The following is a 144,179-nucleotide window of genomic DNA, read 5'->3' as shown; positions in this document are numbered from 1 at the left end:
TTTTTGCAGCTCTGTGAAGCCAGCCTGACGCATTGCCTCTTTCTCTAAGACCCAAGCCTAAGCTCAAGCCACATGAATCAACTCTCGACTTGGAGCGGGCAAGAGTATTGGACCATTCTGATTAGGAATCGGGAGGGGCCAAAGCCCAAGTTTGAAGATAGCAGGCTTATAACAATTTTATTTTGAACTACAATTCCTACTCCTGGCCCCAATAATACTACGCCCCTGGAATCTATGATGGCTAGTGTAAACGTTATGGTCATATATCATTAAGATTCTATGGACTTAGAATGTGTGATTCCGCCTCATTCCCTGTTCCTTGTTTGGTTGTGGGCTTAAGGCGGGGTCACCCATCCAAAATGCCCTTGCAATCTTAATGATATACGACTAGTTTACGCCAATCGACTATAAAAGAACTAGTAGGACTTATAATGCAAATTTCGTCAAAATTTGTTGAAACATTCGTAATGATGGAACTCGCTAACTATAAAATATTCATAGTGGTAATACCAAGGATAAAACAGGGAGTATAAAAGCACACATAGAATACTCTATCATCCTAAAACAATAAACTCCTTTTAAATTGACTCAGCTCAAGTTACAATAAGAAATTTCCAAGGTCGTCATGTGACATCAGGCAGGTTGTTCCTCGCCATAATCAATTTCTTGTACTACGAGAAGTTTTCCACATCTTTTTCCAAACTCTTGAAGTCCCAGTCAAAATGCAAATTTCGGGACGAAATTCCCTCTAACGGGGGGATGATGTGACAACCGTCAAATTTCGCTCAAGTCAAAGTCAAACAAAGTCAACAAGTCAAACCGGTCAACTCCATTAACCCTTGTATGATAGGGTTTACATTATACAATTCGCTATTTCAATGAGAAAACATCATTTGAAAAATTCATGTGTTTGATTTTCCTTAGCCTTAACAGTGCTAAACAACAAACCAAAGCGATAAAACACTATTGCACAATCATCGGGATTGTGTAAGACACTAAATCATGGCTTAACGGGGTTTATGGACCTTTCGTTGCGAAGCCGGACACTCAAAAAGATCACAAACGAAACCTCTCACAATCTCTTTCACTCAACCTCTCTCTATTAAAATCTCTCCCAAATCTCTCTCAAAAGTTCCTTTAATTTTTTGTAATCATTCGGGCCATCCCGACCCTTAACTGGGTCAAAAACCACTTGAAACGGGGTAAAAACGGGTAAAATAGGCTTAAGGACCCAAAACTGAAGCTTCAGGACCGAAGTCCCTGTCATAAAGGAAGACGACACACATTTATCTGTCGTAACCTTACGACTCGCGTGTTGATGACACGCAATGAGTATCAAGGAAGCCCCTGTCATAAAAGAAGACGACATGCATGTTTGCGTGTCATAATTTTTCCGGTTTTTCGACTACAACTTCGTTTTAACTCCGTTTTTCATTATTTTAACGTGGGATTTTCACCCAAAACTTTATTTTATAAACTAAGGCCCCAAAATATATAAATCTCCAGGGTTTTTATAAAAATGTATTAAAAGAATTGGTGGTTGGACTAATTATTGAGGGAATATTTGCTTTTCCTTATTTTATGACAAAAGCAAGCCACCACCACCTCACTCTATGATCATCCACTCTTTCCCACTACTCCTTGTCACCTTAGTGGACCTTTACACCCAATCTCCAGCTCTTCCCATGTTCTAAGAGCTGGAGGATTGATCCTCTCTCCTCATTCTCCATAAAGTTCTTTCATTCTACACTTAGCAACCAAAGGACACTCTCCAAAATTCTCTCATCTTTTCTCTCAATTTCAAGAACTTCAAGGCTTTCTCCAGGGATTTCTTCCTTCAATTAGTAAGTATCTTCATCATTCACATAATTATTAAACTCCATTCTACTCAAATCATTGATATCTTACACAAATTCCATCTTATTCGGTGTTAGATTCTCGAATCATCAAGACATCTTCTTAGTGTTCTTGGGTTGAACACTTCCTCTATCTCACTTTCATCTACTGAAATCACATAAGGTGAGTTCATACCCCTACATTTACATGTTTTTCTTAAGTTTTAAGGGGGGAATACAAGTAAAATCATCAAGAACACAATTAAACTTTTTCTAACAGATTACATCAGAAAAGATGGACGTTAATCACGGACTGTTTTGGTCAACTTAAATATTTTAGTTTTCAAAACTGTTCCAGGTTCAAGTAGTTCAAACTCTTAGCTTTAAAATGGCTACTTGCACATCTCCATATGATTTTTCTACAATTTATGGTGATTTTTAAACTGCCTGTCATTTCAGAGGCAAACCCGGACCAGTCTGTGATTATGAACATTTTCACCTCTGTTAGAGATCACTAAAAATCATGGTAAAATTTACGAACAAACTAGACTCATATTCCAAACTCTAAAAATTTGCGGATTTGGATTTAGAGCTTTGATGATTTTTTTATAAATTTTCTAAGAACAGTAACAGAAACTGTTTTTCAACGAAAAGTTGCTGTTAATTTCATTTCACCTTGTAACATGTTGAGCAAGGTGTATATCTTTATGTGATTATATGTTATTGCAATATATGACATTTTATCTTAATATTTAGACACACATCAGTTTACAAATGGATTTGGTCATATAAAATATAAAGAATAACAAGTGATTATAATCAAAGTACAATCGATACATTCAAACATTTAATAAACTATTTTGAATATAGTTTGCATACATTACCACGTACTACCCTTGGTTGATAAACTATAATAGGTATAGTTTATGATACATTACATAACAAATACATTTAAAAAGGGTACATTTATACAAAGGATATTTTCATTAAGCAAGGTACGGCCATACGGTACCAAGTTTTCATAACACGTAATTCCGTTAATGACTTTGTGAGACATTTACTTCAAATTACCATTAAGTCCTGTATTGTAACCAGAGTCTCCTTGAGGGAGAGCGTGATACTTGTGTATAGATCTATATTGGGTTTGACAAACCCACACCTAAGCTGCATGCAACAGCTAGACCGGCAGGTCTGGGGTGACAAATGTCATAACATTTCTGACGCCTGAAGAACGTCGTTTCAGGCCAACTAGGTCATAGCATGGTTATAATAACTCACATAAAGTATTAATAAACGTTGGAATTTACGGGAACTTCATTAAAATTTAATGAGTTTATTTCGATTTAAACTTGCATTGTTTTACTATAAATATGACAAATTACTTGTACATTTCGGTCTTTGGGTTTTAAGACTACATTTACACATTAAGGAAAATATTGGATTTTCTAACACAAATACTACTTTCACAAACGAAAGGCTTTTAATAATACCAAACAAAAGCTTATGAACTCACCAACCTTTGTGTTGACACTTTTTCAAACAACTTGTATTCTCAGGAAATCATTAAACAGGTAATCAAGTGCTTTTGAGGATGGGACGCTAAGGCGTCTACTATTTCATATTTTGTCAACATATTGTAATTGATTCGTAAACATGTAATTCATACAATGATGTAACTTTTTCAATTATATATATGTTGGTTGTGTTTGCTTGAATTACTATTACAATTGTTGTTATGATACTACACATGAAGTCCTCCACCCCCGGACGTTTCCGCCATCCTTGGTTTGGGGGTGTGACATAGTTTCCTTGTTTAAAGTTCCTTTCTCAAAAGAATTTTTTGTAATGTATTTAAATTTAGCACTGTAAATGTTAGGTAAAATATGAAAGGTTGAAAACATGTGGCTATGCATGTGAAATAAAAGAATCAAATTCAAACTGAAAGTTGGAAAATAAGTGGTGCATTCAACATGTTCAAACTTGAAGTTGGTAGACTTTAAATTGGTTACAACTCTTTCTGTTTTCACATGGTAAACATTCACCTATATATATGCATGTATGTTTTGCATATTTGGTGTGCAAAAACTTGAGAGAACATCAAGTGTAGAGTGTCAAGCCAATTGTAATCTTGTGAGTTTTAATAAAATTCTCTAGTTGCAGCCCGTGGATGTAGGATTTGCACCGAATCCGAACCACGTAAAATCCTTGTGTTCTTCTTGCTTTATTTTCGTGAGTTTGTGTGTGTGTGATAGTGTGTTTCCGATGCGTGTACCTGGTCCGGTTCCTAACAACTGGTATCAGAGCCAGATTAGCGAGGTTTGGAGGGTACGATCGTTTTTTTTATCACGCACGAGTGTACCTGATTTGTATCTTGTTTGTCGTAATGGCTGAAGACAAGGTTGTAATCGAAAAGTTCAACGGTTCTGATTTTAGCTGGTGGAAAATGCAATTAGAAGCATTGCTATGTCAGAAAGACTTGGACATGGTACTCGGAGACAAACCGGAGAAAATTGAAAAAGCTGCTGAAGATGCGTGGAACTCAAAGGACAAGAAAGCCAAGGCGGTTATTACATTGTCGTTGACGAAGAGCGTTGCTTTCAACATCATGAATGAAACCACGGCGCGTGGTATGATGGAGGCTCTGTCAAATATGTATGAGAAACCATCGGCGGCTAACAAGGTGTTCTTGATGAAGGAGTTGTTCACTACAAGGATGAATGAGGAAGGCTCAGTTACGGTTCACATTAACAATCTAAATTCAATTCTGTCCAGATTATCATCTGTGGGAATTAAATTTGATAACAAGACTCAAGCATCACTGCTACTAGCTTCTCTACCTGATAGCTGGTCCGGAACAGTTACTGCTGTTACGAGTTCCGTGGGGACCAGTGGTATGACTTTTGAAGGGGTTAGAGATTTGGTTCTTGGTGAAGATATCAGACGCAAGAATCAAGGTGGATCTTCTTCTTCTGATTTATTAAATGTCGGAAGAGGTAGAGGGAATAGCAGGAGCAGTGGGAGTCGGGGAAAAAGTTCTTCTAGAACTTTGAAGAATGTGAAATGCTGGAACTGCCAAGAGGTGGGACATGTTAAGAGTCAATTTCCAAAGAAAGAATTAAACATTGCTGGTGCTGAGAGTGTGTCTGAGGATGATGCACTGATACTCAATATAGAAAGTTCTGTGGACTCTTGGGTCATGGATTCAGGGGCTTCGTTTCACGCCATGGACAACGGGGAAACGATGGTGAATCTAAAAAAAGGAGATTTTGGAAAGGTACGGTTAGCAAATGACGAGATGCTTCAAGTAACGGGCATGGGAGATATTGATCTAGTTACTTCATTGGGAACTACATGGAGCCTGAAGAATGTCAGGGTTATTCCGGAGCTGAAGAAAAATTGATTTCTGTTGGTCAGCTGGATAAACAAGGACTGGAAGTAAGGTTTGGTGGTGGTAAATGGATGGTGGTCAATGGTAATTCGGTGATTGCTCAAGGTATGAAGCGTGGGTCATTGTATATGGTTGAGGTACATGCTGAGGGAAGTATGACCATCCCGATTAAGCAAAACAAAATCTGGTTCGCTAAATCTACTGCTAAGAGAGTTCATTTTGCAAACATGAATTCTGGAGCCAAGGGGATGTTAGCTGAACGAGTCGGAAATTCTAAACCATTCAGGGGATTCTGTGACAGTGGGAGCACGGGGTGTGTTCCGGGTACAGTTACAAAGAGCCGTTGAGTTTTGAAGACTAAGACTAGAAAATTCTCTCTTGTTGGAAGTTTGCAAAGTTTGGAGAGTGTTAGTGGTCCTCGGTGTATCTCTGGATCTGGTGGAGTGTCCAAACCGGTTGAGACAGAGGATGAGTCGGTGGTGGGATTAGCCACGACTGAGTTGGAGCTAGTGGGAGCTTCAACTGGCCCTTCTAGTACTTGAAGATGAGGGGCGGCTGCAATTAGAGAAATGAGACTAAGTTTAGCTTGTTCTTAGGAACTGGAGGCTTGGAAGACTTGGTTGTTTTAAGATTACTGGAGTTGGATGACAGAGACGGACCATGTTGTTCAAACTTTCAAGTGGGAGATTGTTAGGTAAAATATGAAAGGTTGAAAACATGTGGCTATGCATGTGAAATAAAAGAATCAAATTCAAACTGAAAGTTGGAAAATAAGTGGTGCATTCAACATGTTCAAACTTGAAGTTGGTAGACTTTAAATTGGTTACAACTCTTTCTGTTTTCACATGGCAAACATTCACCTATATATATGCATGTATGTTTTGCATATTTGGTGTGCAAAAACTTGAGAGAACATCAAGTGTAGAGTGTCAAGCCAATTGTAATCTTGTGAGTTTTAATAAAATTCTCTAGTTGAAGCCCGTGGATGTAGGATTTGCACCGAATCCGAACCACGTAAAATCCTTGTGTTCTTCTTGCTTTATTTTCGTGAGTTTGTGTGTGTGTGATAGTGTGTTTCCGCTGCGTGTACCCGGTCCGGTTCCTAACAGTAAATAACTTATTAAAGATTATGATATTTGTAATTTGTATTATACAACGTGTGTGTTCGAAATTCTTCCTTTGCGAGCATGATATATAATTTTTGCCAGCATTTATACAAAACAAACAATAATTACTTTATGATTAAAAAATTGAATACGATGCCTACAATGAATTAGCAAGTCCGTCAATAATATAATGTTTTTAATTTGATATATTTTACACATTTGTATTGATTTTTCATTTTTATGGAAAAATATCACACGTTACGTAACATGACCATCCAATTATTGAAATCTAAACTAGTTTCTCTTTCCATCGATCTGTATTTGTTTTATCTTCTAGAGATTCATTAAAATACGTATATCAATCACTATCAAGTTATGATTTTCTAGTAAGTTATTAAGACCACATATATTTCCTCTAGAAGAGAGCTAAGACGATAGTCTTGACCTTCCATGTTCGAGATGTGAAAATTATAAACGTATTACAACAAGATGAAATGATTTTTAATGTTGTACGGTTTGGAACAACACATAAAAAAATAATAAATTGTATCATCTGAATGGTCTATATCAATCTTTCAGTGAGTCCATGTGTGATGTCAATCGCAGAACATTAACAATATTTTAGATGTGTCTTTGGGTGTGCCTTTCTCATAATAATCATGGATCTCCTATATAAAAATTCGATCATTAGCTACTAAACTCTCATCACAAGACATGAAACAACACATAGTTATCACTGTATATATAGTTCAACAAGGATGACATGAGTTGGTTAAATATATTTTTAAAACAAGTTGGAAAGTTCAACTATTAACAACGACATTTCATCGTTTTAGGGTAGGTGGGAATCTTTGCCTCCCAATTTCTATCTGTCTAGAATATTATAAACCCTTTAGCAACAAGAAGTCGTCGTATATCTTGATTGCAAAATTTTCGTTTACAATTCATTTAAAATGATTTTTAATATAATATTTTTCTTTATAAACATTCTTTATTAGTTAAATGTGACGAACACGTTGGAGAATCATTTTTGTATCTACTTATTTATTTATCGGATTTGACGATGACACCATGCTATAAACTTTTCCCATGCAAGACTGAAATTATTAAAAGTCTAAGCAAATTGTCTCAATAGCTGTTTGTATGGACAATTAGTCCAGGACAATATCTTAAGAAGATAAAATTGTATGTTAGATTCTATTTGTAAAGTTGAAATTCATATTTGCTCATCTCCTTATAAAGACTTAAATTAAAGAAGACGAGGTTCAAGTTGTAAGAAAGATAAGACAAATCTCTTTCTAAAAAAAAAGACGATTATCTCTAGTAGTTGTCAAGAATGCAACATGGCTAGATATCTGCATGGCAAGAAGAGGTAGATTAAAAGTGTGTAGTTAGAAGAGTAATATTTGTTTTTTAATATCTACAGACTGTTAAAATAATTTTTTTTTTAATTTAAAAGGGTTTTTCAATATTGAAATTTAAACACTTTTAGTTTTACAACACTAAAAGGTTTTATCAAATTCAAATTTCTTTCAATTTCAATTCATTTAATAGTTCCATATTGGAATTATATGGACCATTTGCTACTTACTTATAGAGATCAACAATATGATAAACCACATATTTTATCTTTCATCAATATTTTCTATAAATTTTTTTTTGAACTTAGAACTTTTATGAATTTATTATAAACAGTTAACAAATCTATATCAAATTTTATGTATTATTGTATAACACTTTCATTTTTCATAACTATTTTTTCTATATTTTTTCTTTTTTGTCACATTAGATTATGATTAATGTGTCTGTCTAAATTATTTTGTATTTTATGACATATAGGATAATTGTATCATTTTTGAACAGTGTGTTGTAATATATAAAAAATGAAAGCAAAATGGTATGAATTAACATAAATACTTGATATTTATTGTATTTCGTTGTAGTTAAAATGAAGAAATATTATAAAAAAGAGGCATTCAAACAAAAAATATTAATTATTTTAATCGTGGTTGATGCTTTACGATGAGTAATTTGATTTTAGGTATACAACATAATATAACCGAAGGCAATTATAATTATGCCATTGATATAAAATGACTAAAATAAGAAGAGTGTTTTTAGGCTAAAAAATGTCTGAAGACGTACTTTAGTCCACATATAGACCAAGAAGAAGACATGCAAACTTTTTTAAGTTTGCGGTCTTTAAAAAAAAACAGTGTGCAAAAGTTAATGTCTGCGTGTGGTCTATATGGTGCAGACAAACAAGACCAAGAAGATATGCAGACAAAAAACAAACACCACTTAAATATTTAGGTAATCTTTTTTAGAATAACTTACACACAGCAATCTACTCCTAAACTACATATTTTGTCTAGATCCAATAAAACTTAGCCCTCAACTTTCGACGAAGGACACCATTCAACCAAAACCCAATATCGCTACCAATTTGACAATAAAAAAAGTAAACAACATTGCTTGAGAGTATATGGAATGTTTGATATCTCAAGTGAGAACCAACATTTCCAAAATATTAGTATCTATACTCATACATATGAAGCATGGATTAAATTGACAAAACTATTGGTTTCTATAGAAAACGATTATACAACTCTAGCTACCGGCGTAAACTGATTAGACAAGTCGATGCATGACTATCGGAGGCTGCTTGAGATGTCACATGCTTGGGATGTCTACTACTTCGGAACACCAACAGACTATGTCCCTTGACTTCGCAAGGGTTTGCGGTCCCTTGATCCGCACCAACTAGTTAGTTAAGTTGATATGCTCGCATTTTACAATTCGACAATTTGATCTCAAATTTATTATTATCTTGGTTTGATCAAATATTATATATGTTTTCTTTCTCTCTTGCCATCCTTTTATTTGTAACATATATAATTGCAAGAAAGTTTTCACTATGTCTATATTTAAATTACAAGTTAAAGAATAAATAAAATTCTTTTAGATTTTCAAGCAAGCATGCTACACAATGGATAAAAATTAGCTAGTATCGTTATAGTTTGCCCTTTCAAAAAAAAAAAAAATTCATTATAGTTTGCACTTTACAGCAATAACAGAAGAACGGAGAAAAACTCTTTTCTTATCAACCTACCCAACCCTTGGAATGTAAACAAGCGAAGCTTTCACCATCTTAGTTGCTTGTGTTTGACCATTACATCTAAAGTCTCTAATCAACCTGCCCAATCCTTTTGCATGGCGGAAACCACCACTCTCCTCCTTCTCACAGCCGCCTGCTTCTGTCCTATCCGAACTATTTTGCTGGCGCCTGTTTTGTCTGCTTTTAATGGCACTTAAGTCCATCTCCGCCGGAATCCCAGCCAATCCAACCCCATAATAATACCACCTTGACTTCTTTGACCCCGACGCCACCCTTTTCCTGTCATGTTCGCCATAGGTGCCATGATTTCTCCCTTTGCTCATGGGTCTGATCTTGGTAACTTCAATGTTTCGGCCAGAGCCAGAAGTTAAATCAAGTTTTGTGCTTCCATGATTGCGTTTATCGAATTCTTGGGTGTTTCTGGAGATGGGTTGTTTTGGAAGAGTCAAATTTCCACAGAAAACGATGCTTTCCTTTGGATTCGAATCTTTAACCTTCTTTACCCACTCTTCACTGAAAAACTCAAAGCTTTCATCGCCTATCATGGAGTCTTCAGAATCAGTAACGTTGTAATTATTAGTATCATAGCCATAAATAGGAAGATCACATAGAGAAACTGTCTCTTCTGATTCATCATCAAGATTATCTTGCATGGTTGGGTTAGGGTTTTGATCTGCTAATGGTTCCTCGAGATACAGATGATCTTTAAGAGCCATGATTATGAAAACTTCAAAGGAGATTGTTTGAGGGTTCTGTAATTTACAAATTTGAACCTTATCTACGGATATGTGTGTGTATATATATATATATATATATATATATATATATATATATATATATATATATATATATATATATATATATATATATATATATATATATATATATATATATATATATTAAAGAAAGGTGGGTTTTACTTTTAATTTCATCAAATTGCGTTCCATGAGATTAGTGGGTTAATTTTGTTTGTATATGGCTTCTAGAAAATTGATTAGAAACTTTAGTGGTGTATAGTTGATTGAATATATAATTAACGTATCATGGAATGGTCTTCCAGCCGGAAGGAACAAGGAACCTTTAAGTTCACGCAAAACTCAAAACTAAAAAAACATGTTTTACTTTACAAATACTAGGGGTGGAATTGGTAGGGTACCAAACTCGTTTTTTCTTAAAGAATCTATCGTGCAAACTATAATTGGTATAAAAAATTTGATACCGATACCGTACCGAATATACTTCGTACCAATATATTTGGCTACCAACAAGTTTGGTTGGTACAAATTGGTAATCATATATACCGACTTCTTTTAATTTTCAATTGTTACAATTTAAAATAATAAATACATCTGATAATTTTAACTAATGCGACCAAATAATTTATATAATGTTCTTAAAATTGTAAACACTAAACACAATTAACGATTGAAATATACGATTTCATATATATATATATATATATATATATATATATATATATATATATATATATATATATGAATTGGTTGGTACGATATTACCATGATATTCAAAATTTTGTACCATTATCATACAAAAATTGTTCAATTGGTACGGTACTACCAACCAAACATGTTGGCTACCAAATATAGCGGCTACCAACTTTCTTGGTTCGGTTGGTAGCATGTTGGTTGATCTTTCGTAGTAAAATTTTGACATCCCTAACAAATACTTTAATATATGCATATTTAAGTCGACGCAAAATTCAATACTAAAAAAACATGATTTATTTTACAAACACTATAATATATGAATTAAATATAGATTTATTCGTTATAATAATCATATCGGGAGTTTTTAAAACACTTTCAGCTAAATTTCGACCATATGTATGGGGCTACACGAATTTAGACTTGGAATAAACCAAGAAATCAATCTGAAGGTTACAAAACACTTAATTTCTTTGCTTTTGTTCCGTGTTCATGTAAGCAGAGCAACAATACTATTTGTTCTTGTGTTTTTTTGCAACAATCGACACCATCAATATTTAGAGAAGATGATAGTTTAATTCGGTTATGTTTTGAGAGAAAAGTCACAATTTTTCCCATTTTTTTAATTCGGTTAACTTTGTGTGTGTTTATACAACAATCCGCTAGCAGGATCGCCGCTAGGGACCTGCCCCCGGACCATTGTGTTTTTAAGTTCACTTTACACTACAAGAAAAATGAGCTTTGGTCACTCAATGCCCGAAAGGAACAATCACTCATATGATATTTTAAGTAGTTGAAGGTCTCCATCGTGTGACTATTCAAAACCGTATTGTCACACCTTCTAATAATTAAGTAGCTGAAGTGAACTGAAAGATTTTGGCGGAACATTCAACCACTTATTAATTGGGAGGCGTGATTATATAAGATTGAGGTCCACACATGTAACACCCATAAAATTTGAGCCAAATTAAAACATTTTATTTCATTCAAAAACCATTAAGTTCATACATATTGTTTTCAAAATAGTTTAGACATCAGAGTATTCCCCTCAGAACCATATCACATAAATCATAAAACATGAGGAGCGGTACGATCACGCCTTCGCCTTGCCACGGTCTCCTGAAGTACCTGAAACAATACACTGAAACTGTAAGCCCGAAAGCTTAGTGAGTTACCCCCAAAATACCAACCACACATAACATACTCATAACATATCATAAATAGAACAACCATGCACATCGGGTCTACTGTGTGACTGGTCCGCCCACACCGGGCCTTCAGTCCACCTGGTCCACCCTCCGAGTCTAGCCATGTACGTCGAGTCTACAGTGTGATTGGTCCGCCCGCACCGGGCCTTCAATCCACCTGGTCCACTCTCTGAGTCTACAGTATGACTTAGTGCATCGACTACTAACCACCGTTCCCAAAACCGGCATGGCTCAATCGCCCTTACTCCATATATTCCTTCTTATCCATGAACTGACTCCCTCGGGAGTGAGTAACCTTCACCGTATAACCCTTCCGCCGTCGCACACCTGGACTCCAAGGAAGTTCGAATCTCAACTGAACACTCCTCGCAACGCAGTCGCTATTCCAAGAAACGAGATCATATACCTTATCTTTCGACCAAGAATCCTACTGAACACTAACTACCACTCCTAACTACTAAGATCCTCAATCATACTATGAAACATGCGGAACAATGCAGACAGATTTACAATACCACACCAATAACAAGATATCAAAAAGGAAACATACCCGCAGCTGCATCCGGCTCTACCCTAACCTCCTCTACTGTAAGCTGAAAAGCGCGTCCCTGAGCCCTCGGAGGCTCCGCTCCACCCTGACCCCTGCCAGTAATCATCAAAGTGGCCGGTGCTGGAGCCTGCACCGATCCTGCAGCAAACTGTGGGCAGTTGGCCCTCAAGTGTCCAACCTGATGGCAATGATAACAAATCCTCATATCCTGCACCGGGGCTGACTGAAGGCAATCCCTCGCATAATGCCCCTCTCTTCCGCACTTGCGGCACGCACCACCGGACCTACAAACTCCGGTATGACCCTTCCCACACTTTTCGCAAGTGTGGCTGCTCTGACTCCCAATCCTGGAGTCAACGGTTTTAAACCGTTTTGGCGCCGGCTGCGACTGCACTGGGGCCTGCCTCTGCTCTCGCAACTGCAACTCAATCTCCAAATCACGCCGCCTGGCGGCCTCCTGCAACTCTAACAAGGTATCACACCTCTGTGTGGACACAAACTGCCGAATATCCCTCTTGAACATACTCAGATATCGGGACATCTGAGCCTGCTCCGAAGCAAACTCCGGGCAAAACATCGCCCTCTCAGTAAACATCCTGGTGATCTCCGTCACCGACTCTGAATCCTGCTTCAGCTCCAGGAACTCCTGAGCCAATCTCTCTCTCTCTCTCAACCCGCGGAACATAACGAGTGTTGAATATCTCCCGGAACTGATCCCAAGTAACCGCAGCCCGCTGCGCATCAGAATAAGATCTCGTAGTCAACCTCCACCAATCCTTTGCCCCGAGCCTCAAAAGGTTCAGAGCACACCTCACCCTTTGATCCGTAGGGCATGAACAGGTGAAGAAACAACCCTCCACGTCTGACAACCATATCATAGCAACGATCGGATCCTGAACTCCATCGAAAGTAGGGGCTTCATATTATCGAAGTCCCGATACTGAAAACCTCGACTGGCTCCTCCACCTGCCGCTGCAGCTGCCGCGTCAGCCGTCTCTGCAAGAGCTGCATAGCGCTCATCAAAGTACTCGACCATGGCGGTCTTGATCGACCCAAACATATCTGGCAACTCTACCCGGAACATAGCAGCAACCTCATCATGCAGGATCTCACGAATCCTGACATCCAACTCGTCCGTACTCATCTGACCAATGACCTCAGGTGGTACCGACCCATCCTGACCACCCTCTCCCGATCCTGATCCCGAACCGGATCCTGCCCCGAAACGTCTCGTAATCGCCATACTGCAATACACCAACGAGACCCTTAGACACATCACATATTCACCCGGGGAACTATCTCATAACCGATACCCTAGAGAGTTGTGACTTCCTTGATACGCGTATGGGTCCTGTGCTTTCAGTAGTACGGGCCCATACTACCTTCCACACCTACCCATATTTGTCTCAAGTATCACCACAACACTCTAACCATATATACACACACCCGCTCAATCCTCACTCCTAGAGGAAAAGCTGCATATCTCAATTAAGGAAAAACCCTAGGCTAATAGGCATCACATAATCAGGCAATTCTATCATGCAATTCCTGAAGATCCCTAGCCTAGTACTAGCATGTTGTTCTAACATATCACATAATCAAATAACTTGTATGGTATTTTGGGGTCTACTTACTGGCTCTGGCTGATCGTACCCTCTGCATCCTCCTTTACTTATTTCGAAAACCTTTTGAAAACCATTTTGAAAATCCCTCCTTGATTTGAGACTGGATTCACACGAATGTTCCTCCAATTCACTCAAACCAAGGATCTGATACCAACTTGTAACACCCATAAAATTTGAGCCAAATTAAAACATTTTATTTCATTCAAAAACCATTAAGTTCATACATATTGTTTTCAAAATAGTTTAGACATCAGAGTATTCCCCCAGAACCATATCACATAAATCATAAAACATGAGGAGCGGTACGATCACGCCTTCGCCTTGCCACGGTCTCCTGAAGTACCTGAAACAATACACTGAAACTATAAGCCCGAAAGCTTAGTGAGTTACCCCCAAAATACCAACCATACATAACATACTCATAACATATCATAAATAGAACAACCAAGCACATCGGGTCTACTGTGTGACTGGTCCGCCCGCACCGGGCCTTCAGTCCACCTGGTCCACCCTCCGAGTCTAGCCATGTACGTCGAGTCTACAGTGTGATTGGTCCGCCCGCACCGGGCCTTCAATCCACCTGGTCCACTCTCTGAGTCTACAGTATGACTGGTCCGCCCGCACCGGGCCTTCAGTCGGCATGGTCCACTCCCCGAGCCTCGGCACGTCTGGTCCGCCCTCTTGGGGCCTTCAGCCTATCCGGACCGCTCGTTGGGCCTTCGGAATATCTGGTCCGCCTTGGGTATGTTGGCCTTCAGCGCAAAGCAGGACCCGCCTCAACCCAACCCCCGTCAAACAACCATGTGCACATAAAACAATCAATCACATAACAATCCTCAACCAGACAAACAGTCTAACAGATCACATAACATATCAACATCCTAACCAGGATTCCAACCTAACCGGTCACTAGCATAACATTACCCTATATCTCGGGTACCGACCTTAACCAGGTCACTAACATAACACCATCCTAAATACCAGGATGCAGATCTAGCAAAACAATAACATAACAAAGCCTTTGGGACCTCATTTTTCTCACTCAAGACCTCTCCTAAGGTCTGAAAGGACAGCTAATCTCAACCAACTCGCATCATGCATCACCTTGGGGTTTTTGGGACAAGAAATGGTGTCAAAACCTCATAACACCTAGATCTACACAAAATAGATGTCAAGCAAGAGACTTTATACCTCAAAAGGGCTCCAGAAGATGATGCCTTCCCAGATCTACGAGCTCCAGCCACCAAACTCCTTCCTTGACAACTTCTTCTTTCTTCTCCTAGGCTCTCCTTTGCCAAACCAAGCTCCCCAAGGTAAAATATCCACAATCATGGAAGAAAACGGCTACTTAGGGTTTCTGAGAGTAAGAGGGAAGATATGGAGGCTAGGGTTGGAACCATAATGTTCCTTATATAGTGGCTGGCCCTAAAATTAGGGTTTCTGGACACTGGACGTACGCTGGGCATACGCCCCCAACACCTGCGTTCATTTAACCACTCTACGCTGGGCGTAACCTAGCTTACGCTGGGCGTACCCAGCCAATTACACGCATGCACTCCATGCATGCCTAGGACCCCTTTGCCAAATATTTCCTTTAGGGACCATTATTGACACTATCTTCAAAGTGTCATAACTCCTTTATTCTAAGTCCGTTTCCGACGAACTTTATATCCACGAAAAGGTGGCGAGAAGCCCTACGCTTCTAGCAACACACTCCGACCCGAAACCTTCTCGAATAAAACCCATTGCCCATAAAAGACCGAAACGCCCTTACTCTTGATCTCGGAAATTCATAAATAAATACTTTTAGAACGGGGCGTTACAACGCATTAGTTACTCTATAAATAAATAAAAAAGTGACAAATATATTGGAGTAAAAAAAATGACAAAAAAGTGCCCAAATGTCATATATCGTCACATGAAGTAAATGTTTATGTCGCTAACTCATAAACTGGAGTTTGTCTCACATGGTTTCAGTGTAGCAAAAAATCGGTACATATGGTCTCATAACTATAAGTGTGACTGAAGTTGAACGTGTGTTATTACTTGCCTACCGTTTATGTGTATAGTCACTTGTTATTTCAAAGTGGATGTATGGATTTTGAATAGTCACATAATATCACATGATTTTTATTAGTCACATGGCGAAATATTCATGTAGCTATTATTTAGAGCAAAAATGATGAAAACGTGTTAATCATTAAGTTTGATATTAGTCACATTAAGTGTTATTGTTTCTAAATAAAGAGACAATATATTTGTAACTTTTTATGTGTATAGTCATATGTTATTTCAAAGTGACTGTATTGATTTCAAATAGCCACACCATATCACAAATGTGTATCCAAATGATTTTTGTTAGTCACGTCACAAAATATTCATGTAGCTATTATTTATAGCAAAAATGGGAAAAAAATGGTTAATCGTTAAGTTTTGTATTAGTCACATTGAGTGTTATTGTTTGTAAATCATGAGACAATATATTTGTAATTGTTTATGCTTGTAAATCATAAAGTCTGGTTTGTCACACATGATATAAGTGTATCAAAATAAATCTGTTATTGCTATGTAAATCATGAGACAATATATTTGTAATTGTTTAGTACTTGTAATGTATGTTTATGTTTTTGAATTGTTGTAAAACATATCAATGTTAGAAATGTATATTTTGTTTAGATTCCATGATTTTTGTATGTAGAATACATATGGTAGAAGGATTATTGTCTTATTTTATTTAGTAGAATTGATATTATGCTTCGAAAAGATACATCTCAATGTGTCAAATGTATCTTTTGTTTAGATTCCATGATTTTTATTTAGTTGAACTGACAATTAAATAATTAGTATTTGAAATTTAAAACAAGTTAACATTTAGCGCGATTGGCAAACGCGTTTCTTTGAAAATGGTCATGACACAAGTTCGAATCTGACTTTCAACACCTTTTTTTGAAAATAAGGTGATTTTGACCTTATATTATATATACTATATGCAGTGAAGTTTACCAGAAATGGTATGGTCAAACGCTTGTTACTAAATGGTAATGTAAAAGCAATGTTATGACATGGAATGTAATTATGTATGTGGTAATTTGCATAATTAATGTACTAAAATAATTGACAATGTACTATAAAGTATGGAAGACAAACAAAGTTACAAATTATCAATCTATACAATTGTTGAACTTACACATCAATAATAAGTAACCAAAAATGGATCACTTGGATTTTTTTTCTTGGATTTTTCTTTGATACAACAGTTCTGGTAATGTCGGTTCGATAGTAATCATTTTGTGATTCATTACCCAAGTCACTTTGATGTACATGTGGCAATATGTTATCATTTTGTGGGTGAATGACGGTACTAAATTCCTCATCTACATCGTCATATGTGTCCTTGTAATTCTTTGGAGGTGTCTTAATGAAAATAGACAAATTTTTACTTAGTTGGTCTTTCACATAAAACACTTGTCGTGATTGTGAGGCTAATACGAACGGATCCATCTTGTGGCCTACATTATTCAGGTCAACCAATGTGTAACCAAGAGTACTATCGCGTTTGACCCCAACATTTTTATGATTAATCCGATCACACTTAAAAAGAGGAATTTACCTTAATTGGTAATATAGTACCCATATCTCTTGTAAAACCCCATAGTAAAATATTTGCTCCGTGGTTTCAACTTCTTTGGATATGTGGAGATCTAATGCCTCAACACAAACCCCATTATTTTGGTAAACTCCACCTTCACGACTTTTACTATGAAGCGTATACCTACTGATGTTGTATGCATCGTATTTCACTACGGTGGCGCGTGGTCTAAGTGAAATTCACCTTACGGTTTCGGTTAAACTTTCATTTGAGATGGCTCTCTCTCTGTTAACTTGAATTTCATTAAAAGTATATATGAGCTTCAAAGTGAAGGGACATGAACAAGAAAACAATTATGATTAAGATAAAGTTAATTACCTCTCCGCATATCCACTTAGCAAAAGTGTTACTGTGCTCATTCTGTAGCAATGCTTTTCGTTTACCCGAGTTTTTTTTGCACAACATGCTTGTGTCGCCTGAAACATTGTATTTGATTATTATATATGATAGAACATTTAAAGTAACGAAATAGACATGTGGTAGTAATACTTACTCAATATATGTCATAATTTCATTTGTATTCAATAAGACACACAAATGTGCTTGCTCCCACAGTTCCGAAGAAACTTCACTTGGCTTGCCGCTGATAGTGCCTCCCCATCCTCATTTTCATCCATTTCATGTTCATCATGTTGGATACCATTAGTCATCATGGATTTTTTATAATCCGCCAAAAACTATATTGTTTCTTGTGCAATAGTGTCTTCAACAATGCATCCCTCCAGTCGGTATCTATTTCGCACATGTCCTTTAATATCCTTCATACATCTTTAGAAGGGATACATCATGGGACCAAATAAATTTACCTCCATGGTTAGGTGGATAGTCAAATGTACCATAATATCAAAAAATGATGGAGGAAAGAACTTCTCGATTAGGCACAATGTCACATAAAGTTCTGCTTGCATCTTATCAAGTTCTTATACTATTATTTCTTTGGTGCATATCGATTTAAAGAATAATCAAAACCTTATAATAGCATATCTTGTGGGTTGGTACATGATTGAGCATATTGCAATGGGCATAAACTCCTGCATTAGCATGTGATAGACGTGCGATTTTAGGCCGATAAGCTTCCTATCCTTTAGGCTGACCAAACCACAGAAGTTTGAACATAGCCTTGTAGTGCCCTGATGTTGTATAAGGTTTCACAAAAATTATCTTTTTCATCATTTGTTAATGTGTAACCTGCTGGAGGCAGTGTTGTGTTGTCATCTTCTTCCTTAACAAACAACTCTGGTTTTATCTCCAAATCTGCCAGATCCAATCGAGCATTCAAACCATTTTTCGTCTTTCCCTTATTTAGCAAAGTTCTGCCTAGACTCTCACCAACGTTCTTTTCTATATGCATGAAATCAATACAATGTGGATCAGGATTATGCCTCTAATACCTAAGCTTTCGATACCAAATGTTGAATTTCTTCCAATACGGACCGTTTTCTTCATGGCTTGAACTACCCTCTTCTAGTGTTGGTTTTCTTTTCCTTTTACCCTTTTTGATCTTCCCACCTCTACCTCTCGCATCTTCTTCATTTTCTAATGCCTTATTGTTTTTTTGTTTTCCTTTTCCCTACCTATTTTCAACATGTTGCACCTCGTTGTATATTCCTTCCCCGGTCTTTGAACTTGGAGTTGGGAGCATTTCTTGTTGTCCATTAAACATCTTTCTTTACTTTCTGAAAGCATAGCCATATGGAAGATATCGTCTGTGTCCAATATAACTCTTCTTGGATGAGGCTTTTAGTCTAACACAATATGCTTCTGTCCCACATACAGCACAACCTTTGTATCCACTATTTGGGCAGCCACATAACGCACCAGGTGCAGGGTAATCATTTATTGTCCATAACACAATCGTATGTAGGTTAAAGTAATCTTTTATGTAAGAATCATATGTATCCACCTCTTCCTCGAATAACCATTGGAGATCATCAACCAAAGGCTCTAAAAAAACATCGATGTCATTTCCCGGGTATCCCGATATTAAAACCGAAAGCATGATAAACTTTCTTTTCATACTTAACCATGGAGGAAGGTTGTATATGTTAGTTAAAACTGGCCATACACTATGTGGCCTATTTCCTCTATTGACATCAACCCTATCAATAGATATTCCTAGCCGTAGATTTCTTGGATCTTTACCAATTTCGGGGAACTTTTCATATACGAGGTGACGTAAAACACCCTCTGTTATTTTCCTTGTCGTGTGTCATCTTAAATCTTCAGACATAATTTGTATCTTAAACAGTCGTTGGAGTCTTGGTATGATTGGAAAGTACCACATTATTTTGGCTGGAACGTTTTCATAGACTATATTGTCTTTTCATCCACCTTCCATCTTGTTGTCCCACAAGATCGACACACGGTCAATTTCTCATCCTCTTTAGAGTAATTAAGGAAGTTATTGATACATACATGTATTTTTTGGTATCCTGATCCCATAAATTTCAAAAAAAAAATTGTCCTCATAAGTGTTTTCCACCAATTCATTACCTTTATGTAGCATCTTTTTAAGCAATACTAGTAGTTCCGTAAAGAACGTATCGGGACATCCATGCTTACCCTTCAAGTTGAGTAGTTCAACTATTGCGGACAATTTTGTGAAATCAGAACATCCTTGGTAAACTAGCTTCTGTGCATCTACTAACAGTCATTAAAACTTGACATGGTCATGGTCTTCAAAATTATCTATAACCATTTCTTTTGTATGTGGGCCATCCGTTGGAATTTCTAAAGCGAAATCAGGGTTCTCACCAAACTCATTTCTTGCATTAACAGGTTTTGGGGCACTTGTTGATAGATCATCCTTTTCACCATGTTTATTCCAGTTTGTGTAGTCTTCATGAATGCCATTGCATAATAAATGGAGCTTCACTTCCTCTGACGTAAACTCTAAGCGACTTACATATATTTTACAAAGACATGGCATTTTAATACGTCGAGCATCAACTCCTGGGTCGATGTTCCTCATCTTACAAAAGTTGTGTATTGCATAATCGATAAACGTTGATGCTCCTTTGAAATAAAGTTCACTGGTCCTCCTCATTCCCATCCAAGATTTGTCCATCGTTAGAGTACAATTGAACTGAAAGAAAGTTTGAAACTATGGTTTGAATCAAACGATTACCTTAATCTCTTTGTTGCGTTTTAGATTTGTGAAAATAAAACCCTTGTCAATAATTAATCTAATTCACTTTAATTAATAATGTGTGTTTTAAAAGGAATAAAATATAAATTCGATCTAATGCTGTTAACCGGTCTCGTTTAATTCCTAGGCGTGGTTTTTAAATTTGTGTTTTGACAATAATACCCTTACAAATAAACTATCAAGCAACGCAAGTACAAGGGTAACTTGGTCATTACAATATGCCTACACTTTAGGCGCCATTATATTCGAAGTCGTCACCATGTCCTTTCAGTTCCCCAATCATCTTTTCTTTGTATTTGGTCCCAAGAAATTGAAACAGTTCCAATCATTTTCCGAAAAACACTATAATCTGGAAATCTTCTTTCCAACCAGATAACACAAATCGATGGCTTCATTCACCTCAAGAACAATGACAAAAAGATCACAAACAAGAAGATCGCTCGACAAAGTACCAAATGATGCTATTACCAATTTAATGGTGCTTCTGGGGAGGAACTAATCTATTGATGTCATCAAATACATGAGGTTGTAAGTTTCTTCGACAACCTTTGTATTGTATGTTTTAATTTTGTGCGTACATTAAGCATTTGAAGTTTAATTTGTGTATAAACACCACATTCGAGTTTTATTTAAATGTGTGTACATTACGTAGTTCCAAAACCTTCAAATATTGTTGTGAGATAGATGAGGTGTACATGACCATGGAGACCAATAGTTTAACGACAAGAAGGTTTTGGGAGAGGATTGGCCAGTTTCAAGTCTTACAGAAATACAGAGCCCAGGGGAACCCTAACATTAAATTTTTTGATGGAAAGGTACCATGTTTAATCTATCTTATTCTACATTGTTTGTTAATTTCTTTTCACTGGTCTTAATTTATTATACATGTTTGTTATTGCCTTTCAGAACAAGTATTTTTTATCTTAGTGATGATGCTGGAAAACAGATGCTTGAAGAGGCATCTAGGGCGGGACAAAGAGATGCTACATTTGCCCTGGGAATGCTTTTGTTGGCAGAGGGCCAACGTATGAAAAAACAAGCCCTGTAGTTGTTGAGTGATGCGCTACTGTAACACCTGGTTTGAATTGGAAAGGATTTGAGCATGGACTCGATGAGTTGGGAGCTCAACTCGTCGAGTAGGGTCGTATTTCAGGGGCACAAATCGGAAGCGACTCGGCGAGTCAGAAGGCTGACTCGACGAGTCAGGGCTGTTTAATGAAAAACCCTAATTTTGGGGTTTGCCCCTATATAAGCCTCATTAAACGCTCTTGTAGCCTCCCTTAACATCATATGAGACTGTGTATGGCCGCAAACTCCCTGGTGTGTGAAGTGTGTGCATTTGAGAGCTTGACTTTGGGAATTTGGGAAGGAATCCAAGCTTGGAGAAGAAGAATCAAGGGGAAAACACTAGATCTAGCATCTAGTTCGTCTTGGGCATCAAATTGAGGTATGAATCTGTTACCTTAAGCCTATATTCTAATTGGGAGTTCGTGACCCAACTTTGAGGAAATGGAAGCAAGCCTAGATCTGGACCTATCACAAGGGTATGGTTCCATATCTGAACCTCACTAGGTCCCAAATATCATAAAGTTGCATGCTTTATAAGCTTATTCCCTCCCCATGAATGAAAACCTTGTTGGAGGATTAGTTTTGGTGTTTACGGTTATGAAAGGCCTTGCATGCACATAAAGTTTGTAACTTTACGTGAAATCTACAATAGGAGATGATGGATCTAAAGTTTGGTACTTTAAGTCCCACTGGAAAGGACCGTAATCATGATGAACTTTGGGGGACTCGACGAGTCGTGCAAGTGGCTCGGCGAGTCGAGAGGGTTTTCTCGTTTACGACCAAGGGTGTTCGGTCAAGGGTTTACGGTCAAAGGTGTACGGTTGGTGGTTTACGGCCGTAAACACCAAGGAACTCGACGAGTCCCTCGGGTGACTCGGCGAGTCGACGAGTTAAGCAGGGAACCAGACGAGTGAATGATTGTACTCGGCGAGTCAAGGTCAATATGGACTGTTGACCTTGACTATAGACTTTGACTTTGACCAGGGTTGACCCTGGGGGGTATTTATGGGACTATGCTGAGATATTTACTCATTGATTATAAACATTTTGGGAAGAGCAGCACAGGCATACCTGAATCCAGTTTGCCAGTTCAGCCTTTGAGAGGTGAGTCTTCTCACCATACCAATAGGTCTAAGGCACCAAGGCCGGACCATTTTGCGATAGTTGGTTTACTTTTTATGTAGAGATGTGATATGTATTTGTGCATGATATGTGGTAGAGATAGCCTTTGTGGCTAATGGTAGAGATAGTTGTATGGCTAATGGTAGACACGGCCTTATGGCCAATGGTAGAGACAGCATTTTTGGCTGATGGTAGAGATAGCCTTTGTGGCTAACGGTAGAGATAGCTTCATGGCTAATTGACATGTAATATGTGGTAGAGGTAGATTTATAGCTAAGATGATATGTGGTTTGTATGGGGTATGCTCTGGGGGGCTCACTAAGCTTTCAGCTTACCGTTTGTGGATTTGTTTCAGCTACTTCGGAGTCCAAGGGTAAAGGCAAGGCGTGATGATGCGGCGTGCACTCTATCTCTCTTTTCCGATCTGGTTTGGGGGACACTCTGATGTTTTGAAAATAATAATGTTGTAATGTTGATGGTTTTGAAAACGATTATTGGAATCTTTATGTTTTATGAAAATGGTTGACTAATTAAAAATGAAAAAATTTTATTTGTAAAATTTGGGTCGTTACAGTTACCCTGTTCATTACCAAGAACTGAGATTGTGAAACAAACCATGAGGAAGGTTGAACGGCTTCTGGCTAGGGACACGAGAAGGGAAATCGGATTCCATGGCTGCCTTCTCACATGTACACAACATCACTCTGGAAAGGATCAAGGTTTTCTCATGGGACCAAATGGTTGTTAGAGTGTGATGTTTGTTTGTGGGAAGCATGTTTCTTGAGATTCAGTAGAATTTTTGGGAAGGAGTATGGGGGTTAGGCTTTAAGTATTTGGACAATTTTTATTTAAAAATACTTCTTTTTGTGTTTAATTTGAATGTATAAAACTTGTAATATATTATGTTTTGTTGTAATCAATCATATTTTGTTGTAATCAATCACATTTTGTTGCTTATACTCATATTGTTGTTTTTGGTAATTAATATTACATGGCGGTAAACAATTGAACATCACCAATATCTCATCCATGGGTCTTACCATGACACTATAAGCAACTACCACCCAATAAACATCACCAATGACCCATATGTCATCCATGTGTCTTACCATGACACTATAAGCAACTACCACCCAATGAACATCACCGATGACCCATATGTAATCCATTGGTCTTACCATTACACTATAAGCAACTACCACATGAACAATGACCCATATGTAACTTATGGGTCTTACCAACTACCACCCAATGCACATGACCAATGACCCACATGTCATCCATGGGTCTTACATCTTTAATAAATTGGTAATGACTACTTTCATATGTATTCAATAAGACACACAAATGTGCTTGCTCCCACATTTTTTTTTATATTTTTTATATTAATTATAGCTTTACAAAATGTAAATATTTCATAAAATTTATTATACTTTTTAAATGTACATCTATTAATTATATATTGTTATATTACAATGTTAATATTTTTAAAAACGACAATTGTTAATTATGCCTTGGAGCCAAAATTTGGACGAAAATTTTGAAGGCAACACTAATTGTCGATTCAGTTTCCTAATTTTACAAGATAGTGGCGACAAATGTAGTTAAGAGAGGCATAACCAGGCTACATAAGTTTCACAATCAACATGGTAAATGAGTAAAGATCCCTCTCACAATCAATGACATGGGTAGGACATCAGGAACAAACCGACTAGTGTTTGCTAACTTTCTGGGAGACCTGGTTCGTGAGCGTATAGGTTTAAAAGTTCTATCCTGGAAGAAAGTGGTGTTACCAGCAAGAGACGACCTATAGAGTGAAATCACGGTATTGAACACATTATTTAACGTTGTTCTTAATTATGCATATATGCATTTACATTATGTCCAAATATTAACAACATTGTGTTACATTTTGCAGCGATATTTTGACCTTGACAACACATTTAGAAATTCAATAATGCATCGTCTTGGTCAACATCTAAAGAATTACAAAAAGGAATCTTTGAGAAAGATACATATTCCCTGACAAAGAAACACCTACAACACCTAAGACAACGAATGAAGTCCCTGCAAAGCATAAAACAATTATTGAGGACTCACATTGGGCCGTTTTTGTAACACATACAAACTCTGAGGCATACAAGGTTTAAGTCGTTTCTATAGATTTGATTATTTTCGATCCATATATATTTCACAATATTGTGTTGGCATGCAAATGTTGTATTTTTATTTTCCACTATGGTTAGGCGAATTCAGAAGCAACAAAAAAAAGCATGTGAGAAGCTTGTTTATAACCATAGGATAGGAAGAGGTGGATACATACATGTGGAAGAGAAGATGGTAACAAAAATGGTTCTTTTTTGTTAATAGCATCATTCTTTTGTTTATCTTGGATTAACTTTATTAACTCTATGTTTAATGATTATAAGATCGAAGCCAAAGAAACTGAACCAGATGAAGAACCCCCCCTTTGTATGATGTGGTTGAAGGGGATGCTAAACAAAGATGGAAATTTTGAAAATGACGAGCTTAGAGATAAAATAGTAAGTTTAACTGCAAATTTTGTTTTGATTTCAACGTTGTTTAATTTATATGCAATTACTTTAATATTTCCTTACTTTGTGCAAATAACAAATGACGACCAGATCAAAGACGGGACCTTACAGGTTGACCATGGCAGTTGTGTTTGGAAAGGACAAGGGCGGTTATGCAAGAGGAGTGGGAAGTCGAGTGACATACAACGTGTATTTTGATCTTCCTCAAACCAAATCATCAGACGCAAGAGTTGCATTACTTGAACGTCAACTTGAAATTGAGATACGGGGGCGTGAAAACGAGAGATGTGAATGTGAGTAGAAAGACAAACGGGGGCGTGAAGCAAAAGACAAAGAAATCAAAGACTTGAATGCCAAGATGGCACAAACACAGGGAATGGTTTCTCTTTTGGTGAGTCAATTAGCTGCCCAAAGGGTGAATTTAGATCCAAATGGACATGTAACATTATTTGTAAGTATTAAAACTTTTCAATTACATGCTTTTAATTAATTATTTCTGTCTGTCATAGGAAGTTTAAATATATACGTAACTTGTTTCACGTGTTTTATATATACATAGGAAATTCAAAAGTCTGTGACGGGTATAAATACGCCGGAACAACAAAACACATCTCCAAGTTCAGAGTCCCAATCGCAACAAAATATGTCTCCAATAGTAACACCAAAAGTATGTATATCCATCAACATGTTCATATATTATTTACATTGATTTCTTTTTGATGCATATATGCCAATATTGGTTATTTGATAGGAACTGAGGTGTAAATTATGGCACAACAGTAGAACACAAATGATTGCTATTGGTAAAGTATATATCATGGATGGAAAGCAAATGCTTCATCACAAACCACTCCCAAAAACCTGCTATAAAGTGACAATTCAATAATCGTTGGTGGATGCATCATGCATACTGGACATAGGAAATAACGGTTTCAAAACCGTTACGGATGCAGTAGGTTGTTTTATGGCATGGAAAAAGGATCATGTCGTTTTAATTAATCAAGAAAAGGTACACATATGTATATGTTTTATCAACCTACATCTATATTATAATCCTTCATAATTTATTTAATGTTTGATATGTTGGTCTTTCATTTCTTACAAGTAACACCACCATCTACCATACCAACGGATGGTGAGAAAACAACTGCAGCTAAATTACCAGCTAAGCGCAAATTTGTCAATTCTACTTCGATGCTAAAACAAGTCATGCCCAATAAGAAGATTCAAAAGAATTTACAGTTGTGATTATTAAATGTTATATACATCTTTTTGATGTGTTACTTTAGGATTTTATTTAATTTGTACGAAATTACAATTTTACTTTTGAATTAATTAATTACGTAAATTATTCCAGTTTTGTTGGGTTTGTGTTTTTCCTTTTCATTTTTTTATGTAAATAAATAAATAAATAAACACACACACGTATATGTATATATATATACATATATATATATATATATATATATATATATATATATATATATATATATGTGTGTGTGTGTGTGTATGTATGTATTTATATATTTATTTATTTATTTTTAATATATATAATCATATTTGTCACAAAAATAATGGATCTTTTTAGAGTGTCAACATATACCAAACGCCATACAATCGTTGTGTAACCAAATATACAAAAGGCTACACATTTTCTTGATTTTAAAAACCATATAGTCACTCTTTTTAACATCCGAGACCACTCATTGCTTAATTGTAAGTGACGAAATCCCCCAAAAAAAACCAATGGTTGTGTCACAAAATATACAAAAGGCTACACAAACATTATATTCATGTGGCAATTGGATGGACTAACATCACTCAAAATACACTTTTCAAGATTATTAATACATTTGGCCACTCTTTTTAACATCTGAGGCCACACATTGCTTAATTGTAAGTGACGAAATCCCCCCCAAAAAAACAATCGTTGTGTCACCAAATATACAAAAGGCTACACAAACATCATATTCATGTGGCAATTAGATGGACTAATGTCACTCAAAATAAACTTTTTCAAGATTATTAATACATTGGCCACTCTTTTTAACACATGAGGCCACTCATTGCTTAATTGTAAGTGACGAAATCCCCCACAAAAAAAACAATGGTTGTGTCACCAAAAATACAAAGGCTACACAAACATCATATTCATGTGGAAATTAGATGGACTAACGTCACTCAAAATACACTTTTTCAAGATTATTAATACATTTGGCCACTCTTTTTAACACCTTAGGCCACTCGTTGCTGTATGTACTGTATGTCACTCAACTTTCGGTCACACATGTAGTGAAAATGAATGTGTGGTTGTATGCATACAGTCACTCATTTTTTGTGTGACGGAAGCCCGTTTTTTGTACTAGTGTTAACTTAATCTGAGTGTGCACCATGCACCTCCAATATCGGGTTATAACCAAAGTTGTACTGTAACACCATGTTTCGAGTCGTTTCATAATTCGGGGCCGTGACCTGAAGACCGGTTATCATAAGTCTTAGGGCCTTTAGAAAAGAGACTTAGTCCCCTTTGAGTGTGGATAATGGAAATTAGATGATCGAGGAGTTCGGTTTGTGTTTTGGAGCCCAAGGGTATATTGGTAAAGTACCAGTTCAGGTTTTTATGAAGTTTGGGTTTAAGTTCGGAAAGTTTAAGTCAAATGAGAGTTGATAGCAGTGTAGAGCTTCTCGTTACCTTTCTGTGGATATAAAGAACGCTGAAATCGGACTTAGAACGAAGAAGTTATGGCCTTCGGAAGATTGGCGGTTCTTGACCCTAGCTGAGTATGATAGGCGTACGCTAGTAGTACGCCGGGCGTACTGGCTCGGCATCCGGATCGCGGATATTTCAGTGTAGGTTGGGCGTACGCATGGTTACGCGGGGCGTACGGCCAGCAGGGGCAAAACCCTAAAATTTAGGGTGTGTGCCCTATTTAATCACCTTAAGTCACTCATGGATCTTCTTATGACCAGCCTCCACTTCTCTAAACCCTTAGAACGAAACCCTGGTGCCTTTTGTGATCTTTGGAGCTTGGAAGTGAGTTTTGGGTTTTTGAGGATTTGAAGGAAGAAGAACTCTTGGAGATTGTCTTGGAGTAGCTTGAACTTGTAGATCCAGATTCATCATCATCTTTGCAAGCTATTAGAGGAATAAAGTTCCATACTTGATGATTCATTGTGTTAGATCTAGTTTAGGGCTTTGTTTAAGCATATTTAAGTCTTTTGAGTTAAAGTTAAGCTTTTGATCTACTCCAGAAGCCATGGATGTTAGATCTTAACTCCATTGAGGTCCCTTATTCATAAAAATGCAAACTTTATGAGAGATATTGATCCATGCAAGTGTTAAGACTCTTATTAAGCTTCTTTTTTAGTGTTGGGTTCCATTAAGTCATGCATGGGTGTAAAGCTTCCAACTTTACGTATTAAGTCACCATTTAGGATCAGATCTGAGAGTTTGGCAAGTTGTCTTAACTGAATAAGTTCTTAATGGTGTGGATTGGTAATATGGGGAGTACGTTGGGCGTACTGGCCCCGAAAGGAGTACGCTAAGCGTATGAGCTGAGTACGCCCCACATACTCAGCAGATGGACCTTTGGGTTTGACCTTCTCGGGTTTGCGCCATATTTTGGGCTTTTAGGGTTTGGGATTTGTTGGGCCATTGGACTTCTAACTTTGGTCCATGTATTGACTTTAGACTTTCTTGGGGTTAGGTCCATGATGATTTTGGGCCCAATTTGGAAGTTAGGTGTTATTGGGCATTGAGATGCCATTTAATGAATTTGGGTCTTTTTAGCAATGGGTTGGGCCTTGGTTTTGGGCCATGTAAGAAAAAGGGTAAACAAGTCTTTTACCCTAGATATTGGACAATTAACCTAGATTATGGGTCGTGATCTAATTACTAATTGAATATATTTATTTGATGATGTTAGCACGGGGATTTTCTAGACCAACAGACTGAGATTTTATCCGAGTGATTCTACAGCTTGAGGTGAGTCTGCCTTCATAGTATATGTGGGTCGAAGGGACTAATGTCGGCCCACTAGTTTATGATGTAGTGTGATGGTTGTCTTTGTGACAATTGTTAGTTATTCCTGTATTTTCTTGATAATTATGTGATTTTTGTTATGATATTATGTGGTAGTAGTAGGGGTGAAATAGATCTGGTATCTGGTTGAAATAGACCGAAGGGGATTGCAAGCACCCATATATGTTTGATAGTATGCTGTTGAAATAGACCGAAGGGGTAGGCAAGCACCTATATATGCTTGATAGTATCCGGTTAAAATAGACTGAAGGGGTAGGCAAACACCCATATACGCTTGATAGTATCCAGTTCAAATAGACCGAAGGGGTAGGCAAGTACTCATATGTAGTTGGCAGTATGTTTGTTTAGTATGTGGTGTTTTGGGGAACTCACTAAGCTCCGTGCTTACGGTTTTCAGTTTATGTTTCAGGTACCTTGATTTCAAAAGGGAAGAGCTCAGGATGACTGCATTGCACACACCATATTGTTCTGTATTTTATATAACTCTGATGTATTTGGATGTTTATTAACATACTCTCAGTTCACTATGGTTTTATGACATTGTTTTGGATAATGATTTTATTAATATAAAATTGAAGATTTTGTTCTTAAATTTTGGGACGTTACATGTACTTAGCTTGTCTCGAGTTAATCGTGATTATACTAAAAGGATTGATGACATTAAAATAACCAACAACCATAATTTTTCGAACATTAAGTAATTAACCAACAACCCCATGAATATTCACACACACATGCACACACACACATACATATACAAACACACACACACACACACACACACACACATATATATATATATATATATATATATATATATATATATATACACCTTATTTACACAAAACAATAGTTTTACTTGCCATGTGACACCCTAATAAAGCTCCTTAGATTTATTTTCCAGCCTAAACATTTTCCATCCAAATTTACAATTATACCCACCGATTATGATGAATTCAAAACTCGCTAAGCAATCCATGTAATTCTTATTCCCTCTTGAGTATAATTATATGTTTAAGTAACATTCCTTAAAATCAGCACCTTAAAATCAACAATTAGCATTTTTATAATTATGTACTTGATCCTGTTTTTCGCTCCATATCTCCTAAACTCTCGTTTCTTTGGTGCATTTTATGCACAATCATACGTCTTCATCCTCAAATTATCGTCAAATTAAAATTTCCAATCCCCGCTTCTCCTCGCTAAGGTCTTATTCTAAAAATCATCTTCTCATCACTTCCACCAGAACTATGTAATGGAAATCAGAATACCTAACCTCTCCAACCATGGATTTCAAGTATTGGAAGCACTTATGTTGAAGTCATGGTTATTGAAGAAGATGGTCTTGGAAGCACTTTGGATTTTAGGTATTGGATTTCATTGTGGGTTACTGCATGCAACAAGGGGGAAGGGGGTGGGAGGGAGAAAGACGAGGGTGATTGGAACATATGATAATGAATTTCTTTGAGATGTCAGTTGAAAGATAAGGAGTAGTTATTCCACCGTTTTCAATCCCTTCCCAAATCCCAATACACTAAGGCTTCTCTGGTAAGAGCATTGATATCACCATATATATTCATACATTTTACATGATATCTTAGTATTTGTAGCTACATTTTAGCTTTAGTTAATGATATTATAATGTTATAAAAAATTAATGTAGCGAAGACATGCTCGGGATAAAAGGAGCTGAAATATTGTGTTGGAAGCAGGATTGCTTAATAGAATCAACAAAGAGATGATTAGGATAAAAAAACTGAAGACCATGGCGTGATAATATGCCTACCATGCCGTGGTGAGGTGTCCTAGTCGATATATTTATCGGATGAAGTACAAGTCAGATTACTTGGAGGATATGTGTAGGAGTCTTCACCACGCCACAATTATGACTTTAGCATGGTGTGGTGGATCGATTTATGGAAAAATAATATATACGACATTCTTTCCTTATGTGTCTTATGCAACAAGTAATCTTCGAAATTTGATGACCAGAGAGCCCTCAGAAACCCTTTGGAGACCAGAGATTGATATTGGAGCGAGATTCAAAGATATTGAGAGTCAAAACGCGTTTAATCATTTAGTTTGCTTTGTTTAATCATGTTTAACATTGCATACTTTATTTTCATCTATGTTTCTACTTTAGTTATGGGCTAAAAATCTTTTACTTTCGTTTAGAATAGATGAACCTTGAACCTATGTGTTGATTTCATAAATTCATGTGCAGCTGCTACCTCTGGTGCACGTTCAATCACAGGTCGCTGATTAACATCTCCATTAGCATTTCCGAGTCCACTTCGAGTTCTTACCATGTTGATCTATACACCAATTTAAACGTTTGGTGTGCAGTGACGAGAATAGGGAAACTTTATTTACGATAGACGTATAAATCTCCTTGTTATTTCGAAAAGTTATATGTCAGTTCTAATACCGTAATTAAACGTTTAGAAATCTGAACACATAAAGTTTCTAGATCCAGTCGGCAGCAGACCATAGATCCAATCAAATAATCACAAATCATTTAGCACATAAAAGCATTTTAGGCATCATTCCCTAAATAAGCTAGTGCTTGTGTCTATTCAGGTGTACTACCTAAAATATATTAGACACACTCCTCACGATCATTGCTTAGCATTCTAAGTTTAAGTCTAGAAATAAATCCTTATTCCTAGTTCACTTAAACTAATGCTCTGATACCAACTGTGACATCTCCAAATTCACGGTCATTTTAAAATTTTATTTATGCTTATTCAAAAATCAGATTATTCATCTTAAAGAATAATATTGCGGAATTTGTTTCCAGAAAAACATGATAATAATATTATCAAAGCTATTCTGAAGAAATTTATTTTGTTTATATTAAAACTTTGGGATGCCATCGTCAATACAGAAACATAAGTATAAACAGATCTTACATTCATTTACACTAGTGATTTACATCTCCTTTAATCTCTCAATGTAATGTAGCTTTGTATCGACACCTGTGATACAAATAAACTGAGTGGGTCAGGTTGGGAAACCTGGTGAGTACATAGGGATTTTAATCCCACAATGTTATACCATATATATAGATATATATATATATATATATATATATATATATATATATATATATATATTGTAACGCCTTATTCCGAATTGATTCCTAGTCTAAGGCTGTAGCCTGAAGATCGATCATTATAAGGATTAGGTCTTTTGAAAAGGTATGATCTAGGCCCATTTGGGTGCGGGTGATGTATTAGAATTGATCTGGGTGTTCGGTTCGTGTTTTAGATCCTAGGGGTATTTCGGTAAAGTGTCAGTTCGGGCTTTTGTGGAAAATGGATTTTGTTCAGAAGGGCTTAATAAAGGTTTGAGTTGTTAGAAGTGTAGGGTTTCTCGTTACCTTTCCGTTGATATAAGGATCGTCAGAATCGGGCTTATAACGAAGAAGTTATGGCCTTCGGAAGTTTCGCAGGTTTCAGGCTTAGCCGAGTACGCGGGGTGTACACAAAGCGTACGCGGGGCGTACCTTGGAGTACGTTGGGCGTACTGACCAGGATGGTCGCGAATGTTCCTCGGAGTACGCTGGGCGTACGCCAGTCAGATCAGAACCCTATTTTAGGGTCTTAGACCCTATTTAAGCTCCTTATCTCATAACCTAACCCTAATATCTTCAGCCTCCATCCCTCTAAACCCTAGAAATCGACCCACAGCCCCCATTTGAGTGATTCTAGAGATTCAAAGTTATTTTTATGTGTTTTGGTGCTTGAGGAGGAAGAAGGAACTTCTTGAAGAGTCATTGTTTGACTTGGAGCTTTTGGATCCAAGCTTTGTGCACCTAGATCTATCTTCTGGAGGTATAAAGTCTTAACCTTGACAACTTTTTCATCTAGATCTAGCTAAGTGGTACATTGTTATGGTTTTGGTCCCTTAAGGTGGTTCTTGTGAGTAAAAGTTACTCCAGAACCTTTGAGCTTCATATTTGGCCCTTATTGAGGTTATGGAGTCATTAAGTTTGGATCTTGATGGGTATAAACCTTCCATGCATGATTTGGTAGTTATTTGATGAAGTTTGGGACTTAGGGTTTTGATTTGGGCCCCATTGAGTTATGCTAAGTCATAAAGTTGGAAACTTTATGACTTAAGAAGTCCCTTGAAATCAGATCTGGAAGTTTGGACTGAGGTCTTAAGGTATTAAGAAGTTTTAAGACATTTTGGGAGTGATTTTGACCTTATGGAATTCATCTTTGGTGTTTGGGCTTCATTAAGCCATGCAAAGGCTTAAAGCATTCAACTTTATGGATCAAGTCACTTATATTTGGCTATTCTGAGGTGTTGGACGTCTTGACTTAATGGATTAAGAGCTAGAACTGAAAGTTGGTCATCATGAGGAGTACGCTGGGCGTACAAGCCCGTACGCGCAGCGTACAAGCTCTTAAGCCAGTACGCTTAGCGTATAAGCTGAGTACGCCCCGCGTACTCAGCAGAGTGGGATTTCGGGTTTTGGGCTTTAGTTTGGGCCATCTGTTTGGGCCTTGATGCTTGGGCCCTAATGGACTATCTGAGTAGTTCTATTCTGGACTAATTGGAGGATTGGACCTTAGGATAAGGCCCATAAAAGGGTTTGGGCCCAATTTGGAAAATTGGGCCATTAGTGGGCTTTTATGGATTTTGGAGTTTTGGGTTGATTGGTTTTGGGCTTGGTCCTTAGTTATGTATCTTGATGGGCCAGGGGTAAAATGGTCATTTTACCCCAAGTATGGATTATGGATCATGGTATAGGACCCAATTGCTAATTGGGTGATATTTTGGTATTGATAGCTCGAGGAGTTGCCATGACAACAACTAAGGATTTCTTGCAGTGGACTTCAGCAGTTCGAGGTGAGTTACCTTCCAGTAGAAGTGGGTCTAAGGCCACAATGCCGACCCACTGGTAGGAGTTGTTGTTAGATAATTGTCTTTGTGATAATTATCTAGGTTTGCTACTGTCTGATATGTTTTACATGCTAGTATAATATGATGTTATGTGATAGTAGTAGTAAGGGGAATAGTCCCCGGTTATCGGTCGATAGGGCCGAAGGGGTAGTATAGTACCCAGCCATGCTAGACAGTATGATTATGTTTTATTATCATGTGGTAGTAGTAGGAGGTGAAATAATCCCCGTAGCCGGTTGAGATAAACCGGAGGGGTAGGTCGGACACCCTGGTATGTCTGACAGGGGTAGATTAGGCACCTCGGTATGCCTAGCAGGGTAGGTCGGGCACCCAGATATGCCTGACAGTATGTTTACTATATGGTATGTGGTATGATGGGGGAACTCACTAAGCTTCGTGCTTACGGTTTATAGTTTTTGTTTCAGGTAATCGTTTTCAAAGGAAAGGAGCCGACTTGATCGCAGCGCATCACACTATGTTTTCCGCACATGAGATCTTTGGGATTACACTCTGATATGGTTTTATGATAATATGTTTTGATTATTGACAATTTGGTTTTGACATGAGATATTATTATGAATGTTTTTATACTGTTGGTTTATATAATAACTGAATTAAAATGAAATTTTAGTCTTGAATTTTGGGATGTTACATATGTATGTATGTATATATATATATATATATATATATATATATATATATATATATATATATATATATATATATATATATATATATATATATATATATATATAGAACTCACGATATATACAATTTCACATCATATAAGCAATTTCATCCCACCCCGACGATCCTCACAACGATACGATCTATACTCATGGATCTAAAAATTACTGTATTTCCTAATCCATACTCCTGGATCTAAAATTAACCTCTTTACATAATCCATACTCCTGTATCTAAAATTAACCTCTTTACCTGATCCATACTCCCGGATCTAAAATTAACCTTTTTACCTGATCCATACTCCTGGATCTAAAATTAAACTTTTTACCTAATCCATACTCCCGTATCTGAAATTAACCTCCTTACCTAATCCATACTCCCAGATCGGGTATGTCTGATCCATACTCCCGGATCAATAATTATGCCCATTCCATACTCTCGGACTAGGGACAATTGACTATGTCTAATAAATGCTCTCGGATCAATGACAAATTTAAAGTTCGACTCTCTGTGTATATCTCGCTCGTTCTCATAAAGAGATACTACCCAATATTCCTCTTAATTAATTTAGGTTTACTCTGTATCCTAAATTATCGTATATTATCAGATATGCTATTAACACGTATTTCAGGAAATATCAAATATTTTACACACCAACAAACATTTAATACATTATTCAATACTTGTATTAAAATCATGTTCATGAAAGGGACTATGCACTCACTTGTTAAAGTGATAATTCCAAACTCGGGCAGCGCTTCGCTTCTAACGATTCTATTTTCCTTCGACGAAACCTAGCATTACTGTATCCTAAATTATCGTATATTATCAGATATGCTATTAACACGTATTTCAGGAAATATCAAATATTTTACACACCAACAAACATTTAATACATTATTCAATACTTGTATTAAAATCATGTTCATGAAAGGGACTATGCACTCACTTGTTAAAGTGATAATTCCAAACTCGGGCAGCGCTTCGCTTCTAACGATTCTATTTTCCTTCGACGAAACCTAGCATTATTATTGCTAAGTTTTAGTCTAATATTTATTGCGACTAATTATTAGTCTAGATTCATCATTAACTTAAAGTCTAGTTTCATGATCTATCAAGTAAGGAACAACTAGGTAGGATCATATCGGAGGTAGGATCCGTTTGGTATACGAAGTATACTGTTTGGAAATCCCACTTTAAACACCACTAAATCACAGCCTAGACATCATCCCCGTAAGTAGATCAATCAGTATAACGACTTTCATTCATTGATAAATCTTATTTAGAGGTTCATAATAACGATATTATATTTAAACATAAGCTATATTTAAAGTAGGGTAGGCATAACTCACTTATAATTGATTTAGCGAAGAACCGGGATCTGCGCGGGCAGAACTTCTGAACCGAAAGCTCTTCTTCTCGGGGCCTTGTGGCGCTCCGGGACTCACTACTAACTCCTAAGAAAGGCTAGAGAAAAGCCTTGAGGCTTTGGGGGTATTTAGGAGAGAAGTTGAGAAAATGTGTGAAGAAAAATGAGGAAAAACGCCTCTATTTGTAGGCTGTCAGGGCCGAGTACGCTGAGCGTAATGCGTTTTTAAGGGTTATGCTAAGCGTACTCAAAATTACACTGGGCGTAATGCGCCACGTGTCGCGATCTCATGCAAAGTCGTGGGGAAGAAGGCGCGGCTCAGATTGCGCCACGTGTCACTCGCTGGTTACTCTAAAAACTAATTATCTTCTAAAATCCGTAACTTTTGCATACGAGCTCCGTTTTTGACGTTCTTTATATCCACACGTAGGTGGGATCGTACTCTACAACTTTCGTTTATACTCTGTTGGCTAATTTTGAATTTATTTTTTAATTTATATTTTTAACAGGCCGGGACAGGAAAAGTTCGTTAAAAATTCATAACTTCTTCATCCGACGTCCGTTTTCGTCTGTATTTTTACCGTTGAGCTACTATTAACGAGACCTTCGATTCTCATTTAGGTTATGTTGGCTAAAAATCGGTCAATCTAATATTCGAATTCCGGGCTGTATACTGCTATGCGAAATCTTAGAAAAATCATAACTTCCTCATACGAAGTCAGATTTTGACGTTCTTTTTATGCACGCTCTCGGTTTAACATATACTACCACTTTCATTTAGATATATAAGGTTAAAAAGTAGTTTATCAAAAATTCACTTTTTACGATTCTCGGTGTCGTGCCGGTTTTGCTGTAAAACTTCGACAGGTCATAACTTCTTCGTTATAACTCGGATTTCGGCGTTCTTTATATGTACGGAACCTTTGTGACACATACTATAACTTTGTTAAGATTATTTACTCTAAATAATCTTCTATCAAAAAGTCATTTTTGACGCTCATTGTCTCTAAATTGACTAGCCCGAATCTGCTGGCGTTACACAATCAATCTTCACCCTGAAAAAATCTGCTCACATAAATGACCTTCTTACCCCTGTAGTAAAGAATAGAAGTGGCAATGCTAATGCATAATGATCTAAACAATTGGTCATACATCAACATTAGCTTGAATGTAATGACATAAGACATCTATATGCACTTCATCATCTCCACCAATACTACACCATTAATCATTTTCAATAAGAATTAATTCAAAGTGAAATGGCATAACCACAAAGGCATGAAAGTAACTATGAAAAATGCAAGAAATAAGAGTCTCACTCACTTTAGTATCGAGCTCTGTCCCTTGTGTCTTTGACCCTGTAAAATTTAAAATCCTCATGAATGAAAACTGCAAGTAATAATTTTGCAAATAATAATCAAGAATGAAGCAGTTTGGGCACCAAATCATTTTTGGGTATATCACAGCCACAAAGGGAATAGATATTAGCTTGCAGAAGGCTTGCAAGACATGATACCCACCACCAAAACCACCTTATATTGCCACCATCACAGCCCATCTTAATCACCACCAACCACTATCCTACCCCACTAAAAATCATAACCCATTACAGCCTCCCCACTAAGACCACTCCGTGTGAACCAGTAAAATTCTTGTAACCAAAAATCGGAATCAAAACATGAAGGAGAGAGATGAATCATAAAAGATTGGTCGAGATGATGTGAGAATTAGGTCAAATAGAAAAAAGATTGGAAAAACTTACCTAGATTTTTCTGTAGTTCGTCTAGTATAGGCTTCCCGCTGATTTGCTGTAATTTGGTACGTAAGGTTGGATATTCGCCGTTGACCGGAGATTTCTTGCGATGTTGTTTGTTAGGTACCTTAGTTTTTCTGATAACGGAAGGATTCACTTATCGAGCGTAGTTACGTTCGATCTGATGACAGTGGATGCGATTTTGAAAAGGTCTTCGGTAAAGGTGACGCCTCATATCCTGACTTCGTCTTCTTCCTGAAAGATGCAGTTGTACGAAAGGTCGTAACTTGATATGTTGGTGTGTACGGTGTGGAGGAGTTTGTATTTGAAATTGTGATGATCGGAGGGACGGTTTGAGAGGAGGATCGGCGTAACATGATTTAGGGTTTGTAGATAAAGACGACTAATTTAGGGTTTTTGTGAGTTATGGTGACTCTAGGAATAAAAAATATTTGTTTAATTCCCAATGAGTAGTCGTAGTGGATAATAAGTTATACATGAGGTAGTAGGTATTGTACCTCTTAAATTTCAAGAAATGTGTAATATGTTTAATAAGATGGTTAAGATTTATTAACTAATAACATAACAGCTTTCAAGAGCACATAAAAAAAGTCTTTTTCCATTCCAAAGCGAACATGATTAATTAATAACTAGTTTTTTTTCCATTCCAAAGCAAACATGATTAATTAATAACTATCTAGCTTTTTATATTCTACTCTAACAAATGAAGGTTTTTTTTTCCACATGTCACACTCTTATTCAATTTGTCAAATGTCATTTTGTGATTATTTTAAATTAATTTCTTTTCCACATGTCATTTTATGGGTTTTTTTCTATTTTAATAAATTTCACATAATAGTTTAATGTAATTACAATAAATGTAATAATAAATAAATATCAAGTTCATTAATGGACTTATCTTCTTATTTCAAAATTCTCAAATTAAAACTTATTAGTTTATTTTGTTTATTTATTTAAATTTAAAAGCCAAAAAAAATCAATTTTAATAATTCATTATTTTTCTTATTTCTTATAAATCCAAAGTTGTTAGATATTTAGATATTTATATTTAATTTTGTTTAATTAACTCATGTATTACATGGGTCTTAGTATATTAATAAAATTGAAAAAAAATAGAAAGGAAATTAAAAGATCTTATTGATAAAAAGCAACAACGTTCACTGATGTTTTGAATCATTACGACACTGATGTTTTGAATCATTACGATATGAAACATGCATGTATGAACAAAGAAGCTAATTAGCTACTTAGATTTGGAATTCATGCACTCATGTAAAACTTCACAAATAAGAAAACTAATTAGAAAAGGCAAGAAGCTCAGGATCACTTTGAACAACGGCCAAATCTTGCTTTCCCAAACACACGAGTACTTCAATGCCATCCCCGTCTGGAGCATCCATCATAATAAAACTATTCTTTCTTAGATCTCCGGCCATGGTTGCTTTTACAGGCTTTCCCCACCCAAAATCAATCTCATATGTAGAATACCCACACAAGCTTGTAGAAAGATAAACACTATCAAATCTTCTTTGACCTTCTTTTATAGTAATTCCCGAAAGAATACCAAACGCGGTTTGGATATCTCTTATGCCTTGGAACATCTTCTTTTGCTTCCGGAGCTCACTGAAGAAGGACTCCGGCTTCAGTTCACTTTCGTTGTGTGTTAGAGTATCCATTATCATGAAGTAATTTCCGATGCTCTTTTCAGGCAACTTCTCCATAAATCTGCTTCTCATGTTTGTTAGTTGACCGACACCGGTGGGTTTGAAACACCCTGAATTATTTTTGGTGGCTGCTGTCACTGCAGAATTATAAAGCAGCCAGTTCAAAACTTCAATGCGAGTAGGGTCTGTGATGGGTTGTCCAGCTTCTGCGGTCATGGCTTTGACTTTGAGTTTAAGCTCGTTTATCTTTGCTTTAGGGAAAATGAAACTCTTTGTAACACATTCATCAGATCCAAGTGAAAAACCATTATAATTTAGATTCATGTATTCATAAGGAATAAAGTGGGGGTCATCGGGAAGTCCATGTTTCTGCTCTCTCGATGATAACAATTGTGTCATTTTTGCCCAGTCGCTTAAAAAATGAACAAAACTGTTTCCGTCTGCTATCTTGTGGGACAACGACATTGCAACTGCTACCCCACCACATTCAAAATGGTTGACCTGAACAGCCAGCGGGATCACTCCGTTGCTTTGAAGATGATCATCATTTGGACGATTGGATTTTTGATTTACGAGACCATGTGGAAAGAATTGGTCGAGATCTTGATGCTGCGAGGTTTTAAGGAAATCAGAGAGCGAGCTATCAATGGAAGCTTCAAGAAACTCAGCTCCATGGTCGTTGCAATCTACAAAGGATGGTGCTACCTTGGCGAACCTACCAGCAAAAGGGTAGTACTTGGTTAATGTTTGAGATAGCGACTTCTTCAGGTCAAGTGTTATATCATGGGAACTTGGATAAATGCCTGTGTTAGGGTAGAATGTAACAAACGGGACAAACGTGCTTATGGTGGCTTGATCGATGAACGAAAGATTGTGAGTTTTGAGGGGTGAAGGGGTCGGGGAAGAGGGTTTAATGATTTCTTTAGAGATGATTGTGTGAAGCTGCCTTCTACCAGATCTTATCAGGTTGCCGATCATAGTCATCTTCACGGAGAAAGAGAGGGCTTTGAGCCTTTGATGATCTATTTTACCTTTTACTCACATCTTATATGGTCATTTGCCATATATATTAATGCACACACGATACACACACGTTGACTTTTTCTTTATACAAAATGCTACTTGTCGACTATTTATACGAGTATTGCATTTTATATTATTCTATGTAGTTTTGTTATATGTTTTTTTCTGGGTCATTTGTTTTTTTAAATATGTTGAATATTATTTTTGTATCGTCACATGGTCATTAATTTATTGTAAAATTTAAATAATATTTTTTATTATAATTTATGTTGTTTTCACATTTAGTCAATTTTGAAATTAATTCATAAATATTAATTATATTTTGTTAAAGTGATAACAATAATATATGTTTCAAATTACCGAATGTGATTAGACGACATGTGAATAAAAAAGTGATTCACATATTGCTTTAAGCTTAAAAATATGTTCCAAATCTCATGTAACATATAAAAAAAATATATGCATCAAATTATAACTATTTCAGTTAGGTGAGGTTTTCAATCTTGCAAAATGCAAAACCAATTCTAGGTAAAATCCCAATCTTGTGGATCTTTTTGTTTATATCATATTATATATATTTGACTTATCATCACATATTTTGGAGAAATTACACTAGTACAGAAAGCTTCTTTTGATGCGATTAAAATGATTAAATGATACGGGTATTGAACCGTACCAACAAATATCGCACTAAAAATACCCCTATTTAATGATGCGGTTAGAAAACCGCCTCAAAAAATGCTGAAAACCGTCTCAAAAAATAAATGCTATTTTCCATAAAAAGAGCATTAAATGCTAGAACCGTACTATTAAATCCTAAAAAAGGGAACTGTCACCTAAAAATAATTTCATTAACTACTGCATCATTTACAAAATGGGTATAATAATTACATAACACCATTAAATCATTTGTGAAATTCATGGAATTAATTCATCTCTATATCTCTTTTCAATTAGATATAATAACTGCACAATACCATTAAATCATAAAATGAATTGTATCATTCAATCAGAAAGAAAGAAAAAAAAAACATTTACTTGATTTCCAAAACCTTCACTTCTCTAGTGATTGCAAACTAGACTTCAATTTTATAAATGAGTAAGGAGTAAAACCTAACATAAATCATAAAAAAGAACCAATTGCTACATTTTCAAAACCTCCGTCTCTTTAGACATCCTCCATCTCTTTTGACTTTTCTTCACATTCTCCATATCTTTTGATTTTTCTTCATCCATGGCGTTTAATTGAGCCTCTGCTTATACAAAGATGAGAATTTTGATATTAAATACATTTTAATGATGCTAGAAAGATTAACATGTGACCCATTTCATTACAACTACTAACATAAAGGTATAACTACTAACATGTGACCCATTTCATTACAAAGCATTTGGCAGCTGTTAACACAACATCTTGTGGTACCCTCGATAAATAATGTTCAGGTTAGTAACAATGTTATGAATCTTGAAGTTGTAGTAATCATTTTTATAGTGTTGAGTGTTAAGGGATTCTCAATGTTTAAGGAAGTAATATGATAATAAGGCTTTATGGGTTGTTTTTCTCTACTCTTTAATAAACTTTAGTGTCAAACTGATTACACTAAATAATTATAAAGTAAAGGTTGGTCTTTAGATGAAAAAGGGGAGTTGTTTTAGTGAAATTATAAAGTAAAAGTTGGTCTTTAGATGAAAAAGGGGAGTTGTTTTAGTGAAAAAATGCATCTGGAGATGTAGAAGGCCAAAGCTAACAAAGGCTAAGTGTTTGTTGTTGTTCGGAGATGACTTAAGCATTTAAACAAACACGTAGAGTGCAATGGATAACCCTAACACCATAAAAAACTTGATGGCCATCGACCAAAAAAATTATCAAAACATGTCTGCATTATTCATAATAGCAAGCTTAAAGCTAAATCATAACTTGGTTCCACCGATCTTGGTAGTTGTAGGAACAAAACATCTTTACTAAAAAACACTACATACAGATAACTAAAGGACAGTAGGAAAGGCTTTTTATTACTTATTATTTTTGAACCACTTAACCGCGGGAGGTTTAGACTTGATGAAATTACGCCGTTCAAAGGGGTTGCTGCGCCAGAGTGGAGGTTGTCTTGCTGCACCGGTGAGTAGAAATCGATGAGATCGCCGCATAATACGCCGGCGAGAGAAGAAAGCAAACAGGGGAAGGGCTTTTCGAAATGCGAATATGATGAACCAAAGAAAAATCAGTGAAGACACAATAAATCAAAACATCTAACAATTTAAGAATAGAAATAGTCAGAAATATACTAACAATGAGAAAAATCAGTGAAGACACAACAAATGGTATAAATTAACGTGTATATATATATATATATATATATATATATATATATATATGATATTTAGTATATTTCGTTGTAGTTAAAATAATTGATATTACAAAAAAAAAGAGGCATTCAACCAAAAAATATTAATTTCTAAAGAGGCTACACAAAAAGAGACATTGAAACAAAACATATTAATGTCGAAAGACACTACAAAAAATATGTCATTTAGTGGCATACAAAAAGTACCACTAAAATCCCAAAAAATGTCACTTAGCACAAATAATATGTGTCACTAAAAAAGCTCCCACTAAAACCCTTTAATGGCATTTTATGTTTTTGTTGTTGTAAATTTTTAGGCTTTTAGTGACACTATTTTATTTGTCACAATAGAAGAAATATTTTTTGTCGCACATATTTTAAGCCATTAAATGCTTCATTTGACTAAAAAATATGCTACTTTTAGTAACACATTTTGAGATTTTAGTAGCACTTTTTATTTGCCACAATAAAAATGTAACGTCCTAAAAATCATAAGGTAAAAATTTCATTTTTAATTCAACCCAAAATATCATTTTTCCTTATCAACCAATCAGAAGTGTGTCAAAGTAAAAATAATTATTAGAGTACAATCCTAAAATCATAAAGTGCGGATACATGGGTGGGTGCGTTGTGATCAAGTCGGGCCCTTCCTTTTCGAACTGGAAGTATCTGAAACCATAACCATAAAAATGTAAGCACAAAACTTATAATAATGGGCCTAACTCATTAAGGAGTTGGATAATTATCATATTTGAGATATTATTATTATATTCAAATTAGGGTTATCCGAGGCTTCCTTATCAGCTATAAATAGGACCTTAGGGTCTCATATTTTCGTCCATGTTTCCTTAGCCTCCTATAACCGAAATTCTACACCTCTCTCCTCTTGTGTTTTTGTTACTAGGGTTTGGGTACAAAACATTAGAGGTATCATCTCTCTGGTGCTAGTCTTTCCAAGCTTCATAACTACAAGGGTTGGTGATTTGTTTGCAATAACAAATCAAAAGGTATCTAACCTTAAACCTTGCAATTTCCGAATTACATTAGGGTTATGCTAGTTTAGTTGTTCAATGTATGTTGTTATCAATGTGTATGACATAGATCTTTTATAAGATGCATGTACTCTATTAATTGTTAATTATTTTTCGCATTGTACAATTTAGTTTTATATAAAACCCAACAATGGTATCAGAGCTTAGGCTTGTCAAACATTGATTGCACATGAATTGAATCGAATTAAACCTATTTTTCGCATAACATTGTTCTCACGAAGTGACAGTGCATCTGTCACGCTGTGAGAATCGATTTTTCTGGATTTTCGGTTATTATATTCCTAATCTGATTTATGGTATTATATTGGTAAATATCCTATATTAATTTTGTTCGATTCCGAAATTTGAATGCACTGAGTGATAATAAATAAAACCCTAAATATTAGGAGATATCCTTATTTGATAATTTTTTAATTTGATAAATTAAATTGAATTATCTCTTATGAATTTAATAATTAATTTGATTATAAGAATAATTAAAGGATAATTATAAAATCATTATAGGTTCAAATTGATTAATTAATTATATAATAATTTAGATAATTAATATTTAAACCTCGTATTTTGAAAAGATTTAAAATACACCCTATATTATATATGATTAGAAGTATAATATACTATATGTATAAGACAAGTCAGTTAATCGACTAGGCCTCATTCACGAAGCCATTCTATAAGGGGGTATAAGGAAACGATATATAAAATGATCGTTGAATGGGTGTCTATTCTCATCCACCGCTCCCTTGTGTGGTGGAAGGTCGTTAGCCGAACGGGTTGATAGGAAATAACCTCTTAAAAGTATAATTCTATTAAAGTACTAGAACCTTTTATACAAATCCCAACTCTAGTTACTTTAGGATAAAATGTGAAATGTATGCTAATCCATGAAACACACATCACTCTTTATATGTCGTTGGTGGAGCGTGTGTGGTTAACCGACACACCAAATTTGGGACTATAAAGTTGAGTGATGGACAAATCGAAAATATTTGTAACACCTGGTTTCGAGAAGCTTCCTATTTCAGGAATTATGGGCATTAATGGATCAAGTTAGGGCCCTGGACTTCAAGGTTTTGGGTTTTGGACCCAATTGAGTGTGGATTATAAAGGTTGTGTGATCCAAGCTTTTGGTTTGTGTTTTGGGAGTCCAGGGGTATAATGGTAAAAGTGATGTTTTAGGCCTTTTATTTAATTAAGGTGGGATGGTGGGGTTTTTCATTACCTTTCCGAGCATATAAAGAACGCCGAAATCGGATTTGGGACGCGAGAGTTATGACCATTAGAAGTTAGGAAGGATTTTGGGTTTAGTCTAGTACGTTGGGCGTACTAGGCTTAAATGCCCGCGAAGATTCACCCTGGTACGTTGGGCGTACCAGGAGTATGCAGGGTGTACGCGAAGAAGAATCAAGTCTTGGACCCTATTTAAAGACCTTAACTTATTGCAAACCCTTCTTACCTTCAGCCTCCATCCTCTCTAACCCTAAATTCAAACCCCATTTGTGAGATCCTTGAGCTTTTGAGTGTTTTGGAGTGTTCTTGGTGCATATTAGAGAAGGATGAGCTCATTGGAGGAGTGTTGGTTGTCTTGGAGCTTGTAGATCTAGACCTTGTTCACCTTGATCTTTCTTCTGGAGGTATAAAGCTTCAATCTTGATGGTTCTTTTATATAGATCTAGCATAGGTTATGTTATGAGCATGTTTTGGTCCCATGGGTTGGATCTTGTGAGTAGACGTTACTCCAGAACCTTTGAGCCTCATTTATGGTCATTCTTGAGGACATTAAGTTATAAAATCGAATCTTGATGGGTATATCTCTTATATGCAAGAGTTAGTGGTCTTTTGGTAAAGTTATGAATCTAGGGCTTTGGTTTGGGCTCCATTAAGCCATGAAAATTCATAAAGTCAGAAACTTTATGACTTAAGACGTCCCTTAGAATTAGATTTAGGTGTTGGGCCTAAAGTCTTAAGGTATTAAGAAGATTAGATGTGAGTTTGGGCATCAATGAGTTATACTGGGCGTACCCTCTTGGTACGTTGCGTGTAACGGGTTCAACTCGTTAACTCTCTCTTCGATCATGTTGTACGTTGGGCAAGATGAAAAAATCACCTTTCACTAGAACATGTGCAAGAGGTGAAGGGTTGTTGGACCTCATCATATAGATGTGTGTGACCCATTCAGATCCACCACGAAATATGCTAATCGATATTACGTGACATTTACGGATGATTATAGCAAATATGGTTATATCTACTTGATCAAACATAAATCAGAAACCTTTGAAAATTTCAAAGAGTTTAAGCACAAAGTCAAGAATCAATTGGGCAGGAAGATAAATATACTCAAATCTGACAGAGGTGGTGAGTATCTTAGTATCGAGGTCCACGACTATCTCAAGGAATGTTGAATTGTTTCACAATTGACTCCTCCCAAAGCATCACAACTTAATGGTGTGGTTGAGAGATGTAATCGAACCTTATGTCACACCCCCAAACCAGACGGCAGAAACGTCCGGGGGTGGAGAACTTCATTTGTAGTATCACAACACATGCATTATAGTAATCAGAATACAAAGAACCACTCTATTTAAAAAGTATAAGTATTTACATATGTTTCATCATTGTATACTGAAACCAAATAGTTATACAAAAGAAGAAGACAAGACATAAATAGCTCCATCTTCTCAAAAACATGGAGAGTACCTGTCTACTGGTTCCTTGAGAATACAAGTAATTTGAAAAGAGAGTATCAACATAAATTCGAGTGAGTGCATAAGTATTTTTGTTTGAATGAATGTTTTCTGTTTCTTGAATATGTAAATTGTTCCAGAAATTCCTATATTTTTTTGTTGTATATGAAAAGTAGTTTTATTTACATAAAACCGTTCTATTTGTAAACCAATGTTCTGTATTTGTATTCCTTTTGTAAACCTGTATCTGAGAGTGTACCTGATTTCACCAACTGTTATTGTAAACTGTAATGTAATACTGTAAATTGTATCTTGTAAACTAGTACTTTGAAAATGTACTTATCTTTAGTTAATTATACACCAACGTATTGTTAATATCTTTTATATGAGTTATTATAACCATACTGACTAGATGGCCTGACCCAACGCTATGAATGCGTTGAAATCTGTTGATAACAATTGATACTCATAGGCGTGTATGCCTGACTGTAGCTAGCAGTCCAAGTGCGGGGTTGTCAATCCCAATATAGATCTATACACACATTGTTTCGATCCCCGGTTGGAGATTCTGGTTATAATGTCAGGACTTTAACTATATTGTTTAAATGAATTAAACAACCTGTATCAAATGACTCATAAAAAGCATATAAACATTACATGTATAATAGTTATGAAAACCCAATCATTCTGAAATAAATGATTGACAGTATGCTCTTGAATTAGTATTCTTAACATGTATATAAAAGATGTATACTCTTGATTAGTTTCGAATCAAACTTGTTTTATTGTAAAACAATGTACTTTAGTGTACTTGAATCGTGAATTAATGTTCTGTGAATCATAAATTATACCTATTATAATTTATATGTACTTTCTGAATTGATACTGAGTATTCATGAATGCAACCCCCTGCTCAACATGTTACAAAGGGTAATTGAACTTAATGAACTAACTTTTATACTTGAATACATATACAAATATATATAAGTAAAATTTAAATGACACTCGGACAAATAACTGATACTTGTAATCCCACATCCAAACAAGGAAAAGGAACCAAAGTGGGTTATCAGTCCTAAGCCTTTTAAATCTTATATATATATATATATATATATATATATATATATATATATATATATATATACAAGTATGATTTCTGGGAGAAATATAAGTTTATAAAAACATTTAAAAGAAGTTTAAAAATTTGAAATACATTTTGGTGACTTGATGTCATTTTGATAAAATCATGGAAAACCATTTGATTTGATGATAACTGAAATCCATTTTGATAAGATATTTGAAACCATTTGTTTATAACACAAAATCTTTGTGTTAGACTTGTATCCCCCCCCCCCCTAAAAACAGTAAAAACTATGAAAATACGGGGGTATGAACTCACCTGTAGTGAGTGATTCGAGTGAAAGGTCGATGTAGGATGCTAAGTGTCAAGTGAAGTCTTGAGCACAAACGGATCCTATTAAGCATATAATGACACATATATGGATATAATTAGTGTATATAACAACTAATTATGATAGGAACCCACTTTAGGGACTAGGAAACACTTGAATTGAAGTGTTACAATCACATGTGATTGCATCAAAGGGGTTTACGGCCACACAAGGGTGTGTACGGCTAAGATGTGTACGGCCAATGTGGTGTACGGCCATTGGGTGTCTGGTCATGGAGTGTACGGCTGTACACTCATGGAAGAAACATGCAAAAATGGGTGTTTGATCCATGGGGAAACTAGTGTGTTATATGTACAACAAGAAGATGAACAAAACTCTCATTTTGGAGGGTCTTTAGGTGTGTACGGCCAATGAACCTATGAAGGGTTCACGGCCGTACTCCCTTCAAGATCATGAAGGGATGTTAAAACATGATGAATTAAGGCTTGGATCTAATGGTCTTTCAAGTATAACAAGGTACATGAAGAATTACTTACCACTTTTGAAGATTAGAAGGAGTGTTCTTGACTGTAGTTGAGAGAGAATGGAAGTTCTTGAGGTGAAAGTGTAAGAAAGTGTGAAAAATGAAGGAATAGATTATATATGGGCATGGGTTCACTGCCACTTTGAGTGTACGGCCGTACACTCATGTGTACGGCCGTACACTCCTCTTGAAGGAGTGTTTGGCTCGAATGCAATACGAAGAACTTAATTTAACTCAACCCTAAACCCAAACCTTGAATGTACTAGGATTAGAACACTCAAACAGACCCTAAACAATGCAAAAAGATAGCAGAAACGAGTCTGTCTGTGATTGAATTGAGTGACTGTACAAGATAGAAATTTCGGGTTGTTACATTTGTTGGATTAATGTCTAAGTCCATAACTATATTTGGTATGTACTTGACCCGACCCGGCATGGTCCATTTGGGTTGCACTTCACCGGCACAATTTATATGGATCGTCTTTTGAGAATAGTATATTTATGATTTATATTAATATATTATAAGTTCTAATAGATTAATATGGAATCATATTATTTAATTAGTATTGATCAAGAATTAATTTAGAATTAATTAAGTGATCAAAAAGAACTAATTAAATATGGACTCCTATATATATGGAATGGGCCAAGTTCATTTAGGTTGGGCTAAGCTTTCATGGATGGTCCATGGAGCTTTTAACCCATGGATCCTATGTAAATGAAAGGTCATGGGTATTAGGGTTTACATGGATGTAACCCTAATCCTCCATAATATATAAAGGGGTCCTTGGCTCACAAAATTGACACAAGTGTGTGAAAATAAGAGTGGGTCGATTTTAGTGTGCATACATATTCTCTTAAGTTCTTCCAAGGTGTTTTGGTGATTTGTGATTCCATTTGAGGCTTCCACACTATTGGGGCTAAGCTCTTAAAGCTTGAAGACATCAAGCTACATCAAAAGGTATGTCATCTAACTAGAACTTTGTAGTATAGGTGCTTCATAATATGCTAGTTAGGATGAAACCTTGGAATAGTTAATATTTGCATGTATAATAGAGAAAACATAGATCCAAGGTTTATAGGGTTGCATGTACACCATAGGAGTGTTAGAATGCTCAAAACCCAACAGTGGTATCAGAGCCATGGGTTGTTTTCTGTTATATTGATGCAAATGTTTTATTTTCAAAGTTGGAAAAAAAAAAAGAAACAAAACATGACGTTTGTCAAATTTTAAGATAATTACTTGTTTTTGTGAAAAACTAATTATTTGTAAAATATGAATCATTTGCTATATGAGTTGAATTAGGTCAGATTTAGTAAAAGATAAAATTATATGATTATTTTATTAGTTTTAAAAGTTTGATCTAAAGAGTTTTTTGAAACCTCCATAAGTTATGGATATGAAAAGGTTTTTAAAAAAATTGATTCAAAGTTTTTTATGGAGTTACAAAACTTGGTCTTAATGTTTTAAAGAATTCCATAACTTGTTCTTAAGTTATGGAACATGAAAAGTTTCATCATAAAACAAGTATTTAACTCCATAAGTTATGGAATCCAAAAGTTTTCAAGAGTTACAAAACTTGCCCTCAAGTTTTGGAATTTGGAAAAAGTTTTTTTATGATAAAAAAAAAGAATTGAATTCTAAAACTCTTGGGTTCATAACTTAAACAATTAATTAAATGGTTTTAATTTTGAATTTAATAATTGGAATTATGATGTTTTTATTGAAAAATTCAATTAACTCTTATGGACTTTATTAATAGTTAATTAAAGCGTTTAATTAAAAGAGTATTAATAATCCATAAATATATGGTTTGAGTTTAATTAAATTAAAAGTCTAGTTTAATTAATAGATTAAACCACCAAGTATTTTAAACGTCTAAAATACACCCTTATACTATTATAATATTAAAAGTTTAATATATTATATGTATAAGAGCAAGTCGTCTTACCATTAGTAGGCCTCATTCACGAAGTCGGTCTATAAGGGGGGTATAAGGTTACTGCCTATAAAATGGCAGTTTAATGGGTGTCCACTCTCACTCACCGCTTCCTTAACCGGTGGAGGGTCGTTAGCCGAACAGGTAGGACAAGGACTATAATTCTCCCTTCATTATAAGTATAATGATAAATACTAAGTAACTAAACACTTATAAATTCCCAATCTTAGTTACTTAGGAAAATGTGAATTTGGTGCTAACCCATGAAATTACACTTTGCACTTTGCTTAAGTCAGTTAGTGGAGCGTGTGTGGTTAACCGGCACACTAGCTTGATTTAACAAGGTAGGCAAAGGGTAACTTAATGTTTATCATAGTATCGGTTGAGCGTGTGTGGTTAACCGGCACATCGATTGAGGGGTAATTATTAAGGGTACCAAGTATATTTGCATGGTTATTCACACCTTGTTTTGTGATCCTCGGCATCCCAGTCACAAAACCTGAAGGGCACACTTGAGATTGAAACATGCCTTTGAAAAGTTCAATGAATCTCAAAAGAATCTAGGAGTTTCAAAACCAATTAAAACCTAATAATACATTTCGTTTATCTTGGTGGAAATTGGTGAATCGTCATTCACCTACCTTCAAATATTTTATAGCTTGGATTACGGCATCCCTCTTCCAAGTTATAAAATAGTTTGCTGGGTCCTAGCCTTAATATTTCATATTGGGTGTTATATTAAGGACTTTAGATCAACTATATTGAATATCTCCCAAAAAGATGTCTGGTTCAGACATCTATGATCCTCCCAAATCTCTTGGAACTTCACTTCCTCCACCTCCTCCAATTATTCTCCCTAACCCACAAGTTCAAGGTCACTCAAGCCCTATTGGTAAGCAAGGTCTATGTGTGATCGCATCTTGGAGATGAAGTCACATATTGACAAGCCGGGAGAGTTGGGTGTCAAAGTCTTGAGAAAGTTGGATGTTCAATCACTTTCTAAGTCACATAGTGAGATCCTTTGGGACTACTATGAAACAGACTATGACATGACCCTTAATGATCATATCTATTTGCTTGGTGCTGCTGAATCAGCAATGATTTGGAACGATAGTAAAGCAAATTTGATTAGAATATCAACTTCCCAAAAACTTTATGGACAGTGACAATGGTGACACTGGAAATCCAGAAAAAACATTCTCTTCCCAATGGAAAGGGATTGGCCATAGTCAACCCGGTTGACCAAATGGTAAAGAGAAAGGCTAAGTCTGAGATAGTCCCATTACCAAAGGGTCCATATGTTTATTTTGCCAAAGGAAGGGGCGTTGATTGCAAAGCTGCCAAATTTACCTAAGGATGTTAAAGTCAATAAGTTTGACTCTACATCAGGTAGAGCCTATTATCTAACTCTGTTAAGTTCTACTCTGAGATCCTCATTACATGATGTGACTGGGTCACATGTTGATGTTTTAAGAATCAAAGAATAGAGAGAAATCTTAAAGGAAGTATATGTTGATTCTGATCGCGAAGGTGGATTTCGATCGCATCAGAATTTTGAGCAGTTGCTTAAGAAGTTATGATATATTGCTAAGGAATAGATAACAACAATTTTCCATGTGGATTGTAAGGATAAGTTTTTCCGCAAAGTTGTAAAATAAAAGAAAATTGTTTAATTTTATTTATTTGAAGTATCCTTACAATGGCATTTGTGGAAAATTGTTGCTTATATGATTCCACTGACAGCAATATTGGAAAATGGATTTGATTCTTTCATTTGTGGTAGTGTCTAAATTTACCAAATCAGGAAAGTTCCTCATCACCCAAGTTTCAATTGGACTGAAACTTGGAATCATGCAAGTTGAATAGTATGATGAATGAGAACTTTCAAGCATTGGAAAATCAAGACTAATTACCTGTTCACATGGATGTGTGAGTCAAGTGAAGGACTAAAGGGATCGAGTACACATTCTTGTGCACTGGTCATGTCCACCACAAAGCTCGTTAAGACTATTTGATTTACTAAAGTTTAGTAAATATGGTTATACTTACAAGTTTAAGTATAATTCTGAAACATTGGAAAAGTCTCAATGTATGGCAGAACGAACGGGAAGAATCAAATTAGGCAGAAAGATAAAAGTTTCTCAAATCTGAAAAGATGGGAGAGTACTTTAGTATCATGTTTGTGATCATCTTAATGATTTAGAAATCATATCACAATTAGTCCTCTAAAGGTCATCTTAGTGCATTCTTATGACTAAGAAGAGGAGTCATGAATTGTTGAAATGGTTAGATCAGGAAGATGAGCCATACTTCGTTCCAAAACAATTCTTAGAGTCATACTCCAAGATTGTAACTTGAGTGACATATGTTAAAGAAAGGTTTAAAACACTTGTCAAATGTAATAGTAAAAGTGTCCTACTCTTGTACATTTGAAATTGGTAAGTTGTGATGTTTTGGATAAAACAAAGACCAACTAAGGCCAATTGTGTGAAGTGTTTGTCTTGATAAAGAATCCGCACTATCTCTTGAATATTTGGCAAGATAGTCTTATATGTCAAGAGGATAGTGGGAGTCTTAAAGATCCTAAAAAGAATTTCAAGAACTAATCAAGAATAAAACCTGAGGTTCTTCACTAGCACACGACTTGAGGTTTATAACCTATCGTGTTGACATATTTTGTGCTTATTCCAGTTAAAGTTGGCTTTGCATAGGAGTTCTGAAAGTTCTCAATTGGTTGCATAACAACTTGGAAGCAATGGCAGGCCCTGTACTGCCAAGTGGCAAGAAGTTAAGATTGCATAAGTTCAGTCCATATGAGTTTGGATTTGTCATTATCCTTGTCTTGTGACTATGCTTTTGATGATTCACATGGATAAGAACATGTCACACCCCCAAACCAAGGATGGCGGAAACGTCCGGGGGTGGAGGACCTCATGTATAGTATCATAACAACAATTGTAATAGTAATTCAAGCAAACACAACCAACATATATATAATTGAAAAAGTTACATCATTGTATGAATTACATGTTTACGAATCAATTACAATATGTTGACAAAATATGAAATAGTAGACGCCTTAGCGTCCCATCCTCAAAAGCACTTGATTACCTGTTTAATGATTTCCTGAGAATACAAGTTGTTTGAAAAAGTGTCAACACAAAGGTTGGTGAGTTCATAAGCTTTTGTTTGGTATTATTAAAAGCCTTTTGTTTGTGAAAGTAGTATTTGTGTTAGAAAATCCAATATTTTCCTTAATGTGTAAATGTAGTCTTAAAACCCAAAGACCGAAATGTACAAGTAATTTGTCATATTTATAGTAAAACAATGCAAGTTTAAATCGACATAAACTCGTTAAATTTTAATGAAGTTCCCGTAAATTCCAATGTTTATTAATACTTTATGTGAGTTATTATAACCATGCTATGACCTAGTTGGCCTGAAACGACGTTCTTCAGGCGTCGGAAATGTTATGACATTTGTCACCCCAGATCTGCCGGTCTAGCTGTTGCATGCAGCTTAGGTGTGGGTTTGTCAAACCCAATATAGATCTATACACAAGTATCACGCTCTCCCTCAAGGAGACTCTGGTTACAATACAGGACTTAATGGTAATTTGAAGTAAATGTCTCACAAAGTCATTAACGGAATTACGTATTATCAAAACTTGGTACCGTATGGCCGTACCTTGCTTAATGAAAATATCCTTTGTATAAATGTACCCTTTTTAAATGTATGTGTTATGTAATGTATCATAAACTATACCTATTATAGTTTATCAACCAAGGGTAGTACGTGGTAATGTATGCAAACTATATTCAAAATAGTTTATTTAATGTTTGAATGTATTGATTGTACTTTGATTATAATCACTTGTTATTCTTTATATTTTATATGACCAAATCCATTTGTAAACTGATGTGTGTCTAAATATTAAGATAAAATGTCATATATTGCAATAACATATAATCACAGAAAGATATACACCTTGCTCAACATGTTACAAGGTGAAATGAAATTAACAGCAACTTTTCGTTGAATACAGTTTCTGTTACTGTTCTTAGAAAATTTATAGAAAAATCATCAAAGCTCTAAATCCAAATCCGCAAATTTTGAGAGTTTGGAATATGAGTCTAGTTTGTTCGTAAATTTTATCATGATTTTTAGTGATCTCTAACAGAGGTGAAAATATTCATAATCACAGACTGGTCCGGGTTTGACTCTGAAATGACAGGCAGTTTTGTAAAAATCACCATAAATTGTAGAAAAATCATATGGAGATGTGCAAGTAGCCATTTTAAAGCTAAGAGTTTGAACTGCTTGCACATGGAACAATTTTGAAAACTAAAATATTTAAGTTGACCAAAACAGTCCGTGATTAAAGTCCATCTTTTCTGATGTAATCTGTTAGAAAAAGTTTAATTGTGTTCTTGATGATTTTACTTGTATTCCCCCCTTAAAACTTAAGAAAAACATGTAAATGTAGGGGTATGAACTCACCTTATGTGTTATTAGAGGATGGATGTTGGAGAAGAGAAGTGTTCAACCCAAGAACACTTAGAAGATGCCTTGACGAATCGAGAACCTAACATGAAGGTGACGATGTTTGTGTAAGATTCTTATGATTTTGAGTAGAAGGATGTGAAATAATCATAAGAAGAATGAATTATACTTACCAAGAGTGGAAGAAAGCTTGATAATCAGCCTTGGAAGTCTTGGAATTGAGAGAGAATGGTGAGAGAATTTGGAGTGTGATCCTTGGAGGAAAATGAGAGAATGAAAGAAGTATGAAGAGAGGGGATGGGTTTTTATACTTAGACAAGGAGTGGGGCTGGTCAAGTAGTGGGTATGAGTTGGTCATGTAGTGGGTAAGAGCTGGTCATGTAGTGGGAAAGAGTTGGCCATGTAGTGGGTGTGAGTGGTGGCATGTGACATAAAGTAAAGTAAAGTCATCTTTCCACCTCAAGCACCTCCCCTACTAATTATTGGTATGAATGGCCCTAAAAACGTGGGGATTACTGACATATAGAGTTCTAACTGTGAAAATAAAGTTTTTGGTGAAAATCCCGCGTTAAAATGATGAAAAACGGGCCTAAAACAAAGTCGTAGTCGAAAAACCGGAAACATTATGACACGCAAAAATGCATGTCGTCTTCTTTTATGACAAGGGCTTCCTTGATACTCATTGCGTGTCATCAACACGCGCGTCGTAAGGTTACGACAGACAAATGTGTGTCGTCTTCCTTTATGACAGGGACTTCGGTCCTGAAGCTTCAGTTTTGGGTCCTTAAGCCTATTTTACCCGTTTTTACCCCGTTTCAAGTGGTTTTTGACCCAGTTAAGGGTCGGGATGGCCCGAATGATTACAAAAATTTAAAGGAACTTTTGAGAGAGATTTGGGAGAGATTCGGGAGAGATTTGGGAGAGATTTTAATAGAGAGAGGTTGAGTGAAAGAGATTGTGAGAGGTTTCGTTTGTGATCTTTTTGAGTGTCCGGCTTCGCAACGAAAGGTCCATAAACCCCGTTAAGCCATGATTTAGTGTCTTACACAATCCCGATGATTGTGCAATAGTGTTTTATCGCTTTGGTTCGTTGTTTAGCACTGTTAAGGCTAAGGAAAATCAAACACATGAATTTTTCAAATGATGTTTTCTCATTGAAATAGCGAATTGTATAATGTAAACCCTAACATACAAGGGTTAATGGAGTTGACCGGTTTGACTTGTTGACTTTGTTTGACTTTGACTTGACCGAAATTTGACGGTTGTCATAGAACACATACACCATAAAATCTAAGGGTCATAAGGTTTCTCTCTGATTCATGAAAATGATGGTGAGGAAACACTTCCACCAAGTAGATTTGAAGCAGATGGCAAAAGGTCTAAACAATTGAGACTATGATTACGGCATCCCTTTTCATAGTTCTGAAATTGTTTAGACACACATGCATGCTATCTAAGGAAAGGTGTATGATTTTGATAAAGTTTTATCAAAGCATCTCGTATCAGAAATCTGAACTTTGGTAAGAAAGTCAATAAAGTATTGATTTCTAGAAGTCCAGCTGATTTCTGAGTACATGTCAAAGCTAGTGGGAGCATAAGTGTTATGCTAATAATCATCATGTTAGTGGGAGCATGATAATTATTGTTAGTGTTGCAAGTTAGCAATGTTAATTATAGAAAACAAAAGTTTCAATTTGTGAGGCTGCAGGGATTGAAAAAGTTGTTTTGCTATAATTAAGGGAGAGGATATACTTCATTTCAGTTCTAAAGACTTAGATTGAGACCTTAATCATCCTTAGTCAAGAATATATATATGAATTTCATGTTGGATTGGTTCAACTTAAGGAAATTCTATATATTGCGTTCTCAAAATTCGATTATGATTACGACATCCCTCTTCATAGTCAAATTTTGAAAACATGGCAAATAAAAATATTGTAGCAAAAGACTGGTCTAGAATCATGTCTTTATGTGAGACATCATGAATCGTGTACCATTTGCTTTGGGTACAGGATCGATTGCATGTGCTATAATATATGTCATTTCTAAATTTTTCCAAATGCCCAGAGTCATTAAGAAGGGAAAAGGTCTAGAATTGGATATGACTAAAATGATTAAGCAATTGTCGAGGACAATCTGAGGTTTACCAAAGATTGGTTGCTCAGGGACAGTTGGAAGTATAGTGCTAATTTTGGAAGGACCATATTGACATATTCTGAAAAGAGGCATCTCTTATTCATAAGTGATAGTCAAAATGAGAATATGGAGTTGTCTCCATAGGTGGAAGTTATCTGTGTAAGATTAGAAAACTTAATGCAAGAAGCATGTCCAAAGCAATGTACTTTGAATATGAGACTTAGTTTCCATGGAGTTGATCTCCATTGGAATACCTTATAATGACTGTTGACAAGTCTTTGTGACTTTGTACATATTCATTACAGGAGAGTCAGTGCATATAAGTTTAAAATCTAAACAGATTTCGATAAATGATAGGAATTTGAAATTCTCACATTTTTCGATAAGGATTTGGGAGTGTGAAATTAGAATCATTGAAATTATGTTCAATTGGTTTATTTCACAAAGTAAGGATCATAGACAAACATAGAGTGCATACTTGGTGTATGGCAAAGCTATTGTTTAAGAAAAACATAGTGTACATGCTTGGAGCATGGGACAACTAGTGTTTTTAATTCAAGTATAAAGTTGATAAAACCGAAACAATGAATAATGAGTAATCAGTATGGTGATAAATAAAAGTGTTTATTTATATTCATAGGGTTTGATACCATATTTGATTCATTTATTCTTGTGTTTCACTTTGCATGTTTTGACTTCCAGAATAACTAAGTCGCTCTTCCTGAATGATTAAGTTATTCAAACCATCCATAGTCGGTCATATGTTGGAAGTATATATGAATCAAGACTGTCATGGGTTGGTTTGTAGAGGTCCAAGTTGGTGGACAAAGTGGTGCTACAATACTCATGAGTGCTCATAAGCTCTGAGTATTGGATTCAACCCACGCTCATTTGAATCACTTCATGGATTTTATCACGAGTGATCATGAGACGATAATATCTTATATTCTTAAAACCTAGAGATATGAGTTGTTACTATGAGTTGGTTATACATTGATTGCACGAAAATGCATTGGTAACTCGATGTTATAAAACGTGCCTTTGTGTATGATTCAACAAGTAGTAGAACAAGCCATATGAGTCGAAGTTTATCCATTCCTTTTACCTTCGGGATAAAAGCGATATATGTGGGCCCCTCGATGATTTAGCAATGACACATGTGAGTGCTTGGCCAAACCAGGACTGATTTGATTTGTTTAATCAGTCAGTCATCATAAATCGAAAATTGGGAAACAACAAATGGACAGAGAGAATGATTATAATCCATGTCTCAGACCATATGATATCTAGAATGGAGGAATATATGATCCCTTATCTAATGGACAAGTCATTGACAATGTCAGAGTTCGACAGCGGCTTTAAGAGCTACGATTGCCAGTTAGGTTTTGAAGTCATACTTAATAATAGTTTTAGACTTATCCAAGTGGGAGACTGTTGGATTAATGTCTAAGTCCATAACTATATTTGGTATGTACTTGACCCGACCCGGCATGGTCCATTTGGGTTGCACTTCACCGGCACAATTTATATGGATAGTCTTTTGAGAATAGTATATTTATGATTTATATTAATATATTATAAGTTCTAATATATTAATATGGAATCATATTATTTAATTAGTATTGATCAAGAATTAATTTAGAATTAATTAAGTGATCAAAAAGAACTAATTAAATATGGACTCTTATATATATGGAATGGGCCAAGTTCATTTAGGTTGGGCTAAGATTTCATGGATGGTCCATGGAGCTTTTAACCCATGGATCCTATGTAAATGAAAGGTCATGGGTATTAGGGTTTACATGGATGTAACCCTAATCCTCCATAATATATAAAGGGGTCCTTGGCTCACAAAATTGACACAAGTGTGTGAAAATAAGAGTGGGTCGATTTTAGTGTGCATACATATTCTCTCAAGTTCTTCCAAGGTGTTTTGGTGATTTGTGATTCCATTTGAGGCTTTCACACTATTGGGGCTAAGCTCTTAAAGCTTGAAGACATCAAGCTACATCAAAAGGTATGTCATCTAACTAGAACTTTGTAGTATAGGTGCTTCATAATATGCTAGTTAGGATGAAACCTTGGAATAGTTAATATTTGCATGTATAATAGAGAAAACATAGATCCAAGGTTTATAGGGTTGCATGTACACCATAGGAGTGTTAGAATGCTCAAAACCCAAAATTATCCCCCCGTTAGAGAGAATTTCGTCCCGAAATTAGAGTTTAAGCAATTAAGCAATTACAAATAACTAAGCAAAAAGATGAGGATATTTCAGTTTCATTTGATCCTCGTGCTCCCAAGTGAATTCAGGTCCCCGCTTGGCATTCCAACGAACCTTCACTATAGTAATACGGCTTTGCTTCGTTTGCTTGACCTCTCGGTCCATGATCTCTACTGGTTCTTCCACGAAGTTGAGGCTCTCGTCGATCTCGATTTCGTCGAGTGGGATTACAAGAGTCTCGTCGGACAGACACTTTTCCAAGTTCGAGACGTAGAAAACAGGATGTACGTTACTTAGTTCTTGAGGTAGTCGGAGTTTGTAAGCTACTGGACCGATTCTAGCAAGAATCTTGAATGGTCCTATGTACCTTGGATTCAGTTTGTCACGCTTTCCAAAGCGTATCATGCCCTTCCAGGGTGAGACCTTCAACATGACACGATCACCAGCCTGTAACTCCAAAGGTTTTCTTCTTTTGTCAGCGTAGCTTTTCTGTCTATCTCTGGAAGTTTTAAGTCACTCTCTGATTTGTACGATTTTCTCCGTAGTTTTGCGAATGATTTCCGGACCAGTGAGAGTACCGTCAGGAACTTGACTTCTAGCTAGCTGCGTGTCACCCACTTCAGCCCAGCACAGAGGTGATCTGCACTTGTGGCCATAGAGAGCTTCGAAAGGAGCAGCCTTTATGCTAGTGTGATAATTGTTGTTGTAAGAGAATTCGACAAGGGGTAAATGAGTATCGCACGCCTTTCCAAAGTCTATCACACAAGGTTGCAACATATCTTCTAGAGTTTGAATCGTCCTCTCACTTTGTCCATCAGTTTGTGGATGGTAGGCTGTACTCATGTCCAGCCTAGTTCCCAAAGATTTTTGTAAAGACTGCCAGAAACGAGAAGTGAATCTACTATCTCGGTCAGAAATAATAGATATTGGCACACCATGCAGTCTAACGATTTCCTTGAGGTAGTTCTTGTTAGCTTCTCCATCTTGTCGGTTTCTTTAATTGGCGTGCGGATTTGGTTAATCTATCGACGATTACCCAAATAGTATCATAACCACCCGATGTCTTGTGTAACTTGGTTATGAAATCCATTGTAATCCGCTCCCACTTCCATTCAGGAATTTCAGGTTGTTGCAATAAACCTGAAGGTTTCTGGTATTCTACTTTGACTTTGGTACAAGTAAGGCACTTGCCCACAAAGGTAGCAATTTCGGCCTTCATGTTAGGCCACCAGTATAGTTTCTTGAGATCCAGATACATCTTGTCTGAACCTGGATGAATGGAGTATTGGGTTTTTTGTGCTTCATTCATAACCACGTCTCTGTAACCACCGAACTTTGGTGTCCAGATCTGGTTCATGAAAAAATAGACTCCATCATCCCTGACTTTGAAGTTTTTATCCATTCCTCTCAAGGTTTCACCTGCCACATTTTCAGGTTTTAAGGCCTCTAGTTGAGTCTCTCTGATCTGTGTGGACAGATGTGAATGGATTGTCATGGTCAACGTCTTTACTAGGCGTCCCGAGTATTCTTTTCTGCTAAGGGCATCAGCTACTACGTTAGGTTTACCAGGGTGATAAAGAATCTCACAATCGTAGTCGTTCAGTAGCTCCACCCATCATCGTTGTCTCATGTTCAGCTCTTTCTGATCGAAGATATGCTGGAGACTTTTATGGTCCGTGAATACTGTGCATTTCGTGCCATATAAGTAATGTCTTCAGATCTTCAGAGCAAATACCACTGCTCCTAGTTCAAGGTCATGTGTTGTATAGTTGACTTCATGTGTCTTTAGCTGTCTTGAGGCACAGGATATAACCTTTCCTCTTTGCATAAGAACACATCCAAGCCCTTGATTAGAAGCATCACAGTACACTACAAAATCCTCTGTCCCTTCAGGAAGAGACAGGATCGGTGCACTACACAGAGCTCGCTTCAGCGTTTGGAACGTTGTTTCTTGCTTTTCTCCCCAGCTAAAAGTTACACCCTTTTGCGTCTGGGTGGTAAGAGGCTTAGCTATTCGAGAGAAATTCTGGATGAATCTGCGATAGTAGCCAGCAAGACCTAAGAATTGACGGATTTATGTAGGTGTTTTGGGTGCTGACCAGTTTTCAATTGCCTTTATTTTGGAAGGGTCGACGTGTATTCCTTCTGAACTGACCACATGACCTAGGAAATCAACCTTCCTGATCCAAAATTCACACTTTGAAAACTTCGCATAGAGTTTCTCTGATCTAAGAGTTTGCAATACTTGACAAAGATGTTGGCCATGTTCCTCTTCACTTCTTGAGTAGATAAGGATGTCGTCAATGAAGACTATGACGAATTTGTCCAGGAATGGACGACACACTTTGTTCATTAGATCCATGAACACAGCAGGTGCATTCGTCAATCCGAATGGCATCACTACAAACTCGTAATGACCAAAACGAGTTCTGAACACGGTTTTGGGAATGTCATCCTCCAAAATCCGTAACTGGTGATACCCGGATCTTAAGTCTATTTTTGAGAAGTAGCTCGCACCTTGAAGTTGGTCGAACAGATCGTCAATGCGAGGCAGAGGATATCGATTCTTGATGGTGAGTTTATTCAGCTCGCGGTAGTCTATGCACATACAGAATGATCCATCCTTCTTCTTTACAAACAAAACCGGTGCTCCCCATGGTGAAAAGCTGTCACACCCCCGAACCAGACGGCGGAAACGTCTGGGGGCTTGGTGTGACTTTCAACATTGTAGTATCATTACATAGTATATAATTGAAACATAACATCATCATCATCACACATGTAATATAACAACATTCATTGTTTACATCGAGTATTGTATTTGAATATTATATGCCAAAATAGTCAGAGTATGATGAAACAAAATATAACAACATATCCATTAGTTTGTTTCGTTCATCCTGCTTCAACGGTTTCCTGAGAATACAAGTTAATTTAAAAAGGTCAACATAAAAATGTTGGTGAGTTCATAAGCATGTTTGTGAAAATGATTTGTATAACTTTGAAACCACCAGAAAATCCTATATTTTCTGAAAACTGTTTAGTATGTTTGTGTCAAATCTTGTATTAATGCATGTATGTTATTGTTTATTTGAATAAAAGGGTAAAGAGAATGTAGAGAGAATGTAAAGGGAGTATAAAAAGAATGTCTCCAGACAACCCGATGTTGCCTGTAAAAGAGAATGCTGCCATACCAACCCCCGAGGTTGAGTACCAGTGAAAGTATGTTTCCGAGTAATCCAAGAGAAAAGAGAATGGTCTTCCGTAAACTTCATAACGTTAATTCCTCCAAGTGAGCCGTCATAACCATACTAAATAATGACAATTTCACCTGTCTTGGCGTTGTTGGACGCCGGTTTTGATTATAAGGTTTTCGTCACCCTAGACTGAGTTAGTCTAACTGTAGCGAACAGCTCAGGTGTGGGGTGTCATCCCCGTATAGATCTATACACAAATCCCCGCTCTCCCTCCAAGAGACTATGGTTATAACTACAGGCTACGATCGTACACTTAATAGGTGCCAACCGACAAAACTCACTAGATCCTTAATCGAATTTACGCGAAGAAAAGTATAAACTCATTCCAGGCCCAATGAACCATGTAAGTGAACCACTAAGGCATCGCTAAACATGTAAATCATTTCAAGGCCCAAATTGGAATGAGATTATATAACGTGGGCCCGAAATATATATGAAAGGACAACTAAGGCCCATTTCACATATAAGGTATTTACAGGCCCAAATAGCACACAAATAGTATCCAAGGTCCGTCGCACATGTTAATGGGTCAATGAGGCCCAATAAACATATAAATAATATACAATACCTATCAAACATATAAATGGGCCACTAAGGCCCAATAACTTAGAAAATGATCAAATTAATCCGTTTGTTAGTTTATCGTTGGTTTTGGTTCAAGTATTCACTAAAATAGCATAAAAGCCCACTTTTTGTAAAAATGACGTTCTTGGCCCAATAAGTCAAAAATTTACAATTAAGGCACAATTTTTGTACGAATAACACTTTAGTCTCCATTTTGTTCAAAACTTGTGTTGATGACTAGTTTGTGGTAAAAATAACGTTTTAAACCCATTTTTTTGTCAAAAATATCATTTTTGGCTTGATTTTTGTGAAAACACACATTTTTCTGGTTTTGGGCTTTTCTGGCCTAGTTGTTGGAAAATTCTTAGAAAAATCATCGTAAGTCGAAATTTGGATCCGTAAATTCTGGAAGTTTGGAAATTTTGTCTACTTTGTTCAAAAATTTTCTCATCATTTTTAATGGCTTCTAACAAGTGTGAAATTTCTCACCTTCACAGGCTGGTCCGAAATTATTTCAAATCTGATAGGCAGTTTTGTAACATTCGCCAAAAATTGTAGAAAAATCGTATGAAGACGTGAGAGTTGTCATTTTAAAGGTAGAAACCTTAACGTTTTTCATGTAAAACAGTTTTGAAAAATATTATCATTTATGTGGTCAAAACAGTTCGATATTGGGCCAAAACTTTCCTGTGAAAGGCTGATTTTTGAGTTTAGTTTATAGATCTTGGAACACAACACTCATTTTTGCTATTTTAAGTGTATAATTTCCAGATCTACTAGTTTACATGTATTATATGTGATAACACATACTTTTCTCAAGGTTTTCATGTAGATCCAAGTGATAAACTTCATATTCTTAACATATTTTTAGATTTATGAAGTAAATAACACATAATCACCAAATAAATCATGAAAAACACACATATTCATGCATACACACATAGATCTACACAACACAACTTGTATTCTTCCCCAAAACAAAGTAAAAACCAGAAATAGGGGGTATGAACTCACCTTTGCTTTGATGTTTCGGTTTTGAAGAAGAAATTAAGAGATTTTTGGTCCTAGCAACACCTTGATGTAGTTTTCGGACTTAGATGGGTTCTAGGGAGCATGATCACGAAATTAAGGTGGTAAGAGGAGAGAATGAGTTTAAAAAGAAAGTATGTTACTTAGGTTTGTGAGATCTTACCACTTTGTGAAGATTTGAAATGGATTTCTTGGTGTTCTTCCTTATGCTCACGGTTTTCTTGAGGAAAATGGGTGGAGAAGTTTAGTTGAGTTTGGAAGAGATATGTTGGAGAAATGAGAGAGAGTGGTCGAGAGATAGAGTGAGGGAGTGAGAGACATAGAGTTTGACTTATGGTGGTGTGATAGGTGCATGGATACATGCACTCTTGCATGGATATCCATTATATAAAATTAGGTGTCATTTGTTGGATATTTCTTCATTCCCATTTTTTTTATATCTTGGCAGAGAATGGGCCTAATGGAGTGAAGGAAAATGATGTTGGGCTTAATCTCTTGGTTTTATTCGAATTTCCTAGGTCCAATAATGTTTTCGGCCCATTATGGTATACATGAATGGTTTTATGGTCCATTAGGGCTAATTAATTTATTTATGGCCCAATAAGGCCCATTAGAGTAAACATGGACCATTCTAGGTCCACATGGTCCAAAATGTTGAGTTTTGTGAATGTGGGTCCATTTAGAGGCCATTTAAGGGTCCTAGGCCCCAAAAAGTCGGTTTGGATACTTATTGGCCCATTAGGCCCAATAAGAATGTCCTAGACCATAATAGCCTTGAACCGGAATATTTAGAGTTTCAACTCTTTGTTGAACATGAGAGATGTATTTGAATGAGCATAGAGTATGATATTCGCTTAGAGTACCAGTTATTATACTGGTTGAATGATTATATAAGAGTAGAATTTCCTAGCAAAAATGCTAGTTGTGACAGAAGCTTGGTCTTATGAAACCTTTGTTAAGGAGTTCGTTAAGCTGGCTGGATAATTCCTGCATTTCAGAAGGTGCAAGACGATAGGGGGATTTGGCTACAATGGTATCCCCAGGGATTAAGTCGATTCTGAATTCGACTTGTCGTTCGGGAGGTACTCCTGGAAGATCATCGGGAAAAATATCGGGAAAGTTGCAGAGCTCAGGAATGCTCGCGATATCTTTCACTTCTTGCTTTTTATCTACCACGTGAGATAAGAAAGCACAGTACTCTTTGCGAAGATACTTCTGTGCCTTGATGTAAAATATGATCTGGAGGTTCGTTCTGGGTTTGTCGCCGTAAATAACAAGAGTTTCATTAGTTGGCAGGTTCAGACGAATGGCTCTTTCATAGCATAGGATGTCAGCATAGTTAGGGCACAACCAATCCATACCTATTATGACGTCGAAACTTTTGACAGAGACCGACATAAGGTCTATTGGGAACGAAAAGTTATTCAAGGTAAGAGTACATCCTATGTATATATCGTTGGTGGATTCGGATTTCCAGTTAGCCATTTCGACTGTGAATGTTTCTTTTAGTGGTTGGGAGTTTTGATTTAGCAAGTGTTTGAAATTATGGCTCACAAAGCTCTTCTCAGCACCATAATCAAATAGAATGCATGCATAAGTGTTGTTGAGAAGAAACATACATGTGACCACTACAGGGTCTGCCACCGCTTCTTCGTGACCCAAGGCTAAAATTCTCCGAACTCCAGCGGTATTTCCAGCTTTAGGACAGTCTCTCTTGAAATGCCCCACATCACCGCATTGGTAGCATGTTTGACCTACTCCAGCGGCAGGTACTTGGTTAAGTGGTTGATGTGGTGATCTACAGAATCAGGCAGTATGCCCTTTTCTGTTGCAGTTACGACACTGCATTTCCCGGAAATTTCCATTATGGTGAAAATTGCACTTGTTGCACTTAAGGAGATTACCAGCATAAGGCTTAGCTGGTGCAGGGTTAGTAGGAACAACAACAGGTACAGTAGCAGCATTGACTGCAACTAGCTGTTGCTTCTTTAAGGATTCCTGTGAAGACTTGCCCTTCCTCTTGTTCCAACCCTTCTTCTTGATGCTGTTGTTGTTATTGTTGTTGTTGTTGTTTCCCTTCGGTTGTTCTGGTGCAGCAACCACTGTGTTTTGACGGGCTCCATGGTCAATAAGAGATTGTGCCAGCTCTTTGGCGCTGTCAAAAGTAACAGGCCTTGAAGCTAAAACACTTGAATGAATTTGGGGCGACAGACCCCAAATATATCTCTCAATATTTTTACTCTCCAGAGCAACCATCTCCGGACAAAGAATTGCCAAATCACAGAATCTACTTGTATAGGTTGATATGTCAGAACCAACCATTGTAAGACCCCAAAGCTCTTGCTCGAGTTTCTGAATTTCTCCTCGCAGACAGTATTCCCGCATTAACATGGCTTTTAAGTTCTCCCAGCTGATCGAATTAGCCACTACCAGAGTCAGTGACTTAACATGGCCATTCCACCATGTTAAAGCTCTATCCGAAAAGGTACAAACAGCGAATTTGACTTTGCTGCTCTCTGGACAGGAGCAGATTTCGAAAATTGCTTCTGTCTTCTTAATCCACTGTCTTAATGCCATAACTCCCCCAGTCCCATTAAAGGTCCTAGGTTTGGCATTCGAAAAATATTTAAAAGTGCACTCTCGCGAATGCCCATGACTCTCGCCATGGTTAAAAGGATGTGCACCAGCTCCCGAACCACTAGTACCAGGAGTATTGATATGAGACATGGCAGCCGCTATAGCCGCTGTGACCACTGCTTGGAACATAGCAGCGTCGAACTGAGGAGGTGGTGGAGGAGTGTAACATCCGGATTTCCAGGCATGACGATTTGAGTATTTCTTTTTGAGTTATAAGGAGGGACTCCACGAGTTGGCGACTAGACTCGTCGAGTAGGATCGCGATTTGCTGACTGGATTAATGAAGGGACTCGACGAGTCGATGGGTGGACTCGACGAGTCCGCGCTATGGATTGAAACCCTAATTCTCGGGGTCTGTGCCCTATTTAAAGGCCTTTATGGCCTCCATTTGCGGCCACTTCACCCCTGAGAAACCCTAGAGAGCAGAGAGATCGTTTGTGGTGCAAGAGGAAGGCTAATTCACCATTTCTTGTGTGTTTTAGCAAGAAGGAAGGAGGTAGAACAAGCTAAGTGGGTTGAGGAGCTTGGATCCACTTCTATTTGATCAGAGGAAGCTGTTGGAGGTAACAATTTATGCCATTCTCGTGTTTATAATGATTCTAGTGAAATCTAGGGTTTTCTTTATGCCTCTTTTAGTTGAATCTGGAGTATGTGAGGTCCCAAGGCGAGTTGGTTCATATATCTGGACCTTAAGAGGTCCAGAGAGTCCTTACCACTCTGCTTTATGCCATACCTTTTGAGTTATGAGCCTAGGATGCCATTTTAGAGGTTATTTCACCAAAAGGAGCTTTGGGTGTGTTGCACGTGTACCAAGATTCGACCTTTTCGTGATTACCATGCTTGGGAAGGTCAGATCTATAGGTTAGAGAAGCAGATCTGACCTTACAAGGTCATTTGAGTGTGAGCATAGAAGCAACTCGCCGAGTTCATAAGTGGACTCGACGAGTCGAGTCGGGGTTGCCCAGCGATTTGTGACAGGAGGAACCCGTCGAGTGGAAGGATGACTCGACGAGCCAAGAGAGGCTAGAAGGATTCAGAGGACCCGCATGGACTCGTCGAGTCGCCCATGTGCACTCGACGAGTCGGGTCAAAGTTTGACTGTTGACTTTTGTTGACCTTAGGGTTCTGGTCAAGACTGATTCAAGGGAGCTCAGGGAGGGGTAGAATGGCCTTCTACCCAATCTTTAGAAATGGGGCTATGAGAGTATATTGATCGCGAATGTTATTTGAATAATAGGAGGAGGCTAGGTCGGGACGTTGAGCACAAGAGTTTATCCGACTTCATTGAGGTGAGTCTTCTCACTATACATTACCTAGAGTGGTATTTATGTGTAGACCGGAGGGTCTTGTATGCTATGTGTATATATGAGATTATGTGCATTGTGTTATATGTATGCTATGTGTTGTATAGACCGGACTGGAGGGTCCAACGATATAGACCGGACCGAAGGGTCCAACGATACAGACCGGACTGAAGGGTCCAACGAGCTACGGGACTGGAGGGTTCCGCTGAGACACATCGACCGGAGGGTCATACCATAGCCTCGAGTGGTGTATGTGGTATTTTGGGGAACTCACTAAGCATTTATGCTTATAGTTGTTGTGTTATGTGTTTCAGGTACTAGCGAGGATCGCGGGAAGGCGCCGGCATGATCCGTACACACTCATGGAGTTTATGTCTCGAGATTCTGGGATATGTTTTGTTATAATTACATTGGATACAATATGTTTTGATGTTACCTTATGAATAAAAGTATGTTTTAAAAATGAAAAATTGTTTTGGAAATTTACGTCGTTACACGGAGTTGGCGTCGGTGCTTCATTAACAGTGTTACGTCTTGGATTTCTACGAGGAGGCATCTTTCTCTATAAAAGTTAAAAGATACAAAGATGGTAAGATATCAAGAGTGAATATGAATTTTGATATCTCTGAACTAAAACATTTAGTTCAACATGAATCTTGTAATGAATTGGAAATAGAAGTCTACGACAAGTACAACTTGCAACAGGATGATATGAAATTGAGTGGTTATTTTTCAAAGAGTATGAAAATGCATGTCGATTAAATTGGCATATTGAATACATAAAGTCTGGAAAACTTGACCCTAAACAGGTCTACAATATACCAAATTCTGGGAAAAACATTGACATCATACTGACCTACCGAAAATGAAATTTTCGCGGTCTTACTGAAAAACATGAAAAATAACGCTAGAACATATCTGTAGACTTTAACTATAACCAAAAGAGTGAACAAAGAACGAGTAGAGTGTTATCCCTTTCTTAATAAAAAGAAAGGATGAGTAGAGCATCTCCTACTAGTGACGGGTATCACTTGGACGAAACCTCAACTCAGCCAGTTGACGCTCCACAGCAAGCAGATGTCTTTCATACACTGTCAGGCGTGCTCGAAGCTCTATGACTTCAGCTCGAGTTATAGCTAATTCTTGCAGCAGAGACTCATTGTCTCTCATAGCTCTCTCACGAGCATCTTCAAGACAACGAATGCGAAATGTATTAACTCCCTCATTGGCATCAACTTCCATGATTCGGTTGATGGCTGTCCTACCCTATATTTCATTTCGAGCAACCCTGCTGACCAGAATTGGCAGGACTCTGTCTGCTGAGCCTCCTTCGCTCAGGTTGTTGAAGCTTCTGTCTCCGTTGTATGGCATAGGTTGACCCTGATCTTGACTCCATGTTTCCAAGCTTTCCGCCCACAGAGGCGTCGGGCCTTGAAAAGCCGGACGAGGGTTAGGATTTTGGGCAACTGGTGGTGGATTATAGGCTTCTGATTCGGAATCATTGTCTTCAGGAAAATTTTCTGCAAAATCATCATCTAAGGGAATTTCGTGATTTTCTTCTGGCTCTGCATCTTGTCCTTGATTGGGAAAATAAGGGTCTCCAGGTAGATGAAATCCAACCATTGTTATGTAACGACCCAATTTTCACGTCCAAAAATTTCCTTTTTGATTAATTGATTTGTAAAACATTTGTAATAAAACACCATTCGATCATATCATTTCATAAAAATATATCTCGTGTCTGAAAACCAAATCATGAAAATAATAATAATGTCAGAGTACAATCCCAGAACATCTCATAATGCGGAAAACCAATGCATATGTCTATGATGAGCCGCTACCGCGCCAGCTCCTTCCCCTTCGCTGAAGAGGTACCTGAAACAAAACTGTAAACTGTAAGCACAAAGCTTAGTGAGTTCCCCCATCGTCCACATACCATACAATCATATAGCATACATACTGCCAGGCATTTCTAGGGTGCCCGACCTACCCGGTACGACCATTCTGGGGTGTCGACCTACCCGTACGACCATTCTGGGGTGTCGTCCTACCCGTGTCAAGCCATTCTGGGGTGCTGACCTACCCGTGTCGAGCCATTCTGGGTGCTGACTACCCTTCGGTCCTAATAATCGAACCTCGGGGACTATTTCACCCCTACTACTACTATCGCATATATCATAGCATGATCTACTGTCAGACATATCTGGGGTGTCCGACCTACCCTTCGGTCCTAACAACCGAATCTCGGGGACTATTCCCCCTCCTACTACCTCTATCTCATATAACATATCATGCTAGCAGCTAAACATATCATAACATACTGTTAGGCATATCTGGGGTGCCTAACCTACCCTTCGGTCCTAACAACCGAACTCTATTACTATCACATATCATATCACGCTAGCATATAACATATCAGGTAGTAGTAACATAGATGAATATCACAAAGACAAACATCTATCATACGATCCCTACTGGTGGGCCGGCATTGTGGCCGTAGACCCATCGCTACTGGAAGGTAACTCACCTCGTAGTAGCTGCCGATCTACGCGGGAACTCTTTATCTGCTGCTGCTGCTGCTCCGGAAATCCTCCGGCTATAAATCCCACAAAACACACAATCAGAATCTGATATCTACTCTTTGGGTAAAATGACCATTTTGTCCCTGATCAAGTCAAGTCAAAGTCAAAGTCAACTTCCAGTTGACCTGAATCGACGAGTTGGCTCGCCAACTCGCCGAGTCCCTATCCTTCCATTTGTCCTTATCCACGAATCTACTCGTCGAGTTGGGCCGTCAACTCGACGAGTTCTTCTCTCATATGAATGTCACATGAAAACTCATCCGACTCGCCGAGTTGATGAACAACTCGCCGAGTCCACCTTCATCTGATGAACAAGTTCTGTCATCGACTCGCCGAGTTGATGAACAACTCGTCGAGTTCTAAGAAGATTGCCTTGGACTCGCCGAGTCCGTTCGTGCACTCGCCGAGTCCCATGAACTTCCAGAACAATGGCTTAGTCCAGAACGTTGGGTCACTCCCCGGGACTCCCTAAAATCCTTCCACACTCAAGTGGGTCCTTTTGACCCTCAACTGATATGGGATAGAACCCTAGGACTCGCCGAGTTGGTCACATCCCGTCACTAAATCTTCGATTTCTGATGTACAACCCTTGATCAAAAGATAGATCTAAGCTTCTACAATCGATCTAGCACGTAAAGTTACAACCTTTACGTGCTTGCATGGGACTTTGAGCTGAAAAGGTCCTAAAACAAGCCCTTACAATGCATAGGGCCTTCTTTGAGTGCAAAAGCCACTCCTTTCTGCCTTGTAACCCCTCTAAGGACCTAGATCCGAAACATCAACCCCAAACCATGCTTGCAATCATGGTTGGTGACCAAAATGGCTTAGAAAAGCCCTAAAACTCCATGAAATGGGATCTATCAAAAGAACAAGCAAGTTATAGACTTTATACCTTCTGTAGACTGCAAATGATGCTCAAAACCGGATCCTTCTAGCCTCCTTCTGATCCTTCAAGCTTTTCCTTCCTTCCTTGGGTCACAAAAGCACCAAAATCACTTCAAATGCCTTAGATTGCTTCAATAACGGTTAGGGTTTCAATGAGAGGTGTTTGGGAGCATAAAGGGGCGATGAAGGTTGCATAAGGTCGTTTAAATAGGGTGCAAACCCTTGGATTAGGGTTTTTGTCCAAACAGCACCTACTCGCCGAGTCCGGTCTCCGACTCGCCGAGTAGCTCATTAAACTCCCGTGTCCCCTCTCGCTTCTACTCGGCGAGTTGGTCCTTCAACTCGCCGAGTCCAAGGCCAAAAATGTAAAATATTTAAAGATTTAAATAAAAGAATACGTACCAAGAACCAGGTGCTACAAATCTCCCCCACTTATTTTAGACTTCGTCCTCGAAGTCTGCTGCTCGTTCCTGAAACAGCTCGGGGTAATGCTCCATCATCTCGTCCACCGGCTCTCAAGTCCACTCCGACCCCTTCCGGTGCTGCCATTGCACCTTCACGAGCTCAACCCTCTTATTCCTCAGATCCTTCGACTTCCGGTCGAGGATCTCCACTGGCGCTCAATATAATTCAGGCTGTCATCAACCTGAATGTCCTCTACGGGTACCACTGCTGAGTCGTCCACCAGGCACTTCCGCAGCTGGGAGATGTGGAAAGTGATGTGGATCTGACTGAGTTCGGCTGGCAGATCCAACCGGTACGCCACCTTGCCCACCCGGGCTACAACCCTGAAGGGTCTAATGTACCTGGGGTCCAACTTGCCCCGCTTCCTGAATCGGATGACGCCATTCCATGGCGACACCTTCAGGAGAACCATATCCCCGACCTGGAACTCCAGGTCTGATCGGCGCTTGTCGGCATAACTTTTCTGCCGACTCTGAGCAGTCTGAAGCCTGCTTCGGACCTGCTGAATCTTCTATGTCATCTTGAGCACTACTTCGGTGCTCCCATGACCCTCTGGCCAACCTCGCCCCAGCATATTGGGGTCCTGCACCTCCTCCCATACAACATCTCGAAGGGAGGACGGTCTATACTCGCATGGTAGCTATTATTATACGATAACTCCTCCAACGGAAGGTAGGTATCCCAACTACCTCCGAAGTCTAACACACATGCCCGCAACATATCCTCCAGAGTCTGGATGGTCCGCTCGCTCTGACCATCTGTCTGCGGGTGAAAAGCGGTGCTAAAATGCATACGAGTACCCAGCTCATGATGAAACTTCTTCCAAAACCTGGAAGTGAACCGCACATCCCTATCCGAAATCACCGAAACTGGCACTCCGTGCCGCGCCACCACCTCCCTGATATAGATATCGGCCAATTTCTCAGCCGAGATGCTCTCCTGAATCGGGATAAAGTGGGTGCTCTTGGTCAATCGATCGACGATGACCCAGATCGAATCCACTCCCCGCGCGGTCCTGGGAAGCTTGGTGATAAAATCCATCGTGATGTCTTCCCATTTCCACAGTGGAATATCCAACGGCTGCATCTTGCCATGTGGTCTCTGATGCTCGGCCTTGACCTTCCTGCAGGTCAAGCACCGCTCCACGTACCATGCCACATCCCGCTTCATGCAGGGCCACCAATAGTCCAGACGAAGATCCCTATACATCTTCGTCGCCCTGGGATGAATGGAGAATCGGGATTTGTGCGCCTCCTCCATCAGGACCTGGCGCACGCCTACATGGTATGGAACCCACACCATGCGCTGTAGCGTCAATAATCCCCTGCTGTCATAGTCGAAGGAGGAAACCTGAACCACTATACGCTCACTCTTCCGATGTTCCTCCTTCATAGCCTCCTGCTGGGCCTCTCGGATCTGTTCCAATAACGGGGTCACTACTGTCATCCGCATGTAGATATCTCTGATCGGTGCCGCCTTGCGGCTAAGCGCATCGGCCACCACATTGGCCTTCCCCGGATGGTAAAGGATCTCACAATCGTAATCCTTCACCACGTCCAACCACCGACGCTGCCTTATGTTTAGATTCGGCTGATCCATGAGGTACCTCAAGCTCTTGTGGTCCGTGTAAATCGTACAACGAACCCCATAAAGGTAATGATGCCAAATCTTGAGGGCGAACACAACAGCCCCCAGCTCCAAATCATGCGTCGGGTAGTTCGCCTCGTGAGGCTTCAGCTGCCTCGAAGCGTAAGCGATAACATGCCCTCTCTGCATCAATACTGCGCCCAAGCTTGAGATGGACGCATCACAGTACACGACGAGATCCTCTATGCCCTCTGGCAGGGCTAAGATTGGCGCCTCGCACAATCTCTGTCTCAGTGTCTCGAATGCAGCCTGCTGCTCAGGCCCCCAACGAAAGACCACGACCTTCCTCGTTAGCCTGGTCAGGGGTAAGGCTATCTTGGAGAAATCCTGGATGAATCTCCGATAGTAGCCAGCTAATCCTAGGAAACTCCGAATCTCAGATGGAGACTTCGGAACCTCCCATCTCATCATGGCCTCCACCTTGGCCGGATCTACTGAAATCCCGTTCTGGTTGACAAGGTGCCCAAGAAACTGCACCTTGCGCAACTAGAACTCACACTTGGAGAACTTGGCATACAAGTTCTCCCTCCTCAAAGTCTCTAGAACCTCTCGCAGATGCTCCTCGTGCTCCTTCTGCGTCTTGGAGTAAACCAAGATATCATCAATAAACACTATCACAGACCGGTCTAACATCGGTCTACACACGCGGTTCATGAGGTCCATGAACGCAGCAGGAGCATTGGTGAGCCCGAAAGGCATCACCACGAACTCATAGTGGCCATAACGCGTCCGAAACGCCGTCTTCTGTACATCCTCCTCTCTGACCCTCATCTAATGATACCCTGAACGCAAATCAATCTTGGAGAACCAAGATGCCCCCTGTAGCTGGTCAAAGAGGCCGTCAATCCTCGGGAGTGGGTAACGGTTCTTCACCGTTACCTTATTCATCTCCCTATAGTCTATACACATACGATGCGACCCGTCCTTCTTCTTCACGAATAGAATCGGGGCTCCCCAAGGCGAACTACTCGGCCTGATTAATCCCTTGTCTAGCAGCTCCTGCTGCTGCGTAGACAACTCCTGCATCTCGGGAGGAGCCAACCGATATGGTGCCTTGGCTATCGGAGCCGCACCAGGAACTAGGTCGATACTGAACTCTACCTGTCGCTCCGGAGGTATCCCTGGCAACTCCTCGGGGAATACATCCGCGAACTCTCGTACTACGGGCACATCGCCCACCGTCGCCCTACCCGCCTCTCGGGTATCCATAACATACGCGACATAACCTGCGCAACCCTGCTGAAGATAACGCCTAGCTCTCGCTGCTGAACATACCGCTGGTCCTTGTTGTGGCCTCTCGCCCTAAACTACCAACTCTCCCCCACTTGGGGTCCTGATCCGAACCAGCTACTGTGCGCAATCTATCACTGCCCCATTGGGGCTCAACAAATCCATGCCTATAATCACCTTGTTCCCTCTCAACGGAATAGGAACCAGGTCCACCAGATAACGCTCCTCAAATAATCTCAGTACACAATCTCGGAAGACCTCAGATGCTCGCACTGATCGGTCGTCCGCAATCTCGACCTCTAGAGGGCAATCCAACGTGCCCGAAGACTCAGAAAACTTCTTGCTAAGCGTAAGAGAAACAAACGATCGGGTAGCACCCGATTCAAACAATACCTGAACTGGGATACCGTTCACATGGAACGATCCTAAACAGAGCACATATCAATATCATAAACATCATATAAATAAATCAGAGGGAAAGAATCATACCCGTCACCACATCGGGTGCGACGCGTGCCTCCTCGGTAGTCAGCTGAAATGCCCGACTCCTCACCATCGGAGCCTCTGCCTTGCCCTGCCGGCCATCTGTAATCCGCAGGGTCGCTGGAGCCGGTGCCTTCATTGGCGCTGCTGCTGCTGTCAACTGGGGGCAGTTGGCCTTCTTGTGGCCCCTCTGGTTGCAGTGGAAACACAGCAACTCAGACGTTTGAATAACAGGCGCAGGGGCGGTAGAATCCCTGCTGAAATGCCCCGTCTTGCCGCACTTATAGCAGCCCGACGACCCCAATCTACATGCCCCCTCATGTGGCATGCCGCATTTCCTGCAGCGGCCCGGTCCTGACTTGCCTTTCGGCCTACCATCTGATCCTTTGGGCTTCTTTTCCATAGCCCCTATCGTCTGTCCCTCCTCTGCCTTCCTCTTCCGGATGTGCTCCAGATCTATCTCCCTCTCCCTTGCCCTGGCAATCATAGAATCCAGGGTAGGGCAAGCTGAAAAACTGACATGCTCCCGAATGTCGGCTCGCAACATGTCGTGGTAGCGGGTCCTCCTCATATCCTTATCACCCGCGTACCGGGGCACCAGTAACGCCCTCTCCCGGAACTTGGTGGTGATCTCCGCCACAGTCTCCGTCGTCTGCCTCATATCCAAAAACTCCCTGGCCAGCTGTTGAAGCTCAACAGCTGGCGCAAACTCTGCTCTGAACCGGGTCACAAAGTCCGGCCATGTCATAGCCTCAACAGTCGAGGCTCCCAATGAGTCACCAACAGACTCCCACCAATCTCTTGCTCTGTCTCTCAAACACCCTGCTGCATATCTCACCTTCGACCCCTCGGGGCAGAAGTTGGTCAGGTGCGCAGACTCAATGTCTGCAATCCATCGTCTGGCCACAATGGGGTCCTTCGCCCCGTGGAAGTCCGTCGCACCACTGCTCCTGAATTCCTTAAAGGACAGTGTGCGAGATCCTGACTGGCCAGATGCCATGTCGCTCCTGAACGCCCTGAGGCGGTCCTCCATCAGCTCAACTATCCCTTCCTTGATCGACCCGAAAATGATGGGGGTCGACTCAAGGATGCCTCTGGTGATCTCTGACGTGATGAACTCGCGTAGCCTCTCATCCACTGGTTCGGAACCTGAACCCGAACCCGATCCCTCTCCCGAACTGCCAACTGCTGGCCTCAAACGTAGTACCACCATTCTGCAATACATAACGACCACTGTCAGTGGTACTGATACATCTTAGAGGGATCACATCTACTGCAAGATTCCTGGTCTCACCTCAGCCTTCCTCAATTCAAGTACGGATCCTCTGCTTCCAGTAGTACGGGCCCATACTACCTTCCACATTATCCGTACTGTCCTCAAGAACTGCCTCGACTCCACCAAGTCCCTTCTACTACTACTGCTGATCTCATGCCAATCTCATCCTAGGCTTGCCTTAGGTAACCACCAACCCACTCTCCGTCATCAGCTGCATAAGAAGTCCCTGCTTTCTTCCCCTAACTAGCTCGCGAATAATATTACATATGACTCAGACTAGATAATTCTTCGAATGATAGATCCTACCCTATAACGGTTGGACTCAAACAAGAGCTGCGAAATAGAGCTAGACCCAGCCTTCTGAAATTATTTAGTCCTTGCAATATGTAACTTAACATATTCGTTTACTAATTAGTGAAAGACAACTAGAACTCCTAAAAGCACAAAGCAAGTAGCATTCAAACAAAGGAAACTACTCAAGCAATCTATTCTCATAACAAGAAACTGTACTAGCATACCATGCTAAGCTCATACTATCAGACATAACCTAAACAGGCTATCCTACTACTGTCTACTCAATACTAGCATGCAATTCTCATAAAGCTGAAACACATAAAGCAGGCACATAAGGCATCATTCCTAGATCCTTAGTCCTATTCTAGCATGCTGTTCTACTGAAACTGGTAAAACATAACATAAACTTGTATGGGTACTCTGGGGAAAACTTACTTGAGCTCGGCCGGTCACGCACATCACACACCCTGTTCTTTCTCAAAGCTCCTTTACTTAGCCTTTAGAAAATCATTTCTTTATAAAAATCTTTTAATCCCTCGATTTAAATCCAGACACCCTCGAAGGTGTGTCCGAATCCCTCAAACCAGGGCTCTGATACCAACTTGTAACGACCCAATTTTCACGTCCAAAAATTTCCTTTTTGATTAATTGATTTGTAAAACATTTGTAATAAAACACCATTCGATCATATCATTTCATAAAAATATATCTCGTGTCTGAAAACCAAATCATGAAAATAATAATAATGTCAGAGTATAATCCCAGAACATCTCATAATGCGGAAAACCAATGCGTGTGTGTATGATGTGCCGCTACCGCGCCAGCTCCTTCCCCTTCGCTGAAGAGGTACATGAAACAAAACTGTAAACTGTAAGCACAAAGCTTAGTGAGTTCCCCCATCGTCCACATACCATACACTCATATAGCATACATACTGCCAGGCATTTCTGGGGTGCCCGACCTACCCGGTACGGCCATTCTGGGGTGCCGACCTACCCGTACGGCCATTCTGGGGTGTCGACCTACCCATGCGGCCATTCTGGGGTGCCGTCCTACCCGTGTTAAGCCATTCTGGGGTGCTGACCTACCCGTGTCGAGCCATTCTGGGGTGCTGACTACCCTTCGGTCCAAACAACCGAACCTCGGGGACTATTTCACCCCCCTACTACTACTATCGCATATATCATAGCATAATCTACTGTCAGACATATCTGGGGTGTCCGACCTACCCTTCGGTCCTAACAATGGAATTTCGGGGACTATTCCCCCTCCTACTACCTCTATCTCATATAACATATCATGCTAGCAGCTAAACATATCATAACATACTGTTAGGCATATCTGGGGTGCCTAACCTACCCTTCGGTCCTAACAACCGAACTCTATTACTATCACATATCATATCACGCTAGCATATAACATATCAGGTAGTAGTAACATAGATGAATATCACAAAGACAAACATCTATCATACGATCCCTACTGGTGGGCCGGCATTGTGGCCGTAGACCCACCGCTACTGGAAGGTAACTCACCTCGTAGTAGCTGCCGATCTACGCGGGAACTCTTTATCTGCTGCTGCTGCTGCTCCGGAAATCCTCCGGCTATAAATCCCACAAAACACACAATCAGAATCTGATATCTACTCTTTGGGTAAAATGACCATTTTGTCCCTGATCAAGTCAAGTCAAAGTCAAAGTCAACTTCCAGTTGACCTGAATCGACGAGTTGGCTCGCCAACTCGCCGAGTCCCTATCCTTCCATTTGTCCTTATCCACGAATCTACTCGTCGAGTTGGGCCGTCAACTCGACGAGTTCTTCTCTCATATGAATGTCACATGAAAACTCATCCGACTCGCCGAGTTGATGAACAACTCGCCGAGTCCACCTTCATCTGATGAACAAGTTCTGTCCTCGACTCGCCGAGTTGATGAACAACTCGTCGAGTTCTAAGAAGATTGCCTTGGACTCGCCGAGTCCGTTCGTGCACTCGCCGAGTCCCATGAACTTCCAGAACAATGGCTTAGTCCAGAACGTTAGGTCACTCCCCGGGACTCCCTAAAATCCTTCCACACTCAACTGGGTCCTTTTAACCCTCAACTGATATGGGATAGAACCCTAGGACTCGCCGAGTCCAAGAATGGACTCGCCGAGCTGGTCACATCCCCTCACTAAATCTTCGATTTCTGAAGTACAACCCTTGATCAAAAGATAGATCTAAGCTTCCACAATCGATCTAGCACGTAAAGTTACAACCTTTACGTGCTTGCATGGGACTTTGAGCTTAAAAGGTCCTAAAACAAGCCCTTACAATGCATGGGGCCTTCTTTGAGTGCAAAAGCCACTCCTTTCTGCCTTGTAACCCCTCTAAGGACCTAGATCCGAAACATCAACCCCAAACCATGCTTGCAATCATGGTTGGTGACCAAAATGGCTTAGAAAAGCCCTAAAACTCCATGAAATGGGATCTATCAAAAGAACAAGCAAGTTATAGACTTTATACCTTCTGTAGACTGCAAATGATGCTCAAAACCGGATCCTTCTAGCCTCCTTCTGATCCTTCAAGCTTTTCCTTCCTTCCTTGGGTCACAAAAGCACCAAAATCACTTCAAATGCCTTAGATTGCTTCAATAACGGTTAGGGTTTCAATGAGAGGTGTTTGGGAGCATAAAGAGGCGATGGAAGCTGCATAGGGTCGTTTAAATAGGGTGCAAACCCTTAGATTAGGGTTTTTGTCCAGACAGCACCTACTCGCCGAGTCCGGTCTCCGACTCGCCGAGTAGCTCATTAAACTCTCGTGTCCCCTCTCGCTTCTACTCGGCGAGTTGGTCCTTCAACTCGCCGAGTCCAAGGCCAAAAATGCAAAATATTTAAAGATTTAAATAAAAGAATACGTACCAAGAACCAGGTGCTACATGTTATCTAAGCGAGAATATGGATAAGAGATATAGAATATAGTTAGTAACGATAGATTAAGGATACAAGTTTCTATGAGAGAGACCTACAGTTATCAAGTAATGTATTCTTTATGACTTGTTCTACGTATTACTATAACTATAAAGTGTATACTAATTATATATAACTTGGGTATAACTGACCTTCGATTAAATGACCCGGCTCTAAATCCACAACCAAACAAGGAACAGGAAATGAAGTTAGATCACATATTTTAAGTCTATATAACTTTAATTATATATAACTGTAATATACCCTTAATATTTATAGTTCTACCCTCAATTGTTCTATTGTTTTCACATGTTTGTTATTATTATATAGTGCCTAAAATACCCCTATAGTATTTTAATCTTTATGTTATGTTCTAGAGTTCTTCTGAATATGTATAATTGGTAAGTTTTAGACATGTCGCAACACCACTATCACTCCCAAACAGATGTTGGTCATATCTCAAATCAATATAGTTGATCAGGCTATATTAATCTCAGATATGATTACATAACTGCCCAGGTTTGACTGTAATGTCCAACATCCAAATACTTTTAAGTTCTTATGAATGTGATATTGTACTTGTAGGTATGAGTGTTAGTATACTTCTTGTAAAAATACTTAAATTTTTAAAAGTATACTTGTAGTCAGAGCTCTCAGCCCTAAATGTATTTATAGTTTGTATATCTTTTATGGATTGATATACTGAGTTCACTATAAACATTGCTCTGATACCAATCTGTCACACCCCCAAACCAGACGGCGGAAACGTCTGGGGGTAGAGGACTTCATTTGTAGTATCACAACACATGCATTATAGTAATCAGAGTACAAACAACCACTGTATTTAAAAAGTATAAGTATTTACATATGTTTCATCATTGTATACTGAAACCAAATAGTTATACAAAAGAAGAAGACAAGACATAAATAGCTCCATCTTCTCAAAAACATGGAGAGTACCTGTCTACTGGTTCCCTGAGAATACAAGTAATTTGAAAAGAGAGTATCAACATAAAGTCGAGTGAGTGCATAAGTATTTCTGTTTGAATGAATGTTTTCTGTTTCTTGAATATGTAAATTGTTCCAGAAATTCCTATATTTTTTTGCTGTATATGAAAAGTAGTTTTATTTACATAAAACCGTTCTATTTGTAAACCAATGTTCTGTATTTGTATTCCTTTTGTAAACCTGTATCTGAGAGTGTACCTGATTTCACCAACTGTTATTGTAAACTGTAATGTAATACTGTAAATTGTATCTTGTAAACTAGTACTTTGAAAATGTACTTATCTTTAGTTAATTATACACCAACGTATTGTTAATATCTTTTATATGAGTTATTATTACCATACTGACTAGATGGCCTGACCCAACGCTATGAATGCGTTGAAATCTGTTGATAACAATTGATACTCATAGGCGTGTATGCCTGACTGTAGCTAGCAGTCCGAGTGCGGGGTTGTCAATCCCAATATAGATCTATACACACATTGTTTCGATCCCCGGCTGGAGATTTTGGTTATAATGTCAGGACTTTAACTATATTGTTTAAATGAATTAAACAACCTGTATCAAATGACTCATAAAAAGCATATAAACGTTACATTTATAATAGTTATGAAAACCCAATCATTCTGAAATAAATGATTGACAATATGCTCTTGAATTAGTATTCTTAACATGTATATGAAAGATGTATACTCTTGATTAGTTTTGAATCAAACTTTTGTTATTGTAAAACAATGTACTTTAGTATACTTGAACCGTGAATTAATGTTCTATGAATCATAAATTATACCTATTATAATTTATATGTACTTTCTGAATTGATACTGAGTATTCATGAATGCAACCCCCTGCTCAACATGTTACAAAGGGTAATTGAACTTAATGAACTAACTTTTATACTTGAATACATATACAAATATATATAAGTAAAATTTAAATGACACTCGGACAAATAACTGATACTTGTAATCCCACATCCAAACAAGGAAAAGGAACCAAAGTTGGTTATCAGTCCTAAGCCTTTTAAATCTTATATATATATATATATATATATATATATATATATATATATATATATATATATACAAGTATGATTTCTGGGAGAAATATAAGTTTATAAAAACATTTAAAAGAAGTTTAATAATTTGAAATACATTTTGGTGACTTGATGTCATTTTGATAAAATCATGGAAAACCATTTGATTTGATGATAACTGAAATCCATTTTGATAAGATATTTGAAACCATTTGTTTATAACACAAAATCTTTGTGTTAGACTTGTATCCCCCCTAAAAACAGTAAAAACTATGAAAATATGGGGTATGAACTCACCTGTAGTGAGTGATTCGAGTGAAAGGTCGATGTAGGATGCTAAGTGTCAAGTGAAGTCTTGAGCACAAACGGATCCTATTAAGCATATAATGACACATATATTGATATAATTAGTGTATATAACAACTAATTATGATAGGAAACCACTTTAGGGACTAGGAAACACTTGAATTGAAGTGTTACAATCACATGTGATTGCATCAAAGGGGTTTACGGCCACACAAGGGTGTGTACGGCCAAGATGTGTACGACCAATGTGGTGTACGGCCATTGGGTGTACGGTCATGGAGTGTACGGCCGTACACTCATGGAAGAAACATGAAAAAATGGGTGTTTGATCCATGGGAAAACTAGTGTGTCATATGTACAACAAGAAGATGAACAAAACTCTCATTTTGGAGGGTCTTTAGGTGTGTACGGCCAATGAACCTATGAAGGGTTCACGGTCGTACTCCCTTCAAGATCATGAAGGGATGTTGAAACATGAAGAATTAAGGCTTGGATCTAATGGTCTTTCAAGTATAGCAAGGTACATGAAGAATTACTTACCACTTTTGAAGATTAGAAGGAGTGTTCTTGATTGTAGTTGAGAGAGAACGGAAGTTCTTGAGGTGAAAGTGTAAGAAAGTGTGAAAAATGAAGGAATAGCTTATATATGGGCATGGGTTCACGGCCACTTTGAGTGTACGTCCGTACACTCCTCTTGAAGGAGTGTTTGGCTCGAATGCAATACGAAGAACTTAATTTAACTCAACGAGTCTTTCGCGAGAGAGAACTCATATTCAAAGAGGACAGTTGGAGTGTTATTGATCTTGAAGAAATTCAAGAGTCATCCAATAAAGGAACCTCTGAGAACACTAGCACTCAACCTGAGAAAGAAATTCCAATTGATGGAGTAGGCAAATCATTACCCCTTCGTTGATCCAGTAGGATTAACATGCCACCTGCATTCTATGGTTTCCATATTATGTCTGATGGTGATACGTTTATCAGTGATAGAACACTGGTAAATTTGGATGAGCCGACTAACTACAAGGAAGCGATGGCAGACCCTGAGGCTGCTAGATGGAAGGAGGCAATGGAGAGTGACATCCAGTCCATGTATGATAACCTAGTGTGGAACTTGGTTGATCACGTACATGGTCGAAAGATAGTCGGGTGCAAATGGATCTTCAAGAAGAATACCGACATGGATGGGAAAGTACACACTTTCAAATCTAGGCTGGTTGTAAAGGGCTTTACTCAAACCTAAGGGATTGATGATGATAAGACCTTTTCAACAACAACTAAGATAAAATCCATTAGGACCATGCTTGATATAGCTGCATTTCATGATTATGAAATTGGCAGATGGATGTTAAAACCGCTTTCCTTAATAGGAAGTTATCTGATGACGTCTACATGAGTCAGCCAGAGGGTTTTGTACATGCCAAGTTTCCTGATAGAGTATGTAAGCTTGAGAAATCCATATATGGATTGAAACAAGCGTCTCATAGTTGGAATCGTTGCTTTCATGAGAAAATCAAAGAGTTTGGGTTCTCTAGAAGCGAATATGAGTCTTGTGTATATGTCAAAGCTAGTGGGAGTATAGTGACCTTCATAGTGTTGTATGTTGATGATATACTCCTTATAGGAAACAACGTTCCAACTTTGCAAGAAGTTAAGTCTTGGCTTGGAAAGTGTTTCGCTATGAAGGATCTAGGGGAAGCGGCCTATATTCTGGGAATAAGGATTCATCAGGATAGACATAATCGTCTTGTTGGTCTTAACAAGAGTACATATTTGGATAAAATATTGAAGCGTTTCAGTATGGAGAATTTAAAGAAAGGAGAATTGCTTATTCATAGTACTATCAAGTTGAGTAAGACTCAAAGTCCTAATACTGATGTAGAGATAGCTAACATGAGTCGAGTCCCATATGCTTCGGCTGTAGGATCGATCATGTATGAAATGACATGTACTCACCCTGACGTGTTTTATGTTTTGAGCATGGTTAGTCGATTTCAGGGAAATCCTAGTAGATCCCATTGGATTGCAGTGAAGAATATTCTTAAGTATCTGCGAAGAACAAAAAACAAGTTCCTAGTTCTTGGCAGCGGTGATACATTAAGAGTGACGGATTACAGTGACGCAAGCTATCAAACAGACTGAGACAACTTGTGTTCGTAGTCTAGCTGGCTGTTCTTATTAAATGGGGGAGTCGTTACTTGGAAAAGTTCCAAGCAAGATACGGTAGCTAATTCCACCTGTGAGTCAGATTACATTGCAGCGAGTGAAGCATCAAAGGAAGCGGCTTGGCTGAAGAACTTTATCGGAGATCTTGGAGTCATTCCAACTATTCAGCAACCAATGGAACTCTTCTGTGATAATGAAGGCGCGGTTGCTTTGACAAAAGAACCAAAGGATCATGGCAGATCCAAGCAAATCGACAGAAAGCACCGTTATATTCGACGTCAGGTAGAAGAAGGACATCTTTTGGTGAAGAGAGTATCATCAGAGGATAATGTTACATATCCTTTCACAAATGCTTTGAGTATAGTTAAACATTACCACCATGCTAGGAGCATAAGTTTAAGAGACGATGTTAGTGTTAGTAGTTAGGTGATATCTGAAACTTGTAACAAAATAAATGTAATTGATTTGGTGAATGAATAATAGAGAATTATTTATGAGTATCGTACTGCCTTATACAATTATTTATTCTCGTGTTTCTTTTTGCATGTTTATACTTCCTGAGTAATTTAAATTATTCAAACTTCCACAGTCCTTCATACTTTTGGAAATAAGTACTGAATCAAGACTCATGAATTGATCGTTGATTGTCGATTGAGGTTAATACATTGCAATTTTAATTGCTACAATATTCATGAGTACTTTGAAAATAGGGATTTTAAGTATTGGATAAACCCACGCTTAGAGATTACTTCATGGATCTTGTCATGAGTAATTCTAAGATGATAATATCTTATATTCTTCAAACGGAGATACATAACTTGTAATTTACAAATCAGTTATGTATTGGTGTTACGTAACACATTAGTAACTTGATGTTATAAAACGCATTATCATATATGATTTGGTGAGTAAAGGTTACATTTATGTACTCAAAGTTTATCCGTTCCTTTTACCCTAACAGGAAAAGCGATATCTTTGGGCTCCTCAATGATTTAATGTTAGCTATATAGTATTGGTCCCATCCAGGACTAATTGATATGTTCAATTGAAGTCCAATAAAGTCTTTAAAAATTGGGAGATCGAGAAACAAAATATTGGAAAATGAGATTGATTTTGATCCATGCCTCGTGTCCATACGATATCTTGAAGAACGAAGGAATAAGTGATCACTTATCTTAGGGCTGACGACTGATTTGAATCAAAGTTTGGCAGTGACTTTGGAAAGCACACTTTGCTCCTTATTGATAATTAACGAGTTGGATAATTGCTATATTTGAGATATTATTATTATATTCAAATTAGGTTATATAGGGCTTCCTTATCAGCTATAAATAGGAACTTAGGGTCTCATATTTTTCGTCTATGCTTCCTTACCTCTCTTCTCTCTCTCCTCTTGTGTTCTTGTTACTAGGATTTGGGTACAGACCATTAGAGGCATCATCTATTTGGTGCTAGTCTTTCTAAGCTTCACAACTACAAGGATTGGTGTGATTTGTTTGCAATAACAAATCAAAAGGTATGTAACCTTAAACCTTGCAATTTTCGAATTACACTAGGGTTATGCTAGTTTAGTTGTTCATTGTATGTTGCTATCAAGGTGTATGGCATAGATCTTTTATAGGATGCATGTACCTTCTTCATTGTTAATTGTTTTCTGTATTGTACAATTTTGTTTTCTATAAAACCCAACATACATACCAATAATCTTCTTAGATTCTCCTTCTAGGATCTCTCTTACGTAAGTTCCCACACTAGCATATAGTAACATTCTTCCTAAGTCACTAGGAATTTCCACCCCACCCTGCTATCTATTGCGGAAGAAACTTTTACCAATGTCAACTAACTATATTACGAATACAATCACATGCAACAGAAATTAAACAATCTTTCGACTGAAAGACCATGCACTACGACAGTTGGACTCAAATAAGAGTTATGTAATAGAGCCAAATCAAACATTCTAAAACTATTTAATTTTTGTGGCATGCAACCTAATGTATTCACTTGATAGTTGAATAACATCAACATAGGTTTCACATAGCAGAAAGCAAGCAACATTCGAGCATCAAAACCAACATGCAATAAGGCATCATAAAGATCAGGCAATCCTAATACATAATTCCTGAAGATCCTTAACATACTCACTATCATGCATCTCTAACAGTTCACATATCAGGCACACAAAGACATCTCTCCTAAGCAGGCATTCTAGCATGCAACCCTGAGCAAATCCTTAGGCTACTTCTAGCATGCATATCATACTATAACACATATAACATATCAACATGTAAAGGTATTTTTGGAATCACTTGAACTCCGGTTGATTACATGTATCACATCCTTCTTTTTTTGTAAAAACTTTTCAGAAAATATTTTTGTAAAAAGAAATCCTATAGTCCTCAGTTTGAGTTCAGACACACTGTAAAGTGCGCCCGAATCCCTTAAACTAATGCTTTGATACCAACTTGTAACGTCCTAACTTTCAAAGAAAATATTTCATTTAAAATTAAAAGCATTTGTTCCAGTTACAACTTCAAAGATTTAAATAAAACCATTTGATTCAAAATATTTATCATAGTATAGACATAAGAGTTATTAAGTGCGAAAATATCTAATGGATGTGATGTAATCAAGCCGTACCCTTCCTTTAATATACAAAAAACCTAAAACAATTTAAACATAAAACAGTAAGCACAATGCTTAGTGAGTTTACCAAGATACCATATACCATACATACAGTGATCCCAACCCATGTGAATGTCATGATCCAACCATAATCTTACAATTACTTTCGTTGCTACAGCCGAGCTGCAGTCTTTCCTACCATGATCCAACCATGGTCTTTCATGCAAGTCATAAAGGCAAACATACATACAATGACACCTTTTGTGAATGATATGATCCAACAATAGTCTTACAATCACTTTCGTTACTACAATCCATATGCAGTCTTTCCTGGCATTTCCAACCATGGTCTTTCTTGAAAAAGTCACAAAGACAATCTAGCATATCATGACACCTAGTGTCCTGCATAGTATAGTGAGAAAACTCACCTGAACTACTCAACAGAAGCTCAACAGCTACCTTATCATCAAAACAACTAATCCAATCTACCTAATGCCAAACCGATACCATTTCTTAGCCAAACACTCAATTCTAGCAAGGTTTGACCAAAAGCCAAACTGGTTAAAAAGTCAACAATCAACGATCAAAGGATTACCACGCCGTGGCAAACCTTTAGTCGCGTCGTGGCCAGGATACGAAAAATTAGACGTGGGGCCTCTCGTCCACCGTACCGTGGCTAACAACCCTCCACGTCACGGTTTCTTAACTTAATAGTCTTTTCTTTTAAGGACATAATCCTTTAAGTCCAAAGGCACAAATCTTAGATCTAATTCTTCTGAGTGACTTAATGGATAAAGTTTCCAACATTATCCATTCCCATGGTTCAAACAACCAAGATTTGGACTTTAAGTCCCAAAGAGCCCAATAATGCATCTTTCTTGTCTTAATCTAATAAGTCCAAGTTTTCCACTTTTAGATATGAATCAACATGATGTTTAAATGGATAAAGTTTCAAACTTTATCCATTACAAGGCCACAAACTTCCAATATCTAAAACTCTAAGTTGAGAAATGGCCAAAGACCCATCTTTTTTTTTTATGATTAGAGTAAAGATAGCTCTTGCATGCATTCTCTAATCCACCAAGTGACCATATATCATCCCAAAAATCAATCAAAAGCTCAAGAACTTTACAAAATATATGAAACAAACGACCAAGGGACCAAAACTCAATAAAATGGAATAAAACTCCATATATTCATAGATCTGAGGATAAAACACAATAAAGCTTAGAACTTTGTAACTTACAAAGTCTTAGAAGGTGAATGGAGGTTGAATACTTCAAATGCATAGCTTCAAAGACCAATATTTATTGTTCTTCTTCCTTTTTTAGAGCACAATACCACCTAAAGAAAGCACCAAATGGACATTAAGAGAGTACCAAAATGGATTAAGGAGAGAGGATGAGTTCCAAACACTTTAATGAAGGCTAGTGTTTCATTAAAGATGTTATAGGGGAGGTGAAGGATGAAAATGACGAACCCTTAAGGTTAATGGCCTTTAAATACTCCAAAAACCCTAAAAAATATGCAGCCCACTGGGCCGGGGGCGCCCCGCGCTTTTAAAGGGCCCTCCGCGCTTTCCAATAAATTCATAATTTTTCGGTTTTCAGCTTCAACTTCAAACGATCATAACTTCTTCGTTCTAACTCTGTTTTCAGTGATCCTTATATGCGTGCGAAGTTATTGACAAGCCCCACAACTCTATCCACTTACTTTTAGCTTAAATCATACATAAATTAATTTATTAATACACACAAAAGTACATAATATTACTTTTTCCATTTTACCCCTTTTGGCTCCAACTCACAATTCAAGAGCTTAAATAACTTAACCAACATTATCAACATCCAATAAGGTCTAAACTCTATTCCCTTGAAGCCCAAGACCTTTACTCGATCAAATTACGGTCCACTATCTTGCAACCAGGAACATCCGAAACTGGATGTTACATGCTTTCATTTTATTATATATTTGATCTAAAATTACTATTTTATCCATAGTTTGATTTTTATATTAATTGATTTATATTAATATCCTAACCTACACCCCAACACTACCAATAAACACTACACCTATGAGGATCACATCTCTTGGTTTTCTTCCTAGTAGTCACAGTTTAATGTTGTTGGTTAGATGCACGGGCGCATTACATATTCTATTATCCTTATATGTAGATGACATGATTATGATCATTAATGACTGTGATGGTATTAAGTCTCATTATTTTGCTATAAACTTGGAGTTATACGTTACTTTATAGGTATTGAGGTTTCTAAATCTTAGAAGGGTTATATTATGTCTTAGAGAAATACACATATGATCTTTTAAATGTGTATATTTTTCTAACAATAGCACCGTTGATACGCTTCATAAGATGTATGATTGATATTGCCCGATTGATGGTGTTATGTTGTTAGATTCGTGCTTATATTGTACTATTTTCAGTAATTTGGTTTATCTTACAATCACTCGTCCGTAGTCGATAGTTTGGTTTATCTTATAGCTCATGTAGTTAATGTGGTTATCAAGTTTCTTACTTCTCATTTTATTGTTCACTATGGAGCTATTCCTTATAGTTTTGACATGTCTTTATGGCACTTAGTTTCAGAGTCTTTTGTTCCCTTTTACATATTATTTATGGTTGTGTGCCTATAATGATGTTGATTGAGATAGTCATCCTAATGGTCACAAATCCATTACTAATCTTTTGTTCTAGTTGTCGGTGAGACTTTAATATCCCGATGAGGTTCACAAGGGAGGCATTGCAAATGCATTGTTATTGCTCGTCCGATTTTTTTTCCCAATCTATTAGTTCATAATAAGATCGACCTCACGTGTGTGCAACGACTGCCGTAATCCTTTGTATTTGATAGATATTATATGTTTGGAATGATCATCAAGTTGAACAATAGTCACCTAGTTATTAAACTTTCAACAAAACAAAAAAAAAATAGAAAAATGAAGATTCAAGAAACCATCAAGGATGGCATGGAAAAGTAGAGAACGTTCCCAAATAAAAAATATTTTTCCTTATTTCATGTTTTGAAAAAAAAAATGCACTAATGAGAAAACCATCGGATATCGATCGTCCAATTGAGTTAACCAAAACTATCAAACCGTGAAGGAGTCGATGATGACTCGGAGGAGTAAATGATGATCTCAAAACTAAACCTCTTGTTAAATAGAGCCTTTTTTTTTTATCTAAAAACACAAAATCTAAGAAGTCATCGAGCATGTGGTGCCTTCTTCTAAAACATAAAATTTTCAAAAAAAAAAAGAAAAAAACAAAAACAGAAAAAAAAATTCATTTTAAGCTTGTATCATTGGTTTTGATGTTTAGGACCTTCATCCCAACTTTGAGCTTTGCATCGTCCTCGATGCACTAGAAATAAAAAATATAATAATTAAAACGAAAATAATAAAATAAAACTAACTAGCCCTTTATTTTCGTTGGGATACTCGATTGCAATAAGCATGTGCAACAAGCCTTTTTAAACGCCTTGATTTACTCTTAGTGGACAAGTAAAGGCTTGTGAGGGTTTGTAGTGAACATATCCACAAAGTTCAAGGATTGCAATCGAGTCGAGATCATATCAATATCAATTTGGGAACCACATACTCATATGTTTCTATATGGAAACATAATCGAATTGAGATTATGATGAAGGGCCAACAGTTCGACTAATGTCAGTGATCACATGACATCTACTACTATACTGGACACTTATCTTAAGATATAAACTTCAAACCCTTAAATAGACAAAATTAGGTCACATTGTGACTCTTTAGCAATAACAAATTATGACTACATCAGTCTACATGTATGCATTATTGAATGGTATGTTGAGAACCAACAAAACATTAATACTCGTGAATCATATCGAGTTTTATTAGTAGGAGACTGTGAATCTATTATTAATATTTTCACGAAGAATAAATTTGAACTTGCTGAACTTTCTATGATGCTTTATATCAAAACATTAATACTCGTGAGTCATATCGAGTTTCATTGGAGGGAGACCGTAATTCTATTTGTTAATATTTCTCACGAAGAATAAATTTAAACTTGCTGAACTTTATATGATGCTTTATATCAGGCAAAGTTTTCGTTTTCACATTTTTACTATTGTTTTATGGTAACATGCTACCACAAAATATGATTATTTTAATGAATAATTTCATAAAATTTGTATAAGATTCAAACTTTCTTAGACGAATTTTGTATAAGATTCCAGATTTATTAACAAATTTAACTATATATGGGTTGAAAATATATCATCTAATTGTTCATCAAATAGTAATTAAAAATATATTTAGAAGAAAGTATAAAAGGATTATCTCTTAACTATGATTGATGAATGTGAAGTTAAAATACGAAAACCTTGATGCGATTGACACTATAAAAGCAAGGAAACTAAAAATCCCCTTACCGAAAAACCCTCGTTTGACGTCCGGTCCCCGAGCTGTCATACCGCTACCAGTTCGCCACTAATTGCCTCCGCCTTCTTCGTCTCCTTCATCTTCTACTCTCAACTGACTATCACCGCGAATTACTACAACTACAATCGCCCATTCCCAAAAACACAAGCTAATCCACCAAAAAAGCACACACTTTTCAGGATCCCTAATCCTCGATTAATTAAAATTCACCGTCGCAGTCACCATTACAGTAAATTGCTAATTGATTAATCCGGTTAGTTACCTGCACTTGTGCCGCTCCTTTGGAACAGAAGATTGAATAGAGATGGATGATATCGTGCCTGAATACAAGGTAAATTTTCACTTGATTAAAAGTTTATGGTGTTTTTATGATCAGTGTAGTCGTAATTGATGTTTGCGGAGGTTAATTTTGATTGATTTGCTGCGGAATGTGAATGTTATGCGGTTGAATTTTCCCTTGTGATTGATTTTCGAATAAATTACAGCTATCGGGGATATTGTTATGTTTTTTGCCCATATTGTCTGAAATCACGCAGAGAAAAGTTGGTTTTCTTGGATCCCTACGGACTTGGTGCTCTTGAATCTCTACGGACTTGGTGCTCTTGAATCCCTACGGACGTGTCTGTGACTGTATATTATGTATGTATCTATGGGTATATAAATGTCTGTCTGAGTGTGGGTAACAATCGGTGCACTTTTTCCTTGCTTTGCTTAATTCTTCCATTGCCAGCATAATGCAAGATGTATAACTGTAGCACAGTGGACTATCACTATCTATTTAGCATCCAGTGCATCTGCCCATTTTGAACAAATGGTAGAACCATACTGCTATCTGTAAAAATTTCAGGGACTAAGTTCTGTAGTAGGATGTTGAGTGGGCTATCTATCATGTGTGTGTTTCTAGTCAATCTTCATAGTGATGTGATTATTTTATAAGTTTCCAAAAGTAGTAACTGCATTTCCCTAGATACTCTCTATTACGGAGTATTTATCAATCTTTTCGTGTTACTACTATTATTGACATTACTTTTTTCTGGATTGTTCTATTTTCATGTGTTTTCTTTTTTCTTTTTACAGCATTAACTTTTTTTCTTTTCTATATACTTTTCGTTTTTTAGAAAAGAATGGCACGTTTTAGAATCCAAGAACTGAAGGATGTCCTTGGCCAACTTGGTCTTGCAAGAACCGGGAGGAAGCAGGTATATTTATAGTTTATACCTGTTTTTTTATTTTATAATGTTCATTTGATTATACCTTTTATCATTTATCCCATTTCCCCCCACATATTTTTCTAAAATTTATGACATGTTTACTTTAATATAGGACCTCATGGATAGGATACTGACTTTGCTTTCTGATGAAGAAGGTATATGAATAGGACCTCTTGTTTTTCAACTTTTTTTTTCTTCTTCTTCTCACATTCCTCCTAATTTTGTTTCTATTATCAGATATTCATGGTCCACAAAAGAATAAACTTATCCGAAAGGAAGATGTAACAAAGATAATTGATGACATTTACAGGTAAGTTTGTTTTTTTTTTTTTTAACTTTTGTAATAAGTCCACATCAGTTGTTCCTACACCTATTTATATGATTTTATTGTTACAGAAAAATGCCACATACAGGGGCAACTGAACCAATAACAGGTGGACATTGTGTCTCTGATAGTAGTAGCATTACACCAAAAAAAGAGATTGTGGATCAAAAAGTTCGTTGTCCATGTGGTAGTCCACTGAAAACAGAGTTCATGATTCAGTGTGCAGATCCACAATGTCATGTTTTACAACACATTCCATGTGTTATTATCCCATTAGAGTCTACTGAAGAAACTCCACCTGTTTCTTCTCAGCATTATTGTGAAATTTGTAGAATCAATCGGTGTGACCCGTATGTATAATCTAATCTACCCTCTTATTTATCTGATCAATCTGATTATGTTTTTTTCTGTATTTTATATGGTTTGTGATAATATTAATATTTATGTAATGGGTTTTGTTTTGAAAATTGATTTGATCAGATTTTGGAAGAGTTTGGCTCACCCTTTATGTCCTGTAAAGCTCAGTGTCTCAAATGTTCCGGATGATGGGTAAGTTATATATATATTTTTTATCTTCATTATTTACATATTTTGCTTAAATCTTGAAAAATTGAACTGTTTTATTGTAATGCAATATTTGTGTTTCTTAGTGAATCACAGTTACTACAGAATGTGGAAACAAGTTTCCAAATTACAAGAGCAAATGTACATTTACTTGAGAAATCAGGATATGATGTACAGGTTTGATTCTTTTATCATCTTATTACATTTTCAAAAAAAGGTTTCTTATTGGGTGGATGGATTTTTTTTTCTTTTTTTTTTTTTATAAAAAAAAAGTTTGTGTCATATTTCTTGAGCAGGCATGGTGCATTTTACTCAATGATAGTGTTCCATTCAGAATGCATTGGCCTCAATATCCTGATCTAAAAGTCAATGGTATGTTAGCTTTTGTCATTATACTATTTGTATTTGATTTTTATGGTTTGTATTTATAATTTACAATTTTAAATTCCAAGTTGTGGATTTTCCAGGAATTCCTGTTAAGACAATTAATAGGCCTGGATCAAAGACACTTGGAGCCAATGGTCGTGATGATGGTCCTTCAGTAAGTTATTTTATAATGATTCTTCTGTATGAAGAATTGGAATCACAAAAGGAATGGAATTAACAACGTAATACAATGAGGAATGGAATGGAATAAAAAATGTTGATAAAAATAATAATAATAAAATGAAATTACTTTTATTTTCTTTTCAGATTTCGGTGTTTCTGGTGGAGGGACACAACACAATATCTTTATCTGGTTCTGATGGTCGACCTTTTTGCTTGGGTGTCAGATTTGTGAAACAACGTACTGTTCAACAGGTACATTCTTTATAAAGTATAAAAGTATCTTAATAATTATTAACAATAATAATATAAAATATTATAATATTAAATGTAGGTTATCAGCATGATTCCTAATGAACAAGAAGGTGAATCATTTACTGAAGCTGTTTCCCGTGTGTGTCGTTGCATTGGTGGAGGAATGGCTGCTGCAAATGATGATAGTGACAGTGATTTGGAAGTTATTGCAGATAATGTCACAATTAATCTTCGCTGCCCTGTAACTATTCTGATAAAACCATTAATTAATTTGCATAATTTAGTAATTTAAGCTTATGTGGTGGTTTTATAATATATTTTTTTGTTGTTTTTCGTTATGAATGGCAGATGAGTGGGTGTAGAATGAAAACTGCTGCTAGATTTAAAGGATGCATTCACCTTGGATGTTTTGATCTTCATACCCTTGTCCAAATTAACCAACGATCTAGAAAGGTAACTGTTATTATGTTAAGAATTGGTATGATGGAATGGAATGATCTATTCCATTCCCTTTCCGATTGCTGTATACCTGTAATTTGCATAAATGATATGTTTTTGTTTGTTTGCAGTGGCAATGCCCTATTTGCCTAAAGAACTATTCCTTAGAAGACATCATCATCGACCCCTATTTAAATCGTATCGTGAAAATGGTATTATTCTTGTTCATATATATATATATATATATATATATATATATATATATATATATATATATATATATATATATATATATATATATATTTAATTATGTTACATTCTAGAGCAAATTACATTTTTGCTCCCTGAGTATATCTGATTTTTTCATAGTTGATCCTAAAAGATTCTCTTGCAATTTTGGTCCTTTGTAACGTTTTGATCCCTGTTCCTTACTAAGGGACCAAAAGCGCTACAAGAACCTTAAACAAGGACTAAAATTGCAAAAAACCAGCTATACTCAGGGACCAAAAATGTAATATACTCAAAATTCTCATTTAATTTTTTTTTTTTATAAAAGATGCAAGCTTGCGATGAAGACGTAACCGAGATTGAAGTTAAATCCGACGGATCATGGCGAACGAGACTGAGTCGTCCATTTATGGATCTTGAAAGATGGCATCTTCCGGAAGGATCTTTATGTACATCTGAATTTAATATTAATTCAAATTCAAATATGGAAATCTCTGAAGTGAAAAGCGAACATGAAGGAAATCAATTAGAAGAATGTGTTGCACCTTATGGGTATGAAGTAATATCAATGAGTAGTGGTTCTTCTGATAATAACATGAAAGAAGATGATAATAATAATAATAATAATAATAATAATAATAATAATGAGATGATGGATTCCATGCCATATAATAATTATAACCAAACATCTGGAATCACAAACAGAAGTTCTTCATCTTCAATCGGTGATCCAAGTGTGATTGTTCTTAGTGATTCAGACGAAGACAACTGCGATATAGTTTCTGCTACAGAAGATCCTATAGTAGTTCTACCTGGTATGACTTTTTTACCTTTTAAAAAAAAAAATAATAAAGTAAAATCAGTATATCTTCTTTTTTCTAAATATGTCACTATATCTTATTTATGAAGGTTCATTGGATGTTAAAGCGGAATCTAGCCAGATGAGTAATGGGAGAGGAGGGTTAGGGTTAATTGGAGGCGACCCTTTTACATTTCCTCGGCAACCTAGGACTGTAAGAAACCATCATGGGACAAAAGATGTAGCAGCAGCCGACTAAAACCAAAAGCTAATAATAATAATAATAACAATAGTAATTATTATTATTTAACCTATTATAATTATGCTTTAGTCTTTAGATGTAGTTATAAGTGAGACAAGTGTGGTTTATAGATGAAAGTGGAGTAGAGGTAGGTAGGTACGGGGTGGTATAGGTTCTCATCGTTTTTGTAAATCGAAGGTTTGATCATCGGCCTCTTTTCACAAATCTTCGTATTTTTGTTTTTGTTTTTGGGTTATCAAGAAAGAGCTTTGTAAATCGTAAGTAGTATCTGTTTTGTACATATGGCGCGAACTGTACCCTACCTTTTTTTATTTTATTTTATTTATTTGTGGCTATTTGCATATTCATTTTCCATTGATGATGCTATTTGTTACAAGTTGCAACTGCTTTAAACACCAAGGGTTGTGTAATTTTGTTCATCTGAATTCAGTGGTAAATGGATTCACTGTATGTAATGTAATCGAAAGGCTATGAAGATAAATGTGTAATTGCGTTTCTTCAATTTCCAATATAAATAGTCTATCCTTATAACTACCATCAATTTAGATACAACAAAACGGATAGGTTGACTAGATTGGGTAGTGGGTAGGTTGGTACTTAGGTACCAATCCTATTCTAGTATTCATTTTCTTTCTTCTTTGTGCAACATCTCATGTTTGAGGCTATGACACTCGGGATTAAATACCACAAAACATGAGGTTTTTATTATGAGATACAACTAAGGCAACAAAAAACACACGCCAAAAAGAATCGGTCCAATTTGACTTCATATGTGAGTTATGAGTGTTAATGTTGAAAAATTATGGTAAGAAGGAATTATGACAATGTGGTGGCTTCTTCGGAATTATAGGAATTTCTTCGGAATTATAGGAATTTCATCATCTTTAATAGTCAAAATACTAGAAGGAATTTCATCATCTTTAATAGTCAAAATACTAGAAGGAATTCCTTAATCGATAGATAGATTGATTATTACTATAATTGGTTTGTAAATAGAAATAGGAACTTAAGTCTTACTAGACGGTCTTGGATATTAAACCCTATTTTATCGATTCCTATGAAGATTAATGCAGAAAAGTCCCATTATTTTGGGAAACTTTTTAATAAAGTTCTAAAAGTTTATTTATGAACAGAAAAGTTCCGATTATTTAACATTTTGTCCAAATTAATGAAAAAGTCATTTTTTTTATATTTGAACAACAAATGACAGATTATGTGATTTTCTCAAAATAATGAGACTTTTCTGTTTAAAAAAAAATTTAGGACTTTTTTGAAACTTTTTCCAAAAGTTTGAGACTTTTCTATAGATTTCTCATTCCTATGTAATTCTTTATTAGCTTTTTGCTAATATTTTTCAATAAAATAGTTGTTCAAAAAAAAAAAAAAAAGAAAGAAAATCCAAAGTCGAGAGAACATGTTAAGGACTATGTAATTTAGGTTATTTTTATCAAAACTAGTTGGTTCTTTGTGTAAAATCACTAAATGTAGCCAAGAAAGGGAAGGATGATGCAAGAAAAAGAATCAATCCAATCCAAGTTTATATGAGAGATATAAGTGTTCAAACATGAGTAGAAATTTTGATTCGATTCTGGTTGTTACCCAAACCCCATGACACCGAAATCGAAAGTCTCAAGATCTAAATTTCATGATTTGGTGGAACCAAATACCGAATCGCATGAAATTATATGGTATGGTTCAGTACTTTTGTTTTTTTGCTCACCCTTACATTAGGTCCCCTTATTGGTGGTATATTTACTATAATATTTAAATGAAGAGTTACCCGTTTAAAAATATAATCATATATAAGTGGTTCTTTAGCGCAATGATTTCTTCGTAGTTAATATTTTTTAATTTATCCTTATTGCTATAAGTCGTTAATCCTCGAGCTTGTTTATGAAAAAGTTATTTTGATTTAGAAATAATAAATAATAAAACTGTGTTTAACGCGTCACAACTAATGTTTTTTTTTTGTTTTTTTGTTTTTTTTTTCAAATTGTCATGTTTAACAAACCATGATTTTAAATATATAATACAAAAATCTAAAAAACTCTTTGCAATAAATAAGTTAATACAAGCAAAAATCATCACTTACGTGAAGTAGAAAAGATAATAAGTAAACACACAGTAGAAAAAAACTAATTAGCAGAAATAAAAGTATTAAATAAGTCATTTATGTTATTCTTACAATGTCAAATATTCACATTTTGCCAAGACCATTTTTTATAGCTTAATACTATTAATTTCTTTATTAACCATTTAAAACATTTGACGACATATCTTATTTGTTTTTTTTTATCGGCTATTTTATATATTGATTTGTCAATGTACTTTGATTTTAAGCATTTTTATTTTATAATTATGATGTATTAGTTTTTCATATTAATTTTTCCGAACAATATATTGTAATATATTTCTTTTTAAAACAATTTATTGTAATGTTTTTAATTATTTAAAATATGATATGTGTTTAAAAATGACTAATTAAATCCATAAAGTTTTATATAACATTTTAGACATGGATAAATTAGATAAATTTTTTAAGAATATATTAAAAAAGGTCAACGATTAAAATATCATTTTATTAAAAGTTAAAATTAATAAATGACTAAACTTTACAAATAGTCCCTGTGGTTTGCTCAAAATTGTCACTTTGGTCCAAAAATGTTTGGACTAACACCAGAGGTCCAAAGTTTTCATTTTGTTGCTTGTTTGGTCCAATCTGTTCTGATGTTTTTCCAAATGACGGATTTGCCCCTGTTAATATGTTTTTCTCTTTTTTCTTAATTGTTTTTTTGATTTTTAGATTTAAAAAAAATAAAAAAATAAAAAATAAAATTAAACGTCTCTCTCTCTCTCTCTCTCTCTCTCTCTCTCTCTCTCTCTCTCTCTCTCAACGAAAATCCACATAATCACCACTTAATTTTGATTCACATATTTTTTGCCTCAAATGTTTTCAAGCAAGGACCCTTGAACTCCGGCAACAAATTTGTCTCTACCAAAGCCAACTTCTCAAGCGCCTCTGCTGTCGCCTTTCTCACAGTTCAATCCTCACTTTTGACAACGAAATCAACCATAACCGTCACCAGATTCCTCACAATTACCTGAATCGAAGCAGCACCGACGCTGATCACACTCGCTACGACAGTCAACTTAACTGCCTTCTCCTTAAAGCTATCGTTCTTCAACAGCCTCTTAATCCTCGGTAACAGCCTCCTCAAGTAAGCAGTGCCTGGATCTAGTGCGCCGTTGATAACCTTCACCTTCTACCTCCTCCTTTCAAATGTTACTTCTGCATTCTCCCTCCTCTGTATTTTGTGTTAGGTTAAAACCCAAATCAGATATAAAACAACCCAAAGTTATGAAGTCGAAATCATTTCAAGCCCTAATCGGAGGAGAGAGTACCGAAAACTTTGATTTAGGTGTGATTAGGGCTCGAAAACCCTCAATTGGAGCAACAATGATAGCGTACCTACAACATGCCCTTCTTCTCTATCATCGCCAATGAACATCCTCTCCGGTGAAGATGATGAAAGAAAAAATGATGGGTCATTAGATTCCTCGGTTTGGCCCTTTGCGATTCACACAAAAAATGGCAAAAGCAGCAACATAACAGAGGTGGTCGATGGTGGTAACCAAGAGCAGCTCTTCGGTGGTAGGAGGCTGCCCGGTAGCCTAGCGTCTGCTTCCTTTTTGCTTATGTCGGCAGTAGTCATCGGAGAGGAAGAGGGAAGATGTAAGGCATCAGATTGGAGGGTTGCTTGGTGGAGTGGTTTTCGATCCAATGAGGGAGATATAAGGGTAGTGTATGGTGTTGGAGAGAGAGAGAGAGAGAGAGAGAGAGAGAGAGAGAAAGAGGTTTAATTTTTTTTTTTTTTAATCTGAAAATCAGAAAAACAATTAAGAAAAAAGAGAAAAACATATTAACAGGGGCAAATCTGTCATTTGGAAAAAAATCAAAACAGATTGGACCAAACAAACAATAAAATGAAAACTTTGGACATCTGGTGCTAGTCCAAATTTTTTTGGACCAAAGTGGCAATTTTGAGCAAACCACATGGACCATTTGTGCAGTTTAGTCTTAAATTGACGGAGATAATAACAATCTTGAGTTATAATACAAATTAGCCATCAAAGATGAACCAAATAAAACAATGCAAGTAGTAATACGGGAAAAAAGTGATTTTTGGATGAACACTTACAAAGAGACTAAAATGGAAATGGAACAAAATAATCAAGAAGACGAGTAAAACAAACATTTTCATTAACTAGGACCTATAAATGTACTTCGAGTATAAGTAAAGGGGTAATTTACGTAATTTATGGGAAAAGTTCTGACACGCCTGCGCTACATATATACGAGCATACAATCATCCCCGAGAACCTCTGTCATTCCTCTCCCAGAAAAAGCCGTTACAAAAATGGAGGACCAAATAATCGCCACCAGCAAAACCGTCGGCGCCGTGAAGGCTAACAACGGCGGTGGACAACAATTGCTAGAGACGACCAAATCAGAGAGACACGTATGGCTCATGAAATGCCCTCCAATTGTGTCTCGTTCACTTACGCAACAACAGCAACAACAACCGCAATTATCGACGCCTCTCGACGCTTCTTCAGCTCCAATCGGCGCCAAGGTTGTCGTCACCGTTGATCCTCTCCTCCCTAACAATGATTTCTCATCTACACAGGTACATTGCCGTTTCGTTTTGTTACACGTTGTGAAAATGTCAACCCTATAATTGTATTTGTCCCCATGTATATGTATCAAACGAATGTTGTTTAGTTTGTGATCGCGATTGTGAATAAATCTAGGTTTCGAGTGATTTCACTAGATCTTATTTCCGTTTATTTGAGTAGAAGTTCAATTTTGCATTTATGTATGCATGCGACGTGTAAATGAAGCGCGGTGACAGTGCTAGAACAATAAATTCATGTTAATCTATAATCCTCAATGTTGCTGAATGATATTTGAATTTTACAAAGGGTTCTTATATGCGTTTATTCTTCTTAATGATTCATAGCAATTTGGGCCTCGTATCAATCAAAGATCTCGTGAGCTTGTTACTTCATTTCCTGCTAATTTATGCAATTCTTACATGATATGGTCAGTTTACTATGGAGTTGCTTGGCACTGAATCTGGGAGAGTACCCAAATGTTACTCCATGGACATGTCAACAGATTTTATCCCAATGTCTGTATTTTCCGAATCCAAACAAGGTAAAAGCATTAGCATTCTTCAACTTTTTGTATAAATTAATTACAACTACAACTATCAATCAAGACATTGTATCTGGGACAACAATGGCAATGGAAATGACTAATGTGACACTTGTGGATTTCAGGAAGGCTTTCTGTTGAAGGGAAAATATATCATAAATTTGACATGAAACCTCATAATGAGAACATAGAGGAGTATGGGAAGCTCTGTCGTGAAAGAACAAACAAATATATGACTAAAACTCGACAAATACAGGTCTCTTTACTCTTGAAACAAAATTTAAAAATTTGTTGTAATCATTGATAATATATCATTCTTCTTTCTTGTTTCAGGTTATTGACAATGATAATGGAGCACATATGAGGCCCATGCCAGGGCTCATTGCCTTCAGACCCCCTTCACAAACTGTAATCAAGACCTGTTTCTTTTTAATCTATTTTATACTTTATACTAAGTTTCTGTATGCATTCTGTCATTTTTACAGCAGAGGAAGAAAGCTCCAGTGAAAGGATCAGACACAAAAAGAACAAGAAGGGATCGTGGAGAGATGGAAGACATTATGTTTAAGTTATTTGAGAGACAATCCAATTGGACATTGAAGCAGCTTATTTCTGAAACAGATCAACCTGAAGTATGTTGTTACCTTAATTTCATATTTCTTTTTTTTCAATGTTAGATATTTAATAAGAAGCTAATTCTACAAATGATGTAAAATCATGAAAATGTGTTGTTTTGTTTTCAGCAATTCTTGAAAGATATGCTTAAAGATTTGTGCATCTATAACAACAAAGGATCAAACCAAGGGACTTATGAACTGAAGCCAGAATACAAGAGAACCACAGAGGAACAAGAACCTTCTTCAAAGTAGCTCTCTATTTTATTGTTCTTGTGAAAATATTAAATTCCCACTACTTTTCATTTAGTTGAGTTTTGGTGCCACGTCAACAAACCAAAAAACTTAACAAACATTCATTGTAGTAGAACTTTTTGGTTGTGTTTCATTACTTTGGATTAATATTGGTAACACTTTTGGTTTAGTAATGTATGTTTTGTTTGGATTAAAAATCTTGAATTTTTGCTTAATTCTTGTTGGCCACTTAAATTAGGCAATTTTCTTGTAAAATTATTTAAATTCTAAAATCCTTTATTGTCATAGGAATTAAAATTCAATAGCAAACAATAGATTGATTCTTGTACAAAACATGTTGTAGCCCTTCGTGCTTGTGAAATACTTGTACAAAACGTAATACTATCTTTCAACTGAATTTAAGAGCTTATTTAAATAAGTAAGATTAGGTTTAATTAAATAGTTTATTTTAGTTAAACATTTTGACAAGTAAAAAGGCAGTAGAGTTTGTTAACATCCTTTAGTACTAAATTAAGTCACAATTTGACTCGAATGTTAGTCCAAGTTTAATACACAATTCAAGATTGAATGTACTTGACATCGGATGTTTTTACTATTTATCTTTCCGTTTACATATTCATTATATGTTTTTTTTTTCTTCGGTTTAGTTCTTTCAAACACCCTTTTTTGTCACTTTCGTGCCAAAATTCAATCTCACATTATCCTTCAGGACACAAACCCTACTAGCATTATATTATTTATCTTGTGTGCACCTCTTAAAATCTTTCTGGAAACATGTAAAAAGCTTATTGTAATGGCCAAAAATTATTTTATTCTTTTTATTTGTTGGTTTGAGAACCTAGCATTCATACACAAAACTAGCACTAAATTTCGTAAACTAGAGACAACCTAATGTTTTAAAAATGTTTATAGTTTCAAACTTGTTATAATATGTTTCAGAATTTGTTTTTTGTTTGTATAAACAAAAGAATTTCACTACATAGAAAATGATTACTTCATTAGAGCTATCCATTTGGAAAAATAATAATTCATAACCTTATTGGATATAGTTTTTTTTTTTTTTTTTTTTTTTTTTATAATTTCAAAATACACAAGGAGAACACTATATATTGTGCATGCCATTTATGAAAGTTTTTAACATGTTATATAGGGGCACCAGCAATCATGAAATTCGCAACCAAACAATTAATTGCCAAAATGTTGGTAGTTATATTGGCAATTTTAAAAAGATGGCTAAATTATTATATGTAATTTAAAATAATGGTTATTTTGATGTTAGTATATATAAATAAATTTTAGTATGTGTAAATAAAAGTTAATATACAAAAATAAACGCTAGTATAAGATATTAAATTTATTAATAATCAATACCTTTTTCTAACCAACTTTTAGTTGAACCCGCTAGATATAGTTGGTTAAAATATTACATTGTTAACACATGTTATTATTATGATTAAAATATTACGACCAAATTTATAATACCACTCATGCTACCATAAACATATAAACAATAAATAAATATCGAGTCAGAACGCCATTAAAGATTGCAACTTTGACAATGCGTTTCCAGTCGAAAATTGTCAAAGGAAGGCAGCAAGCTTTGACCAAGCTTTGACCAATCAACAAGAAAGAATGGGTCTCTTCGTCGTTTTATATTCAGCCCCCAAGCTTTGACCAAGTGCGTATGTACATCACGCTGTTGTTTTGGGGGTCTTCGAGAGTGTGGAAGTGGAACGCATATTACCCCCCTTCCCTCCTTTGTATTCAACGCATCTTCTTCCCTTCATTACTCTCCTTCAACATTTTTTGATTCTTTCATCTGTTTTCTTTATCACATATTAAACTCGTTGATTTTTCATCAATCCATCTTCCCGCATCATCGTCTTCTAAAGGTATGACGAAATTACGCTTTTTATTTCCGCTTTGAATGGTTAATTTTGATCGTGTGATTCATTTGAATTAAGTTTCAGATTGAATCGTTGATGGGTTTTTGCTCAAATTGAGAATTAGGGTCGATTAAACTTTGTATTGTTGAAAACTATCTATTTATAGGGTTTTTTTTTTTTTTTTTTTTTTTTTTTTTTTTTTTTTTTAAGGAATTTGAGAATTAATTCACTATTATGGTTTTAGGTTCCGAAGGTCAAAATTCTATTTGCCAAAATTGTGATTAATTTGAACACAAACAGTTTCTATTTATAGTAATTATTGTATCTTTTTATGTAGCTACATATTATGGTAGAAAGTGAAACATATTCATTAATTCACATCAATATGGTAGAAAGTGAAACGTATTCATTAATCCACATCAAATTTCAAACGAATAATAGTTATTTGTCATTTGTGTAAGGAGTCCATGACTGACTCCAACATATACATATATAGAGCACCATACACTAACAATTTGAGATCAAAACATTATGATGTTTATTTACATTTTCTTTTTCTCTTGCAGATCAAAGTGCCATAAAAATGAACTTTTTTGGTAGGAATATGACCGAGGAATCATCAACTTCTCAACGAGACATTCTTAGTTGCCCATTTTTGCATAACATTAACGAACCTACTAATTTCTCCTTTTCATCTTCCGTGGCTATCCCATTACCGGTAATTTAATATTTTTCTTATAATTGTTATTATTATAATTCAATGACTAAATCGATTAAAAAACAATAGTTCAATGATCAAATCGCTAAAATGGTGAAAATACATATTATGTTTTCTGTATTTTGCATTGAATAAAAAAATGGTTAAATCATTACGAAAAACAATTATTGATATGGAAAATTGGAAAGTTTGTTTTTGTTGCTAAAACCATCCTCATAGTTTCTTTTATTGTGATTAGGTCCGGGGAAGGGGAGCAACAAAAGGTCCTATATTTGAAGATGGTCCCAATTTTGATAGAGCATTTAGGGTTTTCCATGGCCAAAATGGTGTGGTTCCACTTTCCGATTCCGAGCCATCATTACATGGGTCCGAACCGGCTCCACAACGGTTCAACCCGTTAGCGGCTAAAGCGGCTACAATTAGTCTCTCAGGGTTTGGTGGGGCCTTTGGTTTTGATGCATTTAACGAGATGTTCAAAAGTCAACAAAGAAAACATAAACCATCCAACAAGAAAAAGTCTTCAAAGGTACATTAGCTAGCAATAAACAACCTACTTTCACTTTCCCCAAAAAAAACACAACATACGTTTTCAAACATATATAAATAAACTTAAAAAGATCTAACATGCCTTCTTATAATTTTTTTTTTTTTTCAGAACAAAGACTCGAATCATGAAGCAATGGGTGAAGAATGGCTACAAAATGGGAATTGCCCGATAGCAAAATCGTATAGATCAGTGATTAACATCCTACCAATCATGGCCAAGGCACTTAAACCACCATCAGGGATAAACTACAAGTGCCCGCCGGTCATCGTGGCAGCCCGGGCAGCTCTAGCTAAAACCGTGTTTGCAAAAAACCTCCGGCCACAACCGCTGCCCGAAAAAGTACTGGTGATTGGAGTTATGGGCATGGCAGCTAATGTTCCATTAGGGATATGGAGAGAACATACCAAGAAATTTTCACCTTCTTGGTTTGCAGCTGTTCATGCAGCCGTTCCATTTATTGCCATGCTTAGAAAGTCGGTTTTGATGCCTAAATCGGCCATGGCTTTTACTATCGCGGCTTCTGTTTTAGGTCAGGTGATTGGGTCTAGGGCTGAACGGTATCGCCTGAAAACGATAGACGGTAGGGATGGACGGTGTGGGGAGACGGTCGAATGGGAATCTGCAACTCTGCAGGTCACTGGACCTGCAGTAGTAGCCTGAGTCCAGTTGTCCAATTCCAGTATTGGACGACTGGAGTCCTCCCTTATTGGATGGATGATTTTTTTTTTTTTTTTTTTGTTAAGAGGGTTGGAAATATTAGTCTTTTGTAAGATTGTGGAGTATTATAAGTTTTGGAGGGGGTTATTAATGTAAACTAAATATGGGAGGTGATTGGAATTATCATTTTTTGTATTGACTTAAGTTGTATTTAAGCTAATAAAATGAGTCTTTGAATGAAAGATTAATTGTAAGAGGTTTGATTTTACTTTAATTTAAGTTGTCTTACAATAAAAGGTAATATTAACATTTTATTCCAAACCCCAAAAACAGTCTCACACTCATCTTGTGAGGTAAATCAAATACTAACGGTTAGCAAGAAACTCCCAAAGACAAGGGAAGTTACAATTGGCGAAACTTCCACTTGGGCTTGAACCGAGAGTAGACCTGGCAATTCGTGTATTCGTGTCATGAAAATGTGCCAGCCACGAATTTGACACGATACGATTACACGATGAGAAATAAGCTTTATCTTAATTTTTAAGATGTATTCGTGTCGTGTCTCTCACAGATTCGTGTATTCGTGTATGAAATTGTCAGGTCTAACCGAGAGGGTGTTTGGATGTGCTTCTTGAAGTGAATTATTGACTTATTGGTTTTTTCTAAAAAGCCAACAAGTTAAAAAAAATGTTTAACAAGGGTAAAATGCTTTTTAAATGACATTTTTTAAAGGGTTAAAAAGCTCAAAATGAAAAGTAAGGGCATGTGACTTCTTAAATGGGCGTTTGGTTTTTTGGCATTCAAATTACATTTGTGCCCTTAATAACCCTTAAAAGTCCTCACATCCATGCACACATATCCTCCTGTTTATATCGACGCACGCCAGAAGCATAAAACCTCTTCTTTCTCGTTCTTGAAAAGGTCACGACAGGTTTCTCCCGCTCTTCTCCAACAATTTCTCACATTGACGACCGAAAGAAAATTTAACTATTGCCACTCATCATTGCGAAATATCATTGAACGAACTTTTTGGAGTGTGGAAAGCTAGGTGGGCGTTATTAAGAGACATACATTTTAATTACAAATACGAGCATCAAGTGAGTATTTGTATTGTAATAGCATCGATGATGATCCATAACTATATTAGAAATGCTGGTAGGTTTGATGAAACATTTAATAGGGCACAACAAGAATCCTACAATCCCACACAAGGTGATACTAGTAGTGAAGGTCATGAAGAAGGTTCAAATACACATTGTACAAGTAACGATGATTCGTGTAATGTTACCTATGATACTTTTTATGAGTTATTTACAAATTATATTCTACTTTTGTATGAACGTGATTTTAATATTATCATGGTCTAATAAAAAAAATTATTATTTTTTTAAAGAAATTTTGTAAAAAAAGGTAAAAATTATAATTTTTGTGAAAAAAATTGTTAAGTATAAAATATTATATGTAAAATAGTAAATACTTCAGCATGTCATTTCTGTTCATTTTACATGTAAAAACTAAGCCAAACACTATTTAAAAAACAATTTATTGACTTTTTGATTTTTGCCATCACAAAAGCTAATTCAAATATATTTAAAAAAAAAAAAACTCATTTTAGAAAAATCCATAAGTCAATAAATAATTGTCCCAAAAATACTTTTAAAATTAAAAAACACACCTTTTAGAAAAATCCATAAGTCAATAAATAATTGTCCCAAAAATACTTTTAAAATTAAAAAACACACCTACACCCTCGGAGTCTTTGTGAAACATATATTTTTTTTTATACACTTACTTTTGTGGGTGTTCCAATTTAGTGTAATCTTAAATATCTTTTTTCTAATTTAAGGTGATTTTAGTTTCACAAATTATTTTGTGAAATTATTTATTGTTGTGAATTTTAAAGATTTTTACGGAGATATGTCTTGCAGTTCTATGGAAATGAATCAGTGTTTCTTAACCCTATATATCTATATTAACCCTTTTTATTTCCTTTCCTTTTCATTTAATTTTTAGGTTTATTTATCAAATTTAGATTAAAAAAACAAAAGAAAACAAATCACATCACCCACACCCCAACCCACCCTCCTCCTTTTCTTTCCCCTTTCCTTTTATCCTTCTACATTGTCTGAAACCAACACCACACCACCAGAACCACCGTCTACCACCAATGACTACCATCGGAAACCACAGTCCACCATCACCGAAACCCACCAGATAGCATCGCTTTTCTCCCTCCCTCCCTCTCTATGGCTCTCTCTATTTCATATCCTCTCTTTAAACTATGTCACCTCCCTATCTTATTTCTCAAATCTGACAGTGGAGCTCGATTTGAAACCTGTGGTGGCTGTTTGGAAACCTAGCGACGACGATCTTAGATCTGAGACCCTAGGTGGTGGTGGCTTTCACGATCAGGCAAGCATAGTAGTTCTCGACCATGGCTTTCACGATCCACGCCCTTTGATGATGTATTTGACGATCTTAAACTGCTGATTCGAAACCCTCGACGACTTGAAACCATCATCGACAAAGATCTTAGAGGCAGTGATTCTGAAACCATAACCGACGTCATGGTTGTAGAACTCGCTACTCGGTACCTGTTCGGCCGACTACCGAGTAACGAGTACTCAGGAGTACTTGGATTCGGTAATTCATGTAGAAATATTTTTAGTGAAATTATATATGTCAAAATCATAAGTTAAAACCATAAGTTGATTGAAATATATAACAAAATTAGATACATGTGAATACAAAAAAACTGAAAAACACACAATGGTCTCACTTCATGAATAATTACTGAAAATTTAAGATATATGTAGTAATAATCACATGTATGTGTGTGTTAAATAATAAATCATTAAGTATATTATACATATTAATCACCGAGTTGACCTAGTTTTACAACACTGTTCGCTTCAATAAAGGGCCGATTGGGGAGTACTCGGATTCTGCAACTCGCATCGGTAAGGGGCGGAGCAGCGAGTACCCGGACAAGTAATCGACAAACTCGACGAGTTTTACAACACCGACCGACGTCGATGACGACACATATTTGACGAAACCCTAGCCCATGGAAAATATGTTTGACCTACCTGGTTCCCTTTGTCGGAAAGATATTCGCCGCCCCTTTTGGTCCGATCATCTCTTTTGTTGTCGCCACCTTAAACCCCCTCAATCGTCGGAAAGCTCTCGATCGATCTTTGTTTTTTGTCTACAGATTTCATTTTTTTGTGTGTTTCGTATTGAGAGAGAGAGAGAGAGAGAGAGAGAGAGAGAGAGAGAGAGAGAGAGAGAGAGAGAGAGAGAGTTTGTGGTTCATTGATGGTCTGACGACTCTCTTCTCCGACGAGATAGTGTCGTCTCCGGTGGTGGTTTGTTGGTGGCTTAAGGAAAAGAGGGTTTAAAGGGAAGGGGTTAGGATAAGGTGGGTAAGGTGTGTGTGTGTGTGTGTTTTTTTTTCATAACTAATTATAAGAAGGAAAAATAAATCAAAATAATAATAAAAATGACATAATAGTCATTTCATGTCTCGCAAAGGATGAAACTTATAAATTTAAACTAACGAAAGATCATATATGCAACTTTTAACCAATCGAGAGACGGTCCAAATTAATTTTTAAAAAAAAAACTAACCGTAATTAAAATAAACATAATAAGAAGAAAAATAATAGATACAAAAAGAGGGACATTTTCTTTTTTTCACAGGTATATATCTAATGGAGCATCTTAGATGGTTTTGAAAACCATAAAGATGAGCCATTTCAATAATTCTAAAGTTAAACTAAAACTGCAGATGACTATAAAACTATAAGGCTAAGGGGAGTGGTAACACTCCTAACACCTTGCCGCCTCATATTTTGGAGTGCCACTTCATCTTTGACCATTTAGCACCTAATCTTAACATTTAGTAGGGAGTGGTAACACTCCTAGCACTCCATTTTTTTTCTTTTTCTAATTTAAATAAATTACTTTATTTTAATATAGAAACATTTTTGTGCATAAATATTAAACAAATTTTATTTTTTTAAGCCACAAACAATTAATATAATATCAATTATATTTTTCATATGAAAATTTTGTGATATCTGCATAGTTTTTATCATATGAAATTGTTTGTTTTATTGCGTACAAGAATCCAGAACAACACCCTGTAAAAGATCAAGTGTTCTTACATTGATGTGATATCATAGAAAGACTCATGGTTGTTATGGATCCATTAAGATTGTTATTGCTCAGGTCTCTAAAATAGTGAAATGTATAATTCTCGTCAAAATAACAATTTAACAAGAACCAAGCGAGATATCTCTCCAAAACATTTAATAATCTTTAGATGCTTACATATAAGCAATATGGTATCCTGCTAAGATCAGAGATTTGTCCTTGCAAGGTACAATTCCTTAAACTCTTGCCACACCCAACAAAAACCAAACCAAAATTATCACAAACTTGATAAAACTCATATCTAAGTGAAGATGTGAAAAATGACATCTAGTGCTGTCATTGCACATTAATTTAAAAGGTTATCATGAGTAAATCCACCTTCTATACCAAAGTTTATCATCATAATTCATAATCAATAATCTCATGATTAATTAGGAATTACCTTCGGTAGGATGAGTAGATTGACAATCTGTGACAACAAGCAACAAACTCATGGCTCATAACAGGTAAAACCTTGTACTATCCACCTGAGCCGAAACAAGACAAAGGTTAAAATTCCAAATCTCAATTAGATTCCTTCCACATACAATAACTCCAAAAATTAGATTCTCAAAACCAGCAAAGTTACCACTTCAAAGAGACATTTAATCAAACAGTTTGTGTGCAAAAAGTTATATGTCAAATGAGAATATTATTTCCTTACACTGTGGTCACATGGGTATTCCTGTAAATACCATTGACAAATTATGAGGGTGGTTGACGGTCTGTGTGATTAGGCCAACCTTGTTAAATGTTCATTTTAGACTTGTGGGTACTGATTTTGAGAAGAGAAGAGGTAAAAAAAAAAAAGGAAAAAGCTTGAACCGGTAAACGTTTGTAAGCTGATGCAGATGAAGTTGATGTCTTATTCAGCCATTGAAATTGACTTCGATTTTTTAACAAGAACAAGTAAGAGTATTACGATTGCGTGAAATGTTCTGCTTCTTCTCTCAGAAATCAAGATGACATTCGCCAACATTACTTCTTTCTCGCTAACCACACACGTACCAATCACATTCATTTCTCACCTTCTCTCTCTCCTCGCTAACAAAGTAACGAGTCTCCGGTGGCGAGCCCCCTAGCGAGCGCTAGGGGCGGTGTTCCAAGTTGCTTAGCGAGGGTATTTGGTGTGCCACTCCTCTTAGCCTAAGGACTATAATTGTAACTTACGTTTAAACAAATAATGTTTGTTTTTGACACGAAAGTTTTGATTGTTTGGCATAATGTCTACGAACAGTGAAGATACACCCGACAGTCCATCTCCGGCGACGTTTGGAAAGCCTTGGCCAGAGTTCAACGACGGCCTTACCTATCGTGACCTGGTCCGATCACCTGATTCCGGTCCTTCTCCCCCTTTCTAAACATATGCATACGCACGATTCTCTAATTGCACAGAAAACGAGTGAAGATGGTTTAAAACTCAAACCTTTAATTGTGCAGGTTTGACGCTGATTGACTTTTACTCTATCAAGCATCAGAGTTCAGCTCCTTTACTAGGGTAAGTTTGTGTTAAGAATAATTAAATCAAAACATTACTTAGAATGTTGTTGACTGTCATATGATCGCTACATTTCATCGATGTAGGTAAATCTGTGCTTTCTTTAAACAAATTTGTTCAATAACAATAGAAAACCTCAATTGTTAGCGTATAGAAATTCAGACTCGATGAGCGAATAATTTCTTCAGTCTTTTTTTGGTTTCAAATTAGGGTTTTACTCTAGGATTTTAACGATTTCGCTCAATAAGATTCAGTTTTAATCGCAAACCCGAGGTGTGTCTTACTTCTTCATAGTACTAAACATTCAACAGTTGGTTGCAGAGAATCGAAAATGGGCAGATAACAGTTAATGGTACAGTTATCACTGATCCAAAGACTGTTCTAAGGTTACCCTTCCACCTATCAAGATTTTGTTTCATTTCAGCCAATAAATTTATTTATTCACTTATTCTGAGTTCTGACATTTTGTATTTGTTAGGATTGGTAGGGAACTAGTATATCACAGACATCCATGGAAAGAACCATATGCACCCCACTTGCTTGAAGTTCTGTTTGAAGATGATCATTTGGTACTTTGATCAAAAACATCTATTTTTTTGATCATTCAAATTTGGTTATTATTGTTTTATTTAAATATTGACTTAGATGTTTATTCATTGTATTCAGATTGCTCTAAATAAACCCTCTGGTTTACAAGTTTTACCTGGTGGACAATTTCAACAAAGAACTGTTCTCACACAGCTCCAATGGCATATGAAGAATCAAGAATCATGTCCTGTTCCAGTTCATAGGCTTGGAAGAGGAACTTCAGGTAACACTTCTTAATGAACAATTGTTTATGTTTTAGATAATATGTAATATTTCTTCTTTTATAATCTTCTCTATGACAGGAATATTACTTTGTGCAAAAACAAAGCTTGCAAAAACTAAGCTTGCAGCTCTTTTTGCTGAAAAAACATCACAGGTTGTTGGTAACAGGTTAGCAAATAAAAATCTTATGTTTTGGAAAATTAATAAATAATAATTTCATATAATCTTTATATGGGCAGAAAAGTCAACAAGGTAGTCAAAATGTCAAAGATATACAGGGCACTAGTATGTGGAATTATAAATGATGATGAGGTGAACATCTTTATGTTTAATGCATAAATGTCCATTTCATGACATGTAACATTTTTTTTTTTTTTTGTAAAATCTTGAAATGTATTATTAGTTATTACAACATAAATGCATTGTGTTACAGATTGTCATTGAAGAACCAATTGGAACATTGAAATATCCTGGAGTTGCTAAAGGGTTATATGTTGCTTCTTCTTCAGGTTCTCTCACTTTATAATTATACTTCTGTGGTTATTAATGTAATTTTTTTTTTTTTAATTTTTAATTTTTAGTATGTCTGTTTTTTATACAGGGAAACCAGCATTGAGCAGACTTCATGTTTTGAAAAGAGATGTAAAAAATAACCAAACAGTTGTTCAGGTATTGGGATTTAATAATTGTACATGAGTTATGCTCATGATGTAACATAGTAGTCTTTATTTATTTGTATTTTGTTTTTTTCTTTTTATGTAAATGTTAAATTTCATGGTTGTGTTTCTTTTGGGAATGTGAGTAGGTGGAGATTCAATCTGGTAGGCCCCACCAAATCCGAATTCATCTTTCTTTCATTGGACATCCTTTGCTAGGTAAACAAATCATTTATCATAAATGATTAAAAAAAAGTAAATTTCATTTTTATTTTTATTTTTAAAGAAAAAAAAATGAAAAAAGGTTTCAAAAGAAGTAAATTGTGAGCACATAATAATATTGGCAGGTGATCCACTTTATGTTAGTGGTGGGATACCAAAGTGTTGTGCTCCTGAAACTGTTGATGAAACATTTGCTGAAGATGGGTAACATTTTTATTTTATCTTCATCTTCATTTATATAAATATTTTAGATTATTTAAAAAAAAAAAATGTATTTTTAGAGGGTATAACAAGCCTGCAAATCCTGTTCCCGGAGACTGTGGCTACTACTTGCATGCTCATCAATTAATTCTTTGTCATCCAATCACAAATGAGGTATTATGTTAAAAGATTTTTCATTATGATTATGATGCAATAGTTTTTAATAAGTATTTATATAGATTATTATATCTAAATCTTTAATGTATTTGTGTAGCTTGTTTAAATAGTTTGATTTAGAGATTCTGTTTGTTTGCAGTTGTGTAAAATAACAGCTCCACTTCCACCCGTTTTCTTAGCTAACGAATCAGGTGAATCAACAAATCAGGAGTGATCATATCGAGTTTACTAGATAACATTTTCTTTTCATATTTAAAATCTGTACAATAGTTTATTTATTAATTATGATGTTAGTTCTTGATCTTCTAGAAGCTGAAGAGTGCATGAACTATGCATACGGGTTAATGTTGTAAATGAGTAACATCCTATTTGTTGATTTTGTTCTTCTATAAAACATTGAAAACATTAGTGCTCAAAAAACACTATAAGTAGATAAGAAACATTTTTGAAAAAAATAAAAGCTAAAAGTTTAGGCTTGTAAAAACTCTTTAAACTTGTTTCTAAAAACGTATTATTTTTTAGAAATCTTACCTTAATCAGATTCACATGTTAGAAAAATCAAAGTGATAATTAAATTAGGAAAAAACATCATAAATGGTTCCTGTGGTTTCTCCAGATCTAAAGTTTAATCCATATCGTTTAAAAATTTCATAGTTTAAAAATTTCATAATGGTCATTGTGTTTTTAAAACTTTTGACGAATAGTCATTTTTACTAACTCTGTCAGCTTTTGTCTGTTAACTGAATGACATTTTCGTCATTTCACCGCCACATGGACTATTTATGATGTTTTTTCTTATTTAAAAAAAAAAGAAATTTAATATGGAAAACGTCCCATCCTCTCACACACACACACATTTGAACACCGAATACAGGTTTCTACTCTTCAAAGTTCAAACCTTCCTCAACAAAAAGCAATCCATTACCACCACCATTTTCTTCACCTAGATCCATATCTCTCCACACTTATAGCCGTTTGATGGTTAGAACTTAGAACTTAAAACCCTAAATACGAACAGGGAGCCATTGTTGAATCTGGATGAAAAAATCCCTAATAACATAAATGATGAACATGGATAAACAAAAAGATTACCAACAGGTGCTTCTCCGATTTTGCTCTGTAACTCAACTCTAGACTTCATCTCTGGTTTTGGACTCTTCTCTCTCTCTCACACACACACATACATACACTAGATATGATAAAAAAAATTGAGTTTCAATCAGTGGGGTCAATCACCCATTTTTCGGTCAATGGGTTACATGGTGTTGGGTGTAGTGATGATGGTGGGAGTAGTTTTTATTCTTCCTGGATATGTTTATGTGTATTTTAGACATAGAAATCAATTTGTAGCTCACCTTCCATTCATCTGTTCATTCATAAGAGCTTCTTTTACATGTGGGTCTAGGTGGGTCTTTGACCCCATTGCTCTGATTATTCAGAAAGCTGAATCCTTTTGAGTGTATTTGGGAATAGGATATTGATCCCATTGAAAAGTATTTAAGCACACAATAAAGCCGACAGCCGTCGTCACGGGATTTCAATAGGATCGATCGATCTCAAATTCAAGAAAATGAGAAGGAATTAGGGTTTGTTTTCTCTTGGATTCCCAAAGAGAGAGGGGAATATAGAGACAGATGCAGAGGAAGACGAAAGGATTTCGTCTTCACCTGCAGAAGAAATAAAAGAGACCATGACATTCTTTTGCAAAAGCTGATCCAATTCTTGACAAATCTGACAATGAGCTTCTGGGAAGATCTGATGATTAATCGGGAAGATTGGTCAAAAGTAGCTCCATTTATATAAAGGGAATGTGATTAAACCATCAATGAGTTCAAAGAGACTTGAGAAACTTGTATATGATCTTCTAAGTGCTGAACATTCAGGGTTAAACATTGTAAGTAAAATGGTTAAGAACTGTAGTTGCAAGTATCCTGATTCACGATTCTTTGATTTCATTCTGTTAATTGTGTTTTTTTTTTATTGTGAATGCCTCTATAATTGATGGCGGCATGCTTTTTCCGACCTGGTTGTTGTCGGTGGTGAGACGGGGTAAGGATCGGGGAAGAAGACAGTGTGGGGAAGAAGAAGGGAATGGAGGTGGTGAGGTGTTAAATTAGTGTTTGGCTTTTTCATTTTGTAGGACCCTAATTTCATTTTTTCTTCAAAAAAAGAAAAAAAAAAAAATCATCAGTTTAAAAGACCATTCAGTTAACGGACAAAAGCTGACGAAGTTAGTAAAAAAGACCAATCGTCAAAAGTTTTGAAAACACAAACACCATCTATGAAAATTTTAAACCATGAGAAATAAACTTTAAATCGGAGCAAACTATAGGGACCATTTATGATGTTTTTTTTTCTTAAATTAGTGAAATATACGTGCCTTGCATGCAACATGGGAATTCAAAATTGAAAATAGACATGCTGGATTAGTTAAGGCATCTTTGAAAATATTTTTGTCCCTAAACATTGACTTATATTTATACTTTACTTTAGCTTAAACTAGGCACCTTTGTATTATTCTTAATCTTATCTTATATAATAGATAAACAGATTTTAGAACCTACTCCAATATTAATTAATGTAGTGTGCAAAGTCTAGCCCCATAATTAGGGCGGGTCAAATGGCACTATTTATCTTTAAATTCAAGCAAAATTTACCCTAAAATTCCATATATCTTATATTTCTTCAACTATGATATGCGGTATTCTTTATTATTATTAATATTATTATTATTATTATTATTTTTTAATTTTTTAATTTAAGTTGATTTAAAGATTGATGAAAACATTTTTTTTTTGAAATGAATTATATGAATTTGAAGTCATTTTACAAATGCATATTCAAAAATATTAATAACATACACGGAATTCAAACTTAAAATGGTTAATACTTCAAATATAATTAAACCGTTATAACTTATAGGGCACCCTAATTTATATGAACTAGAAAGGTTACCCCCGCTACGCGGGGGCCAGAAGCTTTCAATGTTGTTTCCGAATTGATAAATATGACAGACATAGAAAGTGCAAGGATGAAAAGTCCGGGCTTTGCCCCGGACAAAAAATGTAAAAGTTTTGACTGCAAGGACCAGAAGTGTGAAAATGGCTAAAGAATTAAAGGGGTAGGAATTATCAACTTTTTAGAAAAGGGATCAAAGTTGTCAAACCGGTAAAGTTTTGTGGCCAAACTTTAAATATTAAAAGGTTCCAAAAAAATGTAAAAATATTGATTGCAAAGACCAAAAGTGTCAAAATGGGTAAAGAATAATGACCAAAGTTGCCAAAAAACATCCAAATTTAGTATTTCTAACTTCCAACAATAATACAGGGACCAATTCTGCCAAAAAAATGGGAAGTTGAATGGAACACAAACAAAAGGACATGAATAAATTAATTAAAGAAGTACAGGAACCGGATATGTAAATCAAGGGACCAAACCTGGACAAAGTATCCCAAGTTTACTATTCCTTTCTTCCACAACTTTAATATATATATATATATATATATATATATATATATATATATATATATATATATATATATATATATATATAATAATGAGACTGGGTTTAGTCTTTAGTGGTTTACATGACTTTTATTTGTTTGGTGAATTAACTAAGGTCTAAGACTAAGATCACATGGGCTACTTATATTTTTGGGCGTGTGACTTCCAAATAAATTCGTTGGTAGCCAAAAAATAAATAAGGGCGTGAAGTGTGAACAAATAAAATTCCTTTTAACAAAAAGTAGAAAATACATTTCTTACAACGATTACACTTCATTCCAGATAATAAACACGTTATCAAATTTTATTGTGCTTCTCGTTTATACACTCATACAAAAATATTTATTAGTTTATATAGTAATTGTGTCCTGCTCATATTAAGTATATATCATTTAATCAAATTCTGATCAAATTATTAGCTAACATAAAAACTCAATAAATGTTGAAATTAATGCGCATTATTTTCTCTATTAAATTATCCTTATTCTTGATTTCATTGATTAAAATATGACGAAATGATAGGATTTGTATAATTTGTAAAGTATTATAGTAATGTAACTGATAAACTTGCATTTAATCGTGTAATTGAGAAAATACAAAAGTTCTTTGACATCATGTCTAGTTTTTGTGTAACTGAATTTATACTTTCTATGAATTTATTTGAGTTCAAAGTTTAGAGCTCGAACTCTACTTGTTTTCTTTGAATCTGGATCGAACAAGTTAAGCATGCATAGTGTTAATATATAGTATCTCAAGATCCCAATAAAATGTTTCATTCATGAGCTAATAAAACATTATGAATTAGCATGAATGTTAAATTTTTAGTGATTAGCATGATAAAAACCGTAAATATTAATAAATATAACAGGTTTCACTAGACATGATTTAAAAGTAATTGACAAAAGGATAATAGTAATCAATAAACCGGATGAACCGAAGTAGTTTTATGCTATTTTGTCTTGGAATATCAAAACAGTATATATAAAATTTAACTTAACTAATATAATTTATGAATACAAGAAGAATAAATGTTATCACTATATATATAATACGATTACTACAAGTTTAAAATTTTGAGCTTACAAATTAATTAATTACTACATATAATATTTATTTGTTCACACTTAAAAAAGTATATGGTCAAAGAAGGTGGGATCCTGAGCTGGGTCTAGTGTTCATCTTCTTTTTCTCGAGATCCATTTTCTATAATATTCTAATGTATTATTATTATTATTTTTAGACAAATTTCATAAAATTTTGTTTTGCCTCATGAATACTGAGATTAAAAAAAAATTCCGAATAAGATTTTTTTTGCTCAATGAAGTTTTTTTTTTAAATAAAATTTTGACGGTTTTAGTGTTTAAATCGAAAAAAAAAATTCTAAAATATAATAGTTTTATGGAATTCATAGTTTCATGTATTGATTTTTTTGAGAACAAAACTCTTAATTGTATATCAGATTTTTTTTTTATTTTTTTATTTTTATTTTATCTCTAAAAAGAAAACCAAAGTGCAATGAATTTGTATGGAATTTGACCTTTATTTTTCTTTACAGGGTTAAATTTTATTAAATTTACTGAATACATTTTTCAGTCGATAAAAGATATAACATATAATGATTATTTGGAAAAGGAAAGATGGTATCTGCTTCAATATGTAGTCATGTATTTTAATCATTCTAACTTTCACATATGATCATCAAACAAGTTACTTATATATAAATAATACATAAAATTTAGAAAATTCATACTAGATGGTATATTAGTATATTGTTTAATTAACAAATATATTCTCAATAAAATTGTTGGTACAAAAACTACTACTATGAAAAACACAAAATTAAAGAGATAAAAAAATATTAACATCTCCAATTTTAATTCATACGACTTTTTACATCTTTTTAAAAATAGGGAAAGATTATTTTTATTAAATAAAAAAAATCAAATGGCTATATTTAATTAAACCAATCTCGGATTGTTTCTTAGACTATACTCTAATTCTAGTAATTCAATCAACATATAATAATTTCACAAATCCCAAACACATGCAAAACTCGAGGCTTTTCAGCAGTGATGAAAGGCCAGCACTCATCTTCTTCCCTCATCATCATCTTAGTGTTGGCCTTCATCACCACCTTTCTCCGGCCAGCCACCTCCGCTACACCCACTGCTGCCGCCCGTCAACACCGCTACCAAAGATACAACGACAAGATTCTCAAGTTGCCCGGACAACCACCTGGTGTCAACTTTAACCAGTATTCCGGCTACATTACCGTTGATAAGAAACAGGGACGAGCTCTTTTCTACTGGTTGATCGAAGTTCCGTCCAGTAATGGCCCTGCATCGTCAAAACCTCTTGTACTCTGGTTGAATGGTGGGCCAGGGTGCTCCTCCATAGCTTATGGGGCGTTTGAGGAAGTGGGACCCTTTCGTGTGGGCCCCGATGGTAAAACTCTCTCCATAAGTCCATATGCTTGGAACAAAGGCAAGTGTAGTACTTTCTAACGTTCATTGATTCCCATTCGATATACGTGTAATTAACTTATCGTGGTTAAATTAATGCATGCAGAGGCCAATTTGCTTTTCATTGATTCACCTGCTGGAGTTGGTTTTTCATATACGAATACTTCCTTTGATCAAATCACCGGTGATGAGAGAACAGGTTAAATTTTTTTTTTTCTAGATTTTTCGAATAATCTGATGAGATATTAATGGATGTGGTTTATGATTAATTATTCTTGGATTAACATTCTTGTGAATTTCGAAATGTTGCAGCGAAAGATGCCCATGCATTTCTTGTTAATTGGTTTCTGAGATTTCCTCAATATAAGCATAGGCCATTTTACATCGCCGGGGAAAGTTATGCAGGTTTGTTCGATCTTGTCGACTAAAAGAAACCAATCATAATCCATCGTTAAATCTCTAATTAAAGACTTAATTAACCCTACACATGAAAGCAGTCGGAATTCCATATATAGCTGTCGTTGATCTCGATAAGTATTTAATTTCAGGTCACTACGTTCCCCAACTATCTCAAATTATCGTCAGATTGAATAAAGGCGTCAAGAATCCAGAAATCAACTTCAAAGGTTTCTTGGTATGCAAATCATCATCATCTTTAATTGATACGTGCTAATCACTCCATGCATGCATGGCTTAATTATAAAGAGTAATTAAAAGAACCATTTTAGAATTTAAATTAATTAACTTTTTTTTATCAGCTGGGAAACCCATTGCTTGATGATTACTATGACAACATCGGTACATTTGAGTTCTGGTGGAACCACGGGTTAATATCAGATACGACGTATCAAATATTAAACGAATCGTGTCCATACGACTCTTTCTTGTTCCCAAGTGGAGATTGCTACAAATATTTGCTACGAGCTTACTCTGAATTCGGTGACATTAACTTTTATGGCATTTATGACGATCCTTGTGATGATTTGGGCACCAAGCTACCTCTGGTGATATATATACTCTTTCTTACAATACAGTTTACGTATTTATTATCTTCTCATTTCTGAATTCATGCATGCATATACTAATTATTTTAAGCTTTCTTATTTCGGTTTCAGCCATGGATGTTTAGAGGGAACAATAATTGCCTCATAAAGTACACAAAAGTGTACATGAATCGCCCCGATGTGCAAAAGGCTCTTCATGCTAATGTTACACGATTGCCCTATTCTTGGATCACGTGCAGGTAACGTTCAAACCAAATAAATGATGAACATACACATGCATTAATTAATCTAGTATATAATTTATTTGTAATGTGAAATTGTTAATTGTGAATTGGTCTCTTTTGATCAATAACATACAGTGACATCGTTAGAGGAAGTTGGACGGATTCGCCCACGACAATGCTTCCAATTTTCAAGGAACTCATCAAGGCCGGTATTCGGATATGGGTATTTAGGTAATTTACCTTCTCTTTTGTTTTCAATGAACAAAATTGTAGTAAAGAAATCAACAGTTAAAATTAGGAACTGTATACAAGTCTTTAAATTTGACCTAATTCTTTGTAACATTAAATGGAAAAAATGAAAACAGCGGTGACACAGATGCTGTTCTGCCATTGACGGGTACCCGTTACTCCATCAAAGCTTTGAAACTGGAAACCCTAATTGAGTGGCATGCCTGGTATGACAAGGAAAAGGTAAGCGCACATGTTCTAATGCAAATGATATATATATATATATATATATATATATATATATATATATATATATATATATATATATATATATATATATATATATATATATATAATATAATAAGAGACATGCATTTTATATATTTTGTATGTGTTTTAATGAAAATAATTTAGGTGTAGTGATATTATATATACGGCATTTACTTATATCGGTGTATGCATAATACAAGTTTATAACATTATTTTGAATAGAGAATGTATTTAAAAGTACAATCATTTTCTTTTCTCTTTAACAAGATTAAAACGATCTTGATGCATATGTATCTGGGAAAATGGCTTGTAAGCCCAACCAAGTTTTCAAACCGTTCAAAAAACCTCAATTATATTTTATCTGTTCAAGAAAAACCCAACGAATTAACTTTTTGTCCAAAAAAGCCCAACTAACTTACACTTCTCATTTAGGGTCAACCGACTAATGAAAGTCAACGAATGACATGGCTTATGACGTGTAATTAAATATCGAAAAATGACTTCTACGACCAACGAACTTTCGAAACCGTTCAAAAAACTCCAATCATGTTTTTTTGTTAAAAAAACCCAACGAAGTTACGCTTTTGTTTAATTCTCATTAGATGTAACCAAATTCATTAGGTATAAAATTAGTTGACAAATGACATAACATTATATTTAATGACATGGAATAAACAGATTAGAATTGCCCTTTATATATCAATTTAGGGTTTGGAGAAGAGAAAAACGAGCAACGTCTGTCTTCGATCTCTTGTAATAGCTACTTCTTATTCTTCCTCTCAATCCTTGATGTCCAACTCAAGATCTACAAAGAAGATATTTGATGATGAAAACCCTTGTGGATGTGGATGCCCTTCTTGGATTTGGACATCTAGAACAAAAGATCATACATATAAGTGAATAACGGATGAGTGTTTGCATTACTCTCCTTGCATTACTCTCCTTTATATTGTATTTTTTTAAACAGTTCCTTTACGACATACATATAAGTGAATAACGGATGAGTGTTTTTATTTTGTCTATCCATTCTTAGATTATTCTCTCATTTTTGTTCTAGAGGGGGCAAATATATACTTATAAGTGTGGTGTAATTATAGGTTGGCGGATGGAGCCAAGTATACAAGGGGATGACATATTTGACAGTGAAGGGGGCAGGTCATGAAGTTCCCATGGATCGCCCAAGGCTTGCTCTTACACTGTTTGCTCATTTCTTGAAGAACATTACGTTACCATCTTCTGCTCATTAATTCTCTTAACTTTTTTCCAAAAATAGTGTTTTCAATATTTCTCATTTGGATATTGTATTATTAATTTGTTACATTTACTTGTTACATGTTTTCATACAAATTAAAAGCGATTCTGGTTTATGATGATTTGATTTTTCTTGAACGACGTCGATTTTTATTGATAACTAGCAACATGCGGATAAAAGAAAACTAACCTTGATCAGGTATTCAGATAAAAGGAGGACTCGAACCCAGGTCTGCAAACATGAAATAAGAGGATGACCTCTAATTAAGGGGTCACAACCAGGGGACGGAACACCGATGCTAAGACTAGGGTGGCCGAATCCAAAACTTCAAACAAAAATCATATAAACAAGTTTAATATTAATCAAAGTTATGACTCATCAAAATTTTAAACAAGAAAATTAATATGAAATATTGTTTATATATCCCATCAAAATGAAAATTGTCGATGTTTTAATTTTTGAAGTCTTGTAAAATTATCTTTTTAAATCTACTTGAATTATTTTACAAAATTCATAATTATACTCTAAGGACAATAAACAAATTATAAAATTAACTCATATGTTTACAACCACTTCTACAACGAGTTCAAGGAAACTAACCAACACATGTCTCGCCCTTCTTTAGTACCAGGTTCAAAAAGTTATCGATCAATGACCGATCCATTCTTGAACCAACTATTACCCTCGAAGAAGTAAAGTCTGCGGTGTGGAAATGCGGCCCTGATGGATTTACGTTTGCATTCATCAAGAAACAATGGGATACAATCAAAGGTGATATATTCGTAGTTATCAAAGAATTCGAGAAAACTGGAAAGATTGACGGAGGATGTAACTCCTCGTTTATCATTTTAGTGCCAAAGATTACAGATCCAAACACTTTGGATGAATTCAGACCGATTAGATTAATCGATTGTCATTATAAGATTATCTCGAAGGTGCTAGCCAAAAGGTTAAAAGTCGTGATAGACAAAGTCATTAGCCCAACCCAAATAACTTTCATAAAGAACCGTAGCATATTCGACGGCCCGTTGGTCGTAAGTGAATTCATCTCATGGGTTAAGAAATCTAAAATCAAGGCCTTCCTCTTCAAAATAGACTTTGAAAAGGCATTTGATTGTGTAAACTGGAAGTACTTGGATTCAATAATGACAAATATGGACTTTGGGATAAAATGGCGCAATTAGGGATGAAAATTTCACCCGACCCGGTGGGGAACCCGGTTGACCCGTCCCAATCGGGGACGGGTATTCCCCGCCAAAACGGGTACCGGGTACGGGGCCGGGGATCCCCATTATGCTAAAACCGGGGATGGGGCCAGGGCCGGGTATAACAATCCCCAACCCTCCCCGCCCCCGCTTATATATATATATATATATATATATATATATATATATAAGATAGAGTCGGTATATCAAATTATGTTCTCAATTCCAAGAGTTCGTCAATCGTCACTTCGTTCGACGATCTGTATACCAAATCGTCACTTTTCGTTTTAATGTTTGTTAAACTTTATGATTGATGTAAACAAAATCCGATTATGGCATCTGGTTTTGATCGCTTATTAAACTTGGTTTTTTTTTTGTAAGTTGAGTTTATTATGTTGATAGATTGGGGATGAGCTGGAGAATAGCCCAAAATACAAAGGGGAGGGGATTTGATTCCACACATCCGCCGGGGATGGGGATGGGGATGGGGATGGGGACGAGGCTAGACACTCGGGGATGGGGACAGGGATGGTCAACCCCGCCCCAAACCCGCCCCATTTCCATCCCTAGGCGCAATTGGATTTGGAGTTGTCTCACTTCCGCCAGGGCCTCAATAATAGTTAACGGTTTAGCAACCAAAGAATTCTCCCTAGAGAGGGGAATTCGGTAGGGGGCCACTATCTCCCTTCTTATTTATCCTGGCTGATGAGGGACTAAATATCGCAATGGAAGAAGCTACAAGTCAATGCATTTTCAAAGATATTGTCCTTCCAAATAATGAACCGATCGTGGCTCATCTTCAATATGTGGACGATGCAAATTTTCTAGGAGAATGGTCAACCCCAAATGCCAAGAACTTAATCAGAGTACTTCCTCATAGTTGTTCAGGAGCACCCCGTGTTGGAGGTAGTCCAAGAAGGTTTTCATCCAGTTTGGTTGTTCGAACAAAAACGTGTCTACCTGGCGCTTGTCGATGCTTCTTTCTTTCAATACTTCTACCAAAACCTTCTTGGATAGACGGGCAAAGCATGTCGATGCTAGTTTACTGAGGGTATCCGCCCTCATATTGCTTCCCCATGATATTTGCTTTATCGAAAAACTTTTTAAGGAGCTTGTGACAACCCGAAACTTTTTCCGTTTTCATTTAACCAATTTCCGTTAATAAAATTTGAATTTTATTAAGTTTCCGTCAAACTTCTTGGTTTAGAGAATCATCTAGTTTTACATAATTAAATTTATATACGAGTCGGAACAAACAATTGCGTGAAAAACCCGAATCTTCTTGAAAAATCAAACGGTTCTTGGCCTGACTGAGTTTACGGCCGTAAACCCTTGTACGACCGTACACTGGTTTACGGCCAGCATCGGGTGGACCCCACCACCGACCTCGAAACCCCCTATAAATACGAGGCCCTACCCCTCATTTACACTTTTCTGGCCGGACACTCTCTCATTCTCTCTCTAAAATCTCGACCGTACACCCCAAAAACACCCTCATTCTTCCGAGAATCATCAAAAATCATCGTTGGGAGTCATTTCGGAACATCTAGAACACGTTTTCCATCGAATCCAACAACCTTGTTCTTGAGTGTACGGCCGTACACCCTTCAAATATGCAAATCTTCATTGACCGCACACCAGTTCACGGCCGTACACCCTTCAAAGGCCGTACACTATTCAAGAGCCGGTTCACGGCCGTACACCCTGTTCACGGCCGTAAACCACATTTACGGCCATACACACTTCCTAAGCAGTGAATTAGACTGAAAACCTACTTTCCTCGATTCGATCAAGTCTCGGTAACATTTCTTAACCGAAAACAAATGTTTTTCTAACACTTTATCTAACGAAATCACTAATTTAGATACATATATGTATTTAATTGTTAGTAGGATTCCGTTAAGTGCCACACGCTACAACTCGAGGGTCTTCATTCCAGTTCGTTGATTCGACGTTCGCACACGACTAACTGTGAGTTCATGCCCCTATGTCTTTACTGTTTTTAACTTTTTCAGGGGGGGGGGGGGATACAAGCCAGACATAAATGATTTTGTGAAACTTATACAAAAGGATTTCAATAAACTTAAAACGGATGCAATTGATACAATCATACAGTTTCTATACTTTTATAAAATGTATAGATATTTTATCCCTTTTGTACTATGCTGAGCATAAGGGGAGTTTCCATCATAATCACAGAACTTTCAATGTAAAACATGAATGGAATGCATGAATGAACATATAAACTATAATAGGTATAGTTTATGGAACAATTAACATATCAATGTACAAAACATAGATTCAATGCAACCAGACATATAAACTATATAATGTGTAGTTTATGAGATATATAGACATCAAGTTAAATTCAATGGATTCATTTTATTCTACATGTAATCGTTGGTATAGCATTTTATGAGTAAGCATTCTTCGCGTACTTACTTAAGTACTAACAAAATCCCTGAGATTGTAACCAGAATCTCCTGGAGGGAGAACGTGAGTTTGTGTATAGATCTATACGGGATTGACAATCCCGCACCATAACTGTTAGCTACAGTTAGGCCGGCAGGCTTGGGTGACAAAGTCATTTCGATTCTGACGCTTGAAGAACGTCGTTCAGGCAATTCAATGGTCAAGTATGGTTTTAACAACTCATAAATTTGGTAATAAGAATATACGATTAATGTATGTATGGTAATAACTTTAATTAGTTTTATTATAAAGTAATAGAACTATTATACATATTATAGTTTTCAGAGCTTTCCGAATTTATTATACATACTGGTGATAATCAGGGTTTTTCATGTAAAAAGAGGTTTCTTATTCAATCAAACAATGCACAACACGTTCAATGAGATTTAGTAACAAAATACACATGTTAGAAAATAATGGATTTTCTTGGAAGCATACAAATACATTTATTGATTCATTAACCGATTTTCCTCTCAAAACATGCTTATGAACTCACCAGCTTTATGATGATACTCTTTCAAAACTGCTTGTATTATCAGGAAATCAGTAGACAGGTACCTCCTGTAGTTTTGAGGAGAGGGAGCGTATAGAGCCTCGTCTTTTACTTTTGTCATACTTTTGATGTCTATAAACATGAATCAAACCGATGTAAATATCTTACTTAATTTATGTAATGGTTGTGTTTACTTTGATTACTGTAATGCAATGGTTGTGATACTATACATAACGTCATCCACCCCCAAACATTTCCGCCGTTCCGGTTTGGGGGTGTGACAGATTGGTATCAGAGCTCTTGTTTATAGTTAACTAAGTATACCGAACCTTACATGGTGTACATCTATAAACACTAAGGGGCCGAAGTGCTCTGGACTAAAAGTATACTTTTAAAATATAAGTATTTTATAAAAAGTATACAAGTATCCATAAGTACCAGAAACAATATCATAAGTAGAACAAAACAAAAGTATTTGGATGTTGGACACTGTGGTTAAACCTGGATAGTTATGTAATCATGTTTGGGATCAATATAGCCTAATCAACTATATTTATTTGAGACATGATCAACATGTGTCTAGGAGTGATCATGGTGTTGCAGCAAGCCTAAAACTTACCAAGCTATATACATCAAGATATTAATAGAACATAGCATACAACTTAAAATACTATAGGAGTATTTTAGCTAGAGCCGAATACAATATAGAGATTCATTCCAAGTGTTGCTACTTATTTCTTCTTAGCGATAGTTTACTTGCATTAGTAACCATTCTCTGTTTATCGCTTAGTAGAACACTTTATCTATCAGGATGAGATATATCTTGTTTCATATCTCTTGATTTAAGATCTAGGGGACTTACCATCCTCTTCTTCCTGATTATTTCTAGAAAAAGATGCCTCCCAGAAAGAGACCCAACAGGAAGAACAACGACCCTCCTCCGCCACCACCTCCTCAGTTCGATCCTGCCATGTTCCAAGCAACAGTTACAGCTGCCGTGACTGCAGCAATGTCGCAAATGAACCCTGGTGGGGCTAGCGGATCCGGAGGTGGTAATCATCCCCAAAATCTTGGCGATCAGGGACATCAGAAGGAGTGTTCCTATAAGGACTTCATGAACGCGAAACCCAAATCCTTCGACGGCAATGGAGGAGTCATTGCCCTAACCTGATGGTTCGAGAAGATCGAATCCATTTTCGAGATTTGCGCATGTTTAGAGGCAAACAAGGTGAAGTTTTCCGCATGCACCTTCACTGACAGAGCGTTGACTTGGTGGAATAGTCGGGTCAAATCCCTAACCCTGCCGATAGCAAATGCAATGGGTTGGGAGAGTTTAAAGGAACTCATGCTCGCAGAGTATGAGCTCTGGAACCTAAAGATGAAGGGTTCTGATATTGCCGCTTACATAGCTAGATTCTGCGATCTGGCTCTTCTCTGTCCGGGGATGGTCACCCCGGAAAGCAAGAAAATAGAAAGATACATATGGGGATTGATGCCCCCAACTCAAGGAAATGTTTTGGCTGCTAAGCCTACCACTTTTGACAGCGCCAAGTGTCTGGCGCAGACCCTGATAGATCACAGGTTTGATCTGGATGAAATAACAGCCGCTCCCGAACCACCAAAGGAGAGTGGTGGGAAGAAGAAATCCTGGAACAAGCGTAAGGGCCAGTCTTCGCATGAGCCCTCCAAGAAACAACAAACAGTGGCAGTTCACGCTGCTACTACTCCTGCTGCTGTTCCCACTACTCCAACAACTCCCAGCCGCTATGCTGGAAACCTACCTTTGTGCAACAAATGCAACTTCCATCATTTGGGAGTTTGTAGAGAAATGCAATGCAACAAATGTGGCAGAAAGGGGCATACAACGCGATTCAGCAAGACACCAGCTCAACCGACCAACCACGCTACTGAAGCAGGCGTGGGACAAGCCTGTTATGGCTGTGGGGAGGTTGGGCACTTCAAAAGAAATTGTACCAAGGCAACAACAGGTGGTAACACAGGGAAGGTGCTGGCGATGGGCTAGGAGGAGGCAGTTGCTGATCCCACAGTTGTTATGGGTACTTTCCTCCTCGACAACTCTTATGCATGCGTTCTTTTCGATTCTGATGCGGAGAGAAGTTTTGTTAGTCATGCATTTAAACATATACTCAAATGTAAATCCCAACCTTTAACCGAAACATTTACCATTGAGATGGCTAACGGAAAGAAAGAGAGCACTAACGACATATTCATAAGCTGTACCCTTACCCTAAACGATCATTCCTTCCCAATCAACCTGATGCCGGTTTCCATAAAAAGCTTTGATGTCAGCATTGGTATGGATTAGCTGAGCCCCAATCGTACTGATATCCTTTGCTACGAAAAAGCCATCTGTCTCAATATTTCCTCGGGCGAAGCTCTCATAGTTTACGGTGATAAACTCAGCTCGAACCTTCGTATCATTTCCTGCATTCAAGCCCAGAAATATCTACGAAAGGAGTGCCATGCATTCCTAGCTCATGTTGTTAACGAAAAAGAGGAAGTTAAAGACCTCGAGAGCATCCCCGAAGTCTGCAACTTTCCTAAGGTTTTTCGCGAAGATCTTCCAGGAATTCCTCCCGAGCGCCAAGTCGAGTTCCGTATCGACTTAATCCCCGGAGCTACTCCCGTAGCTAGATCCCCATATCGTCTAGCGCCAGCAGAAATGCAAGAGTTATCCAGCCAGATCAATGAGTTGCTCAGCAAGGGATTCATCAGACCAAGTTCCTCACCCTGGGGAGCCCCGATCTTATTCGTGAAAAAGAAGGATGGATCCTTTCGGATGTGCATTGATTATCGAGAACTGAACAAGCTTACCATCAAGAACCGTTATCCCTTACCCAGAATCGACGACCTTTTCGATCAACTTCAGGGAGCCAGTTATTTCTCGAAAATAGACCTAAGATAAGGGTACCATCAGTTGCGAGTTCATGAGAATGATGTTCCCAAAACAACATTCCGAACTAGATCAGAAAAGTAACTTTCCTTGGTCACGTGGTTAGCGAGGAAGGAATACACGTAGACCCTTCCAAGATCAAGGCGATTGGGAATTGTTCAGCACCGAAGACACCCACAAAAATCCGTCAATTCTTGGGTCTTGCTGGCTACTATCGCAGATTTATCCAGAATTTCTCCAAAATTGCTAAGCCTTTAACCACCCTAACACAGAAAGGTGTAACCTTTAATTGGGGAGAAAAGCAAGACACTGTGTTTCAAACATTGAAGCAGGCCCTATGCAGCGCACCTATCCTGTCTCTGCCCGAAGGGACGGAGGACTTCGTTGTCTACTGTGATGCATCCAGTCAGGGCCTAGGTTGTATGCTCATGCAGCGAGGAAATGTTATTGCGTATGCCTCGAGACAGCTGAAGACACATGAAGTCAATTACACAACTCATGATCTAGAGTTGGGAGCAGTGATCTTTGCGTTAAAGATATGGAGACATTATCTCTACGGAACCAAGTGCACTGTCTTCACCGACCATAAGAGCCTACTGAAGGTTTTTGAGCATTCTAACACTCCTATGGTGTACATGCAACCCTAGAAACCTTGGATCTATGTTTTACTATGATAAATGCAAATTTGATTTTCCAAGGTTCTTAACCTATCTAGCATAGCATGGGGAACTTTTAAACATAAATGCTAGAAGAAGAACATACCTTTTGTAGTTTGGATTCCTTGAGAACCTTGCGAGCCTAGCACCTCAAGTGTGATGACTCAAATGTCTCACACAATACTACAACACTTGGAATAACCTTGAGAGAAGTTTCACTAAACCTCAAAATCAGATTGACCTCTATCTTGTACAAGTAGTAGTCGATTTTGCTAGACTAGGGGTCTTTATATAGCTGTGACACAAGTAGGGTTACACCATGTAAACCCTAATTGTCATGGCTTTCCATATTCCATGATCCATGGGTTTGTAACCTCCATGGACTATCCATGGAGCACCTTATGGGTTTTAACCCAATCCATACAAACCATGGATCATTAGCCCACTATAAAAGAATAGATGATTTACACAATCAACCCCATATATTTAATTAGTCTCTTTTTGATCACTTAATTAATTCCAAATTAATTCTTTGATCAATACTAATTAAATAATATTATTAATATATTAGAACTTATAATATATTAATATACCTTAAGTGTCCTTTCTCTCAATTTGGTCTATCCAAGTATTGCAATGCCATGCAACCCAAATGGACCATGGTAATCGGGTCAAGTACATTCCAAAAATAGTTATGAACTTAGACACCTAATCCAACACCTACAACATATCTTTGATCAGAAAGAGTTGAACATGAGACAACGGCGCTGGGTAGAGCTACTCAGTGATTACGAGTGCGAAATACGCTATCATCCCGGCAAGGCCAATGTAGTAGCTGATGCCCTCAGCCAAAAAGAGTATTCAGGTCGTAGAGTGAAGGCACTGACAATGACCATCCATTCTCATTTATCCGCTCAAATCAGAGAGGCTCAGATGGAAGCCTTAAAACTAGAGAACATGTCGGATGAAGCCTTGAGAGGAATGGAAAAGAACTTAGAGGTCAAGGGAGACGGAGTTTACTATTTCATGAACCGGATCTGGACCCCGAAGTACAGCGGTTTCAGGGAGGTTGTCATGAACGAAGCTCACAAGACTAGATACTCCGTTCACCCAGGTTCAGATAAGATGTATATAGATCTCAAACAACTCTATTGGTGGCCGAACATGAAAGCAGAGATCGCTACCTTCGTGAGCAAGTACCTGTCTTGCACCAAGGTGAAGGTGGAATATCAAAAGCCCTCAGGTCTACTTCAGCAGCCTGAAATACCTGAGTGGAAGTGGGAAAGGATTACTATGGATTTCATCACTAAGTTTCCCAAGTCTCCGAGTGGGCACGACGCCATCTGGGTAATTGTCGATCGACTAACTAAATCCGCCCACTTCCTGCCAATGAAAGAAAACTTTAAAATGGAGAGACTAACACGAATCTACATTCGAGAGATAGTTCGCCTTCATGGTGTGCCTGTATCCATTATCTCCAATCGAGATAGCAGGTTTACCTCGAGATTTTGGCAGTCACTACAGAATGCTCTTGGAACTAAGCTGGATATGAGCACAACTTACCATCCACAGACAGATGGGCAGAGTGAGAGAACCATTCAAACATTGGAAGATATGTTGAGAGCCTGCGTCATCGACTTCGGCATATCTTGGGACACTCATTTACCCTTAGTCGAATTTTCCTACAACAACAGCTACCATAACAGCATCAAGGCTGTGCCGTTCGAAGCCCTCTATGGCCGTAAGTGCAGATCCCCTCTGTGCTGGGCTGAGGTGGGTGACACGCAGCTAGTCAAGGGTCAAGTCCTCGATAGCACTCTTACAGGCCCAGAAATCATCCGAGAGACGACTGAAAAGATCGTACAATTCCGAGAACAATTAAAGGCTTCAAGAGATAGACAAAAGAGCTACGCTGATAAGAGACGAAAACCCTTGGAGTTCCAGGTTGGTAACCATGTTCTTTTGAAGGTATCACCCTGGAAAGGCATGATACGCTTCGGAAAGCGTGGAAAGCTAAATCCAAGATACATAGGAACCTTCGAGATCCTCGCTAGGATCGGTCCCGTAGCATACAAACTTCGCCTACCATGAGAACTTAGCAACGTACATCTCGTATTTCACGTGTCGAACCTAAAGAAATGTCTGTCCGACGAGACACTTGTGATACACCTAAACGAGATCGAACTAGACGAGAGCTTACACTTTGTAGAGGAACCCATAGAAATCATGGATCGGGAAGTAAAGCGAACGAAACAAAGCTGTATCCCGATAGTGAAGGTTCCCTGGAATGCCAAGCGGGGACCTGAATTCACTTGGGAGCGCGAAGATTCAATGAAACAAAAGTACCCTCATCTTTTTCCGAGTCCATGATCTGTATTCAGTGTATGAATTTCGGGACGAAACTCCCTCTAACGGGGGGATGATGTGACAACCCGAAACTTTTTCTGTTTTCATTTAACCAATTTCCGTTAATAAAATTTGAATTTTATTAAGTTTCTGTCAAACTTCTTGGTTTAGAAAATCATCTAGTTTTACATAATTAAATTTATATACGAGTCGGAACCAACAATTGTGCGAAAAACCAGAATCTTCTTGAAAAATCAAATGGTTCTCGGCTTGACTGAGTTTACGGCCGTAAACCCATGTACGGCCAGCATCGGGTGGACCCCACAACCGACCTCGAAAACTCCTATAAATACGAAGCCCTACCCCTCATTTACACTTTTCTGGCCGGACACTCTCTCATTCTCTCTCTAAAATCTCGACCGTACACCCCAAAAACACCCTCATTCTTCCGAGAATCATAAAAAATCATCGTTGGGAGTCATTTGGGAACATCTAGAACACGTTTTTCATCGAATCCAACAACCTTGTTCTTGAGTGTACGGTCGTACACCCTTCAAATATGAAAATCTTCATTGACCGCACACCAGTTCACGGCCGTACACCCTTCAAAGGCCGTACACCATTCAAGAGCTGGTTCACGACCGTACACCCTGTTCACGGCCGTACACTTGTTCACAGCCGTAAACCCCATTTACGGTCGTACACACTTCCTAAGCAGTGAATTAGACTGAAAACCCACTTTCCTCGATTCAATCAAGTCTCGGTAACATTTCTTAACCGAAAACAAGTGTTTTTCTAACACTTTATCTAACGAAATCACTAATTTAGATACATATATGTATTTAATTGTTAGTAGGATTCCGTTAAGTGCCACACGCTACAACTCGAGGGTCTTCATTCCAGTTCGTTGATTCGACGTTCGCACACGACTAACTGTGAGTTCATACCCCTATGTCTTTACTGTTTTTAACGTTTTCAGGGGGGGGGGGGGGATACAAGCCAGACATAAATGATTTTGTGAAACTTATACAAAAGGATTTCAATAAACTTAAAACGGATGCAATTGATACAATCATACAGTTTCTATACTTTCATAAAATATATAGATATTTTATCCCTTTTGTACTATGCTGAGCATAAGGGGAGTTTCCATCATAATCACAGAACTTTCAATGTAAAACATGAATGGAATGCATGAATGAACATATAAACTATAATATGTATAGTTTATGGAACAATTAACATATCAATGTACAAAACATAGATTCAATGCAACCAGACATATAAACTATATAATGTGTAGTTTATGAGATATATAGACATCAAGTTAAATTCAATGGATTCATTTTATTCTACATGTAATCGTTGGTATAGCATTTTATGATTAAGCATTCTTCGTGTACTTACTTAAGTACTAACAAAAGCCCTGAGATTATAACCAGAATCTCCTGGAGGGAGAACATGAGTTTGTGTATAGATCTATATGGGATTGACAATCCCGCACCATAACTGTTAGCTACAGTTAGGCCGGCAGGCCTGGGTGACAAAGTCATTTCGATTCTGACGCCTGAAGAACGTCGTTCAGGCAATTCAATGGCCAAGTATGGTTATAAAAACTCATAAATTTGGTACTAAGAATATACGATTAATGTATGTATGGTAATAACTTTAATTAGTTTTATTATAAAGTAATAGAACTACTATACATATTACAATTTTCAGAGCTTTCCGAATTTATTATACATGGTTGTGATAATCAGAGTTTTTTATGTAAAAAGAGGTTTCTTATTCAATCAAACAATGCACAACACGTTCAATGAGATTCAGTAACAAAATACACATGTTAGAAAATAATGGATTTTCTTGGAAGCATACAAATACATTTATTGATTCATTAACCGATTATCCTCTCAAAACATGCTTATGAACTCACCAGCTTTATGCTGATACTCTTTCAAAACTGCTTGTATTCTCAGGAAATCAGTAGACATGCACCTGCTGGAGTTTTGAGGAGACGGAACGTATAGAGGCTCGTCTTTTACTTTTTTCATACTTTTGATGTCTATAAACATGAATCAAACCGATGTAAATATCTTACTTAATTAATGTAATGGTTGTGTTTACTTTGATTACTGTAATGCAATGGTTGTGAAACTATACATGACGTCATCCACCCCCGAACGTTTCCGCCTTTCCGGTTTGGGGGTGTGACAGAGCTTGTTAGCTTTTTGACTGCCCTCACGTATTTCTCAATTCGTTTATCCTTCATTGCAAATTCTCCATTGATTTGGTTTGCTGCTAGCATCGAATCTGTCATGGATCTTACTCTTTCTGCCCCATCTTCTCTGCTAGCTTTAGGCCGGCTAGTAGAGCTTCATAATCAGCTTTTTTGTTTGATGTGTTGAAGTTAAAACGAAGTACATATGTGACTTTTCCCCCACTTGGGCTTTTCAGTATCAGGCCTGCTCCAAATACTTCGATACCTGACGCCCCGTCGGTCAATAACGTCCATACTCACGCCTTCTCTCGGTCTATTACTATCGTTTTGCCTGTAATATTGGCTTGGGATTGTGTTTCTGGGTTACCTGGTATAGGAGGTCTGCCAAAGACTGCCCCTTGATGCTTGCTCGGGGGTGATAGTTGATGTCATGTTCCCCTAGTTATATTGCCCACTTTTCGAGTCATCTTGATGTTTCTGGTTTAAGGAGGATTTGCTTAATCGGGAAATTGGTTAGGAATTTTATTTGATGTGCCTAGAAATAGCGTCTTAGACGTCGGGTTGCGTAGACAAGGGCTAGTACCAACTTCTCCAAAATAGGGTAATTAATTCCAGGTCCCTGCAGAGCTTGGCTGGCAAAGTAGATTCAGAGTTTTCTTCCCTTCCTCTCCACTGCTAAGACTGAGGATATGGCCTCATTGGATGCTGATAAGTATACTAGGAGTGTTTCTCCTAGTATAGGGCTGGCCAAAGTTAGGAGCTTGTGCAAGGCTTCCTTCAACTATTGTAGTGCCGCTTCAGCTTCTGTCGTCCATCAGAAGTTGTTCTTTTCTATGCAACCCTTAAGCGTATGGAAGAGTGGTATGGATTTCTCTGTTGAGTTAGATATGAAACGGCTGAGCACAGTCAGTTTTCCATTCAATCCCTGCATGTCCCTCAAGGCAACTGGAGATCCTGTTCCTAGAAGCTCTTCTACCTTGGTTGCGCTTGGTTGGATATCTTTGCTCATAACGTAGTATCCCAAGAACTGTCCTTCTTCCACTTCGAAGGTTCACTTTCCTGGGTTTGGTTTCATATGGACCGTCTCCAAGGTCTTGAAGGTTTACTCGATGTATTTAAGCATAGTTGCGTCATTAAGACTCTTGACAACCATGTCGTCCACGTACACTTCTACATTGCGTCCGATCTTCTTGACGAAGATGGAGTCCACCAGCTGTAACACCCGTAGATCCGAGCTAGTCAATATAGAGATAATAAGGGTTGAAAACGACTTTTCGACAAAAGATTATTTAGGATAAATAATCTTAACCAAGTTTTAGAATATGTCTCAAGGTTTCCGTACATATAAAGAACGCCGAAATCCGAGTTATAACGAAGAAGTTATGACTCGTTGAAGTTTCGCGACGGAATCGGCACGGCACCGGGAAGCGTAAATAGTGAATTTACGATAGAGCGACTTTTAGCCTTAGTGGTGTAAACGAAAGTCGTAGAATATGTTAAACCGAGAACATCCATAAAAAGAACGCCCAAATCTGACTTCGTATGAGGAAGTTATGAATTTTCTAAGATTTGGCATAGTAGTGCATGGCCCGAAACTCGATTAGTTTGAGCGGTTTTTGGCTTACGTGACCTAAATGAGAGTTGAATATCTCATTAATAGGAACTGAACGACAAAAAGACAGACGAAAACGGAGTCCGTATGTAAAAGTTATGAATTTTACGCGGACATTTAACAGTGTAATCAGCTCCTACTGTTAAATTTAAGATCGGTCAAGAATTAGCCGACGGAGTAAAAAGGAAAGTTGTAGATTTTATTTTTACCTACGAGTGGATATAAATAACGTCAAAAACGGAGCTCGTATGCGAAAGTAATGGACGAAGCTTAGTCTCTATTTTTCGAGCGCGGCGAATTCGATACTGTTTTGTAAATCCGAGATAGAATGAGAATTAGCCAACGAGGTCTAAATGAAAGTTGTAGTACTCGTAAATACCAACACGTGGATATAAATAACGTCGGAAACGGAGCTCGTATGCGAAAGATATGGACGAAGCTTAGTCGCCACTCTTCGTGCCCGATAAATACGATACGGTTTTTGTAAATCTGAGATAGAAGGAGAATTAGCCGACGGGGTCTAAATGAAAGTTGTAGTACTCGTAAATACCAATGCGTGGATATAAAGAATGTAGAAAATGGAGCTTGTGTGCGAAAGATACGGACGAAGCTTGGAGGCTACTTTACTATAAAATTCCTATAAATAAGAGATGAACTCTTCATAATTTCTTCACACCATAAGCCTTTCTTTCTCTCTCTAACTTCTCTCTAGCCTCCCTAAACCCCTCCCAAGTCTAGGGAACCTCCCTAGCACGAGAAGGAAGCCACGGAGCGCCCGACGGCTCCGAGAAGAAAAGCTTCCGGCTCGGAAACGCTGCTCCAGCGAAGCCCGGTTTTTAATAAAAAACCTGTTGTAAGTGAGCTACGCCTATACTATATTTAATATAGCTTTTATTTAAATATAATAATGTTATTAGGACCTTATCATAATTATTTGGGCTATTATTATGGGTTATATAAGTTTCGTTATAATATCTTTTTAACCACTCGCGGTACGGGGAATCTGGTTTGGAGGGTCGCTTGGGTTGCTGGATTCAGAAGTGCTATATGCCAAAATGATCCTGCCCTCCGGTGTTCCATGTCTGGCCCCTGTCTGTACATAGTGGGTGAAGAGTATTGTTTAACGCTTATATAATAGTAATAATAGCTAGACTATTAATTAGTCTCGGTGAATATTAGACTAAACTCTAGTGGTAATGATACTAGGTTTTGTCAAAGGAAAATTGTTTTAAAAGTAACGAAGCGCTGTCCGAGTACCGAGTCACCACCTGTAACATCCAAAATTTTACGCCCAATTTAAACTTTTCAAGCATAAATAAAACCAAATAGTAATTGTTTACAAAAGTGTTTTCAATTCATTATTCAATCAGAGTGTCCCAAAAGCCAGATCATAAGGATGAGGAGCGGTACGGTCACGCCTTCGCCTTGCCATGATCTCCTGAAGTACCTGAAACAACAAACTGAAAACTGTAAGCCCGAGGGCTTAGTGAGCTACCCCCAAAATACCAATACCACACTGATAATACCAAATCCGTAACAATCATTCAATCAACATGCATACTGGGCCATCGGCCTGACTGGACCGCCCTACAGGGCCTATAGTCCCACTGAATCTATACCGAGCCTTCGGCATGACTGGACCGCCACGTAGGCCTACAGTCTTCCCAGACCGCTCCTAGGGTGTGTTGGCCTTCAGCACAAAGCAAGACCGCCTCAACCCAAGCAACAAGCAAATAACCATGTGCGCATAACTAACATTTACTGGCATATACAAACATCGAACATATCTATCTCACTGATTACCAAACATAGCAATCTCTCCCAACTAAAGCACTAACCTAGCAGGTCACTAACATATCAATCCCTACGGATCATAAGAGCATAACATACAGTCTCTCCTGATTCTGATCTAACAGATCATATCCACATGTAGCATATCATAACGATAACAACTAAAGGGCCGATCTTGGTGCCTTAGACCCTATCGATATAGTGAGGATAACTCACCTTGCAAATGTCGACTCGGAAGGTAAACTCCAACTCTCGGATCACTTGACACAGGCTCCACCACCTATTACCATAGTACAATATACTCATAAGTCCTTAACCTTATAAGGTACTCCATAACCCACTAGTCAACCCCTGGTCAAAGTCAAAGTCCTCAGTTAAGGTCAACAGTCCATGTTGACCTTAACTCGCCGAGTACCCTCGGCTACTCGCCGAGTTCCTTGAAGAACTTTCCAACTCGCCGAGTCATCGAGGTGACTCGTCGAGTTCCTCCGATTCTTGATCAAACCTTAAGGCCACCCATCGAGTTTCCTTCTTGCAACTCGACGGATAAACACGCATACATATCCTAGAGAAAACTCATCCGACTCGCCGAGTTGTTCATACAACTCGCCGAGTCTTTTGCAATCTTCCTCGGACTCGCCGAGTTGCTCATCCAACACGTCGAGTTCAAGGCCATCTTCATACGACTCGTCGAGTCGACCTTGCGACTCGCCGAGTTCCTTCAGTCCTTAAGCCATACAGACTCATTTAAGCCATGCAATGGCTCCAAATTACAGATCCAAGCTTCTAGAGCATGCTTTTCACGTAAAGTTGCAAACTTTACGTGCATGCATGACTAAAAAGGCTCTTAATGGCAATTCTAAGCTCTTAATGGGGTTTCATGCACAAGGAGGGCCTCAATCACCCCCAAACCCGTAACTTTATGGCTCTAGGACTTAGGAAGGGTCCAGATCTGAAGTTACAACTTCAGATCTAGCCCATAGCTCACCATATCAACTCAAAATCCATAAAACCCTAAAACTCAACCAAAAGAAAAGAGATCTAGAAGGAAAGGGAAGTAAAGATTGCAACTTGATACCTCCAGAAGATGCTAGCTGAGGTAAGTTCTGCTTCCCACACCTTCCTTGCTTCAACTCCTTTGCTCTTCAAGCTTTTCCCTCCTAGCCAACCTTTTTTCCAAGGCTTAAATCACACCAAGAAGAGTACCACACGAATTAGGGTTTCACTGAGCTCTCAAAGACTATAAAGAGGCCAAAGGAGGCTGAGGCTCCTTTAAATAGGGTGCAAAACCCCAGGATTTAGGGTTTCATCTGCCAGCTCCTACTCGTCGAGTCCCTTCTTGGACTCGGCGAGTAGGTCACTAAACACGCGATCCCACCTGCTGCTACTCGACGAGTGGGGCAACCAACTCGTCGAGTAGGACTTAAAACCAAATAACCTTTTATTTAAATCCATACCTGAGAATCGGGGCGTTACAATTCTCCCCCACTTGAACTAGACTTCGCCCTCGAAGTCCTTTGGGATAAACAATGCCGGGTAATGCTCACGCATCTCCGCCTCTGGCTCCCATGTCCACTCGGATCCCCTCCGATGTTCCCACTGCACCTTCATTAAAGGTATTTCCTTATTCCGAAGGATCTTCTTCTTCTTTTCCAAAATGGCCCTCGGCCTCTCCACATAATTCAGGCGCTCATCGACCTGAATGTCATCCAGTGATACCACTGCCTCCTGGTCCATGATACACTTCCGCAATTGCGAAACATGGAACGTGCTATGAATCCGGCTAAGCTCTTCCGGAAGCTCCAACCTATAAGCCAACTTGCCAACCCTGGCAATGATCCTGAACGGCCCAATAAAGCGGGGACCCAGTTTTCCCCTTTTCCTGAAATGGATCACACCCTTCCAGGGTGAGACCTTCAGGAGTACCATGTCACCCACCTGAAATTCCAACTCAGATCGGAGTCTGTCGGCATAAATCTTCTACCGACTCTGAGCGGTCTGCAAACGCTGTCTAATCTGCTGTATCTTTTCGGTAGTTTGCAGAACTAGCTCTGTCCGTCCCATCACCCTGTGCCCAATCTCACCCCAGCAGACTGGGGTTCTACACTTCCGACCATACAACAGCTCGAAAGGCGCGGCGCCAATACTAGAATGATAGCTGTTGTTGTAGGCGAACTCTGCCAGTGGTAGGTGAGAATCCCAGCTCCCACCGAAATCAATAACACACGCCCTCAACATATCCTCGAGGGTCTGAATGGTCCGCTCGCTCTGACCGTCGATCTGCGGATGGAAAGTCGTACTAAAGTGCAGTCGCGTACCCAGTTCCTCGTGGAACTTCTGCCAAAAACGGAAAGTAAACCTGACATCCCGATCGGAGACAATGGAGACTGGAACCCCATGGCGAGAGACAATCTCGCTGACGTACAAATCGGCCAATTTCTCGGCCGACGAACTCTCCCGTATGGCCAAGAAATGGGCACTCTTGGTCAATCGATCCACGATGACCCATATAACATCAAGCCCCTTCGCCGTTCTCGGCAACTTTGTAATGAAATCCATTGTGATCTGTTCCCACTTCCACATGGGAATCTCCAGGGGCTGCAGTTTACCATGCGGCCTCTGATGCTTGGCCTTGACCATCCTACAAGTCAAGCACCTCTCGACGTACCAAGTGATTTCTCGCTTCATGCACGAACGCCAGTAGCTCAAACTCAAATCCCGGTACATCTTGGTGGCCTCCGGGTGTATAGAAAAGTGAGACTTATGAGCCTCCTCCATCACTGTCTGTCGGATCCCTCCGGTCATCGGAACCCAAACCCGACCGTGTCGGGTCAATAATCCGTGGCTATCTTGAACAAACCGGGCGTTCTCGCCCTTAATCCGCTCCATCTTCTAGTTCTCTGGTCTCATGCCCTCGACCTGAGCATCCCTAATCAAGCTCACAAGCGGGGAATCCACCGTTATCCTCATACACCTTGTTGGGGTTGAAGACCTAGCTGACTTGCGGCTCAAAGCGTCCACAACCACATTCGCTTTACCAGAATGGTAAAGGCTCTCACAATCATAGTCCTTGACTACATCCAGCCACCTGCGCTGCCTCATGTTCAGGTTCGGCTGATCCATGATGTGCCTCAAACTCTTGTGATCCGTGTATATAGTACATCGGACCCCGAACAGATAATGCCTCCAAATATTGAGAGCGAAAACCACCGCTCCCAACTCAAGATCGTGCGTAGGGTATCTCGTCTCATGTGGCTTCAGCTGCCGCAATGCATAGGCTATCACCCGTCCCCTCTGCATGAGGACCGCCCCCAGACCTGTGATGGATGCATCACAAAATACCACAAAATCCTCGACTCCCTCGGGGAGCGTCAACACTGGTGCCTCACACAAACATCGTCGGAGGGTCTCAAACGCCCTCTGCTACTCAAGGCCCCACCGGAAATCCACCCCCTTCCTCGTAAGACGAGTGAGGGGTACTGCGATCTTGGAGAAATCTCGTATAAATCTCCGGTAGTACCCTGCTAAACCCAAGAAACTCCTGATGTCTGAGGGAGATTTCGGAGTCTCCCACTGCATAACCGCCTCCACCTTGGCCGGATCGACCAAAATCCCCTCCTTGTTAACAAGATGTCCGAGGAACTGAACCTATCGTAACCAAAACTCACACTTCGAGAACTTGGCATACAGCCGTTCTCGCCGCAGAACCTCCAAAAGCTCCCTGAGATGCTCCTCATGCTGCTCTCGGGTCTTGGAATACACCAATATATCGTCTATGAACACAATGACCGAGCGATCGAGCATCGGTCTGCAGACCCGGTTCATCAAATCCATGAACACTGCCGGCGCGTTGGTGAGCCCAAACGGCATCACCACGAACTCGTAATGACCATAACGAGTCCGAAACGCGGTCTTCTCCACGTCTTCCTCCCTCTCCCTGACCTGGTGATATCCGGACCTCAAATCGATCTTGGAAAACCAAGATGCACCCTGCAGTTGATCGAAAAGATCATCTATCCTCGGGAGTGGATAACGTTTCTTCACCGTTAACTTATTCAACTCCCTAAAGTCAATGCACATCCTGTGCGAACCGTCCTTCTTCCTAACGAAAAGGATGGGTGCTCCCCAAGGTGAACTACTTGGACGAATAAACTGCTTACCCAGCAGTTCCTGCAACTGAGATGACAACTCCTGCATCTCTGGCGGTGCCAGTCGGTACGGCGCCTTAGCGATAGGGGACGCCCCCGGCACCAAATCAATCCTGAACTCCACCTGCCTCTCCGGATGCACTCCAGGTAACTCCTCCGGAAACACGTCAGCAAACACTCTAACCACCGGGACCTCTGAAACTGAAGTCTGATCCCTGACCCGCGTGTCCACCACACACGCTAAATAACCTGCACATCCGTGATGAATATACTGCCGAGCCCTGGCGGCCGAACAAAACCCTGATCCTACTCTGGTGCCCTCACCATATACCACCAGTTATCCCCCACTTGGGGTTCGAACTACCACTCGCTGTCCCTCACAGTCGATCATGGCGCCAAATCGACTGAGCCAATCCATCCCTACGATCACGCACACTTCCCCCATGGGAATAGGAATCAAATCTATCGGGAAGGGCACCCCAAAAATCTCCAACTCGCATCCCCGGTAGACCGAAGAAGCAGAAACCCCGTGCTCGTTGGCGATCGAAACTCGCAACGGACACTCAAGCTCATCTACCGGCACACTAAACCCTCTACTGAAAGCCTGAGATACGAACGACCGACTCGCCCTCGAGTCAAATAAAACCAAAGCAGGAAAAGAATTCACTAAAAACGTACCTAATCACAGGTACAACCAATAAGCATAACACAAATACAATAACTGAGACAGAGAATAGAAACGTATCAGCAACCACATCTGGTGCTGCCTTGGCTTCCTCGGCCGTGAGCTGGAAGGCGCGA

General features: G+C 37.3%; 6 protein-coding genes across 9 annotated transcripts; 5 read left to right on the top strand and 1 right to left on the bottom strand.

Annotated features, from left to right (window-relative positions):
• Positions 1–39,721: 39,721 nt before the first annotated feature.
• On the bottom strand, positions 39,722–41,310 carry LOC145128963 (akuammiline synthase 1-like). Its single transcript, XM_079063727.1, has one exon. It carries the CDS (start codon positions 41,252–41,254, stop codon positions 39,902–39,904), a length of 1,353 nt encoding a protein of 450 aa, XP_078919853.1. The 5' UTR covers positions 41,255–41,310; the 3' UTR covers positions 39,722–39,901.
• Positions 41,311–92,256: 50,946 nt separating this feature from the next.
• On the top strand, positions 92,257–97,264 carry LOC145131107 (E3 SUMO-protein ligase SIZ1-like). 2 transcript variants are annotated; one of them, XM_079065839.1, is made up of 16 exons: positions 92,258–92,626; positions 93,414–93,494; positions 93,619–93,661; positions 93,744–93,816; positions 93,903–94,181; positions 94,312–94,380; positions 94,482–94,572; positions 94,692–94,767; positions 94,863–94,936; positions 95,089–95,196; positions 95,276–95,437; positions 95,545–95,649; positions 95,766–95,846; positions 96,191–96,414; positions 96,568–96,677; positions 96,772–97,264. In XM_079065839.1, exons 1-16 carry the CDS (start codon positions 92,600–92,602, stop codon positions 96,918–96,920), a joined length of 1,752 nt encoding a protein of 583 aa, XP_078921965.1. In that variant the 5' UTR covers positions 92,258–92,599; the 3' UTR covers positions 96,921–97,264. The 2 variants fall into 2 exon arrangements, with proteins under 2 accessions (XP_078921964.1, XP_078921965.1); XM_079065838.1 differs by having other exon boundaries at positions 92,257–92,626; positions 96,191–96,677.
• Positions 97,265–101,316: 4,052 nt separating this feature from the next.
• Positions 101,317–103,179, top strand: LOC145131108 (Transcription initiation factor IIF, beta subunit). Of its 2 annotated transcripts, none has more exons than XM_079065841.1 (6): positions 101,317–101,611; positions 102,033–102,141; positions 102,267–102,397; positions 102,475–102,549; positions 102,630–102,773; positions 102,885–103,179. In XM_079065841.1, the coding sequence occupies exons 1-6, from the start codon at positions 101,342–101,344 to the stop codon at positions 103,008–103,010; spliced, it is 855 nt and encodes a 284-aa protein (XP_078921967.1). In that variant the 5' UTR covers positions 101,317–101,341; the 3' UTR covers positions 103,011–103,179. The 2 variants fall into 2 exon arrangements, with proteins under 2 accessions (XP_078921967.1, XP_078921966.1); XM_079065840.1 differs by having other exon boundaries at positions 102,627–102,773.
• Positions 103,180–104,763: 1,584 nt separating this feature from the next.
• Positions 104,764–107,060, top strand: LOC145133627 (uncharacterized). Its single transcript, XM_079068558.1, has 4 exons — positions 104,764–104,902; positions 105,463–105,614; positions 105,853–106,140; positions 106,270–107,060. Exons 2-4 carry the CDS (start codon positions 105,480–105,482, stop codon positions 106,819–106,821), a joined length of 975 nt encoding a protein of 324 aa, XP_078924684.1. The 5' UTR covers positions 104,764–104,902; positions 105,463–105,479; the 3' UTR covers positions 106,822–107,060.
• A 5,113-nt stretch (positions 107,061–112,173) lies between these two features.
• Positions 112,174–114,955, top strand: LOC145134758 (Pseudouridine synthase family protein). Of its 2 annotated transcripts, none has more exons than XM_079069591.1 (13): positions 112,174–112,356; positions 112,456–112,513; positions 112,825–112,899; positions 113,001–113,082; positions 113,180–113,324; positions 113,404–113,491; positions 113,563–113,635; positions 113,757–113,832; positions 113,925–113,992; positions 114,129–114,198; positions 114,327–114,405; positions 114,483–114,576; positions 114,719–114,955. In XM_079069591.1, the coding sequence occupies exons 1-13, from the start codon at positions 112,239–112,241 to the stop codon at positions 114,791–114,793; spliced, it is 1,101 nt and encodes a 366-aa protein (XP_078925717.1). In that variant the 5' UTR covers positions 112,174–112,238; the 3' UTR covers positions 114,794–114,955. The 2 variants fall into 2 exon arrangements, with proteins under 2 accessions (XP_078925717.1, XP_078925716.1); XM_079069590.1 differs by having other exon boundaries at positions 112,176–112,356; positions 112,992–113,082.
• A 5,158-nt stretch (positions 114,956–120,113) lies between these two features.
• LOC145134091 (serine carboxypeptidase-like 27) lies at positions 120,114–123,591 on the top strand. Its single transcript, XM_079069007.1, has 9 exons — positions 120,114–120,567; positions 120,652–120,744; positions 120,858–120,950; positions 121,094–121,179; positions 121,304–121,549; positions 121,661–121,788; positions 121,909–122,004; positions 122,139–122,244; positions 123,369–123,591. The coding sequence occupies exons 1-9, from the start codon at positions 120,156–120,158 to the stop codon at positions 123,516–123,518; spliced, it is 1,410 nt and encodes a 469-aa protein (XP_078925133.1). The 5' UTR covers positions 120,114–120,155; the 3' UTR covers positions 123,519–123,591.
• Positions 123,592–144,179: the final 20,588 nt, after the last annotated feature.

The sequence above is a fragment of the Lactuca virosa genome, chromosome 8 (genome assembly GCF_052849685.1).
Source record: "Lactuca virosa cultivar CGN04683 chromosome 8, Lactuca_virosa_CGN04683_v6, whole genome shotgun sequence".
NCBI classification, from domain to species: Eukaryota; Viridiplantae; Streptophyta; class Magnoliopsida; order Asterales; family Asteraceae; genus Lactuca; species Lactuca virosa.
Note: the sequence above shows the minus strand (reverse complement) of the source record. Positions and strands in the feature narration are given on the sequence as shown.

Bases quoted from the DNA above. Each gene is read 5' to 3' on its own strand.
- LOC145131108 (XM_079065840.1), top strand. From the start codon at position 101,342: ATGGAGGACCAAATAATCGCCACCAGCAAAACCGTCGGCGCCGTGAAG. The intron at 101,612-102,032 runs GTACATTGCCGT...TGATATGGTCAG, and splicing joins ATGATTTCTCATCTACACAG to TTTACTATGGAGTTGCTTGG. The intron at 102,550-102,626 runs GTAATCAAGACC...TCATTTTTACAG, and splicing joins TCAGACCCCCTTCACAAACT to CAGAGGAAGAAAGCTCCAGT.
- LOC145133627 (XM_079068558.1), top strand. From the start codon at position 105,480: ATGAACTTTTTTGGTAGGAATATGACCGAGGAATCATCAACTTCTCAA. The intron at 105,615-105,852 runs GTAATTTAATAT...TATTGTGATTAG, and splicing joins CCGTGGCTATCCCATTACCG to GTCCGGGGAAGGGGAGCAAC. The intron at 106,141-106,269 runs GTACATTAGCTA...TTTTTTTTTCAG, and splicing joins ACAAGAAAAAGTCTTCAAAG to AACAAAGACTCGAATCATGA.
- LOC145131107 (XM_079065838.1), top strand. From the start codon at position 92,600: ATGGATGATATCGTGCCTGAATACAAG. The intron at 93,495-93,618 runs GTATATTTATAG...ACTTTAATATAG, and splicing joins CAAGAACCGGGAGGAAGCAG to GACCTCATGGATAGGATACT. The intron at 95,197-95,275 runs GTACATTCTTTA...TATTAAATGTAG, and splicing joins AACAACGTACTGTTCAACAG to GTTATCAGCATGATTCCTAA.
- LOC145134758 (XM_079069590.1), top strand. From the start codon at position 112,239: ATGTCTACGAACAGTGAAGATACACCCGACAGTCCATCTCCGGCGACG. The intron at 112,357-112,455 runs GTCCTTCTCCCC...TTAATTGTGCAG, and splicing joins GGTCCGATCACCTGATTCCG to GTTTGACGCTGATTGACTTT. The intron at 112,900-112,991 runs GTTACCCTTCCA...TGTATTTGTTAG, and splicing joins GATCCAAAGACTGTTCTAAG to GATTGGTAGGGAACTAGTAT.
- LOC145128963 (XM_079063727.1), bottom strand. From the start codon at position 41,254: ATGACTATGATCGGCAACCTGATAAGATCTGGTAGAAGGCAGCTTCAC.
- LOC145134091 (XM_079069007.1), top strand. From the start codon at position 120,156: ATGAAAGGCCAGCACTCATCTTCTTCCCTCATCATCATCTTAGTGTTG. The intron at 120,951-121,093 runs GTTTGTTCGATC...ATTTAATTTCAG, and splicing joins CGCCGGGGAAAGTTATGCAG to GTCACTACGTTCCCCAACTA. The intron at 121,789-121,908 runs GTAACGTTCAAA...AATAACATACAG, and splicing joins TATTCTTGGATCACGTGCAG to TGACATCGTTAGAGGAAGTT.